The sequence below is a fragment of the Pseudoliparis swirei genome, chromosome 4 (assembly GCF_029220125.1).
Source record: "Pseudoliparis swirei isolate HS2019 ecotype Mariana Trench chromosome 4, NWPU_hadal_v1, whole genome shotgun sequence".
Taxonomy (NCBI): domain Eukaryota; kingdom Metazoa; phylum Chordata; class Actinopteri; order Perciformes; family Liparidae; genus Pseudoliparis; species Pseudoliparis swirei.
The window spans coordinates 18,448,108-18,591,713 of record NC_079391.1 but is presented as its reverse complement, the minus strand read 5'-3'; the positions used below and the strand labels follow the sequence as shown (position 1 = coordinate 18,591,713).

At 41.8% G+C, this 143,606-nt stretch overlaps 9 protein-coding genes across 15 annotated transcripts in view; 6 read left to right on the top strand and 3 right to left on the bottom strand.

Annotated features, from left to right (window-relative positions):
* Positions 1-19,114, top strand: part of scml2 (Scm polycomb group protein like 2) — a 21,736-nt gene extending 2,622 nt beyond the window's left edge. For 3 of the 5 annotated variants that reach the window (XM_056413609.1, XM_056413613.1, XM_056413610.1), the window contains 9 exons: positions 1,495-1,583; positions 1,849-2,092; positions 12,314-12,633; positions 12,810-12,942; positions 13,069-13,275; positions 14,818-14,991; positions 15,528-15,743; positions 17,202-17,356; positions 17,564-19,114. In XM_056413609.1, coding sequence (XP_056269584.1) covers positions 1,495-1,583; positions 1,849-2,092; positions 12,314-12,633; positions 12,810-12,942; positions 13,069-13,275; positions 14,818-14,991; positions 15,528-15,743; positions 17,202-17,356; positions 17,564-17,689 — 1,664 coding nt within the window. In that variant the 3' untranslated portion in view covers positions 17,690-19,114. The remainder of the gene's footprint in view (positions 1-1,494; positions 1,584-1,848; positions 2,093-12,313; positions 12,634-12,809; positions 12,943-13,068; positions 13,276-14,817; positions 14,992-15,527; positions 15,744-17,201; positions 17,357-17,563) is intronic. The other 2 variants (XM_056413611.1, XM_056413612.1) reach the window with 2 other exon arrangements.
* Positions 19,115-24,913: 5,799 nt separating this feature from the next.
* Positions 24,914-68,923, bottom strand: nhsb (Nance-Horan syndrome b (congenital cataracts and dental anomalies)). Its single transcript, XM_056412999.1, has 12 exons — positions 68,644-68,923; positions 32,743-32,895; positions 32,506-32,642; positions 32,124-32,171; positions 31,906-31,950; positions 31,771-31,815; positions 31,069-31,261; positions 30,715-30,846; positions 30,195-30,347; positions 26,296-29,469; positions 25,892-26,033; positions 24,914-25,697 (listed from the first exon to the last, which is right to left on the bottom strand). Exons 1-12 carry the CDS (start codon positions 68,921-68,923, stop codon positions 25,070-25,072), a joined length of 5,130 nt encoding a protein of 1,709 aa, XP_056268974.1. The 3' UTR covers positions 24,914-25,069.
* A 6,596-nt stretch (positions 68,924-75,519) lies between these two features.
* ace2 (angiotensin I converting enzyme 2) lies at positions 75,520-85,088 on the top strand. The gene is made up of 18 exons (XM_056413119.1): positions 75,520-75,708; positions 75,802-75,960; positions 76,097-76,193; positions 76,715-76,858; positions 77,254-77,369; positions 77,486-77,591; positions 78,679-78,776; positions 78,922-79,094; positions 79,480-79,706; positions 80,759-80,903; positions 81,098-81,196; positions 82,169-82,291; positions 82,404-82,582; positions 83,552-83,610; positions 83,759-83,856; positions 83,970-84,086; positions 84,523-84,717; positions 84,817-85,088. The coding sequence occupies exons 1-18, from the start codon at positions 75,520-75,522 to the stop codon at positions 84,917-84,919; spliced, it is 2,427 nt and encodes an 808-aa protein (XP_056269094.1). The 3' UTR covers positions 84,920-85,088.
* Positions 85,089-85,280: 192 nt separating this feature from the next.
* On the bottom strand, positions 85,281-97,207 carry LOC130192651 (uncharacterized). 2 transcript variants are annotated; one of them, XM_056412759.1, is made up of 12 exons: positions 97,136-97,207; positions 95,289-95,337; positions 94,981-95,136; positions 94,764-94,877; positions 94,608-94,667; positions 90,055-90,223; positions 89,739-89,851; positions 88,742-88,838; positions 87,859-88,240; positions 87,468-87,593; positions 87,212-87,348; positions 85,281-85,813 (listed from the first exon to the last, which is right to left on the bottom strand). In XM_056412759.1, the coding sequence occupies exons 6-12, from the start codon at positions 90,169-90,171 to the stop codon at positions 85,595-85,597; spliced, it is 1,191 nt and encodes a 396-aa protein (XP_056268734.1). In that variant the 5' UTR covers positions 90,172-90,223; positions 94,608-94,667; positions 94,764-94,877; positions 94,981-95,136; positions 95,289-95,337; positions 97,136-97,207; the 3' UTR covers positions 85,281-85,594. The 2 variants fall into 2 exon arrangements, with proteins under 2 accessions (XP_056268734.1, XP_056268735.1); XM_056412760.1 differs by lacking the exon at positions 97,136-97,207 and having other exon boundaries at positions 95,289-95,355.
* Positions 91,452-96,244, top strand: zgc:113276 (uncharacterized protein LOC553748 homolog). The gene is made up of 10 exons (XM_056412764.1): positions 91,452-91,543; positions 91,971-92,187; positions 92,913-93,097; positions 93,209-93,424; positions 93,881-94,214; positions 94,439-94,572; positions 94,674-94,913; positions 95,004-95,165; positions 95,386-95,475; positions 95,588-96,244. The coding sequence occupies exons 2-10, from the start codon at positions 91,971-91,973 to the stop codon at positions 95,756-95,758; spliced, it is 1,749 nt and encodes a 582-aa protein (XP_056268739.1). The 5' UTR covers positions 91,452-91,543; the 3' UTR covers positions 95,759-96,244.
* pir (pirin) lies at positions 96,581-112,761 on the top strand. 2 transcript variants are annotated; one of them, XM_056412762.1, is made up of 12 exons: positions 96,581-96,764; positions 98,120-98,231; positions 98,329-98,421; positions 101,925-102,005; positions 103,820-104,026; positions 104,628-104,712; positions 105,729-105,773; positions 107,420-107,502; positions 108,323-108,389; positions 108,535-109,219; positions 109,313-109,432; positions 112,676-112,761. In XM_056412762.1, the coding sequence occupies exons 2-10, from the start codon at positions 98,139-98,141 to the stop codon at positions 108,651-108,653; spliced, it is 873 nt and encodes a 290-aa protein (XP_056268737.1). In that variant the 5' UTR covers positions 96,581-96,764; positions 98,120-98,138; the 3' UTR covers positions 108,654-109,219; positions 109,313-109,432; positions 112,676-112,761. The 2 variants fall into 2 exon arrangements, with proteins under 2 accessions (XP_056268737.1, XP_056268738.1); XM_056412763.1 differs by lacking the exon at positions 98,120-98,231.
* Positions 112,762-112,793: 32 nt separating this feature from the next.
* On the top strand, positions 112,794-118,551 carry vegfd (vascular endothelial growth factor D). The gene is made up of 8 exons (XM_056412761.1): positions 112,794-112,916; positions 114,773-114,974; positions 115,060-115,180; positions 115,428-115,497; positions 115,648-115,775; positions 115,879-115,994; positions 116,341-116,506; positions 116,982-118,551. Exons 1-8 carry the CDS (start codon positions 112,809-112,811, stop codon positions 116,998-117,000), a joined length of 930 nt encoding a protein of 309 aa, XP_056268736.1. The 5' UTR covers positions 112,794-112,808; the 3' UTR covers positions 117,001-118,551.
* Positions 118,552-126,267: 7,716 nt separating this feature from the next.
* grpr (gastrin-releasing peptide receptor) lies at positions 126,268-134,427 on the bottom strand. The gene is made up of 5 exons (XM_056412768.1): positions 134,419-134,427; positions 131,055-131,380; positions 128,016-128,367; positions 126,896-127,009; positions 126,268-126,549 (listed from the first exon to the last, which is right to left on the bottom strand). The coding sequence occupies exons 1-5, from the start codon at positions 134,425-134,427 to the stop codon at positions 126,268-126,270; spliced, it is 1,083 nt and encodes a 360-aa protein (XP_056268743.1).
* A 6,826-nt stretch (positions 134,428-141,253) lies between these two features.
* LOC130192787 (cell surface A33 antigen-like) overlaps positions 141,254-143,606 on the top strand; it is a 4,963-nt gene continuing 2,610 nt past the window's right edge. Inside the window, exons 1-4 of the mRNA XM_056412947.1 lie at positions 141,254-141,388; positions 142,356-142,525; positions 142,639-142,855; positions 143,538-143,606. The exon at positions 143,538-143,606 is cut by the window's right edge and continues 96 nt beyond it. Of these exons, the coding sequence (XP_056268922.1) occupies positions 141,334-141,388; positions 142,356-142,525; positions 142,639-142,855; positions 143,538-143,606 (511 nt within the window). The 5' untranslated portion in view covers positions 141,254-141,333. The remainder of the gene's footprint in view (positions 141,389-142,355; positions 142,526-142,638; positions 142,856-143,537) is intronic.

Genomic DNA, 143,606 nt, shown 5'->3' with positions numbered 1-143,606 from the left:
ATTGCAAGGCATCAGACATGGTAATACCCGAACACCCCTGCAATTGTAGAAGGACAAAGAAGTCACAAGGTCTCTCTTGTATACAAGCTGTCTGTGCCTTCCAGGGAAAAGACCAGAATGGAAAGAGAATGTAAAACTCACTGAAGTGCTAAACCTCCGGTCGAGACACATTCCTTCCTTGTAGTTAATTGCACACATTCTACATTAAAACATATTTCCTCTCATTGAAATACTTTAACACTTTGGGAAGCCTTCAACTAATTAAAGATATAACATTGTGATGGCATAATTAGAAGCGTAAAGCTCCTATACACACAGATCTCACTGATGAGATCTCTTTTCAGGACTGTGTGGGCGTGTAGGGACGGACCTTTTTGACATGTCACAGTAGGAAAAGCACCGGGTTGAATAATAAAATTAATGATCTGAATTCTATTTAGCTGCTTCAATTTCAGCATCCAGGTTTTGTTGGCTCGCTGCAACATTGACGTGGCTTGTTTGGACCGTTGAATAGCACAGAGACATAGTAATGTTATTAATATTGTCTATGATTCTCCTCCTAAGATGTGGAAGAAGTTGTTCATTAAACCGTTATCGTTTGAATTAGTTATCGGGCATTGCGTCATTCTCGGGGTGATGAGGGATAATTTCTAAAGGTGCGTTCACACCAAAAGCGAAACTATTTTTCGCGTCGCCCAAAACGCGTGAGTTTACTCGCTCGACCATTCACGGTGTTCTCGCCATAAGCGCCGAGACGCTCCGCGAGGGGCGGGGCTTATCTCCGTGTTTCATCTCCGTAAAGAGCGTTATTATTTCCTTCATCCACCACAGAATAACTCTAACCACTAGTTCTGCTTTATATTTGTTGTGGACGTCCCACACACTAACGCCCTCGTGTTTGGGTTCATGACATCACCCGTAGGCTCACTCAGCTCGGTCACTTTCACCGATGAAGTTACTGTTACGTCTGAAAGACTTCCGCTTCCAGCGCTACGAGAGCGGAACTCAAGAGCTGATTGGCTGAGTTGCGAGATGACCGCCTCAAAGTTGAAATATTTCAACTCCGGGCGAAAATTGCGCCGCTGAAAACGTGCCGCTGTAAACGCGCCGCCCACATCGCATCGCCCACATCGCGTCGCCCGCATCGCAACGCCCCAAACGCGCCGCCCGGAAAAATATTGCGTCTTTCGCAGCCACACGCGTCTGTACATTAACTTTTCATGGGATTCGGTCGCGCGAAAAAATAGTTTCGCTTTTGGTGTGAACGCACCTTTAGAGAAGCTGGTCTGGGTCCAGATCTTTAATCGTCTCTGATTTGGTCAGCATTTCAAATAATGCTAATGTTGTGCCCATTGAGGGCTATTTTTCCAGAACAGCGGACCCAAATCGAGTCACACAAATGCAAAAAAACATATGTAAATGCAGTATTGACATAAGGAAGTCCTGCTCATTGACAACACCAATCTCTGTCTGCAACTGAATCAATCTGTTTAGGTTTCAGGATGAATGCTTCGTCGTGGCCGATGTTCCTCCTAAAGACGCTGAGTGGCGCAGAGATGGCTCCGGCCTCTGCTTTTAAAAAGGTAATGACGACTGGAAGAAATAGCAATATTACAATACTTTGAGCCACTTATATGTCTTTTAAACTGGATCAGACGCAGTAGCATGCCGGTCAATACGTATTTTATTACTGCAAAATGTAGGGAGAGCAGTGTTTTGTTGCAATAAAATATGATTAAAGTTGTCTATATCAATTAGTAAGCATCTTTAAAGACTTGTAAGTCACAACCAGTGATTCTGTGACTGTACAGTATTCATTTGTGTACTTATTTGTGTGTATGTGTTCAGGAACCAGCCTGCCCAGTGAAAAACTACTTCCAGTCTGGTATGAAGTTGGAAGCGGTGGACAGAAAAAACCCGTACCTGATTTGTCCCGCCACAGTTGGAGAGGTCAGAGGTCAGGAGATCTTTGTCATGTTTGACGGCTGGCGAGGCACCTTTGACTATTGGTGCCCCTTCGACTCCAGAGACATCTTCCCTGTCGGCTGGTGTGCGCTGACAAAACACAGCGTGCAGCCACCTGGACATTTCTGTAAGTGCTGCTTTGATTGTTATGTTTTATTGTTGTGTAGTGTGTAGAATGTGTCATCTGCAAATAGTGAATTTCATATCTTTTGTGCAACTATATGCCTTAATAACAAAAGATGAATGCATTCGTTCCGATATCACAGATTTTCATTATAAAGTAGGTTATATGATTATATTTTGAATGAACAAAATGCATTCATTTGCATTCAAATAAAGAAAGATACAAAAAATATATTATTAAAGCAATAATTCCAACACTTCAAGATTTAATTGTTAAAATCATATTAGTTTTAATTGGGTTCAATGTGAAAACAGAATCTATATTCAAATTAGCTAATATATGTTTAATATGACATGAGGATTAGAAAAGGACAATAGTTCTCAAAGTGTTTATTGAAGATTCAGAATATGGTTGTTTATATCCACATATCGCTTTACGGTTAACATCCTAAGAGTCAGAGGATGCTCACGTGGTACATTCAGGCCAATCGTAAGCTAATTCATCACACTGACTTGTGGTGGTCTTTGTTTTAATGGCATACAGGTGTTTAATTGCACATCGTTAAATTACATTGTGTAATTCTTACCACGAGAGGGCAGCAGAGCATATATTCAGAGGCGTCTGCTTCACCGTTACAGCTGAGAACATAGTGCCAACTCTTTAATCCAGTGGTTTTCATAATGTACCCCCTTTGAAATAATTTATCAGCTAAGTACCCCTTGATAAAACATTTTTGTGAGAAAACTAAATGTGTTTGTTGCTGTAGTTGTCAATTTTCTTCAATTAACGATTGCATTGAAAATAGGAAAGCTGAGTATACAATGTTGTTTATCGCACTTACTTTTACATTTGTATTGTACTAATTATAGTATCACTCATATAATTTTAGGAAATATGCCTGACAAAAAAAAAGGGTAATACTTTTTTATTTTTTTATTTACCCTACTTTGGTACGGTAGCTACCTATCTACCTGGAGCACTCCAACGTAGCCTTAGGTGCTAACATAACCTCATTTGAGAACCCCTGCTGTACCGGACCGCTCAGCAAACTTGTAGAGTTGACTTCCCATGTGGGTTGTCCGGTGCTCTCATTTAATCATTCCTGATACAGGGTGTCATATTTCTCAGCCATCATTGAGACAGAGAGGCTTTGTTCAGAGCTTCTTGAGTCGGTCTTTGTCCCTAAAACGGGTTGAGTTTGATACTTTACATCACAATGTGTCTCAAACTGTAGCATTTTACCAGATATGTGGCAAATTGTGACCAGAGGTGGAGGAAGTAATCAGATCTTTTAATGAAGTAAAAGTAGCAATACCACGTTGTAGAAGTACTCAATGAAAGTAAAAACCCTGCAATCAAAATCTCACTGATGTAAATAAGTAAGAATGAGCTGTTTCACTGTAAAATATAATGTTGTATTATAATTATTAATTCAATTGATGTCTGTTGAGTTTTATTAGTCAGACATAAATTAAAATAGCAGTGTAACCAAGAAAAATATTTCAGACATTAAGATTGATCATTTTAATCAATAATACATGTTTTTTTAAGTCGTACAAGTTAGGAGTGTGTTTTGGTTAATTTCATGGATGTATTTTGAGGGGCATTAATTGATAGTAGTTATTATAAGTAATGATGTAGTATTATGAAATATTGGCAAAATGGGCGGTGTAGCAGTAATATGAAGCAGTAACACAGCAGAAGTTACACAATTTACTGAAGTCTTTACGCTTTATACACATATGAATGTGTCTGTCCTAATGTCCAAGAAGGCACTGGGTTCCACTGGAACACGTTTTTAAGGAATAACCAAGTCACTTGTGGAATGTTGAGGTCCGATTTTCATTTGGGTTTGAGTCGGTTGTCTTTGTTGGGGAGGTTGTGACCTGTCGCCGCTCTGACCTCCATATAGAGGCTGCAGAGTTCTCCGAAGATTCAGCGAGTGTGCTAGAATAGATTCCTCGTTCTGGTCTGTCTCTTGTTTATCAACCCACCGCTTTACATAAACACGGGCAGTTTTTAAATGTGGGATTATTTGTGCTGTTTTCGAGAGCAACTTGGCCATTGGAGCAAAACGGGAATCACAAATATTTCCACTGAGATACAGATTTAGGCATGTGTCCAGAAACAACATATTTAGTCTTTTTTGTCCTGTTTTTCTTTTTTTGGGGGGTGTAAACTAAATAATGTAAGATGTGACCGACTGTAGAACTACACAGGCTGTCTACTTAACCCTTGTGTTGCCTTCGGGTCATTTTGACCCGAATCAATATTACACCCTCCCCCCGCCTATGGGTCATTTTGACCCGATTCAATGTTTCACCCTCCTGTTACCTTTATATTTACTAACATATTTTACCCTTTGGGTTCAATTTGACGGCAGCAATTAAAACCTCCAGAAAATTATTAGAATTAATATTGTTTTCCAAGTTTAAGTGTGAGGCACTTTATGTTTGTTTGTTGACTACCGAAAGAACACCGACATTAAACATTGAATGGGGTCAAATTAATCCGAAGGCGGGGGGAGGGTGTAATATTGATTCGGGTCAAAATGACCCGAAGGCAACACAAGGGTTAAGGTATAGGGGGAAAGTATCAACAAAAATGTAAACAAATAATATACGGTAAGTATACATTTATTTTTCAGGTTTATTTTAAAACAGTGAGTTATTATAAATCATAGACAATGCATCTTTCCTTTTTTAAATAAAAAAAGCTTAAAACCTCAGATGCTTGTCTGATTAATAATATATCCGTTATCCTTTATCATTTAAACTTACATGCGTATTTAGGTCATTCAAATAATGAACCATGATGAAAGATCTTTTTTTTCTTCATTTAAATTAACATTTTAAAATACTAAAATTAATATTTGTATAGATATTAAAGGCTTCTAGAATTATTGTCTATTTTAAGATTGTTCATCATAGACTTTTCGTAATTTTCCTAAAGAGGATATATAGTTTAGAATAAACAAAACACAAAACAGAAACAACAAAACAAAAATACTGTGTTTACTGTTGTTTTTGTGGAAAATGTACTTAAACCAGGTGTACCACATTTTGGTTGGAAACCTCTTTTGCAGACAAAACATTAAAAACGGTCCTAAAAACAGATACAAATACTGAAAATACTGAAAATAGACAAACATATATTTATTTATGTTAAATGTAACTATGATAACTTATTTGCAGATTTTTTCTCTGCCATTTCAGTTCACGGTGACATTTGGTACGAAATATATGCTGTTAGCTTTTTAAATGCTTGTAAAATATCTGGTTTAAAAAGTGCTTCTCTCACCATTTCAAGATTGATCAAATGTGCATCTTCGTCTAAGGCCGCTTGAGAGCATTTATATTTTTATATGCTCCTAATTTTTCCATAGACGCCGGGCAGAATGCCTTAACCTCACTTCGACCAAACATTCCCCCGAGCTTTGGCTGATATTATTAAAGTGTGAAGGTAGTACTGCACTATTAATTATCAATCGAGGTGTAATTACATGGTAATTACGCTCAGCGGTTACAGGAGTATATCAGGGTGTGATTTTCACTAATGCTTAAGCCTAATGTTCAAAGTTGGGCTCTTTATTTTATTTGGCTGATGCTTGAACGTTCGACATCCATCAAAATCCCCTTTGATAAATGTGAATATCAACCATCCTCGTGTTTGTTGTCACGTCAGCTCCCATCCAGCAACCTCTTCCCTTTACCCTGTTGTTGGTGTCCTCTGGTCAGGACACTCTGGGCTTTGAGTAACCTGCAGCTACAGACTTCTTGACTAATGGGAAGTGGGAGTTCGTGTGTGTGCGTGTTCGTGTGTGCGTGTGCATGCTTGTTAGTGTTTCCCTCCACTTTGTTGATGGATGGCGGCAGTTACATTTCCTCAGTGAGGCTTTAGTCAGGTTTATGTATCGATGCACCAGAGAGACGTTGATGTCTGCTTCCGATGTGGGTCCATACAAGACTGCCTGGCGACAAACTACTAATCCATGTGTGTAATGGGAGCTGTCATGATGTGTCATCACTATATCCGCCTCTATAGCTCACATGGGGCCAGTTTCACAAAGACAATGTCGATTAGTGTGTTGTGTTAGGCTAGTCTCAATTTTACTGTCAGATTAGTCTGTTTCATGATATTAAAGTCTGATTTAATTTAAACCTAAGCTTATCTTGGCTTCCTAAATCTAGCTTCATACATAAGAGAGTATTTAAACTACTCAGTGTCCTGTTTTTAGAAACTAACATGATTCACTGAGGTCAAAAAACAACAGGATAATGTTAATCACCAGACAGCTATGTTTGTATGGGAATAAGTGAATAAGTAGGGCTTGTTGAGAGAAGGAGTGAGAGACTCCGTAATTACTATTACATTCTAGAATTTCTAATTAGCTTTCATCAACATTGTCCTGCTGTGACCCTGCGACACGTTTTTCTAAGAAGTAACGAAGGATGCCATGATTAGATGTCTTAATTATTTCCCCTTTTTTGTACAGGAAATAATAAGGCAAAAATATTTCATTTTCTTTCTTTTTTTACATTTCGGGTGATTTGCCTTTGTCTTTGCTTGTTGATATTAAACTGGGTCAGACTGCTGAATAGGGCTTTCTGAATAATGCATAGAACGTGTCTGTATTTCAGCCGCTACAGACACATGATAGTAAGCAAAATCATAATTTTTTGCCTTTTATATTCTATATTTGCGTAATAATCACCTTGTAGACATATCATTTCATTGACTAACTACTTGATTCATGTTGACAAAAACAAAGTAGACTTAACAATTCTCCGTGGGTTTTCTGGCAGATTTGAAGATACAGTTTGATTGGTGTTTATTATACATATGTAAACCATATCTAATCAAGAAGCCTCATGCTGTAAACACAAATAGCAGAACAGTTGTATTCTTGAAAACATTGGCGCAGCCGTTTGTCCAGTTTGAAGCAGATTTTTGACTGAAGGGACTTTTCCAATTGACGGCTTCCTCTGACGGCTCTGCTCCACATTGTTCCAGAGCCGGCTGATATCCGACTAGACAACTGTTTCCTGTAGCTGGACCTGGCCATCTTTCATCAGGGAATGTCTGAATAGTCTAGGGTTACACTCCTTGTGTGTGTCTATGCATGTGTGTGTGTGTGTGTGTGTGTGTGCGTGTGCGCGCAAGCGTGTTGAGGGAATACTTGCGTATGTGTGCACCAACTCCAAGAGTTTGCCCTATTTCACCCGTTTCAATCAGGACTTCTGATCCAGTCTAACCTTTTGCCTCCCCCATCCCCCATCCACTGTTGGAGCCCCTCCGTGAACCCCTCTGCCCCGTCATCTCCCCTCCCCCAGGGGCTTGCTGAGAAGCAGGTGACTGATGTAGACTGTCGATATGGCCTACAGATAACATGAATAAAGGGCTCAAAACTCCCCACCCCAACCACCCCCTTTCCACACCACACCCACCCACTCTTCCTTCCCTCACACTACCCCTCCCCTAGCCCCTATGCAAATGTGGCCTTCCCCTCCTCTCCCTTGCCCTCCCCTCCTCCTGCTTATTCATTGGGAGGGAAGCTTTGCAGCGGCTTGGCCCAGCAGCAGCAGCAGCAGCAGCGGCGTGGGCTTTGTTGTGGACTACTACCGGGAGAAAAAAGAGGGGAGAGACTCACGGAGAGGACTGAGAAAGCAGCTGAAAGAGAGACAGAACAAAGGCAATGAAGTGCAGATGAGGAGAGTATTTTAGAGGAAGTTAGGAAGAGGAAATAACTAGTCAGAGAGAGGAAACACCAACACCAGCTAAAAGAGAGAGTTTCTTCCAAAGGAGAACGAGGAAGCAACTGTACTGAGGGACTTGTATTGTTCCGGAAATTACTACAACTATCACTGCCGCTACCTCTACTACTACTACTACTACTACTACTACTACTACAAAAGCCACAACTGGAGCAGTGAAGTTCTGCATTATTGGAGGAGGTTTCCTGGTGAGTTTGATATGTTTACCAAGTACTTTCTGTTTGCTCTTTTTCAAGTGAAAGAACCAAACTTCTTGTAAGGCTCTCAGTTGACATTACTGTTATTTATTTTCCCCTGGATTGTGTTTTAAAGGAAGTGTTATGATTTGATCTACCAGTTGCAGTATATTGAAGTGAAGTGCAGGCACATTTATGTAGCAATAACATGTTGGTATGTTTTAGACAGCATTTTTGTTCCTTGTTATCATATGATTTTATTTACACTTACAATTCTCTGGAATGTAAGTCGATTGTAATGGTTACTGCACACATTGAAAGTCATTCAGTCCAATCAGGAAGTTGTAGTTGTAGTATCTTGGAAATGATTGCTTGTGAAGATTTGATCATTCTGTCCTTGAATTGCCAATACAAAAGATTAGTTATTAAAACAACTCATACTTGCCTCTGTGCTATTGTCTCAGTAAAACATACAACGGGGGGCGAGAGCTTAAATCTGCTGTTCAGATGAAAGTTGCTTGTCTTCTCACATGTGTAGCAGTTTCCTACCCCAGTGTTAATGATTAAAGCTGCAGTTTGACACTGTTTTCTTTGTTTAGCACAGAGACTTTTTGACTGACTTGCATTCGGTCAGATTCATTGTTATCAGGCTTGTGGCTCTTTTTATTCAAAGCCTGCAGATCTAACCGTATTTCTGGCTCAAATTACGTTTGGAGCTCCATGTGTTTTTGATCATGTGTTTTTTGTATGTGTTTAAAGCATCAGGAATTAGTTAGCAAAAGGCCCACGCAAAGATTAGTGGATATCAACACTTTTCAGTGCCCGCATTTCATGCACTCTTCTTTAATTACGTGAACTCAAACGATCAGTTCAGAAGTCTCGGTTCGAACATGAGGGATGATTTGGTTGCTTGTGCAATGCCGATGAGTTGGTGCAGGAACACTTTGTTGTGTCTATACTATGTGCCCTGAAGCTATTTAAGTTACCCACCCCTCTGTTTACACACACACACACACACACGCACACACACATGCATGGTGATAGAATCTGCACTTCATGAGTTTCTTACAGCTTCAGAGTCACTTGTAGGAACGACCCATGTGTGCGTGCATGTGGCTGACTTGACTGTTTGCTGTGAGGGAGGGGCGGGGGGGGGGGGGTGGTTGCAATGGGTGGTTGTAATTAGATGAGAGGGAACTCTGTAGAGCCCCTCCCCCTCCCTCCCCCCAGACAGCAGACACACTTCTCAGCGACCCGTTCTCATGCGTGCACGTACGCTCACACACTCTCGCACATTTCCTGGAGCTGTGGCTTACACGGGTCAACGGGTCAAGTTTGAATTATATAGTCATGATCTGTACCATATGTCGGTTTTGTTGCACCGTTTCATGCTCGGGATGCCGCGCTCGGAAAAATGTTTTGTTCGGACTAATAATTGTTGTTTTAAAAGTTTATCTGAATGTTGCAGTTTCAGATTTGTAAGATATAATACACTTGTTTACATGACTGGTTCTGCATATGTTATACTACACATTTGACATCACGTCTAACCATCATGCAAACCATACTGCTGTGTTTTTAAGATTCAAATGCATTTCTTCCACCACAGTTGGCAGGACTCGGTTATTGTTGGAAAACTATGGATGCCTTGAATTAGGAAGAAAATGTATTCAAAAATATAAAACTGAATCGAAGAGCTGAGCTGTTGATTATTTAATTGTTTGATCAATTGGAAATGTTTGGCAAAGTTGGCTAATTCTATAAAAACATACATTGGCTGGTGTCAGCTTCTTAAATGTGAAGATTTGCTCTCTGTTTTATATAATTTTTAATTAAATAATTCAGTTTTTTTTACAGTGACTTGTAGTTAAGGAGCTGACATTGCAGCTCTTTTAACCCTTTCATACAAGCAGCCTTCCAGTTTGAGCTCAGTTTCTTAGTCTGTGCAGCCAAACAAGTGTCCACAGATAAGTGATGTGTCACACTGTGTTTTGGGGAAATAGTATAAAAAAGACGAGTGCAAGACATTTAGAATATTTCCATTTAAAGCAACGGTGCAACCACAAGGAACACAGGCTTAGGTTTGAGTATTTGTCTCAGTGGAAATATCACTTCCCCTCCTGAAGTGTTGAACAAGCAGATACAGAATATATACGATACTGTCAGCCAGTGGGAAAAGAAAAGCATTTATAAGCTGATTTTATTTGAAAGTTGAAGTATGCAGAGGTGATTAGACTTATTGGCAGTGTGGAAGTCGCACATGTTGCGTTTGTGGCTGTCACAATGTGAATGGATTATATATATATATATATATTTTTTAAAGATCAGAGAAGCCCCCCCCCCCCCCCCCCAAAACCAGCAGATTTCCCGTGGTGAATTAAAACCGGCTGATACTGATTGGTACCCTGCAAACAAATGTGGATCTGCTTTCTAGGGCTTGTGGCTTGGAGCTCGGTGTGAATGAGCGGGCCGCTGCGTGCACTGCAGGTCAGTGTTTCTGCTCCTCTGTGGGCACGCTTTGTGTGACCACTCCTGGTGAGCGAGTGAGACATCACCCCTCTAAAACAAAACACAGCTTTATTCCACGCCCACTTTCACTCATTTCCCAATGAAGCCACTTTCAGGGTGCCCCCGGCCGGCCCCTGTGAATACTGTAAACCTTCCATAGTCTCTCCATATCGCGTCAGTCAAGGAGGCTCTAATGAAAGCCTCGGCCCCACGAGAGCCTCCACAGGCACTCTCAGGCCCCTGCTCAAACCAAGCAATACGTTGGCATTGAAATAGGAGATGTTTATCCCTCTTTCTTTTTCTCTCTCTCATTTGTGCATCTCCTCTGATGATCATGTGATCCTATCACAGAGCCACTCTAATGAAGCTAATGAAGACAGAAGGGCGCCACTGCTTTCTTTTCTTTCTAGCTACATTTTCTTTTTTTCTCACTTTATTGTCATGTCCTTCTATTTCAACACCTGAGCTGCTGGTCATTTTGAAGGAATATTTATTTCTTGAGGAAAGACTTTTAAGTTGGAGGGCGTCTGATCTATAGAGCGCCTTCAAGCAGGTTATAGGTACATTTTTTATATTTTTTGGGATAGTGGACAGGAGAAGGAGGGATTACACGCAGCGGACTGGACTTGAACCTGTGACATTATGAGAACATGATTGTTGCACCAAAACCGCACATGGCCACCAGGATGTTGGATTTGACCAGCAGTGTACTGCCGAGTCTGATTGATATACCAGCCAGGTTTAATATTAGCAGCAAATCGAAGGTTATCGCTGATACAGTACCGAGAAATGTCATTACCCACCATTGGAAGTTTTTTTATTTGACATGTTCCATGCAAATATATGTTGCCACACTCAGCAAAGAGACCTTAAGACTCACATATATTAACCCTTGTTTGGTTCAACCAAAGCACCCATTTAAAAACACCTACATATGGTAGTTCTTGAAATGTATGAACAGGTCAGTATGGTATTTCTAATAATCCATTTCTAATATTTTACCTCTAAACCTGGTAGCATGCACTTCACATTCAGTGTCTGTGTGTAGATCAGCTGATTAGTCATAACAAATGTCAGTACAGAGCCAAAGTACAAAGCTCTCCAGGAGCTTAACTACATCCAGATGATTTAGATCAAACATCCATTCATAATACTAATTTACTCGCACCATAGTCTTCTTCATTTAATGTTTATTACAGCCCACTATAGTTTACCATATAGGTTTTTTTGGGGGGAATGTTTTATTGGCTGCATTATATCTCAACCTAAATATATGTTATTATATTTCCAGTAACATTTATTGAATAAAATGTACTGTTATACCCATCTCTCAATGATCTAACGCTTAAAAAAATAATAATAATAATAATAACAGTAAAAAAGATATTATACTATATGTTTATGTTAAAAAACAAATATTAGGTGATATATTGTCATCGGATATTTTTAACTCCCAGTTGACACTGGCCTCTTTCATCTAGTAGTGCGTTATATTGAAAATATTTAAATTATTATCGCCATAATCACTATTTTGTTGTGTTGCTGGAGGAATCGTCTAGCAGGCGGGTCTCTGGGGGTTTGTGACTCTTGACTCTGATTTCATCGTAAGGAGGGGCTGAATACAAAGGACCTGCCAATCTCAAGAGGACTCTGACAATACAAAACAAATCTCCTCTGCAGCTCATTTCAGTGCAATGCAATCACCCTGTGCATCACAGAAGGAATAACAATATATATTTTTATCTCGCCTCGTCTGTCTCTTCCAGTTACCCTCCCTAGTGCACTCCACGCTCCCGTGTCTTCCACATCAGTCTCCCTCGCTGCACGTCGCTCATCGTCCAACTGCTCCTCGTCCTCCATGCAGACCTCATACCGACTGCCCAACCCCTTGCCACCCCTGCCTGTGCGCAAGGGTGTCCGTGGTCGTCGCCCCAAATCCCAGACTATCGCTTTGTTGAAGGCTGCGGCCGAGGCGGCGGCAGCGGCGGCAGTAAATGGAGCTTCACAGAGCACTGCCAGAACGAGCGCTGAGGTTCAACTGGCCCCCAGACCACACAAGAAGAGAGGGCCCAAGCCTAAAATCAAGGTGAGATGTCACAAGAGCTGTAATCTGTTCTGCTGCGGCCCAGCGACCCTGTCATTTTGTGTTTATAAGTATTATGGCAGAAGAGAGTGACAATAAATCGTTAACAAATCATGAACTAACAACCGTTGCAGGTTACAGAGTTAATGAGAGAGGGTTTGTTTGTTTTTTTGCGCCAGAAGAAGCCTCAGGTGGTGCAATCTCTACTGGGGGCCCCAGCAGTCACAGTTCCACCTCCAGAGACCAGACTGAGCTCCGGACTTGTCCCGGCAGACAACAACCATAGCAACGGCTCAAACGTCGTCTGCACAGGTAAACAGGATAACAGATACGACTGACTCTGTGTGGGTCAATTCGAGCTGGATTTCAACAGGCAACCGACACAATCCGGCAATGTTTAGGTTGGTTCATGCGCTCCGTCTCTTTGTGTCATTCCAGTGTGCGTCTATGTAAACAAGCACGGCAACTATGGCCCGCACCTCGACAGGAAGCTCGTGCAGCAGCTCCCGGACCACTTTGGTCCCGCTCCAGTCAACGCAGTGCTCCAGCAGGCGGTCCAGGCCTGCGTGGACTGTACGTACCAGCCGTCCGTGATGCTGTCGTTCCTCCAGAGCCAGTCCCACACAGGAGGAGAGGTCATCAGAGGTAAATACAGTGAACACCACAGGATATTCCTTCCGAAAGACACTGACAGCAAACAAGGTGACGGCTTCAATTTGCTTGTTTTGTCCGATTGAAAACTCATTTGTAGTTGATATGAAATGATATAAAACACATAAAAGTAGCAAATCCTCATGTTTGAGAAGCAATTCAGAAAATGTTGGGCATTTCGCTGAAGAAATTAAACTGTTCACAAGTTTGTGAATTAACATATTGTTTCAAAACTACTAGAGCGGAAGTTAGACCACATAAATACATACTGTTCGAGGAATAATGCAGCGTTTTGAGTAATTTACTTATTTGCTTGCTTGTCAAGAGTCGTACTGTAGCTTGGTTTAGCATAACATTTTTAAAGATTATTTCTTGGGCTTTCTATGCCTTTATTTGACAGCCAGTGAAAGTCAGAGGGAAAATGGTCCAGCCAGCCGAGAATCTAACCAGGGGCTCTCTGCTCAGGGCACATGCAGTAGGGGATGTCAGTTTTGGTTAATTTGGCTTTTGATTGCCCGACACCTAACCAAAAACCTTTGGTTCACATTATAGGAGAAAACACAAAAGGATGCGAAAGAGGAGCTTTCATGTTATTCCCTAGCCCAAACCACTCAGTTATCAGGTTGCCAACTATATATTGTGTCTTTAATCTTCACAGAAATCCAAAGTGGAGAAAAAGCAATTTGCCATTTTACAGTGGAATATGTGTTAGACTATTTCTTAGCCATAAACAGTAACTTCTTAAAGTCTGCTGGTTGCCAAGAAAAAGTCCTAATTTGTCATTCAAAATTATGTTTTCATACAGATAATCATATGAGATATTGTGTTAATTGGCAACGCTTGAGAGGTGCTTATAGGCAGCCTTTGTTTCCTTTAGCCGGAGGAAAGCTAACCTTTATGCTAAGCTAACTAGCGGCTGGCAGCAGACTTAATCTCCTCCTCTAACACTTGGCAAAGGAGCAAACAATGAATTATTGCTTTAAAATTCACTTGTTGAAAAGCTTTGCAGAGAAACTCTAATTTATACAGCCTGGATGGGCAATCAGCCAGGTGAAATTGGTTTAAGCACACACTCATGCGTCATGCATGTGTGTGTGTGTGTGTGTGTGTGTTTGAAAGGGGAAAGAGAGGAGGAATAAAAGACAGTGCCTGTGGCAGCAGCTGATGTGAGCACTGTGTCTGTAACCAGAAATGACATGTGCGTCTAACCTGGTTTGGGATGCTGGGATTGGGTCTCCCTTGGGGGCCCGGATTGGGAAGGCTGTTGGTAAGTTTAGGTGTGGAGGGGGGTTTTAATTTGTGGATTTGTGCAGGCTTGGCTTGGGTATGTGGGGTGGAGGGGGGGAGGGGGGGTGCAGTGTGAGATGGGATAGGGCAAAAAAGTGCTTATAAAGGGAGGGTGGTAACCCTAAACCATCTGCTGGTTTTTTAAAGCTTTGAATGCATACTGTGTGTGTGTGTGTGCGTGTATGTCTGTGTGCGCGTGCGTGCGAGGGAACACACAGACTAAAAGCTGTTTGTGCTGTACCCCCACAGTGCGGTCAGAGCATGGTATTCGCTACGTGAAGCTTCCCTCCGCCTCCAGTACGTCTTCTGTGCTGCGGTTCCTGGAGAACATGTGCCAACATCTGGAGAGCGACAGCCTGTTCAGCTCGCAGCCATTCAGCCCTTTCAACACCAACACACGCTTTTACAACAGGACCAAGTCAGGTGGGCCAATGTGTGGACGGAGGAACCGCAAAAACATCAAGAACGATGGGAGAGGAGTTCGCTAGCATATTGAAATTAATTAAATAATTTCTATTGCGACACAATTATTATCATTGCAAAACTTTGATCCGTCCTCTGTTCCACTTTTGTGTTGTGCTGTTCTTCAAAAAAGATAAAACATGATTTGAGCATTTAACAAATAAAGCAGTCATGATTTTGTGGACGACAGAATGTGTCAGAAGGTGAGACCACGTTCTTAGTATAAGTTGGTCATTTTTTTGTGTGGATTCAGAATTTTCTTTTTCAAGATTGCCGATGGGAACTTTTGAAGATGTTTCCCTACTTTCTGGTGTATTTTGTGCAGATTTTTATTTCAGAGTAAAACATGTATATTGATAAGCTAACAAGTTTAGACATTTTCTTCAGAGAAAATCTTCAGAGTCTTCCTTCAGGCTCTATTCAGCTGCAGTCCAGTCCAAGACAACATCTTCTCTGTTTGTGTTCACACCGCACTAACACTATGTCTCTCGAAACAGAACCGCTGTCCCACCCTGAGAACGACCTATCCAACAACGATTCCACAAAGGAGCCCACTGCCAACACCCGCCCCCCTCACACCGCATCGGACTACAGAGCCACGAAGAAGGAGCGGCCTTATTACCCCGGACACACACACACGCCGCCTCCCCTACGACGCGTCAGCTCCAACCCGACTGAACTCGGCCAGATGTGTCCACCCAGACGAGTGGAGGGTAGGTGGAACTACATCAACAGATATTATTATTGTTGATATAAATACGTAAATTTGTCAACACTAAATACTTTTAGACTGCCGAACATTTATTTTTTATTTTTCATTTTATTTATTTATTTGTACAGGGACCGTCCACATTAATCAACCCATGGGTAAATGTGTCAACGTTAGCTAAGGCTAAATTTCAACTGTGGTCCCTGTGGCCAGATGTTACAGCCTTCACTAATGGAGAGAAAGGTTAACACAGTAACATAATAAAAAAGCAATAAACATACAGGTTATGATAAAATACTGGCCTCATCATAAAATCCTTAAAAAAAACATCATAAAAAACAATAAGTATAAATACAATCACTGAGGAGGGAGTCACGATTCATGCTCACACATGTGATTGCTAAAAGGCCAGTTCTTCAGGCTGTGTTTAAAAGAGTGAAATGTTCTGCTAGTGCGTTTATTTCATTTACACTACACACATACACACACTTTGCATTTTGCACACTGTCTATATTTAATATTTAAATATTTAATTTAATTTGTCATTAGTATTGTGTATTGTGTATGCATATATGTTATACATATACATATATATTTTATTTTATATTTTACTTTGTATACTCCTATATCTTTCATCCCTGTTTTCTATATTTTATTTTTTATTCTTGTGTGTTTAGTTTATTGGTGCTGCTACTGTGACGACAAATTTCCCCTTGGGGATTAATAAAGTATATATCTATCTATCTATCTATCTTATGCAGAGGCATTCCAGAGGTGTCCTGCTTTCACTGAGAAAGCTAAAGCTAAAGGAGCTCTTCCTAAATGGGATGATACAGTCACCTCTCACCACAGATCTAGTTTGTCTGCTACTCTGTGTGTTTTGTTTAATAAATTCACCAAGTGGGGGAGGAGCCATACCATTAAGAACTTTAAAAACTAGACACATATTGGAGAATTTAGTGAGGTGATCCCGTTTCAGAAGACTGGGTTGAGTTAGAATGGCACAGTGGTGAACGTCCTCATGTTTGTATTTTAATATTGTATTATTTTGAATTTCTCGAACTGTAAAAAACGTATCGTAAAGTAAAATGGGACCCCCCCCCAAATTAATTTACGTATTGTACTCAAAGATATGTTTTAAAGAAAGAAAGAAAGAAATGTACACTTTTATTAATCCCCATGGAGAAATTCTTCTCCGCATTTGACCCATCCATTATTAAGGAGCAGTGCACTGGCTGCAGGGAAGCGCCCGGGGAGTAACTGGGGGTTCAGTGTCTTGCTCAAGGACACTTCGACATGCAGCTATGGGGCGAGCGGGGAGCGAACCGGGTAGCTTGTGGTTACATACGACCACTCTCCCCCATGAGCTACATTAAATCATAAGAGCAGAAGGTATCATATTTGATAAAGGTATTCGTTTGATGTGGTTGTCCTCTCTCTTGCACTCTCTCTCTCTCTGCAGCAGCCAGCTCAACAACAGGATCAGACCACCTGAAACAGGACAAGGAGGGTTCAGGGAACGACGCCACTTCCTGGTCGGTTGACGAGGTCATGCGATTCGTCCAAGAGGCGGACCCCCAAACTCTCGGCCCGCACATCGAACTGTTCAGAAAACATGTGAGTATTTTATTTAAAGTGTCTTCTTCATCCTGGTTAAAGGTCAACAGACCACATAGTCACTTGGCCAGATAAGCTCCCCTTGAGCTTTTAGTCTCTCGCCAATCAGACTTCCACCATTCAGCATGTTAATCAAGCCATAGTAATTTTGATGGAATTGTCCTGACAGGAAGTGTTTGTAACGACGGCGTGCTGCTCTCTCTGCAGGAGATCGATGGCAGAGCTCTGATGCTGCTGCGCAGTGACGTCATTATGAAGTACATGGGACTGAAGCTGGGCCCGGCACTCAAACTCTGTCATCACATCGAGAGGCTGAAACAGAACAAGCAATAGAGGATGAAGGCACTCTCTTTTGTCACTGACACACACACACACACACACACCTAAACACACACACACACACCTACACGCACACACACACACGTTTTCCTCTACAGGGATGTTGCAGTGTAAATCCAGCTGAACCAGGTCATTTAGATTTCAGGTGGTGTGGCGTACTCATGACCTCAGCATGTCTTAACTCCGATTACGGCCCTGATCTGAACACATTTGTTTTTACATTTTCTTTCACCTTAAAACAGACACACAAATTAATCACTTGAATAAGTGTAATTAGTATCCGATATCTCAGCATTTGTTTCTGTAAGTTTCTTTTTGCCTTATTGTAAACAGTCATTTATAAAACTTCCATTTACCAGACCCGCTGTAGGGATTGCAGCTTTGTCTCTTCAGGTATCCAGCTGTCTAATAATTTTCATTCTTACAAATAGGTTTCTGAATGATGCAAGCGACCATAATTACTAACAGGTACTAAAAAACAGCAGTGCCCCAGTTATGTGAAGGATAAGCGTTGAAGGGTTTCATTTCCAAGATGTTGGATCATCTTAGTGAATGATTCCTGTCCTTAAACACTTTTTTTTGACAAAGATCATACAATAATTGAGCAGAGTGGGCACCACTTAAACAATGGATATCTTATCACGGGAGAAAACCTTGAAAATCAGTTACTGAAGAGTGATTTCTCTTTTATTTGAGTCTAATTCGTGAGTTGAAGAGCTAACATTTTTTTATTTGAGCACTGATGTGGCTCCATGATTGTATAATGCTGGACAGTCACACTCGACAGAGCCATGACTGGAATACTGTAAGTTCTGACATTCACATAAGAGACATAAGGGAGAGTACATGATGGGTAAACTGTTTTGTATAAAGTTAAGCCAAAAGGTTGTTTTTTAATGTCATTTTGTACTGTAACAAATTGTATCAAGCGTAAGTGTAATCATCAGTGTTTTCTTTCTGCCTTTCTTTTCTGTATGCATTCAAATAACTACATGCAGGACAATGCTGTGTCTGACTAATTAGTCTCAAAGTATTGATCTGTTTTTTCGATGGCAGTGATACTAATTTTCTGAACATTTCAGAGCCCTTTTTCGAACCAAATGGTGTGTGTTGTAGCTGCATTTCCCACTGCTGCTCTCCTGCAGAGAGGACAAGTCGATACTTGAACCAGTCTTGCTGTAATGTGAAACTCAGGTTGTAGTGGGGGTTGTTTTGTAGATGTTTTACATCTCTAGCATGTTGTGTTCATTGCTACAACGTAGAGGGACTGCACAATAACCAACTATGTATATTTTCTATGTCATCGATCGCTCTGTCTGCAGCCTTTCGTGTGTAAATATGCGACTTTTTACTGTAAGTTCAACAAGTAGTTGTTGAATATGTTTGATATGCATTCACACGATTAAACATTTGTTTACATCCTCTCAATGATTGAGACCTAAGCACAAGAACACTGTGCAAGCGATTGTCTACTTTAAACTCATCATAAGTTTTACATGGTTATAAGTTATGCCCCAAATAACTAAAGGGGATTTTATTTCTTGTTTTATCTTAATATCTCAAAGCTTCCAGTAAATACAGAAGAAAAAGAGAACATTTAACTGAATTCTTGAAGCATACAAGCATTATTCTATTCCCCTGTCTTGTTTTTCCAACAGTGAAAACGTTATTGGGATTACAAGGAGAGATATAAGCAGTAAAAGAAATCAATACGTTTATACAAGAGGAAATAAACATTGCTGGCAGAGGTATATTTTCTCTTAGATCTGGTGTGTGTGTGTGTATTGGTGTGTGCGTTTTTATGAGTGTGTTTCTATCTGGATGGTATGGGGGTGGGGGGGGGGGGGTCAAAGGGTCATGGATGTCTTACTTAAGGAAAGTGACAGTCCAATAGGAATCATTGTTCAAAAGATCAGCCAGTTCAAATAGCTCACCAGCAGCACTCAGAATAAACAGGCTAATTATGACTCATCTCTCAGATTCTTTAGGACCGATCTCTGTTGTTTCCTGGTTGTGAGAAGCCGGCTACAATCTCAGCGCTGTGCTCCCAATGGAAAGCTCCACTAACCCACCACATGCTTACAATTATTTATCTAATAAACAACGTTAAATAAGTTGTATGTGTAGCTTTAAGGAAACCTGCTCGCTGCCATGAGGCAACCAGGAGAGGTGATCCAATTAATATGAAGTGGAAATGGTTCAGAACGTCGGTGCTCTAACTCCTAAGAAATTAAATGAAAATATAAGTAATGAGGACTTTGTGGACTATTTACTTGTGAACGAGAATTTCTGGGTGATATGCTTGTCTCACCTCATGGTATTCAATGGGATTGGTCATGTGTGGGTTAAATAAAATGTCAACAAATGCCCATGGATGAAATAGCATCCTCTAAAAATAAGAGATTTCTTCTCATAGTTACAGAGTTCATAATTATGGCTGATATCTGGTACTCTAGTAAGTAAAAGTACACCACAGTATAGAAATATTCAATTAAAATTTGACAAAGAATCAAATACAAAGTAGCATCAAAATATAGCCTTCATAAAGTATTTCAAATAGAAGTTCAAAATATGCAGAATGCCCCATATCAGAATAATTAATATTTTATAGTTGTGTTATAACTATGTATTATTAATATTTTAATATTTTTGTAGCTGGTTAAGGTAGTGCTAGTTTTACTAACTTTATATACTGCTGGGTAGTTGTGAATTTCTCCCTGGGGATCAACAACGTTTTACATCAACCGCTAATAATAGCCTTCATAATTAGATCACTTACTTTTTTTGTCATATTTTGTATTGTTAATCTGAATCTGGAAAGTAGCTAAAGTTATCGAATAATTTGCCCTTAAGTAGTAGTATTCTGAAATGTGTTGTATTAGTTGTATGAAGTAGTATTACATGGAAGTATTGTTACTCAAAGTAAAGTGGCCTACGTCAACGTTTTATATAGGTAGCGTTACATTACTTGAGTAAATGTACTCAGTTTCTTTCCACCAATGCCGGCATCCAAGTGTGATGACAGTATCTCACATTGTGGAAATAGGAAGTGTGAGTTGAGTTAAGGAGGAGCAGCTTTGAGCTAGCTAACGCACACCAGAGACCGGCGGCTTCCCCATGCTGGAGGCCTCTGTCAGAGTAAGTCTAACTTACACACAACAAGCCCGTGTTTTGAAATTCCTTATTTCTTTAAAAAATGTAATTCGACTAAAAACAAGAATTGACCATCTTAATTATTGGGCCACTGAGTAGCTTCATTTTCAACTGGGTAAATTGTGATAGCTCCGTTTGTCTTACAGGCCTCTCCTCGGGTGTGAAACTTATAACATCGGGTACATTGACATTGAGATACGCTTTCATTTCTAAAGTTTAGTTTTTTGCACAGTTGAGAATGATAAATAAATCTAAAGCATAGCGCTAGTAATTCAATTTCAAAGATGTGTGGTTATTGAAAGTAGGCGACAACAATTTTGCGAATATGTTTTTTGTTGCAAACATTCCGATTTTAGGGAGGGTTTTTAAGTTTTTAAGTCAAATCCGATGTAAATTCAATCTCATGGAAGTTACATTTTTCTGTTGACAGTTTTGTGAAGTTATGGATCCTTTATTTGTAGACAGTCAAGAAGCTTCAGCTCAAAGATAAATACTGTAGACTTAAACTAGAGAAAAGGACAACAGTGACACCTAGTGGTGAGATTCTCTTTGTACACATTGGTCTGATGGGGGAGGAAATGAAGTGTCACACAAAAGGCCTTCCGTTTCAACGCAATCACATTTATTGGCTTTTTTCTATGCACAGTTACTAAGCAGCCTGATGAGCTGTTAAAATGAATTAGATATAGAATAATGGAATTTTCACAATGTTGTTACCCACCCCAACAAATTAATTAATAAATACAAGACTGAAGGTGTTGCACAGCTCCAAAATATACAAAGGCTTGGAAATAATCATGTAAACTTTGAAGGAAAAAAAAAACTTTTTCTTTTTATTATTTTATTGATTTATTTTACAAAAGAAATAATTTGAAACATTTTTTTTCTTTAAAAACGTATTTACAGGTTTATACAAAAATACAAAAGTGATTCAAATCTGTTAAGTCCTAGCTAGTTTTAAACATGGAGCCTCTTTTAAATAGATAGTTACACTATGCCATTTTTGTTCAGTTCTCTGTCACATATTTTAAAGTCTGTTTAGTGTTATTCCATACTGTACACTTTTGAGAAAAAATACCCACAGGTTCTTCAGTTCTCTTTTGGGCAAAATTGCATGCAGACATTTGAACACAAGTTGGGACCAAGAATCTATACACATTATGGATTCTTGTTTTGTTCCCAAGCTATTGAGGACTGAGGTTTGAGACGGCTAAATTAATGTTAATGGGAGTCTGCATGGCAACCTCTTAGTTTGTCTTTCTAGTCAAATTGTGTCAGTAAATCATCTCTCAACTGTTTTTAGAAATATAGGAAACAGTCTTAAAATACCTCTATAGCATCAGTGCCGGGTACAGTACGGAAAAATCACACTAAACAAATTGACAAAATACTTATGAGTACTTTTGTTTTTAAACTTTTGAATAGCATTTCACAGCCACAATGCATTTGTCAATATAATACCATATCAACCTTACTGATTTGTTTATTCTAATTAAATAGCTATGATGTTTTGTGGGAATCAAAATGAGTCAAAAGTAAAGACTGACTTTCTGATCAGATCAAACTAGTTTTTGGGTCTGTGAATGGATAGTTTTTTCTACATTTGTATCTAAAGCGGTTTGTCCGGATGCAACTTAAACTGAATCAGCAGTTTATCCTGGAAGATATTTCTCTCACTCCCAACTTCCACAGCTCTAGCAAGACTAGGACCCAGCAACAAGTGTTCGGATTCTCCATCCCGACAGATTCTGCATCATTATTTTCTTTACAGTCTCTCATACGTATGATTGTCCAGTGAGTAGATATACAGTACAAGATAACCCCCTGTTTGTGATCACGACTATACAGAACAGAATTAGCCAGACAGTTTGTACATCTATAGAACACACTATTGAACTTGAACATTTGAACATAAAATACAAAATCTTTTCTTGTGGTATGGAGACATCCCTCAGATAAAAATAATGATATGGTGGTGTCCTTTTCTTTTCTTCTTCTTTTTTTTCTTCACTTATTGCATGCGATAGAAAACACAACAAATAAAACGATGAACAGGAACAAGTGCGCTTCAGCAGTACGGGTATGATGAATGTAAAATTCTGATAATCATTTCACAGCTTTTTACCCTCTCCATCTTACACAGTGTCAGTTCTGCAATTCAGATTCGCTGAGTACCAAACCGTTGTGGTTTTGCTTACTTTCTATCTATCTATCTATCTATATATCGGTAGCATTTACAATAAAACAGTAATATGCTTGCTGAGGTATTCACAGAATACAGTGAATGGTTTCTACTGAAGTACGGCCTCTGAATGTAAGAAGTATACGTGTTGTGTTTGCTGTGATAGAAAGGTGAGCATTCAAACTTTCCACTGATGACAGTTTGCTTCCGTAACACACTGGATGTTCAAAATGTGATACATTTATTGGAAGGATGAGGAAGATGTTGTACTCTAACCCAGGTGTTGGGTAGAAAAGGCAGCAGCAATGCAACGGTTGCATTGCTGGCTTTGAAATGTTGGTGGGATGTTGTCCTTTCCTCCTCTTGTCTCCTCTCTTTCAGAATGTGTGATATGGAGGTTGGAGGGTAAGACAACTTGATGTAGCTCTTGGGTTGAGCTGTTTCACCTGTCTAATGCTACTGGGTCAGTGCAAATGAAGGAGAGGCAACAAGGAGAGGAGAACAATGTTGAGATTCATGTGTGATGTTGCCAGTGAGACCTGTTCTTCTATGCTACACTCAGGTTGATTCCCTATACAATTTCGGCTTGTTGTTTTATATAGATATGACTTTTTAATATTCAGTACAAATATACATTTAATTTATAAGATATATTTTCTTTTCAAGGAATATTCTTGAAGAGTCATGAAGTGCAATAGCGAGGTTGGTTCTTGGAAAGCGCTCCAAATGTACCTCTAGTCAAACCGATTGAGGACCATCTAAAGCATTTTCACCGTCTGCACCCAATGGTTTCTTTGAAACTGCTTTGAAATGTACCTTTTGCCCTTTAAGTCAGCACAGCAAGATGGGCCAGCAGCTGTAAAAGCTGGAGTCAGTCTTAACATACTAGATTTCAAGGTTGGGTTTAAATAAGTATATGATTGAATCATTGTGGGACATGGCGCATGTCCACATAGGGACTTATAAATGCCCTGCTCACAACCACCTCTAGTAGAGAAAGGCCACTGTGCGATTGTCCAAAATTAGCCTATATCTTTCTGACCAATGGGCCCCATCTATAGGCGCAAGCCCTTGCTCCTTCTTGTTAGACACTCAAATCCAAGACAAATCAATCTAGATCACTGGCAATGTAATACAAATGTCACTAAAACCTTTCACGGTGAAAGATTCATTATTCTTATAAGACAAAGGAAACACAGAAATGTCGACAGAAACCAGGATCCAGGGGATGTTTCCATATAGGGTCATGCAACATGGTGAAACTTTATCATCATGTTCTGAGGCGCAGTTTTACAAAAATACATGCATCATGTTATCTTTTTGGATATAATTAATGTGGAGAAATATATGATTGGCTCTGTGTGATATACTCTATGCCAGGTCTGCAGATGGAAATATAGTAGATAAGTTGGTGCTGTGTTGTTAGTAACTTCCACAAGGAAACAACCCTTGCTTGTTGGCAGGAATATTGAGGATGGACTCTGGGAAGTCTGACCAATGCTTTGGGCACCACGAGAATATTAAATTTCACAATAATTTTTCATTTGAAAAAGAAAGCAGTTCCTCAGCGACACACTTGCACCCACGCCAGTCAAAACACAATAATTAGAAATATCAGTGGATGTTGCATGTGCTCGTTCATGCACACACACGTTGTCCATACTCCACAAAATGTATAATTATAATTTAACAAATATTTGGGACTGATTTTTTTTCTTCTCATACATCTTTTTTAAAAACATTTAAATCAAAATAGTTCTCAAGTCTGTCTCTTTTAACTTTGTGGCAGATATTCATTTGATAATATATTATGAAGGTAAATCCTCAACATTTTCATAATCATCCGTTTATGATTCAGGAACACTCTATCCGAAACCCTTCAATAGAATAGTAGATCCAAAACTAGGTTCATTTTAGCAACAGTCACAGTTTGTGTGTCGGAAGAATTACACTATTGGCCATGATTACACGCCTATCCAAGACAAGAAAAGTAAATGGGGGCCCTTTCAAATGTAGGACACAGCTAAGACCAGGTGGTTTTAGGATGATCTATCATCATGGGGGCTCCCATCTGAGTTCTCTGTCTCCCCTTCGGAAATGGCTTGCATGGGGGCCGTGTAGAGGCGGCTGCGTGTACTATAGCGACTGCTGTTTGCTACAGGGGGGATCCGAGAACGTCCCTGTCGAGATGCAGCTGACATAGGCAAGGTTTTGGAGGTGAAACTCTCAGAGTTGGCTCTGGGGAAAAGGCCTGGTATCTGGATTGGGTCCAGGCCAGAAATGTGTGGCTCTTGGAGTATAAAGGGTAGCTCGTCAGCCTGTCTAATGGCCCCTTCCTGAAGGGGGTCCCCAGGGGGTTTAGGGTTAATTGGGCTCTTCAGAATTTCTGTGGCTGACATGCGGTAGCTGGAATCAGACCTGCTACCTTTCTTCAGCAACAGGAGTTTAAACTCCTCATTAGACGTGCTGGATTTCTTGGCGCTGCGGTAAATTGGCACAGGGGCTCGTTGTGACGTGGCAGCAGTGGCTATGGTGGCTGGGATGTTGAGAGGAGGGGCTGTTGGGATAATGATGGTGGAGATAGGAGTCACGGGTACTGCAGAGCAGAGACGAGACTTTGCGTTTAAGTCTCCTGAATCTTTACGGCCCAGGACCTTTCTCTTTGATCTGAATGAGGAAATAACAGGTCAGGTCAGTCCTAAGAGTTATACAGTGGATGAATAGATACAGGGATAGCATACACATATAAAGAATGAACTTGAATTAGCTGAATTGCCTCTAAAATCTGACAAATAGATGCATTACACAGATACTGTAGACAGAATCGAATACATTGAGTGCCAATGCAAAATGTACAGCACCTGTGTATCATGGCAAACAGGTCCTCTGTTGTACGGGTCTTGTTGGGTGATGTGATAATGATGTCATCATCCACTTTGATGTCATCCATCAGAGGGGAGAGTGAGTTATCACTGGGCGTGGAATCTGTAGTCCAAGACATCCCTATCACATGTTATCTGGTTGTTTGATCATTTAGTATACGGTTGGGTCTTATGTTAACGTTTTCCAACCAGCCATCATCAGCCCAAAAGCTGGTGGTTGCTGATACATTCATCCATTTACCCAACAACAGTATACAATTAGTGACAGTCTAATCAGAAGATAGCAGTCCACCTCCCTCAAGCCCTGCCCATAAGTAACAGTTTGTAAAACCAGTGTAATCATTACAAAAAAGTACAACTTCTGCCAGAAGAATTTAGCTTACCTTTACTGAAGTAGTCCTCAGTATCAGGAGTGGTGGAGTCATCTTTGCTCTCTTGTGGCTGCTGCTGATGGGCACTTCTGGTAGCACCTGATGTCACTTCCACCTCTTCTTCCTGCTCTCCATGTCCTCCTCTTCTTGCATCGCTGATTAGGTAAGGATGCGATGCCTCCATTGTAGTACCAGGCACTTTGACTGGACAAGCCCAGGGCCCTGAGTCTGAGTGGGATATCCCAGCAAATTCATATGCTGGGGGCGGACGGTGGTTCGATCTTATGCCTCCTCTGGAACATGCAGCCCTCTGTGGCTCTTTAATGTGATCTTCCTCATCTTCCTCATCATCTTCATCATCATCATCATTCTGGGAGAACGAGCGCTCCCCCAAAACCCTAAACTCAGGGTGTGCATGAACTGAGTGTGTTAGCCCTCTGAATTCTGTGTGCGAGTGGATATGTGTGTGTAGATCCACAGGCGAAGGGTGGGGGGCACGTGGCACGGGCCGATGCAGGGGTGAGCTGTCCTCGGTAAGTTCTGATGATGGGTCCATCCGGGTTCTGAAGGCCGTCATAGCCCAGAAGGTTCCAGGTCGATAGCGGTCGTGTCTGAGTAGCAGGCTTTCATAGGATGGAGGCCCATCAGGGTGGCGGCCAGGGGGAGGTGGTTGCAAGTGTTCAGGGGAGGAAGCGTGATCATGTGTTGGAGGTCTTGGGGGTGGTCTACGAGGGGGGAGAGGCCGTGTATTGATAGGGGGTGGAGCCAATGTAGAACCACTAGTAGGACATTTGGGTCTTGTTGCAGTCTCTGTTCCTCTTGCAGTATCCTGGTCTGCTGTGGGAGCACTTTTTGTATGTCTGCTAATAGGATGGAGCTGCACCGAACGAAGAGCAGATGGAGTTATTACCAATAGATTGGGGCTGGGAATTGTCAGAGCATAATTTGTCCTTGGCGGTGGGTTGGTATTTGATGACTCAGGTACCAACAATTTTGTTCCAGTGGCTAGAACATTTCCCACTCTGTGTTTGCTGTGGTGGAGCGTGTGCATGTGATGCGTTCGGTGGGATAGCGTGTGCCTGACATAACCACCATGAAGAACATTGAGATCAAGCTGAGAAGGTGGAGGTGGAAAGTCTGGGTCTCTCTTATAGCCAGAGGAAATGCAAGCTCCATCTCTGGGGAAGTGCTGCAGGGAAGAGAGAGAAGATTTCCTCTCGGGCACTTTGGGCTTTCTCTTGCCAGTTGAGGGAGACAGTGGTCCTGGGAAGAATGCTGCCGAGGATGAGGGCAAGGTTGACGTTGGAGTCTCTGATTGGCTGGAGTAGCCACTTGATGGGGAGGCCAGGCCAGCCAGTTTTTCAGGTGATCCAAGTTTGAAGTCTCCGGGTGGGAGAGGCGGACTCGTTGCCCTGGTCTCCGAAGCATGAGCAAGTGCCTGGGTTTGGGTTTCTGTGGAGGAGGACGAGCTGTCTGGTGACTTGATACCCTCCATGACAGTAGTGCCGGTTGCTGTGCTTGAGTTGGACATGGATTTGTACTCACCGTTATTGGACTTTAGCTCAGTGTTGTGAAGCCACAGGTCTGCATAGTCAGATTGCACAGCACCTTCATCCTTAAATGAGTGTGTATCAGCAGAGCTGAACGACATCGGCTCTACTATGTCAACGGTTTCGCTCATTCCCCTTCCCCAAGTTCCCAAAGGCTCTGCCACGAGACAAGATGTCTGTAATGGTTCTGGAGCACCTCCAAGCTCTAGGTCCAGTTCCAGCTTCATTTCTGTGGAAGACAAAGTAAGGTTTTGTTCACTAACCATCTTTGGTTGATCCTGATCTGCCTGTGTGTCCGTTCCAACATCAATACCACTACAGGTGTCCTTCAGCGAGGAAGTCCGTTTAGGTGGTGGAGGTTTGACTTTTGGTTTCCTCAGTGGACGGCAGGTCCTCCCCAGAGTCGTAGTACCAGCTCTGAAGACAGATAAGGGCTGGGGATAAACTTCATTGGATCGTGGTGGTGCCACAGTGTTGGATTGGCCACAGGCAGGCCCTGAATCTGCATAGTTATACACTAATCCTTTGTAACTCTGATTACACTCCCCAAAATGCACAGAAGAGGAGTAGAAACCCTCTGTATCAGATGGATAATGAGAGACAGACTCTTTTTCCGTGTTGCTGGTCTTGTCACTAAAACAGATTTGGTCTTGTAGGCCTTGTTTGGAGCCGTACTCTTGCGCTAAACCATAGCTCTGGCTCAGATTTTGGGGTTGGTCTGGGTCTTGGTCTGGATCAGTCTGGTCTTGGTCTGCAGGGTATGTCCACTCCCCCTCACTGGCTGTACTGACCCCTGCATCATCCAGTTGGTCTGTGGCTGAGGATGTGAACGAGCTTGACCTGTGGCCCTGAGGTCTGAGGTCTGAGTGGTATGAGGCATCCAGGGAGAATCCCTCATCAATAGCATTGGGCACAGTGTTGAGTGAGAGCTCTGAGTCGCAGTGGGATGAGCCTGTTAGCGGTGGAGAAGAAGGCGGGGGGATGGTTTCAGATGTTTGTGAGGGGCAGGTGGAGCTGGAACCACTCCAGTTCCCGCTTGATGACTGGTGGTCCTCCTTGTTGTCCACATGGCTGCCTAGGACTCCTGTTGTTGACACTGAGTGAATAGGGCTGCTGAAAGTATCCGAACTCGATGAGATCTCACAGCTGCCCATATCAGCCTTGCGGGGAAAGCGAGAACGGCCCCTCTCCATCCAGCTGTGCTCTGGGCTCCCTCCTCCACTGCCTCTGTCTCTCTCTCCGGACCGCTGCAACCTCTTTAGACTTCCAAGTTGCAGTGGCTCCGGAGCTGCCTGGTCATCTGTGCTCTCTTCTTCATCCTTCATCATCATCATCTTCATTCTCGGACTTGGGCCAGGTGGAATAAAGTCCTCTGCTTCATATGGTGACAAGTCCTCGTCTTCGTCATCATCATCGTAATTGTCATCGTCGTCCTCATCACTGTCCATCAGACGTCCACCCTCTCGAGGAAGGCTTCGAGAGCGCAAGCGCCCACAGTGGGCTGCGGCACTGGTGTATGTGGAATCTGATTGGTCACCCAGGGAAGAAATGTTGCCTGTTGAATGGGAGAGAGAGGCAGGGATTCCCTGATGGCCTCGTTGGGCTCTGATGCGCCTTCTGGAGGGAGCAGCTGTGCCTATCAAGGGGAAGACAAAAGAGCGAGAGAGGGGGACATATTTCTCAATGCTTTGGATGTGGACCATTAACAAAGTTACTTATACGTAAAATTAATTCCATTTTAATGGACTTAGTTTGAAGAAGAAAGTGGTGTTTGAAATACATTCTTGGATCTTGGTGGGTCCAACTTTAGGAAATCTTTATAAAAAAAGTTTTTTTAAACTTAACTATGTCCAGCCATGTTCCTTATTTCAATTGTAAAACATTTACTTACAGCATCAATACAGATAAATATTGTTGTTACATATTATATTGTGTGAGTAGCCTTATTGTTAACAATATGATCCTTGGTGGTGTGAGTGCACACCACCAAGGATCATATACATATACACATACATACATAGACAGTAAAGTTCCTAATGTTACATTCAACCCCCTCCGCCAGGTTTCCCCTCAACCAGTGTCTCACGCTGTCCCTGGCTGTAACTTTCTAACAGACTCTGCGACAGGTCCAGATATTTAGCATGCTAGATATCTTTAATGTGCCTCAGAAGCAGCAGCTAGCCTTTTTGGCCCGTGTCTTGGAACAGTGTCCTTTAGCACGATTTATGAGAGCTGAGCCAATCCAAAACGGTCATTGAGTTTGAAGTCAGGGCTGGACTGTTTATTAGGTACTAGTCCGTAGTGAAACTATGGGAGCCAGATTAAAGAACCAAATATACTTGTCCATTCTCAGAAACTTACATGCTATAAGGAAATCATCTGTTTGGCAGCCAGAGTCACGAGTGTGATGGAGATGACCACTGATTAAGAGGTCTTCCTGACAGAGAGAGAGTTGGTGCGGGTGGGCATGGACAATCACTGTGCGCTCTCTTGCTACGGGTGATTCATCTGAGTCTGAAAGCAAAGAGACAAAGCATGTGGAGTTTCAATCCTAAAGGGTAGTGGTAACATTTTACCATTTTATGCATGTGCAACTACAGGTAAACAGGTCGGAGCTGAACCAGGAAGTAGCTCACAAGTAGCTCGTAAAGTTTTAAAGGACTGCCTAGTATTTTTGTTTGCATGTGATTGTTGCTGCTCATTAAGCTTGCCCTCATGAAACTCATGGCTGTGTTAGCAAGGTCACCTCATTCCCAGATTTCAGCAGTTAAATTGGAAAATATTAAGAATTAATAAAATCAATAGTAATTTTCCAAACCTAAAAGATTAGGATCCATACAGTATAATAACCCTAAATTTCCAGGTGTGCTCTATAACATACCCATGTCCTGTTGTACTCTTTTGGGTATTCCTGTGATAGTCTTCCTCCTCCTCAGCTTCCTTCTCCTCTGAAGAACCGACTGGGAATGGACTAGAGAGCAACGAGCACTTGCTTCCCTGTCAAACCCAACTCCTGCAATAACAACACAGAAGCCATAAGAAAAGCTAAAGTTTAATATATTCAATTAGATTCCTGGTTTTCATGCGGGGTCTGGGTTTGATTCCTGATTTAGGAACAGTTGCTGTTTGGTCACTCGTTAGCACTGTTGTCTCACAGTAACACATTGCCTGATGGATCCTCACTAGAGCCAACCTTGCTCTTTCTTACTTTTCCTGTTTTTCTTCTTTGTCTTACCTGTGACGTTGATGGGGATAACACAGGAGGAGATGGAGTGAGAATCGCCAGTTGACTTCTGATTTGATGGTGAGAGTTTTTCCTTGGACCAGTTGGTCTGTTTGTCCTGGGTCGAGGGGGTAATGGGGGCTGAGGCCTTGGCTCGGTGGCCTCCCAAGACCTCGCCACATTCGCCTTCCCCTGTCGAGACAGTCTGGTGGGAGCAGATGGACGCCAGCCACATTATATACACGGTAGGGGCTTCTACAGTCACTTACTCAGTTGGATAGACTAAGCGGAATTATTTACAACGGGGGGGGGGGGTCGCTTGAAGAAGACACTATTTACAAATTTTCAAACATCAGAAAATATGTTTATGATTTGATTAGAGGGTAAATAGAAAGTTATAATAGCACAAATGATTGATACCTTTCTATTCCATGGAATGAAGATGCAACCTTCAATAGGGTGAAGTGAGTAAAAGCACTCAAACTATTAGCACAAAATAAAGAAAAGACAAAAGAAAACAAAAACAAAAAACAGGCAACATGACATGAGTAATCAAAGAGATTAAAGGAAAGTTAAAAGGTGAAGGATGAATGAGACAGACAATGTACGATATGTATATTTCTCTTCAGTATTGATTCACCTTGTCTTTCAATAACTACAAACCACTACGAGTCTCGTACAGTTGATAGGTCTCCATTCAAGCTTCGTCCTTACCTTTCTTTGCATCGTTTTTACATCTGCCTCTCTCCCTGGCCTCTCCTATGGGAAAACACACACACACAGACAATTATTGCCGAGTGTGCAAGTAAATTCCTGCATTAATGAAATTACAGATGTCAATCTTCTTACTTTTCTCTTTATGGTCTGGATCTCTGTTTCTCTCACGGCCCTCTCCTTCAAGGGAAAGTTAACACAATAAAAGAATACTGTAAAGAACCCCCATCATAAAAGAGAAATCAAATGTAGTGCTGTAGAGCCCTAGACACACGGCACATAACATATAACAACACATAACACACATCTTAGACATTAACAGACACAAACACACAGACACATTTCTGCTTTACCTTCCTGGGCTGATAGTCTAACTCTCGCTCCCTCTCGGCTCTCTCTTGCTGTAAGGCAACAATAGAATGAGATGTTGTGTCAGTTTGTAGGAACATATATTTAAGAAGAATTACAATAAGCAAACAAATATGAATGAGACAAATGTATTTCTTTGACGTTCTGTTTAATGTCTTCCTTTCCCATACCTCCCTGGGTAAAACATAGTCCAGTTGTTCAGTGGTTGGCTTTGTTTGCATGCACTTTTGAGATTATTGCAACTGTACTGATATTCGTCATATACACTTAGTCCTGAATTTATTGGCTCATTGGCTTATTGTTTGTAAGAAATCACATAATTTCCCCCCCAAGCTTGGTTGATCGTGAGTCATGCGCCATTCTTACCGCTCGCGCCAGGCGACTCCTCTGATGCCGGCGGATGCTGTGTGGCGAGGGGAAGGTGGGCATAGGGGGAGCCACTGAGATAGAGATGGTCACCTTGTTTCTCTCCCGACTCGTGGAGCGGTGGCGCTGTTGTTTGTCTTTGAACCCCAAACAAAGACACACACACATATGAAAAACGTGCAATCCGTTTTATTTGCACACAACAAAATGCGGCTGCATGATCCACCTCTCTCTCACCTCGGTGCAGGGCTCTGAGACTGAGCTGAGCGCTTCTGTGTAGCTCCTCCAGACATGGTGGTCGGGTACAAGGGTGAAACACGTTATGTTGCTGGTGCCATGGAGCCTGATAGTGAAGCGACAGCTTGCGCTCTATTTCCAGGTTTGACACCGCTAAGATGAGAGAGGAGAGACAGACAGAGGATGTTCAAAGGAATCTCTATGACTGAGATACATTTTTAAAAGAATTGGTCCGCGCGTAAACAAAGTTGGTTCAGTCTTTTGTTTTGTTATGCAGTGTTTAAACCTTTTGTGTGATTCGAGCATATCAAAGGAACATCATAACATATATGTTAACCTCACAGATCCATGACCACTTAGCATGCCTAGGGGCAAATAATGAGCTGAACCCCCATACTTCTTGCTCTCTTTGCATCCTATACCAAGTATGCTGTTTGTGTATACCAAGCCTCAAGAGTTCTACAGTTCTACACACAGCAGAATACAATTGTCAACACAAATTTGGCCTGCAGCCTCACAAACCAGCCAGTACTTGGTGCTGTGTTGGAACACTATGTGTGGACAGCTGGAGCTTCCTCCTGGTCTTTTTGTCTTACAACTCTTTCACAGTGTGTTTTCACTTTAGAAAAGTTCATTCTAACATTTTCGGTCACCTAAAAATGTATACCGTCGATAGTTTAAAGGTAAACTGAATGTCAACTGTTTTTTTGATGAAACACTTCAATCTTTATTGAATGTGCAGAATATGATAACATTATTATCAAAAACACTACATTTTGACATAGGATCCTTTTGCATAACAGAGGAATAGTGCATATTTGCAAATAAAACTGCAATTAACATAATGCAATTAATCAAATTAACCTCAAACCAACCATCGATACATTTTTAATCTGAGGATTCTGGGGCTTCCGGGTGTCTTGTAGTTTCCAACATTCCCCATGTTGGTAATCCAGCCTGGTTTAGGTCTCAATCTTAACCCAATTCTTAAAATAAAACTCGAGTTGTTCTTGAAGAAATATAAATATATTATTGTTGTTTTTAGACATGGTTCTTAAAAAAGGACATTGTCATGTCTTTCACCATCATGTCTGTTCAATCATCATCGGAAATAAAACGTCAATAAGCTGAGATCCAGGCCAGCTTTACGATGTACCACCTGCAGGCAGAGGCCTCCCACGAAAGCACAATATACTAAAACAGAGTATAATTATGTGATAAAGTGGTATGCAAAAAAAGTCTTCAAAGGGTTTGATGCAAGGCAATCTCCTCTTTACATTGCACACTTGAGACTAGGCCGAGGCTGGCCAGCAGGTGGCAGCTAAACGCACCTCACCACTGCAGCGCTGCACACACCAGCTCACCACTGCACATTCCTCACAGCCGTCTGTGTTTATTGCCACCACAATTTATATTTATTAGAAAACACAGCAAACCCTGCTGTCATGAATGAGGCAAACCGGAGAATCTCTCACTTTCATTTGCAAAGATTAAAACGGTTGATTCACAGAGGTGGAAAGCGAGAGAGAAGGACTGTGATTATCCATCTCTCTCTCATCTGCTCTCATCCCCTTTAGCTTTCAATATGGAATCTATTCCCCCTCTTTTCACTCTGAATTCAAAATGCGATTGTGCCCTTGAAAGCCACGGCGTTCCAGTAGCCAGGCAACCTTTCATTGCTCATCAAGGCTCGTATATTTGCCTGCAATTAAATCAGCGAGCTCACATCAGCAGCATCTGGCCGATTTAAACTACGAGGTTAGAGAACCACAGGAAACCAGCTTATTCACACTAGATAAACAATTAGGCAGCGTTCTGCCCCAAAGACGGTCACATACAGACAAAGTTATCCTCTTGTTATGCAGATCACACTTTGTGCCTCCGACGATCATGAACACGATGTTTATATAATACAAGTAAAAGACGGCAAAGACTCTGCAGCTTCACAAACACACTGTTCAGATGAATTGGTTTGCAGTTGAGGCAGAACAGTAACAGACATTTAAAGGCCAATTTAAATCAATTTGAGATGAAGCTTTTGTCACGTGGTGCATTTATTTTTCTTCATTTGCTTCCTGTAAAGGTGAAATTCTGTTATATTCGGGGAGAGCCTCTTTTTTGTTGCATTGAGCTAGTACTCACTGACAGACCTGCAAAATGTGAAAAAAACGTTTCTCAATACCTATAACTGGCTGTGAGTGGTAGTTACCATCGATAGAGTTAAACAAAGTAGGCCATATAGGAGGAATATGCAAACCAAAGGTGTTTCTCTGCAGGAGGTGCTGACCTAGTTGTTGTGACACAGTTAAATTGGTGGATTTGTTACTGTGGCTTTTCTGCCTGCCAGCCCACTTGTTCCCCTCATCTTTCTTCTCACCATCCCTTCCTTCTCTTCCTCTTAGACTCTTTTATCTCTCCTTTTGCTCTCTTGCTGCTGCCATGAAGGCATCTCCTCATCATTATACTCAAGTTGTAGCGCTAAAACTGCATTACTCAGCTAAATGTTCCCTTCTGATTTATTGTACTGTATGCAATTTAAAAAAAAGAAGTCACAAGGAAGATTGTTTCACTTAATAATCTATTTTACCCATGTTTAAGAAAACCTCTGCTTTAAATCATTATACGTGTCTCATATGGATTTTCCAACAAAACAAGGCCAGTTGATTAAAAAGACCTTATTCTATTTCCTCTCGCATAAAACAATCTAGAATATATGAAGATGTAAATGTTGTTCATATGGTCTCATGTTTCCACATCCCACTCGTTGAAGTTGCATCCTGCAACACAGTTGGCTCCAAGACAGTTGTGATGTTACAGAGCAGGCTCGCATAGCTGCCTCACATTCACATTTAAGCTGAGCACAGTGAACACGTTCCCCCTTCAGCCCTTCATGTGAAAACGGCCTTCTAGTGGCAAACTCTGCACATACATCATCCAGCACAGTGAAGCTCAAACATCCAAGTGTAGTGGCATTGAGCAGAGAAGAATATATCTAACAAATCATCAGCAAAGTGCTGCGACATCAGGCTTTGCAGTCCAGCAGCAACTTCCCGAAACCAACGTGTAAATACAATCTGAGTTTCCCTCCTGACCACTTGGTCCAGAACCTCTGGCAACAACTGGCGTATCCCTCAAGAGACTCGGAAAAACATAAACAGCAAAGGGCTGGAGAAGAGAATACACCAGGAACACAAACCATAAAGGACCATGGGTGAACCTCTAAATGTTTGTATTTGGCGTATGTTGGAGCTTCACCTCTTCCCTCCCTGTACTGTTCCACTTTGCTCTTGCTGTCCTGCACCTCCTCCTGCTCATCTGCAACCGATTGTTACGGAGCTTACGCCGAGAGTTACCCATCGCTATCGCCCCGGACCAGTCTGGTCCGGGGCGATAGCGATGGGTAACTCCCGGCGTACACACTCCTCTAACGCACATTCTTTTTCCCTCTTTCTCTCATCATCACTCTCACTGCATCCCAACATCTCTGCTTCCCCTCATCCTGAAATCTGCAGGTGCCGTGTCAGCAGCTTGCAGCGTCATCATCAGGACCTGCATGCCAACAGCACCAGCAGACAGAGGAGGAGAGGAGGTACAGTAAAAAAATTAAAAAAATAAAAAATGTAATAAAGAGATGCCGTGCGAATCAGAGCCAAGCAGCAATGTGAACTTTGATGCTATTTAGATTTTTAGCTGGAAGATGTTTGACTAAGCATCTAACAGGAGAACAGCTCTGATGAACATGAGTTTTTAGTTTCACATAGCAACACTGCGTATAATAAACATCTGTCTTCTGAGTGGAAGTCCTCGGGTGCCCCTGAAAAGGACTTCTTTGGAAAAGCATTTGAAGCTTGTCACTCTTGACTTAATGGAGGAACAGATTGACAGTGGACACAACAATAGACGGATGAAACTCCCTGCCTCAGTGATCGGACAACATAGAGCCGATCTTATTCGCAACAAAGGGAGAGCCCGATGGGCCAAATGCATCCGGTGTGTCCAAGGAGATCCATGTCCACTGACAACTGTCCATGTCAACATAAAGGTTTCAAGTGTGCGATGTACAGTCGGTGAGTTATTGGCTATAATGTAAAAGTGTTTTTTATGGCACCACTTCGGTCTCATCTGGCTAATGGGTCTAATTTTTATTACCTGAGTCGTGAATGAGTTATTATCTGGGAGCCGATGTGGGCTTTTATGCTCTCCGAGAGCAACACGCATTGAGGGAAGGAGAGGAGACAGAACAAGGAGACAGGAAACTTTAGTCAAGTAAAACACTGGTGTGAGGTTCAGTTGCTCAGCTCCGGATCTTTTGTTATGCACAGGGGACACACTGTCGCGTAAAACAACACACGATAAGAAAACACCACCACCAGGCACAGTCATCCACATGCCACTGCTTTAATGTTGCTCTTCTCTTTCTGACACAGCTATATGATTTTGTGTCCCTATCTCTCTCTCTCTCTCTCTCTCTCTGGTCCAGATGTGAGTGAATGTAAGTCATTGGTGGAGAATGTATTCGGGTGTATCTGGGTCAGGCAGCACACTCCCTATGGCAGTAGCTGCAGAATCTTGTCATAGTAGACAGCTGTTATATAAGAAACACTAGCTGGCCAGTTCTGCAGAGGAAAAACTGCTCTGTTGGTCGGCTCAGCACCTCCTCTTCTCATCAACTGTAGTATTGCATACATTTGTTAGGAAACCGTTTAACATGAACTCCCCCTGGCTGAGCACACATAGTGGAATACAACAAAACATAATCAAAGCTTAACATCTTTGATTTAACACAAGGTCTCACACTGCCTGACATGTCATGCATAGTATGCTCTGTGTCACCGTTGTTCACTCTTCATTAAAGTTATATTTAAGATACAGATTTATTTTCTAAGATAATTAACCGATAAAATGGCACAAAATACTCATAGCAGTCCAAATTCCAAATCCTGTGATGAAAACAGGGAAATATTCTGTTCATTTTAAAACAAATTGGTAAAAAGAAAAGATAAGATTGTTGCAGATTAAGTTTCTTCCTGTTATTTTCCAAACATATTCACAATAGACATTATTTATGGATGTAGCCTTCCAAGCAAATGAAAATAGTCAAGCCTCATTTCATACAAAATGTTCAATAACTCTGCCTGACATAGTAGATATCTTTGAAAACTTTGGGATTTGGATGTACACTTTTCTTCACTTGACTTAACAGCGATTCATTATCTTAAATAGCATCGTCATGAAAATGTATTTTTTAGCCCAAAAAATAGAAGTCATTAGGCAGTATAATAAACAATGTCAGGAATTGAACAGGCAATACAGCGTTCATGAGCACACTGATGCTGCACACTTCAGTTGACAGTACCTTTGGACCTCTCAGGGACGCAGCCCAGGCCGAGACAAGCCAGAGCCATGGTCAGCAGCTGTACACGCTCCCGCTCTTTCTTTTCCTTGTTTGGGTCTGTCTGTCTCGCTCCTCCCTTTGTCCTGCAGACTCCTTGTCATCTGTCTCTCAATAGCGCCACCTCATTTACCCCTGCAGACCTCTCGGAAACATTCCTGCGCCAGTCCAACATCCAGACGAGCAACATCTGCAGCTACAGACCCTCCCCTCCCTTCCCCACCCGCCCACCTGCTGTCCCCTGCTCTCTCCTCCCCTCAGCGGACCATAAACACGTCACTGTGAAGCGAACACTTCTTCGCCCATGTGTCACACGTGGAGCGCCTCACTTTGGCCTCGCCGAGAGCCTCATCGCACTCACAAGGAGCGCCGCGCCCACAACTAACCACAAACACCGCAAACACTTCCCTGTCCCGTCGCTGTTGTCTCCATGAGTCGTCGTCGTCGACCCCCCCCCCCAATCCGTTGGTGTCAGATGGTAGGATCCGGCCTGGGCATGGGCTGTCCATGACCGTAATCTCTTTATGATGGGTTCGGCCACAAAGTATTAATGTATTAATCCACCACAAGCTGGGAGTATGTATCACGTGTTCAATCTTCCTATTGCTGCCACCAGAGAGCAGTGATCTAAGAGAGAGGAAGCACATTATTCTCAATATCTTTCATCGTCCTCATCAAGGGAATTTTAGTCTTTGTCACACACTCACTCACTCACACACACACACACAAACACCCCCCCCCACACACACACACACACACACACACACACACACACACACACACACACACACACACACACACACACACACACACACACACAGAGCAGAGAGTGTAAGAGCACCCTGCCCGGTAATCTGCTGTAATCTGGAGCTCTGGCAGTTCACTGACTGGCAGAGCAGGCAGTCTGCTCAAGGAGCTTTTAGCCTCCCGCCGGGAAGGGCATAGACACACCGAAAATATCTGCACACACACACACACCCACACACATATGCGAACCCTCCACGTGGTCTGACCACGCTTCACCGCAGTGGTCAGTGTCAGCACAAAAGGTGGAGAAGCGCGGTCGTGAATATGAAATGTACGGCCGGTCCTTGTGGCTTTGCCTCGGCTGTTTGCAGCAGCTCCTCCCGACAGGACTCTAATCGCTTGTGTTCCCCGGGGTTGTTTGTCAGTCGCGGTATTGAGTGATATATGAAACATCAGGGCCGGATCACAGACCTTTCAGCCGCATGAGCTGCATCGTAGCCTCTTGGATAGTGGTTTGTCCTGCCTGGGGAGCTTCAGGCCAAAGCACTTCATCAGTATCGTCTTATGTCACTTAGAACACACTTTTACAGACTTCTTTCTATGTTTTTTTCCAGTTTTCTAAAGGATACGATTCCCGTCCCTTTTGCTTCTCTCTATATTTCTGTCGATGTCCTCCTTTCACACATCATGAATACATCATGCAACCCCTATTCCCTTCCCCATCCCTCTTCCCCCAGCTGCACACCTGCACCATTGTTCTGCACCGTGCACATTTTCGATATGGATTTGAGGCCTTTCTGTCACGGCTGGCAGGGGTGAGTCCAAGTGTCTGACAATACATCCAAAAGTCTTTTATTCATAGCACCAACCATTTCACAGTTTTCCCGACAAACCGGAGCAAATATCAACAACGTAACAGCAAGTTAAATGTTCAAGGGATTATTTCCTGGCTCTGCACACTCAATTTACCCAATATTAGCAGAGTCCACTGCTAGTGTTCCTGTGCTGCCCCTTAGTGGCACAGCATGAACACAACACCGATGCTGTGTTGCTGATGGATTTGGGATTGCTGACATTTGTTTAGCACTTAACTTCTTTCTATTATTCTATAATCCAACTGAAAAACAAACCAACCATTGCGTGCATACTGCAGGATACATCTCAAGAAACAATTTGACAAAAGGCAAAATATTATCGCTCAATGTGAGGCACAAACACATCAGAACAGCAGCAGGAGACCAACGTTGTTTCTTCTCATGTTGTTGTCGGCCTCCTCTCCTGGCTCAAGCCTTTGTGAGGCTTCTGGATTCCCCCAATCCTCATCAATATTGCAAAGTTGTTCCTAAAGAGGTTGTAACAAGGGAAGGAAATATGGAGGGAATGAGAGAGCAGAGCATACTACAGGAAATATGAATGTATCCTGTTCTGATTGGTCCATTGTTATTCCTCTGTCTTTTGTCTCAACAGTGTATACGTGTGGACACTAGCAAGCATTCACACACATAGAATTATTCAAAATGGCATACTAACGTACTGAATACTACATACTCAGTCCGTATGAAAGTTAATTATGAATTAGTTCATTATGAATTAAATAATTATAATAACACAGTTTATTTGCTAAATTTAGTATTTTAGTTCTTTCATTTTCAGAGCTATCCGTTGAATGAAACGTTTATCCCAAATGTAACACAACATTGACTCTTCTCCCTAATTTAATATGTTTCTTTATTATTTTAGGTCATTGTGGATTTCAATATTTGTATACATTATCTGCCTGATGATAGCCGACCGATATGCATCGAGATCTACAGTAACTGTGTTACAGTTGACGAAATACTGACGCAGCATCGTGAAGTCTGAAAAAAAGGACGTGAAAGACGGCGCGCCGTCATTGGTCAGGAGCAGGACTCCATCACCTATCTGACACAGTGAGCATTTTTACAGGCACACATATTAGTCATAGTTTTGTTGGTTTTGGTCTTTGCTTTCAATAAGCAAAATAGATTATAATGCCAGTGTTATCCTTAAAGCCCACGAAAAACGTAGCACTCAACATAAAGCAGTTTTTAACATGTTGGTTTACAGCAATACAGGAGGCGTCTTGTTTTCATCTCATCTCATAACATCTGACATCATATCTATAGACCAGCGGCGGGAGGGCGGGAATAAACTCCACTTTCATGCCAACGATGATAATGGCAGCGTGTGTGTGTGTTTTGTGATTTCATATTGTTCTCTGTGTATGTGTGCTTGTCAAACAGACTTCAGCCAGCATTATTGTGTGTGTGTGTGTGTGTGTGTGTGTGTGCGTCTGGATGTTTGTGAATGCTTCAGCCATGTTGGTGGAATGGCACAAGACAAGCCATCGCCCATGTTATTTTTAACTGCGTGTCTCCATGGTAACCGGCACATATGCAGGGATGGGGAGATCTCCTGCAGTGCTTGTGTTATGGCAGACTCTTACCACTGGTCATAGTGTGAGTGTGTGTGTGTGTGTCTGTGTGTCTGTGTTTCTGTGTGTGTGTGTGCGTGCGTGTGCGTGTGTGAGATAGAGATTATGTAGGTACGTAAAATAAGTAAATCTGTGTGCTTGTTAGTCTATTGATTGTTTATCCAGTCTTTCAAATAATAATCACATGTTTTTACCTTAGTATGTGGCGGTTTCTGAGATGTGTGTGTGTGTACGTGTATGTGTGTATATATACATGTCACATCTCATAGCCTGAGAGAGAGTGAGAGAGAGCAAGAGAGAGCGAGAGACAGATTGTGTCTATATAAGAGAGAGAGAGAGACGAGAAGGGAAGGGAGAGGAAAGGGCTTCTGAGGCAACGGAGGAAACACCAACACACGACAGGAGGAGGTCTGCTACGACCCCAACCTGAAATAACCCGAGCGGTGCTGTGAGTTCACGAAACACACCACCGACCAAATTTCACCTGCCTTGTCTCTTAGAAGCAAGATGCTGTGGGACTTAGCTATCGCTTTATATAAACTATGCGTTCCATGTCGATAATTCTCACTCCAGGAATACAAACATAAAGTGGATGCAGTTCTTTTGATCTTTGACCGATACCGACTCTTCATTATTTATAATTAATAGATCAATGAGTACACAGTGACTTAGATGTAGCTCTGTTGTCAGGTTGTGGGGGAGGTTTATGTCGGGTGAGGACATTCTTCTATAGCTTTAGAAACCATCTAACAGTTGAGTGAACGAAGTCGTTTCTATGGAAACAACTTAAAGATTAAAGCTGTGAAGAGCGAGAGCCCCGCCAGAGTGATTCCCATAATGCCTTGTGCCAGGGGATCTCAGGGAGAGAGATAGAGAAAAGAGAGACCGACAGAGTGGGATTCAGAGGCAGAAGAGGGAGAGAGAGAGAGAGTGTGTGTGTGTGTGTGTGTGTGTGTGTGTGTCAGCTCTAGAGGTGCCGTGCTACAAATCCCCACTCTGTTGTGACAGCTCACTTGACAAAAGACACCAAACTCAGCATCTATGCACAAATATAGGACTATGTGCACACACAAACACACACACACACAAACACACACACACACACACACACAAACCTGCTTTTGTCACTTAGGAGGACATAACAGTGACTAACATCTAACCCTAACCTAAATCAAGACCTCTAAAATGCTCACAATGGCAATGCCAACATGCCGATGATAAGCGTGAACAATGTTTACCATGTTCACTGCCTTATGAACTCATAGTGGAACGCTTGTATCAGCTCATCAGCACCAGGTACAGTTCAGAAACGAGTCGGCCCATTGAGTCTGTTTCCTGTATCCGGCACATGGGTTTCGCCACCGCTTTTCCCTTTTAGGAGACTATTAGCAAATCCTATTCACTAAGTTTATGATAATTTCTTTCAATCAAAGTAAATATTGGACCCATTTTTCAGAAACCACATATCTTTTGAACACAAGTCCGGAGAAGGGGGTTAGGGGGGTGGTTAGAATACGAACACGCCATGACCACGCCCACTTGGGAGACAGGACGTGTATACCACTTTAAAACATTGGCGGAGCTGCGAATGCCTCTTCTTTGTTATAGAGCGTCTATGTCAGCACTAAACACAGAATTTAGGCTCATTAGTATTTAGCCATAAACCAAAGTATTTGAGGGATTACAAAAATGTATCTGATGACGAAGCACTAGGTAAAAAGGTGGAGGTTTCACTAAAGTTATTACAGTTTGTCCTGAGAGGGACAATAATGTGCGCACCAAGTTTTTTATGGCATCTCTTTCTACCATTGTTGAGGCATTTCAACCAAAACCACAAATGTGAACTTCAGGGTTAAACAAGTGATTACAGCAATCCATCCATCCATGGAATAGTTGGGATATTTTAGTCAATCCCAAAGTGGTGGACTAACCCGACCTACAGACTGACATGCTGAGAGCAGAGCCTCTTCTTTGGCTCAAAAACGTCTTAACCAGCTATTTGTCCACAAATGGATGGTGACAAAACATACTGTACGAGACTGTGTAAAACATTTTGTCCCCAACATGATCACACACAAACACACACACACACACACACACACACACACACACACACACACACACTTTCATTAGTGTGCCTAATTGGATCCTGAACCTCACTCACACTTTGTCTCTTTCCTCTCTCCATCCAATCATCTATTTGCATCTTTAGTTCTTTTAGATGTAATGTATGGGCCTCCTCCCCATGTCCTCCTCCTTACCCTCTCCCTCTCCCCTCCCCTTCCCCCAGTGCTGTTGTCAGACTGGAGCTGAAAGCAGCCAATCGCGTGGCTCTGTGCTGAGGAGCTCTGGGGTGATGTTAGGCAGTTTCATGCTCATACGATGAGCTTTGCCAAATGTAGGTCATGCTTCTCTCTCTCTCTCTCTCACACACATTTTTACACTCACACAGAAAACAGATAAGGCAGTGTGTGTTTTTTGTCACATAGACACACAGACACACACATACAAGAGCACACACACATGCATACACACACACACACACACACACACAGCCGCAGACACACAAAGGTGGGTTCATATAAACACACAAGCAAAACACACAGAATTCATCCCTCCACACACACTGGGCCTCACACAGGGCGGGGTGACCCTCAGCTGTTTGGTAACAACTGCTGGATCGGTTCTCGCAGGATGGACGGCTCGTAGGATGCTGGGATTCTTCCTCTCCATCCAATAATTCCACAGTAGATACAAAATGTATCACAGTATGAAACACCTAAAAGTAGTCCTTTCTTCTTCTGAACTCTCGTTGAACTGCTTCTGTCTGTGCTGCAGTGTAGCACAAGTGGGAAATGCTGGGAACATCAGCCATAGGAGGCGGCAGGTACCAGCAGTCTGGCTGAATTTATACAATAATGATATGAATGTATGTTTTATTAGTGAAATGTAAGTATTTTTATGAAGTACTGGTACATGAATGAGTAGAAGTATCCCCAGCCTGACCCCACCCACCTGAGATTCTTTTGATCAACCAAATTGTGTGTCCATTCATACACCTGCTCCATTATACTCAAGGGAATTGTTACGCATGTACATTATGGTTTGCCGCAAGGTCTATTAAAAAAATTTATCTGAAAATCCAACATTTGATAAAAATAAACTTAATGTCATTATTAGTTTTAGGATGGGGTGAGCTAGAGATTAAGATGCAATCAACAATATTCAAAGCATTATTATAGCAGCAAAACATTATTTACTATGTGAAGATATAATGGAGTAAAGTCTTCCTGAGTCTTTCCTCCCTCTGTGTGTTGTTATCACAGCTTCACCTGACTTTGGATAGCCGTGCCAGCCGCTCATAATTCTGAAGCATGTTTGTGCATGTGAGCGCCTTTAAAGACAAAAAAAGAAGATAAAACCGATATAATAATTGGTTTGAATTCTTATTTTTCCTGTAACAACTGTTTATAAAGATACATGGATAATTTAACCTCTTTGGGCATTGAATAGTTACTTAATAGAAACCATCTAAGAAATGTATTTCTGGTGGAACTGCTACCTCATAGACACATGAAATGTGACAAGGAGCCCAAACTAGATACAGACTTTGTGGAAGGGGTCACAAATCAAAAAGACTGGGAACCACCCATCCTTAACAATATGTTTTACTTTATTACCTGACCATATATACAGGACTGTCTCAGAAAATTAGAATATTGTGAGAAAGTTCTTTATTTTCTGTAATGCAATTAAAAAAACAAAAATGTCATGCATTCTGGATTCATTACAAATCAACTGAAATATTGCAAGCCTTTTATTCTTTAATATTGCTGATTATGGCTTACAGCTTAAGAAAACTCAAATATCCTATCTCTAAATATTAGAATATCATGAAAAAGTATACTAGTAGGGTATTAAACAAATCACTTGAATTGTCTAATTAACTCGAAACACCTGCAAGGGTTTCCTGAGCCTTGACAAACACTCAGCTGTTATAAATCTTTTTTTTTACTTGGTCTGAGGAAATATTCAAATTTTATGAGATAGGATTTTAGAGTTTTCTTAAGCTGTAAGCCATAATCAGCAATATTAAAAGAAAAAAAGGCTAGCAATATTTCAGTTGATTTGTAATGAATCCAGAATGCATGACATTTTTGTTTTTTTAATTGCATTACAGAAAATAAAGAACTTTATCACAATATTCTAATTTTCTGAGACAGTCCTGTATATATATATATTAATATATGGTTGAATCTTCATATAACTATAGCTATCAAATAAATGTAGCGGAGTAGAAGTACAAAGTAGTAAAACAAACTAACATAACATAACATAAACACTCCAGGCACATGTAAGTATACCTCATATTTCTATTTCAATTGAGTACTTATTTAATTGTACCTGGTTACTTTCCGCCACTGGGGGCTGGTAAAAAAAAGAAGAAGTAAACTGAGTTGCACCTCAAATTATTAGTCCATGCTGATGTCTCCAGAGCATGTTTATTTGTATACTGTGTGTATTGACATTTAACTCTCCTTCCCGACTTACGGGGAACCTTTCCTCTTAAATTGCTTTGTTGTATATGAATTAGCATTACACCATGAGCTGCTGACAAATACACAGCCTCCCATGACACACACACACAGACACACACACACACACACACACACCCACACCACACACACATACAAAGCTCCTCCTCAGAGAGAGAATCATTTCTACTTCCCTGGGTTGCCACTGCTAGTTTGACCTATTTTCGTCCAGACCTCACTTTCTGTCTCCCTCTCTTGCTCCAGCCCAATAATTCACCCTGCTTAATAATTCACTACAGCTTCATAAGCCTCTACTCAACTAAATGACATGCACAGACAAACAACAACAGTTTTTACTGATGCATTTTACAAAGCCACTAGAATAATGCACACACATAATACAGGGTGCACTGCATACAAGTTGGATATACACTGCATATATATATATATATATATATATATATATACACATATAAATATATATATAGAAGTTGGTAGGTCCTTTATAATACCCACATCACATCCGTCACTTTTTCAAGCGAGATACGGACGCAGAAAGAAATGGAGACAATGGTGGTGGTGTTGTTGTAAAACTGCAGATTATTTGCCAGTCTATGCACAGACTCACTCTGCCTGATGTGATTGGGTGACCAGATTGGGCAGGAACCAATAAGGGCACCAGGGGAAGAGAGCAGGCACAGAGTACTCTCGCTGATGCTGGGCACACCCTGTAGCCCTTGGTGTGTGTGTGTGTGTGTGTGTGTGTGTGTGTGTGTGTGTGTGTGTGTGTGTGTGTGTGTGTGTGTACCAGTGCCTTTAAAATGAATCTGTATGCAAAGTGTGTGTTTATTTATATTTTTGTGTGCACATGTTTGAAAGACAAGACATTTCCTTTCAACAGAAAATTCCAGCCTCCTATATTTTACATCTACCCTGCCCCCTTTTTAAATCTCCTCCCAGGAGCTGATGCAGAACAAAGACAACAACCATAATATATTCTTACCCATATTGTCATTGCATTATAAATAACACTCCTCCCTCTGCAGTCTTTTTGTTTTTGTTTTTGCAGAAGCCCTCGTGTACCCTGTGTGAATCTTTAAATGTGACGCTGTTATTTCTGAATTTCCTACTTGGTCTATTTTTGAGAGTTGCGAGCTGCAGGAGACGATTTGGGCTTTTGTGGGAAGAGGAGCGAGGTCGGCCAAATGATCTTGTCTAAAAGGAATAATGCTAAATGTTGGGGCATGTACACGTTTTTGTTATTTCCTGCTGAGAGTTAGATAAGAAGATTGCTACCACTCTCATATCTGTCTGTTAAATGTGAAACTGGAGCCGACAGCCAGTTAGCTTAGCATAAAGACTGGATTGCAAGCAATTGCAGCGCCGTTCATATTAACTTTAATGTGTACAACAGTAAGTAAATGACCCCCACCCTCCCACCCGTTTTTAGTCTTTAAACTAAGCTAAGCTCATCAACGGCCGGCTGCAGCTTCATATTCACCCTAGGCAAATAAAAGCTAATATTTCCCAAAATTCTAAACTATTCCGAAAACAATCTATTAAACTGAACACAGCCTCATTGCTTCACTTGCATGCTTTATTTTCCACAATGGCTCTAATGAGAACGGAGAAAGAGAAAGAGCAGGAGAAGGGTGTTGGATGTGTGAGTGTGTGTGATGCTGTAGTCTGATCGATGTGACAGTGAGAGTGAGTCTCCTCGAAGAACCCCGGCCTTATTGCTCTTCGCTTACACACTACCCCCTCACACACAAAATAGTCGTGTGAAAATGCCAAATAGCTTTGTTTCTGCCCGTTCCTTCTTATTTGCCTTCAGTGGTATTTAGCTAAATATATTTTTTGTAAGATATATTTCTGCTACAAGCAGTGCAATTAGCCTTTCTAGATGGGTGTTAGTGACGAGGGACACAATAAATCTTGTTCAATGCTGTATTTACTATCAAAACTCCACTGGCATTAATTCAATTCAATTCAGTTTATTTTGTACAGCCCATTATCACAAATTTGCCTCAGAGGGCTTTATAGTTTGTACACATACGCTTTAGGAATCTCGAGCAAACTAAGATGAACAATCACAGCTCCTGCGGCCCTCACATTCTTTCCAACCCATTTTTGAGAAGGTGCATGTTAGCCGTTGTGTAGCTTACATAAGCTACATGCTACCCTTTAACCCACAACTATAAATCCCCTTTCGAGGAGGAAATATATTAATCGAGTTTTTGGGGCAATAATCTGAACAAAATTAATGTTTGCGGTCTTTTCCATCATTGTTGCTATAGCTGAAGAGATTTTAAAGCTAATTTAGCCGGCTGGCTAGTGAACCATCAGAAGTCCATAGAAACAGAAGATGAGGACGGTCTTGGCACAGTGGACGAGTGTTTGTGTGTAGGAGGAGCAGCGCACAGTGTTTGAAAACCCTTTTGAGTGTGCCATCAATGCTTCACCCATGTCAAATGTTACTGAAGTTTTAGAGGGTTTTGTTTTTTCCTAAAATTGACAACACTCTGAGTTCAGATGAAAACAAAGTGAGCAGCTTAAGTCTGGGAAGAGGTGGCAGAGGACGGCCGCACGAATAATCACTTCACGAGTCTACTAAACGATTCTGACAGCTTTGAAGGAGTTGGAGATACACACCAGGGGATTTTACGTGCATTTAATCCCTCCAGAGTTCAAGTAGATTTCACTGGAGCAAAATGCGTGTGTGTACATGTGAAGATATTCATAATGTTGAGGAATGAATCGGGCTGCTCCGAGGGATAATAACACAGCTTTGAAAGTCTTCAGGTGGTTGACCAAACTATCTCGGTCCATTTAGGAGCTTGTGATCACATCACAGAATATTCTTCAGCAGTGGAAGTCATTGGATTGTTGAGTTAATTTTTTCAGAAGATTTCTTGTGCCATTGTCAGCTTTAATGGGAAACTTGAATAATACAACACTGTTTACATGTTTTGGGGAGTACTACTATGTCTTTCATGGCTCCAGTAGGAGCTCTGCGTCTGATGAAGGACTTGAGTCTGTGTCTGTTGGGGCTGAAGACTACAAAATACAAAGAAACTTTGAGTTGAGGAGTTAAAAATAATTGAGCTCAACAGACCTGTGTACTGTAGCATATCACACCTGCATCTACAATTTAGCTTGCAATGGTGGAGTTGTCTTAACATTTTAGGCAACTTGGATGAGAAGTCCTGAAAGTGCTCAGAAGAAATCAAGTTGAGGTCAGCAAGACCTTTAGGGTTAGGGTTATATATTCCTCTACTACTACTACTACTACTACTACTACTACTACCAGGGTTTTTCCTGGGTCAAAATGAGTCTTCGGTGCTCTCCGCGCGCGCACGGTCTGCATCGCTCTGTCCATTCGCGCACCTCACAGTTGCGTATTGATTAGACAAGAAGACACGTTTATCAACTCGATTACTATTGATCAAAACAGAACGAGGGTTCGGCTGTAGCCGACTTGAAACATACTATTGAGAACATATTCGCTGACATGCACGTGATGAACACAGTTTTTTTTGTTTTTTCCATCGCAGACTTTTTTTTGCCTGAGGCGCTCGGGATTTGTCATAAGCGTTCGGGGAAACGGTTTAGGCGCACGCCCACATTTTCTCTATGCAGGAAAAACCCTGACTACTACTACTACTACGACTACTACTACTGTTTGTTTACATTTTAGTTCTGTACATGCATCATATTTATTCAGTAATTCCCTCATTCTGTATATTACCACAAACTCTCTTCATTTGTTGGAGACCATTTTAGTGTAACTATAGCTGCCATTGTCATAAAGACAGCAAAGACAAACCTTTGTTGTATTCATGAATATAAGATGTGGATGTTGTCACCGTGATTTCAGCCATTGTTTTGAAGCCTCGAGTTCAACATTGTGGACCTCGCTGTCTTGGTTTTTGGCTGTTGCCGTCTTGGTTGTTGACCATCTTGGCTCAACCGGAAGTGAGAGAAGAGCATGGAGCTACTTCTACATATATTCTATTACTTCTTCTATACAATCAGACTTATTTTTTAATTTGAGGAATCGCGACACTAGACAACCATTACACCTGTAGAATGAGTGCAATTTTAAGGCCCTTTGGCATTGGCTTCACTTCAACCAGGAAGTTGAATGTATTAAGAAAATCAGACATTAAGTGCATATTTTACAAAGACCGCTTACTGAGATAGTTACACTATCAGAGGAGTAAAGATTATCCATGTGTCTTGGAGAGAAGGATGCTCTTTCACCAATTTACTATCTGGCTATAATGCATCACTTTAATGAGGCTTGCATGCATTTACATTTGTCTTTTTCAAGATCAGACAGCTTTCCGATCCTTCAAAGACAAATGAATTAAATAATTATATATGGGATTAAAATTGTGAAACTACAGGTAAAACCATTACTATCTGCTTCCCCTATATTAAATACAGTGCCTACTTTGCTAAAGTGTAACACCCTGTTCTGTGTCTCCTCTGTGTCTTGATTGTTCATTCCCTTCACCTGCCCTCAGCCACCCCTCTGTCTCCTTGATTGTTTCATTGACTGCACCTAACCTCAGCCACTCCTGTCTCCTTGTTTTTTTAAATTCCCTTCACCTGCCCTCAGCCACCCCTCTGTCTCCTTGTTTGTTTCATTCCCTTCACCTGCCTTCAGCCACTCCTCTGTCTCCTTGATTGTTTCATTCCCTTCACCTGCCCTCAGCCACTCCTCTGTCTCCATAAAAGTCTCATGCTGTACACATGTTTTCCCCCTTATGTTTATTGTGCAAGTCTTTCCCTTGTCCCCTGTCGGTTTGTTGTCTTTATTCCTGTCTCAAGTAGTGTTTCTGTTTTGATGATCAATTCCCAGTCTTTGGTCAAGTTGTTGATTCCTAGTGTTTTTTGTAGTTGGTTTCGAGCCAGAGTTTTGTTGTTGTACGTTTTAAGTGTTTCTGTTTCGCTTTAAACCTGGAGTATTGCCTGTTTCTCTGAACCTGAGCCTCACCCCATGACATAAATAAAAGTTTTGCACAGAACTATTTGATTTTATATTATTCTCAGGAATCAAAAGCAGTGGCGGTGCGTCCATAGAGGGCGCTAGGGCGCCGCCCCTCTTAAAATGTTGAGATGGGAAAAAAAAGAAGAAAAAATATATAATATATCCTGTCAAAAAACATTATATACCAAATCATTTAAATAGCAAATATACCGTGTTGATGCGCTAAATGTGTGTGGGAGACCGTCAGCCTGTCAACAACCAGTTAAATGTGACATAAATAATATATCGCCACTCATCATCACGGAGAGAAGCCCCGCCCCATTTTCGGGGCGCTGGCCCAACGTGTGTGTGCGGCAGCGAGCAAACATTTCACGGTCGTTTCGGCAAGGACGGCTTCTCATTGGCGGATGAAATGTGAATCTTGGGGCGCAAAAATGTGCGCCCTGGCCAATGACATCGTTTCTTATTTCACGTGACTGGACTATTCGGCAAATGAGAGACCGGTATCGTTCCCTCAGCCGAGAGTGTTGCCAGGTCCGCGGTTTTCCCGCGGAATTGGGCTACTTTTGAAGTGTTGCCGCGGGTTGAATTTTTTGTCCGCTGGTTCGGGTAGACCTATTTTGCATGCAAATTACATGAATATCTTTAAATAAAAATCCATATTTAAAATGAAATAATTTATTTATACCCAAATCCTACCAATCTGACTCCAGATCAGCACGTACACGCCGACACATCCGCGCACACAGTTGAGCACACTCTCACGAGCATCTGAGCCGACTTCTTCCATGCCCGTTCCACATCTGTAACATCTGCTCTGAACCTCTTTCATGTGAGGGTGAAACTCTTTTATTTTGCAAACCTCTGAAACCCAACCCAATGTTTCTTAAAGCTGCTCTGAACCTCTCATGCCCAAAGTTACAGTGTGTTGATGGTTGTTATTGGACAGTGTTGAGCACGGTGTGTTCTTGAAATAAAGCTTTGTTTTTTACAATATTCTACTCAAAACATCTTTTCTTCTCATTGTCGAGTGCTATTTAAACCGCGTCGCCCAACTGCGCACCCCCCCCCCCCCCCCAATTTCACCAGCCGCCACTGATCAAAAGGATTAATTGACTCAACTGTTATTGTGCTAAAGAATGGTGATTTGAATTCATTCCATTTATTAAAATAAGAAAGATGTTAAAATGCTATTTGTGTTTAATTAAAATCCCCATTCACTCAAACAGAAAAGAAACCTCTTTGTTGCAGCGGCTTTACAGCTGTTAACGTGCAAATATAATGATACACCTCGGCACTCAGGCTTGATTTACAAACATAAATGCTATCGTAGAGTCCACTCGTTCCAAATATAACATCGAAAATGTTGTTCCTGCATTCAAAAGTAAAGAAAAAGGACACCATGTACGACCTCCCACAGTAGGGCTTGCTGCAGCTCTGTTAACGAGCTCTAAACTGCACACAATCTTTCTTCTCCTACCAAAGAACACAACATGATGAGATCAGTCCGATCTATCTGTTTTTACCAACGATCCTGCTTACATCTGACTGTGGCTTTAAGAACATATACTTGGTGTAACCATATGAGGCCTCTGAGTAATAGTGCAGAGCATGGGCCGCTGAGAAGCTTCTGTTACTGAACTGCATGAAGAAGAGCCGGCGATGGAGTCACGTAAGAGCAGAGCAAGTAGTGACAAAGAGACATAATCATTACAAATACTGCAGTTTCAAAAAAATTCCACACGCACAGGAAAATCCATGAATCAGCGTTTGTTTTCACTGTAATGCAGATAAAGGTGACTTTTTATAAATTTTGAATGAATTACTTTATACACTGCTGGCTGGCTTGTGAACCCTGTCTGAATAAAGCATACATCTGGTAGTTACACGAGTGAAAACGATGGGGTTACAGTGGGTTTAGTCTTCATCTCATTAGAAACAACCTGTTTTTAGGCAGAGCCTCTGACTCTACTATAATGAGCAGTTGAAGAGAGGAGAAAATGTTTAATGCATTATCTCCTCTTTTATCCCGAGGATGAGAGGAGGGACAGTTTCTGTGGAACGTCCACGTTTTGGTCATGTATTTGTGGATCAGTGTGTTTTTGTCAGAATGTTGTCCAGGTGTGTGTGTGTGTGTGTGTGTGTGTGTGAACACAGGAGACAGCAGAAAAGAGAATAACTAACCTCATCTAGACATGTTTCATATTCCTTTTCCTGAAATGTTCTCTCGTTTCCCACATGTTGTGCACGGCACAGGCAACCAAAATGTCAAAGCTACATGATCATGCATAAGCCGTTTACCAAACGTGATAATGAGCGCTGTGAGATCAGTGCTATCAGCGCTGTGACCACGCTGCAGCGATAAACATCAGATTGTGTAAATGCGCTGCACAAAGGTTCAGCTGGGGCCGTATCATCCTCAGGATCAGTGCTTCTGATCCACTGCAGAACCATATGGCCCCGTTCACTTTAACACACATGGATTAAAGGCCTGGTTTCCCTGTCCGCAGACACTTCCTTTAAAACTGCCAGGATTTTACAGGGATGTATGTGCAGCTCTTCATTTGATTAAAAAAAAATCTGAATGAAAAGTGCTTCACAAATAGTCTCGACTTAATAATACAGCTCATTTAGTTACCCAATGCTCTTAGCTCGAAAACAACTCTATCTAAAAAAAATTAACAATATGCCAATTAACTGTGATTCCTTCAAGATAATGCTGAAGGTGACGAAGAGGAGCTCCGAGTGATGAAGAAGTCCTCAGTTGTGAGATGTTAACTGATTAAGCACTGATACAAGGGGAAATAATAGGGATTGTGACTTTAATATGTTGGGCTTTTAATCGCCTGTCATCTGTAGGGACTTTGCCTCAGTGGAGTAATCTGCTGGGTAAAACACACACACACATACACATACACACATATACACACACACCATGCTGGGGAGTCCCCAGTAAGCCACACAATTGGTTAATTGTAATTTCTTGCTACTGTAATTATTCGACTGTGTGGTGATAATTACTAGACCATAGAATGGGAGCAGAATCTGTCAGGATACTGTAATTATTTCACACATGTTGTATCTGGAGTATTAGTCCTGTATAATATTGGATAAACAACCCTTTCCCCCTCCTCATCACCTCGGATGTAATTCTCCCATTTCCAACAGCTCTCACTCCCAATGCGTCCAAAACAGATGCTCAGCCGTGGGCTCCTCGGAGCGCAAAACCGACGCACCTCAACACGAGTAAGTGTGTATATGCGGCGCCCCAGGCTTGCGAGTAACTCCAATGTATACACACCGTGTCCTTATTGTGCAAGATAGTCCCTGCGGGGCAGGCGAGAGGCAGATGTGTCAAACAAACACCGGAGTTAAGGTCCATAGGACCACTGTTCAGGTCCCATGCGAGACTAAAAGTAAACACTGACAACATTCACGTGTGGTCACGTGTGTAAAGTTAACATCAGTAACGTGTGTCTGTTGCCTAAACCTAAATTCCTGTGAAGACAGAAGTTTATTTTAAAAGACATTATTCAGGAAACGAGCGTAAAAAGACACGCCATCCCTAACACGTTTCCAAACTGACGCTATAGCGGTATGTAGATCACAATGAAGCTTAGAAGCACTGACCAGGCTGCAGTATTAAATGTAGCTCAGCGAAAGTTCAGACAGGAAGACATTCGGTACAGCTGGTTCATTCACAAGCAGTCTCAGTCTTGCAGCGATTACACCATTTGCTGATTGGGGGCAGGCCCGATGAATGAACCAACCATTAAGAGGCAGCCCAGTTTTGTAAGCCTATCACAGCGTCGTTGGTCAAACTTTAAAATGTGTTCTCCTCTGCTGCTGTCAGTTGTCGTTTCAGCTCTGGTCATTGCGACCCTCCTCCCCCCCAGGCTCCTCCAATCGGCATTACGGCAACGCTTCTTCTACACCACCACCAGTGTCTGGACTCCATGGGGGGGATTCTGCCTGCGCAGATATCAGCATCTCTACCCCTGGTTTATCCTACTTCAGGATGGAGTCCAATCGCCAAAAAGACTTTGCACTATTGCAATATGCTATTGTAAAGCTGATTCTAATAAATTATTGTTAAACTCTAAATACCCGTCTCTCCTGATTGAAATGCATTGAGGTGAGAATTTGTCCATTTTATAGCCGTCTGTTGATCAACTGTTGGATGGATTGTCGTGAAATGTTGTCCAGGTGTTCATGGTTCCCCAAAAGATGTGTCCTAATGACTCGACATTTCCTCTAGCTCCACCAGAAGGTCTATGTTTTCTATCTCAGTATTAAATAGATTGCCATACAATTTGGCAAAGACGTGCGTCGTTCCCAGAGGATGAACCCTCGTGGCGTAGGTGATCAGCATCACCTTTCCTCTTATGCCACCACCAGGTTGACATTAAGGGTTTCTAGTGACATTTCATGACAACTCTTAGATTAATTGTGTTTGCTCATCCATGTTCCACTCGGGATGAATTGTCATAACTTTTGTGATTCCTCAACCGTTAACTACCTAGTGCCATCAGATAGATGGAAATGACTACCATTCCCGCTTTGTGTTTAGTGCTGATTAGTATGCTGAACTGAGACGATGAACATGGTGAACATTTAACCAGGTTGCATTTGGCTTGAATCACCGAGCATGTCTGGACACTTTGTCAGTTTATGTCAGTCTATAATTTGTCCTCCTTATATCCTCTCCTTTGGAACAGCTGTGGTTGCCTGGAGTGTTTAACTAGCGCATCTCTGGCCCGACATCCAGCGGAACATCAGTGCACTCATCAAGCCGGACACAGTACATACAACACGCATGCAGAGCCCGCACACACAGTACTTTCGCGCACTATTACGCTCATGCTTTCACTCCTCGCTGTTCTCCTTTTGCGTGGCTTAAGTATGGAAATGCTGATACCACCGTGTCCTACGTAAAAGGGAGTGCCTGTTTTGGAAGGACAAGTGAGGAGTGCATCTGTGTGTGTGTGTGTGATGCAGAAAAAAGTTGCTGGCTTTTGTAGGCCCACTGATACAATTGCTAGTGACAGATATATGGCTAATTAGTGCAGCCTTGGCACGGCTGTCCTCACCTCTCAACAGCCCGTGGTGAAATTGGATTAATTTAATACACTATCAGCTGTGGAATTCGACCAAAAGCCAGTTTCTTCAGATGTGTTGCTAATTTGTAAAAAAGTGATGTTTAGAATTTAGTTTCATCTACAGTTTGTGTTCACATACATACTGTACACCTGTACAACTGTACCTAGTGTGCTCTCGCTCTCTTTCTCACGCACACATGCCTGCACAGTGTGGTGAGCATGTTGACTTCTTTCTTGCTAGTCTAATTAGGTTGGATCTTCTTTACGGTGAGCTAAGGTTCTTACAGAGGCAATCTGTTTCGGAAGAACTTCTTAAGAGCAGTTCAGTCCTTAAAAGAAGCAGCAGACAACCTCTCCTAAGCCTTTTCTCTGACTCCATCTGTTTCCATCTTCGCTAAGTCCAGCCAGAAGCTCTTCAGTTGAAAATCATCTTAACCATCCATGCTTTGCCCCTAAATCCCTAGTTGATACTCATAATCTCTGCTGTCCATATTCAAGCACATGGTCCCAACATTATTGATATAATTAGCTTCCCATCCTAGTTTTGTCATCTGCTAATACCAGGCAACAACAACCGACAGCCCTGGTCATTCCAGCTACAGGATTATTAACAGCCATGCTGAGCTATGGGGGGGGGGGGGGGGGGATCTGTCTCCAAACCCTGCAGGTGCCAAGGGAGTGTAATTTATCTGGTGCACATAAACTGAGAAAATCAGGATTAATTTCAAGGAGTGGTTAGAAATTACTTCAGATTACATGAAGATCTTCAAATCTATCCGTTTTATGTTTTGTGCTCACTCATCATTACCTAGAACTTTTCCACACATTCTTATACTGCACTGCTATTTAACATGACTGCTCTTTGCCAACAGCAACCCTGTGAAGTACATAAATATCCATCTGTGAGAGCCTCTGCGTGGGACTTGTGCCGCTGAGAGGAAACCACTGAATGAGCGAGTCATTGAGGGGTAGAAAGAAAGAATTTGGAGTATCCGTCTACTGGAACTGCTTCGCCCTCCGAAATACTGACAATAAACCTCTATTCAAACACAATGCACTTTTTAAGGAGAAGAAAAGGTATCATGTTTCTGCTGTATGGAGTGTGCGTTCAAAGCTAAACCTGAACCAAACTTACTGTGTCCATATTTATTAAGGTTTAAAGAGGAATTTAACCCTCAATATGGCTTAAAAGAAGCCATTAAAGGACTTATTTCCGAATGTATACACTACATACTTTATATTACCTTCCTTTATTAATTTAAGATTTCCTAAAGAGCCACTAACCTCTGTCTCCGCCTGACAGCTTCTTTGTGTGCGTTGAGAAGTTATTCATTGGTGCTCCAGGAATGACATCACTAAACACACTGCTGTATGCTGGAAGCCACGAGATGACAGAGATGTCCACTCAGTGCACGCACGCACACACACACACACACTCACACACACTCTTTGACCCGGAGAGATTGCTGAGTATGTGCATTTTTCTGGTCCTCAGCCATCTGTCAGAGGGTTTTGGGGGAATGTTGATGATGATCATGATGGGGGTCTCCTGACATCGTTGACAGCCGTTCAGGACAGTTCAGCTCAGCATCTCACAGGAGGCTAACACACACACACACACACACACACACACACACACACAATACACTGACCTGCAGTCTCAAGTTTTACGAGCAAAACTGAAGCACAAAAAGTTTTTTTGTATTCTGCACCTGATTGAGTACATCCGCTACCACCCACTACGACCTATTTGTATCTGTATCGTATATTAGCTCCATTACACACTCATGATGTTTGAATCTAAGGGTAACTTAAGTATTTTACAACCTGCTTGGTTCCACCCCATCCTCCTAGTTAATCTGTTAAAGTAACTAGAGGGGACAGCAATTTGTTTAACTGGTCCAGTATTAAACTAGATCTCTGCAGACGGGTTACAATTAAATCGCTCAGCCCTCGAAGTAGATCCACAAATATTGTTCGAAAAAAAGATCCAACAGAGAACTAAAACCTCTCGCTCTGACAGCTCACATCACATTCACAAATTATCTAAATATTCACATTGACATAACACTTTCTGGACTCCAACTCAACAAGTTCTGACAACACCGGCTCTCACCCATATTTCTACCGTTGTCTTCCGGCAACAAGTCACATGACACAATAACAACCAGAATGTAAAAGGTAAAGAACAATGTGCAATGGCAAAAAAAACACTTTTAGTGGACGCACATTGATGTAAGGAGTTGCATCACGCACATTACAGCTCGTTTCGCGGCTGCTGTCTGCAGGGTTCTTTAGTGTAGTTATCATTTGTTAAAGGAAATTAATTTGCCTAAACATTGTTAAACTAAAACTGTTTTAACTCATGCTGGAGAATGGGCGATATCTGTTGGTCTACCATGATGTGTCATGAAGATAACAACATAATGGCATCCAATCTGAACAGAAACAAGGCTGCAGACAATATTTACAATAGACCTTCAGAATTAGAAGAAGTGTAATTTCTTTCTCCAACAAATGATGTTGTAAAGTACCGTTGGCCACATTGTTTAGCTTTTTTACATTAGCAGTCCAATCTCTCTGCTGGAGTCAAAACTCGAAGTATAAAAATAAAACGGTGTTTCTTATCATACTTTCACACACACACTCAACTGAAAGTACGCAGACACTCTTACAAAATAAACTTAATAGAAAACCCCCCAAAACGTTGTCGCTTTTAAAAATCCATAACACAGCTCCTTCAGTGACCTAAAATCGACACCGTGACCTAAAGGGAATAGAAATATGACTTAATACTAGTAAGAAATATATTAAGAATATATGTAATTGTGATAAAATATTGTGGCATCACAAGGGGCCAGGTAGTGGAGGGACGCTACATTCCCACTCAAGTACAGCGGCCACATGTCAAAATGGCCGCTCGGGCGGAAACTACAGCTCCCAGACTGCCTCACCACTCACCCAGCTGCAGGTGCTTAGGACAACTAATTGAGGCAGGGCTGGGAAGCTTAAGAGGAGACAGAGGGGAGAGCAGAAGGAGGGAAGGAGCTGGACAAGCCAGGAGTGGAAGGGCCTCCAGGACGAAGACAAGCCCAAGCGGACGAGCAAGAGGAGGACTTTGTTAAGCCGACTTTGCTTAAGATACGTTTTTTGTTTAAGGAACCTTTTTCTCCCCCGGGATGCTTTTTGTTGAGCAATGGATTTGTTTTTAGGTTTGTTTGAATGAATAAACCTTCCCGTTCATTTTAAACCTTGCAATTTTGCCTGTTTTTACTTCTCCCTTGCACTGCCCCACCCTAGCCGGCACTCGGGACAGCCCGTGGCGTGACAATATTAACATATAAATAATTATATATCAATCTATAAAACATACATTCTAAAGACTTTTTTGTTTTTGGTGCTTCCATATGTTTACTCGTCCTAACAGCTTTTTAGAGCCAATATCCACTCCTTGATGCTATGAGCCAAAGAACCAGTTGGACTTCTTCAATTCTTGTTTATCTTTTGGCATCGCTGCACATCTCCAGCAGAACTACAACAAGATGAGAAAGCCAGAGGCCAGTGTGCACAGACGAGGAATGGTCCCCAGAAAACGAGCATGCTCGCTGCCAGCCCAGTGCTGTGATCTACAGGTTCTGCATGCATGTTTCATTGCAGGCTGCAACAGAGACCCGACACTTGAAGCGGAATTTCAAATGATAACATAAGAGATCGAAAGAAGAGGCGCGTGCGTGCGTGCGTGCGTGCGTGTGTGTGTGTGTGTGTGTGTGTGTGTGTGTGTGATCACTTTAGCCAAAATTAGGTAAATGGGCCATGAGAACCGGAAATGTGTTGTGGTGATTTTTGTTCTCCATGACACAGGAGCCTCTGAGGAGCTGAATCAAATGCAGCGTGTGTGTAACGTGAAGCCGAGCTGCTGCTGGGCACTCCGTTGTCTCGTACGCACGACAATAACAAAGTGTGTTACAGTCTAAGTTTACATCCCGGCGCACGCAATGCCATCACACCGCTCTCTCCCGACCTCCCTACATGTCTTGCCCACATGGTTCTGCTGTAACATAAGCGGACGTATGGCGACCATATGTTTCGATTTAGTTGTGACAGTTTGTGTGGGCCTGTGACTTTATTTACACAAACACAGACGCAACAAAAAGAGATGGAATACAGAAAAAACGAGAGATCGCCCCAACTCTTTTCTTCCTGATGAGAACGTAATCGCTTTAGAAATAAACTACGATTTTAAGTGTCCTCTTCCCTGAGCCTCTTCACTTATTTGATCCAACCTACTATCTACCAGTGGCGGGCCGTCAGGGCCAGCAAGGCCTTCTCTGCTGGCCTAAACATCATCAAAATATATATATATTTTTTAATAAATGTTCCCACAAATATGTATTCAATTATTCCCCAGAGTAAGAGTTATACTCTCCATTTCATAGCTTTCCTCTTGGTTGCACTGCTTCCAGCCCCAGGTTGAGATTTGGAGGGCTGGTCTTTATGTTAGATCTTTTAGCCAATCATATTCAGCCATGTGTGTTGCCAGGGGGCTAGAATCTGCCCTTAGGCCTTCAGAATCAACATTGCGGGCGCTGGTAGCTTAAAGTGAATGGAAATGAAAATTTAGTGTCAACCAATCAGCTTTAGAGTTGGCTCCTCTAGGCCTTCTCGAAGGCCCCGGAAGCAGCACAGGAGCCAGCTAGCAGGCGTAGTGCGTGCACGTCTTTTGATTGGATTACCAATATTGAGAGGCGGGTCCTATGGGCAGGTAGATGCAGAACCTCAGAACTAGGAAACTGAATTTGATAAACGAATTAATTCGCGTACTACTAAGCTATTTTTTCAACCCACAATGGCGGAAGGAGGAGAAGATATCGATTTGGTCGAGGATATAATTATAACGCCATTCTCAAGACGAACTTTAAGACCGACGCCGACGCTACAAAGCCCGTCACAGGCGGGGAAGGGGTTCGTTGGCCACTTTCAAAGTTCCAACTACGAGCGCTATCAATGGCTCACAGGCTCCGAGAAGCTCTGCACACCGGACTGCTGGGAATGCCTGTTATTTGCAAGTGATCGATTTGGTGTTTGGAGCCACACTGGCTTTGCAAACTTGAGTTGTCTAACCAAGACAGCAACGAGACACCAAAGTACGGCTCGGCACTTACAAGCAATGGTGCTTTGAAAACTTTTGGGGACACCCGAGTGGATCTACAGATCAACGAACAAGCTCGCAGGGCAACGGAGCTGTACAATGAAAAGGTGAAGAAAAATAGGGAAATATTGAAAAGACTCATTAATTGTGTCATGTGTTTGGGTAAACAGGAACTTTCATCTTCATCATCACGGTGAAACTGCTCTGGTGACAATGCGCTGTTTAGTGAACACACTGTAAAAAAAAGTTGGACTTAAAGCTCAAAGTTTGTGGACCAGAAATGGATAGAAGACGAATATTAATATAACTCTGTTGCACTGGACTATGTTCTTGCCTATTAGTTGAACTGTACTGTATTGTACTCTTCCCCTGCAATTCTCTGAATAAAAATGTCAATTTCAAGGTGACGCAACGCCTGGTTATACTGCTTCTCTGTCTAACTGTATCGTGTCTAGAGCCATGGCATCATAATGATAGTAATAAGAGGTGGATTAATTCGGGTGGGACTGTGTAGGACCTCACTGAAGGCCCAGGCCCACGGCACGCCACTGCTATCTACACACTGATGATGGAAATGTCAGTCCTAGTCTTTTTGCCCAAAATTCTCCTTATACCCAAAATTATCAAAAGTAATGTGCTGTGTTAGTGCAATCATTTAAACATTAAATGACGGCATTCTTACTCACCGCAGGGTGAGCCATTTTCACTTGGACACTTCCGTGAATACATAAAACATGAAATGAAGAGGCCTGTTCATTTGAGTTAAAGCTGCACACACACAGACCAGTGTCTTCCAGTGGCTCTAATTTGCTGACTGCCCAGATAAATGAATAGTCTCTTTTAAATATAAAGTTGGCCAAATGGTTCTAAGTGTGTATGTTTTGAATGTGCACATCACATGACCATTCAGCTTAGATGTTGGCCACCATATCCCAAATGTGCTTCATAGACAGAGAACGCTTTTCCTAAAGACTTATATCCGCCATGAATATTTTTCTTCCTATAATATTATGCATTATAATGAATCCCACTGCTTTCTTTGGCAAAATCGGCATTGCATTCGAGCGCTTTTTATTGGTCGGAGGTACCGGTACCTGATTTGGCTATCATGACCCTTACCACGCAAGGTCTATCCCTAACCTCAACGAGCTACACAGGGCGGGTCTTGCCAAGACAAGCAGTGTGATTCATGACATGTCGCCATCACTCAGCCTGGCTGCCAAGTTGACCCAGTGATCACTCACAGGATTACAACAACAACAAAATACCATACATGTACCAGTGGACCTCTGTTAAGGAAGAGATGTCAGTACGAAACATTGAGGGTCTTTTATTTGTTAAACTTTCTCAGGGCCTATAAATAATGTATTTTTCCTCACATCATCCCGATGTTAATTGTCTCTGGGCCGAGTGGGAACATTGCATTCTCATTTTTTAGGGCGGCTGTAGCTCAGTGGGGTAAGAGGGTCGTCCTTGCAAGTCGAAGTGTCCTTGAGCAAGGCACTGAACCCCCAGTTGCTTCCTGGGCGCATCACTGCAGCCCACTGCTCCTTAATAACTAAGGATGGGTTAAATGCAGAGAACTAATTTCCCCTTGGGGATTAATAAAAGTGTATATTTATTTATTTTATTTTTATTCAAGTTAGTGGGAGTATCATCACTTCTGATAATACATGAGTGATCTGTGGCGGTCCATCTGCTGTAGTTTGTAACCTGTCGTATCTCTAGCGCCACCATCAGATCAACTAATGACATTCCCATCAGCATCAGCTGCACTTTGTGTTTTGCACTAATTTAGGAAATGGATAAACGGCAACCTCACGGAGCTGCTAGCATGCCTGTTCACTTTCAATATGTGAAGAGGGCAGGTCTAAACTATAAGTAGTGTTGTTCTTTAATATTCTTCAACATCTCGACATCTTTCTTGATATATTGTATTCCATTTTCAGAATGTAACTGTTTTTCTCTCCTTTCACATTAGGAGTCCTAAACTACCGGGGGCTTCTTTTCTCTGCCATCTCACTCTTTATTACACTCTCCTCTCCGGCTTGTAAGTGTATGGGTGGAAATCAAAGTGCATTAAACATTAAATATGCTGTCAAGATGCAGAAGTCTCTCAATGCTGATGATGATGGGGAAAGTAGGGCAGTGAGGGAAGAGGTATGGATGGAGAGGAGGAGGAGAATGGACACAGATATGCAAAGATGGAGGGAAAGACAGATGGAGACAGACACTGAAGAAGCCGCGAGAGAGACTCAAGATCCCATAAATACTTACACATATTGGATTTGGAAAACATCTGAATTGATGCTTAGTGTGAGGTGTGTGTCTGTGGTTAGGTGTGAGACAGACGATACGTGCTTGGACAGAGTATTCTCGTGTGGTTGAAATCAGATCCTCGAAATTCATTCAGAAACGCGCTGAACAGATGAAGCCGGCTGGCCAGTTGCACTATATACATTTGGAGAATATGCCTCTATTTCTGATTTTACGTTTTAGTTTTAGTTTGTCTGGGACTGACAGACGGAAACAAAACACATTGACTTCCAGACCACTGAGGCTCACACACTGTGCGTATCTCTCTCTCTCCTCATTTCTGTCCATAACAAGCTTCCTCAACACAATGATGCGTGCAACAGAGTTGACGCTGAGGTTGTACTACAAGAAATAGTAAAACATGTCAGAGTGCGATTGACTCAGCTAAAGGATAAAGCATGAGGCTTCACTCGCTCTCCTGTTACTATGCAGACTAGAACAGCCATGCGGTCCTCCTGCTGCCACAGGCTAAACTCACAAACATTTCAAAGTCAAATTTGCTTTCACATATTTGCTATACATACAAATATGTTCACATTAAAATCCCATCAGGTCTGTGTGTGTGTGTGTGTGTTCTGCACCAGGAGAGATGATACGAGCTGATTCTGCTCCTGAACCCAAACCTGTCCCGCTGCGGAGAATGTTAGCAGAGGTTTATGTAGATGCATCCTGATGCAAGGCATCAGGGAAATGTTGCCTAAATCTTCTATTTGTATCTCGTGTGTTTTGTGCCTTGTGCATATCTTTTTTGCATCTCATTAACAAGTGAAACTACAAACTGTGGGCTGCATTGTCCCTTTACAATTTGCTGAATATATTGTGTCAGCATTGATATGAATTGGATGATAACAGCAATTTTTCTACTGGTTTGTTGATACTTCGGTCCTTCTTTTTGACTTTGGTGAGTCATACGGCCGGTACAATATGGCGTGAACACAACATGAGCTCAGCTAACAACAAAGAATAAAGACATGAAGAGAGTCCTCACCATGCACCATTGCACTTTATGTTGTCTATATGTTCACATGTTTTTTACTATTTTTGCACTCTATGTTGCACAATTCACTTTATGTTGGACAGAAGAGAAACGCAATTTCGATCTTCTGTATGTTTGCACATATGGAAAATTGACAAATAAAACTGACTTTGACTTTGACTTTGCTAGTGACTCTATGAGACTGTACTGACTCACAGCAGTGCTTTGAGCTGAATCCTCACGTCAGCATGCTAACATGCTCACAATGATTGCACAAACATACTGACGTTAAGCAGCATGTTCACTATCTCAGATAGCGTGTCAGCATGCACACATGTGCTAATTAGTGTCATGCACCGCTGAGGCTGATGGGAAAGTCAAAAGGTGCTGAAATAAACAAACAGATATTTTGACCAGCCGATGGTGCTATGTGAAAGTTCAGCGGATCAAAGCTTGGACAATTCATCCTCTGTGGGACATGAATGTCTGAACCAAAGAAGAAGAAACATCCATTTCTTGGTGGCAGTGGAGGAAAAGTCTAATGCTGTTTATTTACAGTCTCATTGTGTGGCTGATAAGTAAAACAATTCAAAAAATGTACCACAATGACATAATCCATTCCAGATCATTTTTGATCTCCTTCCAAAATTCTGTCATTGAATTCCACCTTAAACTTGGATTGTTAAGCCTCAAACTAACTCCCTTTTAATGCCTGTGTGTGAACGGGATTACATAATTTATACTTCAGTTTTGAATTTTTTTGCTGAATTGTGGCATTTTTGTCAGCATTTATCTTTTAGCAATACATGACAGCATCAATATCACTATAGCATTGAAACCCAAATAAAGTCCAGGGGAAGGGTAACAGAGCGATATGTAGTCCTGAAGAAAGTTAAGTCAACCAGTTGATCAACAGAAAGACAATCTGCAAACATTTTGATCATTAGTTTTTATTGCCATCTTTAAAAGTAAAAATGCCCAATATAAATACTTGCTAGTTTTCCAAAAGTTTGAATAATGCTGGACACACAAAGAAAGCACCGAGCACAACAAACTACAACCGACATTCCTCATCACCCTCCAACATCCTACAAGCCAAATAATTAATCAATAAACAATAAAGACAATCATCAGCTGCAGAAAATCATACAGATATCAATACACTTCATTTAGTTTTGTGATACAGGACCCAACTCTGTTTGGTTAATGAAAAAAAAGAGGCTGTTGCCAGGTATCCTAAGATAAATGATATGATATATTTCTCTGCACCGCAGCTATACAGTACTTATATCAGCATTTGTGTCATTTGTGGCGGACACTCTGGAATAAAAGTGCATGAAATATTTAAAAGGAATCGTCAAACTTGGGGTCAGTTGTTGAGTTGTCGACAGTTGGAAACACGGATGGCCTACTGCTGTCACTACTGCTCTCAGATAACGACTTCAACCGACAGTTTGAATGAGTTTTGGTAAATGTCCAACACAACACATTGTTTTCCATGACTGACGGACAAAAACTGTCTCAACACCCTCTGAACACTGCCTACTGCCACGATCAGGATCAAGTTAGTATCATATTGACTGCTTGGTAATCTTGATACACTCTATGAAGTGTTGACACTGACATTCAATATCAGCCTGTGTGTACACTCAGAGATATTCCTCTCTTTGGGGTTATTGCTGCCATTTGAGAGCAAGAGGGAAGATAACAGCCCTTTTGAAAGCTGAATAAAAATAGCAAAACTTTGGTGGGCATCCAAGTATGAGCATTGGTCTACAGAGGACTCAAACTCTCCACGCTGAAGTCCCACACAGACAGCCAAAGAGTGTTTTTCACAGTTTACTCAGCAGAGTGTTGAATGAAATATCGAAGCCCAAAATAGAAATAAAGGATGAATGAAGATCCAAGATTTCACTGTAAAACACATCCAAACAATGACATCATGTCAATAAAAGCACTTCCAGCATGTTCATCACACTAAGAGGAATCTAATAAAGTCTTGGTCACAATCTGTGGCAGATTGTCAATACTGAAAAATGTCGGATTGTGTGATGGATATTTGGTGAATTGTACTGTTACAAATTTAACAACAATAAATACATGATATAGTATAAAAATCTGAGTTTGTGGTTATTTTCTTTTTTTTGTTGCAGTTTAGCCTTACACTGGCGAACCAGTGCGATCTGCATAATTATAATCTTTATTCTGATTGGTGTTTGTAGAAGCGGGTCAGCAGCAGCCACATTGTGATATTATGACACTGCCCAAAAGTTGGAGTTTGCATTTGTGTCAACGAGGCTTCAAATATCTAACGGTATGAGCTAGGATCGCCTTCTTATTGGGCTGTCAACTTTTGAATTGGACTTCCCAAAATCGCACAAAGTAAACAGTGATTTGTAACCTTTTTTATTGTTGAATTTGAATAATATTTAGAGGCCTGAAGGGGTCAAACTGAGATGAGAAAGAAGCAAAGATGACAGGTAATTCTGAAAAAATAATCAAATACAATTGTATATATCAGACCTTCGTGTTTTCAAATTTCCTACCGGTGCAACCCGCCAGATTGATCTCTCTAGCTCCTGTAGGGGTCCTAACTCCCAGGTTGGGAGCAAAGCGCCCACTCTTAAATGATTGTCTGAGCTGCACAAACATTCTAGGATTTAGGACTGACACAACTCTTGGAAAAAGCTTATGTTACTTATCTTGTATGCCACAGTCCACACGAAAAGCCAATAGGTCAGGGTTTTCGGAGCACAAGTGTAACAGACAGACAAGTTCCTGGGTTTGCCGACATATTCAAAGAGTTAAGAACAGTGAGATGCGAGTGCACTGCTGCGTCTTTGTGTTGGAAGACTTTTGGGAGTGTTGTTCTGAACACCGACTTCAGAGAGAAATTCAAATGTCCGTCCCTTTCAACAAGACAACAATATTTCGCTCACAATTAAATCCCAAGACACAGCACATAACGTCGCCTGCACCAGAGCCTTTAATCCTCCAGATCCACAGCAAACAACAAGCAATACAGTAAGAATGTTCTATGTCATAAAGACATGCTGACACATATGCTCCTGTGTGTGTGTGTGTGTGTGTGTGTGTGTGTGTGTGTGTGTGTGTGTGTGTGGGTTGGGGGGTAATCTAAAGACGGAGTTCATGAGCCTACAGTAGCTTTAGGCCCCAAAATGCTCTTTGGTTGTCCCAGATTATAATAACCTATATGCAGCGATGAATCCCATTGCACAGAATTGGACAAAAATCCCTGAACGGATTGGCTAAAAGCGAAAGCATTCTCCTGAAAGGACTGCAGAGGACATAAATAATATGCTGTACAGAACGTGCTGTTTCCTTGAATTACAGAGAGATGCCAATCGGGCTTGTTTTTTGGGGGTGTTTTTTAATTAAATGAGCCGTCCATCAGCCGACACCTGAACGTCATGATCTGTTCATGTTTACTCTGCAACATGGGCATCTGGATTCATTACTGATGCTGTGTTGGTGCCGCTGCTGGTGGAAAGGGTGGGTTTGGCGCACGGGGAGTCGCCTCTATAAAACCCCAAAACACACACACACACACACACAGATTCTCGCTTCTACGCTTCACATCCTGAATTAACAAGACGGTCTTTTTTTCTTTTCTTTTTTGTGGCTCCCGAAAAACACTGCTTGAACATGCTTCAGGTGTGAGCTACCCGCAGTAACGAGACTGCGATGCTGATCCAATGCAGCTGCAACACACGCCCCTCCGCTCCGCGCTGCCCGCCTGTGAACACACGTACACACACACACGCACGCACACGCACACGCACACACACACACACACACACACACACACAAACACACCGCCGCTCCCCCCCGCCCCCCAAGCACCCCCTGACAGTCGTCGACGGACACACGCACACACACCGAGTGTGCACCTCCTAAATGAATGAGCAGTCAACACGTCCCGCGCTGTGAAAACGCATCTATGTTACTGGATGGTGAAATGTGCAAGCGCGACCGTGTGACACATTTCAATGAGGGGAGAGGAGAGGAGGGGTGGGGGGTGGGGGGGAGCGCGGCCGCGTCTGAGGCGGGCGTGCGTGCAGCGCTAGGTAAAAATAATGTTGCGCCCTTCGAAGCGTAAAGGCACACACGTGTATATACATGGAAGAAAAACAAATCACACATCGCTCAGGTGTAAATCATGACATGTTTTTATTTTTTTAGAGGGGGCACATTCACTTGTGCTGGTCTACTTACGCACTGCCTCCTTTTTGGGGTCTAGGGCACTGGCAGTCTGCTGTATCTGGCCTATTTTGTTCTGGAGGACCCAGACCCGCTTGTTGGTGCTGATGATGTCGTTCTCCAGCTCCTGAAATAAGGAGCAGGCGTGCCGGGCCAGGTCGGACAGCTGTCGCAAGGTCCGGGACAGAACCACGTTACTGATGGCACACAGGTCCTCGAAAAGCAGACCTTCATCGTTGGGGATCTGGTGCCTGCACAGCAGCTGCGGCTCCGCAATCCGTTTGGCGAATGGCATTTTTTGCACGCCAGAAATAATAAGAGTTGTAAGCCAAGTGTAAGTTCCCACTGCCTAGACGAAAAAGGGGGAAAGGGGGAAACAGACAACATCCAAATATATAAATCCACGAGAAACCCAATGAGGTTCAGGCCGACCGCGCGCTATCCCCGGGCGTCAATCCAAAGTTCCCAGATTCTCCTTGAGATCCTCCATCCTGCTGCTGGTTTGTGGGGATCACTCACACTCCCGCTCACACACGCACACACATGCACACACATGCAGGACACGGCCCAGGTCGGTGGTGTGGGGATGCGTGTTGAGTCTGCGCTCATGGGCTGCCTTCGTGCGGCGTCAAGTCAGCCAGAACGAACCGGAAGCAGCGCTCCGAACCTTCACAACAACACGCGGGGTCGAGCAGAAGGAAAAGAAACACCGAGGAGGGGAGGTCTGCGAAAGAGAGGTGCCGTACACGAAGCAGAGGCGTGGACGAAATATACAACAGTAGCAGACAGAGTGAGTTTTAAAGGCCGTTATTAAACACACTAATACTATTTCATATTCAGCCTGCACGCCATAAGCTTTTATTTTGTAGGTCCGTTATGGCTTTTCCGGTTTTAATGTGCTCATACTTCTGGGGCTTGATGAAGCCTGTCTGTGGCCTGAGCCGTACGCAGGCTGAGAGGATGAGAGAGGAGGCTGAGGTAAAACCCGGAGATGGCCATGAGCGGCCATGAGAGCCAGAGAGCATGCAGGACTCACTGACAGAGGAACATCTTTACAACAACCATTCACCCTGTCGGAGATCCGCGAACTCAGAGGACCACAGCTACAAGGCACAATGATTGTATTCATGTTCACTCTCAAACACCTGGACCAATGGAGGTACAGCAATGCACAGGGGTTAAAGTGTATATAATTCATAAGCAGACAGCAAGGCACAGCTTCTGTCATATTCATGGATATGTTGTAACTATCATCTTGGAGAGGGATCCTCCTCTGTTGCTCTCCTGAAGGTTTCTTCCCTTTTTCCCTTTGAAAGTTGTTTTCTATTTCTTGGGAGTCTTTCCTGATCCGATGTGAGGTCCTGGGACAGGGATGCCGTATGTGTACAGATTGTAAAGCCCACATGTTTTATTTGCGATATTGGTCTATATACAATAAACAGAATTGAATTGAATTGAACTTCAACTGAAGAATCCTAGGTATTAATAAGGAAATGCCCACTTTATGACAACATGTCTAACGATTTTAGGAGTTAATTAGCCAGTTTGATCTGGAAACTGTAATGTATCTAAAGAGGTCAAATTCCCTGTTGGGACCTCTCGTGAACAAATCCAAGGTTTTACAGCTGGGGGTCTCTGAAAAACCAAACAGAAGTAAGGGAACTTTCAAAAACAAATGTTTAATTGGTTTAAAAACACTTTTAAAAAGCAATTATTCTCATAAAAGTAGGAAAAGTCATGAAGTATTAAGTTGACAAAAGCAGTGTTTTTTGTTCCAGTAAAGAAGGTCCGGTGTTCCCTTGCTGACAAGTTTATTAAACACATATAATGTGACACACTGCACACAAATATGTTAATGAGGTCAGAAGAAGGAAGAAAAAATATCCAGCTAATTGAAAATGAAGGGGTGATTTTGAATTATTTTAAACATATAGAGTGACTCTTTAGAACCCCAAACAGGAAAGAAGAAAAGCTCATGTCAATTAAATACGAGCATACATGTTTCTTCAGCTTTCACCAATCAACTAGTTATCAACATTTAGATTCAAAAGGCTAAAAAACTACATTGTTGACATTTTTTTGTACAAGTCAAGGTTAGTGGCGGGATCATTTCTACATGGTGCTTTAATTGTGCCTGCATGGCTCCTGAAGCTGCGATACGGGGTCATGTGCCAGGTACCTTAAGTTTGGGGAAACTATAAACATTGCCAAAGCTGTTTGGCTGTTTCCCCGCTGCAATCTGATTGGCTGTTTGTTGTGGTCATTTGGAGTTAGTATTTCTGTTCAAGAAGATGCAGTCGCCATGAACAATGTGGATTATGTTCTGCAGCACACATTTTAAAGTCAACCTTTTAAAGTAAAACAGGAAATTAAACATGTTGGTGCCACCAGTTGCTGGATATCGTTATGGACTAAACAATGGTCAAAATAACCAGATTTAATGTGGCATGGTGTTGTTAACCATCCAACCACGATGAACACGTCAGAGCTATTAACAATTATAAGAAGCACACAATCAAAAATAGTTGATTTATTTAATTTCAAGTACATAAGAAATAATCTCACCATAGATGCTGCAAAGCTGTACTTTAATGCAAATCATCCCATATCTGACATATTGCCGAACCAGCTGTGCTCGAGCCAGCAGCACAACTTTCAAATCAATTCAAATCCTATAAGCAGGCTCTTAAAATACTTCATAAAAAGCCCAGGAGTTATCACCACTGTGCAATTCTATCTAAGCACAGTCTCCTGAGCTGGAATAACCTCACTAAATTCTCCAATATGTGTCTAGTTTTTAAAGTTCTTAATGGTATGGCTCCTCCCCCACTTGGTGAATTTATTAAACAAAACACACAGAGTAGCAGACAAACTAGAGCTGTGGTGAGAGGTGACTGTATCATCCCATTTAGGAAGAGCTCCTTTAGCCAGTCTGCTTTCTCAGTGAAAGCAGGACACCTCTGCTCTGCCACTCCATAAACGCACTAGCAGAACATTTCACTGTCACAGATTCACACAGGTAAGCTCAAGTGCAGAAGAAACGTCCGACTCTGGGTTTGAGGAACAAATGTTTTACTTGAAAACAGACTGGTCATGAGCAAATTGACACGAGGGGCAAAACACACAACAATCTGGCAGGGAACAAAGCCAAGACTGGGAGAATATATAAGGTGGGGAAACACAGGTGTGGGACATCAGGGATCAGCGAGACGGGAGTGGCTGGGGCAGGTGACGGGAATGACACAATCAGGAGAGGCTGAGGGCAGGTGTATGGAATGACCAATTCCTGGGGAGACAGACACAACATTAACAGAGTGTTACATTCACTCTTTTAAACACGACCTGAAGAACTGCTTTTTAGCAATCACATGTGTGAGCATGAATCGTGACTGCCCCCTCAGTGAGTGGGTGTATGTTTAATGCTTTTTATGATGTGTTTTTTTAATGATTCTATGATGAGGCCAGTATTAGATCGTGACCTGTATGTTTATTGCTTTTTATGATGTTTTTGTGATAACCATTTTCTGGCCACAGGAACTACGGTTGAAATTTACACATTTACCCCTGTGTTGATTGATGTGTTCAAATAAATAAATAAATGAAATGAAAGAGTTGGAGATGTTTCTTTCCACCGCCATTCAGTTTTAAACTTAGCGTACTAGATGATTAGAAGGCAATACAGGACAAAGCGATATTCCATGCAAGATATTGCAGAATAAATCGGTAGAATATAATGCAATGCACACTTCACTGTATCCTCCTGCTCGAACCCTGAGCCCTTAAACTGTGAACTCAGAAAAGGTCACCAACAGCCAGAGAGGAGCCTTCAGCATACTGGAGCTGAACGATGTCCAGTGAACAGATTATTGTTGTTGTTTTTGCTGAATGTGAGTTTCCAGGTTGCTAAGCCAGGCTGTTGTGTTTTTCATTCACAGTGATTATCCTATAGTCTCGAGGCTCAGTCTGTATATATAGACTTGTCTGCAGTAAACTTGCTGTGGCAGCACATTTGAGGCAGCATAGATTGACAGTGACCTGTCATGCACTTCACTTCGAGTTGCCGAGAAGACACTTGTGACAACAAATACTACATTGTGCTCGTCAAATGACACAAAAGCTCAGCGGCGGTGCAATGGAGCTCAGTGGATTGACTCAAGTGTTTTACTCAAGTCCAATTCTCAGGTGCTTTTTGTGTGTGTTTCCATGTTATGCAACTTTATACAAGCCATCGCCTCCTATCGCAAATCAGGCAATATCTGTAAATCACGAGAAGAGCAACATTGTGCATTCCTGTCCACTTTATATTATCTTCAACATGTAAACCAGCCACATGAAGAGATCTGTGTTGGAAGAATCACAACATGGTTTTATTACATGTGTTATTAAAAAACATAGAAATGAGACCACTTGATTGCATTTAGTTTTTGCTCTCATGAGTGAAACAAACAGAACGTACTCAGCCTTTATGATGTTATAGAAAGGCTCCAATTAGAAGAACAAAACGAGCGTTCAGGCTCCCTCATGTGGCTCAAATGTTAACTTGTCCATGTGTTTTTACTTAAGTAACATGTTAGTATAGGACTTTTCCTTGTACCAGAGTAGTTTACACCATAGTTAAGCCCCTCTTAAAAAGTTATGTACCGAAGTACAAATTTAAGTATTGAATATTTTCATTTTATGCTGCTTTACCTTTACACTACTATATTTCAGAAGCAAACATGTGACTATACTTTTTACTCCACTACATGTGTGACAGCTACAGTTTCTAGGTATTGTTTCACTCACATTGAAACCACAGAGAGAAGAGAATGCTTCACAGTGGATAGAGACAGGAAGAACAATTAAAGCAACCAATACAGTTTTAATGGCATATGTGTAAGTAGTGTTAACAGTGAGACTAACAGAACACAAACGTGAACCTGTCCTTAATGAATCAACGCGATAACACCGACTGTGTCCACAGGGCGGCGCTGCTGCACCAGATTAGGGTTCCCACTGGTGTAAAACCGGTTCACTACCTTTGAGTGCATTTGCTTTTCTGTTTGAAACATGATTAATTAACATAATGACACTTTAAAAGCATAAATAAATAAATGGATGTCATTCAAAAACAAGCCTGAATCTGAGCACTTAATGAGGCTCAAGCTAACAAATTAATGGTAACCTGAGGCCAGAGAACTAAGAGATATTTCTAGGATTCAAAAACAATTCAGATATATTTTCACATCTTTATACAACAGGTTCTAGTTATTACTCGATTTGTTGCAGATGAAGAGAGTAAATTATGTTCTTGTGTTGGTAATAAATCCAAATAATAAACTTTGCCCTCGAGGCTGATTTCTTATCAGCGTTTAGGGCCCAACAGTGCAGGACTTGTGTTTTATCTGTTGGTGGGACATCCACCGCCAATCCGATAAGAAGGTTGGATCTTCGTCTAATGCTATTGTTTCCTTGACGTTTCTCCTCAAAAGGCCATGTTTGCTTAAGAAATGCCACTTCAGTAAGGAAATCAGTAGAAACAACTAGGAGCCCAGCATTTCGTCCTCCACTATCTTGTATTATATTGATTGTGATATTGAACACTTCATGGAACCTTTCAACTACAAGCAGAAAAGGAAATTAATTCCAATAAATCATATCAAATCAAATAATTAACTTTTTACAACAAATTACATCATATTCTAAAATCTACCTGGGTGTTCACTTGAACAATAAACTGGACTGGTCTGACCGCACACATGCACTCTATAGAAAGGGACACAGCAGACTCATTTTGTTGAGGAGACTGAGGTCTTCAGGAGTGCAGGGAGCACTCCTGAAGACCTTCTTCGACTCAGTGGTGCCATCTTCTATGGAGTGGTCTTCTGGAGCAGCAGCATCTCGACAGCTGATGGGAAGAGACTGAACAAACTCAAGACGGCCAGCAGCATGCTGGGGGGTCCGATGGATGCGGTGGAGGTGGTGGGAGACAGGAGGATGATGGCTAAGCTCTCATCCCTGATAATCAACACCTTCCGTTCCATCCCATCAGCACAACCAGCTGAGCACCCGGTAGACCACAACACACTTAAAAACACAAACACTCAATCACTTTATTCACTCAACCTGTGCAATATTAATACTAATACACTGTGGAAAAGCCATATTTATTCTGCATGTGTGTATATATTATTGTATATTATTCAGTTACCGTCGATTATTTACTGTTTACTTTACTGTTTACTGCCTATTGTTTACATCACTTGTTTTGATCCTATATGTCTTGTGTGCACTTTAACCCTTTGCTGCTGTACTCCTCTCAATGTCCCCACTGCGGTACGAATAAAGGATTATCTTATCTCATCAGTTAAGAAAAAGTGATTTGATATAAAGTTTTAAGAAAGTGTATCAGAATCCAAATGCAGTCAATGGAGACAATGTATTCCTCAGTTTGCTCATTATTTAAAGTGGTTGGCTTTTTCTATGTCCTAAAAGGTGACATGTTTATTTGATTTATATTAATGGAGACATTGGGCTTTCTTCCTCGTAACAGCAGGCTATTAAATTCATTCCAAAAGATTTTGATGAACGTGTGATCGTGTTGACTCATAGGAAACGGACAGAGGCCTTTTTATTTGCTCACTGCACAACCATAACTACGGGTAGAGCTTTTAAAAGAGATCCATGTTTTGAACATGTATAACGTATCAAAGCCAATCACAGACTCTCCCCCCATGTGAACACAGCCCAGCGATGTCATATCTGCAAATGAAAACTCAGATACACCCTCAGTTACAGCTCTGCTGTCCAAAGGCCAAGGCAGCGCAGACGCTAGTTGAAACGGGAAAACAGAGCCCGGGGTCGCTCCTTCTCACAGTGTGTGTTTGGATGGAGGGAGCTGAAGCAGCCACGATGTCTGCTCGCCTTCTCGTAGTGTTGCTGACCGTGTCAGCCGCTGTCTCTGCTCTGTCAGATGTGGAGAACAAGGCGAAGGCTTTCCTGCAGAAGTTCGACGAGGAAGCCACCCGGCGTATGTACCAGTACTCGCTGGCATCCTGGGCCTACAACACCAACATCACGAAGGAGAACTCGGACAAGCTGGTGAGCATTCATGGAGCTTCTTTGAAATACTGATGGTGGAGCTGCTGTACACTGACACCTGTATTTTGATGTGTCTCTTTTCATTCTACCCAGTCAGAGGAGGGGCAAATCTGGGGCAATTTCTACACCAATATGTCAGATGAGTCCCGGCAGTTCCCTATCGACCAGATCAGAGATCCAGAAATCAAATTACAGATCATCTCCCTACAGGACAAAGGCTCTGGTGCCCTATCCGCTGATCAAGCTACACATGTAAGACTTGTTTTCATTTTGTTTGGATACACCTTAAAACAGACTCTTTTCATGTTTAAAAGGTGCAAAGACTCGTCTTCTGGATGACTTCTTCAGCACTTCATCGACCTAAACATTTCCTCCTTTTCGTTTGTAGCTCAGTAAGATCATGAGTGAAATGAGTACCATCTACAGCACGGCGACGGTGTGTCTCACGGACGACCCGTCCCCTAACTGCCAGACTTTGGAGCCAGGTACGACTCTGTTTGTAAGGAGCGGTTATGACGACGTGGCGGCCTGCTACTGTCAGATAAAGCAGTTTATAATTAACACAGGCACTGAGAAAAGGAAAGGGTCTTTTATGAACATGTTTGAATGGAGTTTTTACCAAGATACTAAAATGCATTGTGGGAATTATGTTATGACCACATTTATACTGTTTAGTTCTTTCATTTTGAACCAACAGGAAAAGGGACAAATACACAATTCCACCTTTATCTTTTCAACTGTTGAAATGGCATTTAAATAATTATAATTGTAAAAGTACTTTTAATTTCGATGACTATTTTCTATTGGTGCCACTTTATACTTCTACATTTTGGAGCAACATATTGTACTTTCCACGCCACTATAAGTATCTGATACTTTTCAGTTTGGGATTTACAATATGTGATGAGCTTATAAAATGCAGCACATTGTCATTTTACCCACTATCTTTTGGTTATTTGATGTCTTCTTTGGCCCAATGAACACTGACGTGCTCATTTGTTTTCAGGCCTGGAGCATGTCATGGCCAACAGCCGGGACTACGCTGAGCGTCTGCATGTGTGGGAGGGCTGGAGGAGAGAGGTGGGGAAGAGGATGAGGCCTCTCTACGAAGACTACGTGGATCTGAAGAATGAAGCTTCCAAATTAAACGGTGATACAGATAAAAAGAATACATGCCACTGCCGTTGTTGATGTCAATTGTTTTTAATGTGCGAATGGCGTGCTCTTGCTAAGTCTGGCTGGAAACGGAAGAGGGCTTCAATAGTTACGGCACTTTCATCACATCCAGTGGAAATACAAGTAGACTATAAGTATTGTAAAGGAGCGATATGAATAATCTCATGAACTAGATTGTGTGCAGGCCGAACACAGAGCTGATAGTGTTCATGGATCATACATGACGGATCCTCCCAAGTTGGTAATGTTGCAGAATGTTGACAAATATATATACACCTCTAACTCGTGCGTGACAAAACCCACCCTCTGGTATCGTGACGGTCTTTGTAATCTGAGATGCGTCTACCTCTCTGATTCACACTCTGGCAGGTTTTGAAGACTATGGAGCTTACTGGAGATATAACTATGAGACCATTGAGGAGGAAGAAGAGTTCAAGTACACCAGAGACCAGCTGATGGAAGATGTCCGTTCTGTCTACAAGGAGGTACGTCAGTGGATCCAAAGCCTCATGTGTCAGAGCACCGACGTTATTGAGAGGAAGAATGTTCAGTTTGGTATTGATTGTGTGAAGTAATTGACAACAACTATTTATTTTGTCAGATCATGCCCTTATACAAGGAGCTGCATGCCTACGTGAGAGTGAAGCTTATGGGGGTCTACAAAGGACACATTGATTCAGAAGGACCTCTGCCAGCCCACCTGTTGGGTATGTCAAAAAAATGTATCATATATATATAAATGATGTGCAGCACTAAGTGGTAAAAGTGGTAGAGTCCAACATGTAACAACACATGTGTACTGTAATTTAGGCTTATATAATAATATGAGAATAATAATACCATCATCATAAATAACCTTATGACATGATTTCACGGTTTAATGATTGTCTCCTTATAAAGACTACATCCTCAGATCAGGAGGATTTGAATGGACACTGGCATTGTTAAGAGATAGTTTACACAAAAATAATGTATTATATTTATATAAATATCTTTTTTTATTACTATGCTGTCTCTCTCCATCATCTCTAAGTTGATGTGACCACATGGCGTTCGGCTTGTGGTGCTCAAGGCGGCAACAAAATACAATATTTGAAAAACTCAACAGCAATTTCTCCAGAAATCAGGACACGGTTAGCTTGATGTGAGCAGTTTCATGTATATTATTTATGTATATGGCCGAAATAAATAGTAATTTGGATTATCTTGAGTTACCTTGACTTTCTTGATATATACATAGTTAAGATTTTGGTTTTGAGTGAACTGTCCCTTTTAACCCTTGTGTTGCCTTAAGGTCATTTTGACCCGACTCAATATTACACCCTCCCCCCGCTTTAGGATTAATTTGACCCCATTCAATGTTTAATGTCGGTGTTCTTTCGGTAGTCAACAAACAAACATAAAGTGCCTCACACTTAAACTTGGAAAACAATATTAATTCTAATAATTTTCTGGAGGTTTTAATTGCTGGCGTCAAATTGAACCCAAAGGGTAAAATATGTTAGTAAATATAAAGGTAACAGGAGGGTGAAACATTGAATCGGGTCAAAATGACCCAAAGGCGGGGGGAGGGTGTAATATTGATTCGGGTCAAAATGACCCTAAGGCAACACAAGGGTTAAGCTAACAATACAGGGGGGGGGGGGAGGAAAAAGACATGCAACTGTTGTCACATGATGGCCATATTTGGTGTTTAACTGAAATGCACTGGTCTACTGTTGGAGGAATAGCTCAGTATCTCCTTCGATAACTTGCAGTTAGAAATAATTACCGTATGTGTTGTTGATTGTTCAGGTGACATGTGGGGAAGATTCTGGACCAACCTGTACCATCTGTCAGTCCCTTACCCGGAAAAAACAGATATTGATGTCAGCCAAATCATGCTGGAGAAGGTTCAGTCGAGCTTACTTGATATTCTGTGTTGTTAAAATGTATCTCTTATAAGCGCATGCAGGGATAGAGATATTAAAACCAACAAGACACTAACATCCTCTATTGGAAAATATATCTTTCGTCAAATGTCAATTTGACTTTCAGGGCTGGACTGAGCTGCAGCTTTTCAATGAAGCAGAGAAGTTCTTCATGTCTGTGGGCCTGTACAAGATGTTCCCAAACTTCTGGAAGGACTCTATGCTGGTGAAGCCTGACGACGGACGCAAGGTGGTCTGTCACCCCACCGCCTGGGACATGGGCAACAGAGAGGACTTTCGGTAGCGAGGCCCACACACATGCACACATTAAGAGATTCATGTTCACGTTCAAAAAGCTTACAATTGGGACAGTTGACCTTAACACAAGCAGCTCTGTGTAAAAAAAGATGTAAATGGATTTTATGTGCTGCCATTTGAAGACTTATTTAATTATAGATCATTACATGAGAGCTATAAACATGCTGGAATAATAATGTATATTAATCCCTGAGTCATTCTTTCCTGATAAAGATAACTAAAGTCTCTAAGTCAAAACCAATTGGCCTTCAGCGTCTGACTCATCAGAAACTGTGATTGCACACATTCTTTTATTGGTACAGTGTATCTCATATGGCATCATGCCACGCCTCCATCCCCACGTTATAACGGCATGTGATGTCTTCAGGATCAAAATGTGCACCAAGGTCAACATGGGCGACTTCCTCACAGTGCACCATGAGATGGGTCACAACCAGTACCAGATGGCTTACCGTAACCTGTCCTACCTCCTGAGGGACGGAGCCAACGAGGGTTTCCACGAGGCTGTCGGAGAAATCATGTCCCTCTCTGCTGCAACGCCCAAACACCTGCAGAGCCTGGGTCTCCTGCCCGCTGACTTCATTTATGACAATGGTAGCCTACTGTTAATTGAAGATATCGCTGACAATTATCAAACCAAAGCAGCATTGCTTCAAACGCTGCTTTATTAATCAATGCTTTTGTGATAACAATGGATGAAATGTGTATCTGCCCAGATGAAATTTAAGACACTTCCATTTGCACATGCACACGCTCTGTTGGCCAGATCACAAATCTGATGAGTCGGTGTTGTTGTTCTGGGCTACATGACAATCTGCAGCCAGGAGGTGGTGGTGATACTCTGGAAACTGTTTGGAAACAAAAAATTATTGAGAAAGGATAACTTCAGCACTTTCTAGACAATAACAGTGTAGTTTGTGTAAGCAGACAGACAGATACAATTATGGACAAAAGGGTAAGCACTGAACCGCGAAAAAACCTTCGGAACTTTGTGGCAAAAACACAGCAAAAGTGAACGTTGGACAAACAGAACATTCTTCAAGACTCAGCTTCAAAGGTCTGCTCAAGTTTGTTACCTTTAAAAAAAAAAATTTCGATAGTATATCAGTGTTACACTACACCGCAAGTGGCAAAAAAACTTGAAAATCTGTAAATATTCTGTTAACCCAGGAAAATTTACCTGGCCTAAAAGTCATAGAAATCACCAATATGGACAACGTTTTCACCCGGAAATAAACGGGTTGAACTGAGAGCAGGTATGACTAATGTGTCTCTGGGTTGCTGCCCTCATTTGGCATTCGGTTAAAAATAGCTTCAGCCCCGTTGGGGCCACCAGGACAGACCGTGTCACACCTGCATTCACCTGTCTGCTGCAGTGAAACCAGTTAATCTGGCAGAACACCACCGTGGGCCTCACTGGTATACACACTCTGGTGTCCTCAGAGTCTGGCGTACGTGTAAAACAGCATATCAAACACAGAGGGCTGAAAACTTTGTGGTTCTGCAGAAATGTCCAAGAAACAAATATTATTTCTCTGCACATAAGATGTTTCATAGCTCAACTTCTGAAGTGATGTTCAGACCAGTGTTCCTGAGCCTTTTCACTTCCTCCGTCGTGAAATGTTTTGTGTTTATTTGCCTCGCAGAAACGGAGATCAACTTCTTGTTGAAACAGGCTCTCACCATCGTGGCCACGCTGCCGTTCACCTACATGCTGGAGGAGTGGAGGTGGCAGGTGTTTGCGGGGAAAATCACCAAGGATGATTGGATGAAGCGCTGGTGGGAGATGAAGTAAGCAAAGCATCATATGAGGGGGCTGCAAATATTCCAGTTGTATTAATCCCTTTAATCAAAATATGGCCATGATGAAATCTGAGGTAGACACAAAGCAGGCAAGTGCAATCGCTTTTCATGTTGTGTGACCTCGGGGCTGCTTGGCTCCAGCTCGGGCCGGCGTCAGTGCTGACTCTCTGTGGTCATGACAGGAGGGAGCTGGTGGGGGTGGTGGAGCCGATGCCGAGAGACGAGACCTACTGCGACCCGCCGGCTCTGTTCCATGTATCTGGAGACTACTCTTTCATCAGGTGACACTCCTGCTGTGAGGCTCTGCCTCCGTGACATAAAAGCATACTGATAAGTCATAAAATAATGAGAATAATCTTCAGCCACTCTGAACCTTAAAATCAGTTCACGAGGGTTCTGTCAGTTTTTTTTCTTCTTAATATCAATTTTAAATGTTTTTTTATTTATGTTTTATTTCAAGGAAACATTTTGGTGCAGAACAGTTTTCTAATGTTTCTTAAATCAAGCTCTTTTAAAATATGTTTTGCTATTTTCTGATAAACTTCAGCTGTGTTTTCTTCTCAAATTCTTGACTCAAATAAATGTGTTTTGCTTTCGAGTTTTTTATTTTACCGATCAGTTTTTCCCAGAATCCTGCCAACCTGCTTGCTTCCCCTGAAAAGCCACTTACTGTAAAGCTACATTTACAGACTAAATTACGATGTAATGACACCTGTTTATAGTTTATTTTAGATTATTTATGACCTCATCACTCGGGTTCTCACTAACCAACCAAAGCTGGAGGCAGAGAGTGAACACCTGACATCTGTCAGTGGAGTGAAAAGTAGCCTGGCCTCCGACAAGTTGCATTCCCATACAACAAAACTGCATTGTCAAGAACGCTTCAGTTGAAACCTATTTTCTCCTGGTCTATGTTTGTTTTTGACTGTAACAAGTATTTACTTTCACCCATGAGGTCGCTGCTCGTGTCCAGCATGAAACCAGAAGTGAACTATTTTAATTTACATTCGTAATTTAAATGAAGTAACACAAATACAAATGTAAGCCAAACCATGATCCTTGACTTAACCTAACCAAGTAATTGTGTTGGCATACACTTAATCAAGTAGTTAGTTAGTTAGTTGATTAGAAGGGAATGCAGTTTACTTATATGGGAAGGTCAATCTGTTGGAGGAAGGGCTGCACAAGGACATGCTTTACTTTGAGCCATGAGAGAGATCTAAGTGTGTGTGCGCCGCTGGTTGTGAACACAGGTACTTCACGAGAACCATCTACCAGTTCCAGTTCCAGAAAGCGCTCTGCGATGCAGCTAATCATACCGGGCCCTTGTCTTCATGCGACATTACTAATTCTACAGCAGCAGGAACCAAACTGAGGTAGCCTACAAACGACTTCCTGCTCCTTTTATACAGTCACATAATCCAATGTGGTTGTTTTGGTTGTCCCTGTGAAATGTTACAGTAATGCATCACCAATGGTTACTTTTAGGAAGATGTTAGAGCTGGGACGGTCCGAGTCCTGGACCAGGGCTTTGCAGACGATATCCGGTGATGTTAGGATGAACGCCGGCCCTCTGTTGGATTATTTCCAAAAGCTTCATGACTGGCTGCAGGCAGAGAACAAGAAACACCAACGGACTGTCGGCTGGAAGACAGCTATAGATCCATGTGAGGGCAAACGATACTCCCATTGAAGATTATTATCACCACTGAAGTAAAACACATTTTCTTGTAGATAATGATGCTGCCAGCAACAGCTGGTTGGAGCAGCTAGCTTGGCTTTGTAGGCTACTAGCACCTCTAATGAACACATCAGAGCATTTGTGTTTAATTTGTAAAAACAAAAACAAAGTAATCATAGTTGACACATTACCCCCCCTTAAATCCAAAATGTGATGTTTTTCTACAGTGCTTACAAAGCAGATGTGTTCGTTAGTGAGTTTTAAAATTGCTGGAAGGTGGATTTTATTGCCCTTGGACAGAGCCAGGTTAGGAGTTTCCACCTGTTTCAGTCTTTGTGCTAAGCTAGGCTAACCCTTTCAAGGTTTGTATTCATTGTAAAGATATAAATATTCTCATCTTACTCTTTGCAAAACAGTATTCAGCAAAGTGCCCAAAAATGCTGCGCTATTCCTTCAAGATTCCCTTCTATAGCCCACTGCTTATCTGGGTTGAGTGTGTCTATCCGGCCATATGGGGTTTATGTAGCATTAAAGTCCATGCCAAACACAGTTAAATAGGCATATAAAACTCTTTCACCATTATGCAATAACTGCGACAAAATATTTGTTATATGACTTCTGATAAAATGTTTGCTCTGCCTCTTCACACAAGGGCACTGAACTAAAACGATCCCTGAGGATACTTTTAAGGAAGCAGAACAAACACAATTTAAGTCACTGCTATTGTCACTAAAAACCGCATTAGCCTACCACATTACTAAAATGCATATTTTAGATTTACTCCATGTTTCATGACTTATAAGTAACACGATGGCAACAAAATGTTTTTGACAAACAGTTATATCTAAAAACAAATGCATGAACTGTGTTTACGGTTATCCAAATGTGTTATGTTCCGTGTTTGGTGAAGATGTGATGACGACTACATATCCTTCCTTTTTTTTTTTTTTTACAGATTCAGGGAATGCCATTAAAGTGAGGCTCAGTTTGAAGGCTGCCATGGGTGATGATGCTGTAAGTATTATTAATCATTATCAGAATAGTTAATTAAGTATAAGGGTTGCGATAGCTGACTACACATGAACTGTATTGTGCACCTTTGAAGTGAACTTCAGTCGGTTTGATATCATGGCAAATATTAATCCACTGAAATGTGTTTCAGTATTCCTGGAACGCCAACGAGCAGTACCTGTTCAAGGCCAACATTGCCTACGCTTTGAGGCAGTACTACAGCCGAAGGAACGAGACCCACGTCTTCACGTCAGTACCATCCTGAGACCACAAAGACATGAAGATACTTCATGCTTTGTTTTCATCTGAATATCTTTTGTTGCCACATCTGTTTGAGAGCTTTTCTTGGTTTGTACCGGCAGATCAGAGAACGTCATCGTCTATAAAGAGACGCCCAGGATCTCCTTCTACATTTTGGTCACCAACCCAGCAGGTTCACCCCCGTATATCCCAAAACAGGATTTGGAGGCTGCCATACGGTGAGGCACAAGCTTCATTCAACACGTGACAAGTGAATTGGGATGAGATACGGCATGTTCCAGAACATACCACATGTACGAGCAGCTGTTATAGTCGAGTTATGATCGTGTGTCCGACCACCGCTTTGTCCTGTGATGAATCCTCATGACTTTAGCGATCCTTCGACGTTTCTTCTAACGCCACCAACAGGTTAATGTTCAAGTCTCAACAGCTATTAGATGTATGGGAACATCATTTTGTACACAGCTACATGATTCTCAAACAATTAAGCATCACCATGACAACTATTTTTTAAAAACATTGTTAAAAGCCTCACAGGGCTGTTAGCATTACAGTTAAATTGCTATAATTGCTTTAATCAACTCAGTGTGACCTTTCTCTCGAGACTGTTGATATGTGTGAGCAATGATAAACCCATTTCAATATTGATCACAGGTTAAGTCGAGGACGAATCAACGATGCCTTCCAATTGGATGACAGGACGCTGGAATTCGAAGGTATCCCAGCAACGCTCGCCCCTCTCGTGGAGCAGCCGGTGGAGGTGTGGCTGGTGGTGTTTGGGGTGGTCATGGGTATTGTGGTGCTCGGGGGCCTCTTCCTTGTCATCTCCGGTGTCAGAGAACGAAAGATGTGAGTTTTTGGCCTCGAGACTGAGACCCGTTTCTACAGTGTTGGACCAGTTTACTTCCATAACTGTGAGAACTTACTGTGTTTCTTATGTGTTTGTAGGAAAGCTGCAATGGTAGCCACGGAGAATCCTTACGATACGACCCTTGATGGACACATGAACAAAGCCTATGAGGGCAATGACGATGAACAAACTGGTTTCTGAGTGCACTGAAGAACCGAAGGAAGATGTCCTCAGAGCTTCCCTCTCGTCCAACATCCACATTCTGCTAAATGTGTTTACGGGTTATTTTATAGTGAATCCCATATATTTGATTGCAAATAATGTTAGTACACAAAATATACCTCCATGTAAATCTATTCAGTGTGCTATTTTTGACACCCTTTTAATATTATACTTACTTTAAGTGCATAATTAGTATAGTAGTAGCTTGACTGCTATTCTGAGTATAGTTTTTTTTATTAATAATGGACATTTACCCTGTATTATGTATTTTTTTAATTATATGAAATTGTGCTCAGAACATGTCTTTATTAATGTATATCAAAAATGTTAAATAAACAAATCACATTTATTTTGAATATAAAAATGGTTTAATAAAATCTACTGAACACAAATTCCATCAACAACCATCAGTTTTAAAGGTCACCATAAACAACTAAATGGATTTCATGCTTCCACGCAGATGCAACCTGTTTGAATTAGATATAGTTGTATGATACATATCTACGCACTTCTGCATTAGCAGAATTTGACACGGTGATGTGGCTTTTGTGTCACAGGCCCAGGTGGGTCAAACAAAAGAGCTCCTCTCATGTTTTTCTTTCCGCCATGTGAATATGAATGGTACACTTGAGGTCTGAGGAAGGTGAGTCTCCCTCAAGTCTGAATGATGAAGAGGAACGATTCGTCCCCGCCCCCTCCATCCAGGGTTGCCATTGCCACTAAATTAGTGTTGTCTATTTGGATGAACCAGCCGCCGTGCAGCGCTGACTCAAACGTCCGCTGTTTGGTCGCCCCGGCCTTCATGTAGAAGACGAAGGAGAGGGCACCCTCGTCGCTCATGGAGATCTTCTTCAGCCTCTGCTTCTCGTAAGTCTGCAGCGACAACAAAGATGTGGACATCCGTCATGAAGACGACAGATGGATCTTTCACATCCTGGCAGTAAGGCGGTGACCAAATACTAATGACATTCCCATCAGCCTCAGCTAAACTTTGTGTTGAGTGCTTATTAACAAATATTATCAATATCCTACATTCAAAACCTTACTTCAGTAAAAGTGTGTACGTATCAGCAAGATGGTGAGTAAACATTAAGATGCAAGCGTTACCACTCACTTATGTGAGCTATTAGCTCAAACCAGCGCCGTGCCTATGTTCAGCCTCACAGAGCATGAGTGTAGACTTGCCACTTAGTACTTACTGACATATTCGTGTCCTTAACACTTTGCCAGTGCATATTTTTGGTGCGAGCGAGTCATTTCTGACAAGTAGCCGAAATTCCAGATCAAGTTCCAAATCCTACACTTTGGGTTTTAAATGATATTTAGCTCCTAATTCTTCACCAAATGCACTTGTCCGAACCTAATTAGTAATACAGATGGATATCGCCTGATAGAGAGACACATGCTGTCCATTAAATGGGATGAGGACTGTTCTCACAACATTTTATGACCTTAAAGAATGCAAAGATAAGGGTAAATGACTCTTTCTTTGTTATTGACAGTAACTATCCCTCCTTATCTTGTGCCGCTCTCTTTCAACAGAGCGGCTCATGAGAGAAACTGCATCCTAACAAGTGTTGCTGATCTTTGACCCGCTAAATGGATACTAGACGTAACATGTGCTCTGTCTGTGTAATTGCCGCTCAGCCAACACAGATCTTTTCACTTCAGTTAGTCGATGAGATTGAGTCTTTCAAGTGATGTTGTATGTATCCAAGTATGTATGTGCCTTTCCATCTGCATGGCTCATTAGACCAAACGTTGGTCCATCAACAACTTTGGTCCAGACCTAAGTATTTCAACTTAAAGATGAATTTCCATTAAAAATGACATGATTCATGGTGCCATGAGGATGCATCCTACTGACCTTGGTGGGTCTCCTTAACACTAGCAGCAATGTTAACTTCAAATCTAGTGAATTATCTCTACATCTATCAGAAGGAAGGACGCACATTTTAACGATACATTGATGATTCTCCGATGATAAATCTTGATGATTGTGTTGATTCCCCATCAGGTAAAAACATCTAAAGAAAAGCATCCTGTGGACATGTCAATACAAACCGATAGTTTACTGAGACATTTCACTCAAAACCACACATGGTTACCTTACCATAAATGCAAAACTTCATGGTAGTTCATGTAATAGGTGGCTTTACATTTCAGGAAAGCCAAGAGTGTCAAACTGTGGGTCACTTTAGAGCAAAAGTCAGGTTGATGCATGTTAAATCTAACTATGTGTACATGAACTCACGCAGTAGCAGTTATTACCTCCACTTGTAGGAACACCCTGTCCCCTTCCTTGCAGCACTGGAGGAAGCAGTTGGAATTGCTAAAGTTCAGGACCACTGGCTGTCCTTTGAAGGTGACGAAACTGGTTGACTTGTAGTAGTAGATGGTCATCTCCTCTGGAAGACATAAAAACAAACAAGCAATTTACTAATTAATTGAAAACTGAAATCCCAAACAACATTTCTGATTGCCGTAAATGAATCAGTATACGTGCCGCGTGCTCTGAATAACAAACCTGGGTTCGGTGAAGCATATATAGCCTTCTGTGAGCAGAGACCTCTGAGGTATTGTTGTGACGGAAAATGTTCGATTGCAGCGTTCAACGACTTTAGCTGACGCAAACCTCCAGGTCCCCTGGGAACTGGACACAGGGACACACGGAACAATCAAACAAGGGGAATGATGTTAGACTGTTTCCTGCCTGAGACATGTATGTATACCCAAGAGGTCAACTTTTCATGAAATGGTTTATTTAGCTTACAAAAAACAATAAAGGGGAACTTAATCCTCCAGCTTTTGAAAAAGAGATCCTGATGTCAGTGAGGCTATCTGTATAAATGTATATGTAATAAAAATGTACAAATTAGACGGATAGAAGAGAAGATCGTAGAATAAAACAAACTCACCAAGCATCACCTCGCTGGACTCTGACACCATGACAACATCATTAAAGGTACATCCTGTCCCATTACAGCCCTGACAGGGGCTCCTGATGTCGCAGCCCCTCCCGTTCACCACGGAGATGCGGGTCTTCTTCATGGATATGATGAGCAGATCCCCCCACTCCCCATTCTCCTTGTTTTCAGGTTGGCAAACATCCTCCTCTTTAGCCCCGTCCTCCTCTCTCTCCGCCTCCTGCCCCACTTCATTCTGCTGCAGGTCCTCCGCCCTCCTCATCTTCATGCTGAAACTGAGTACTGTGGATTCCTTGGAGAAGGGATGTAAGGTGTCCTCAGCTGGGAAGACCTGCTCAGTGTGCTCCTTCGTCATGCTGGCCTTGTGAACCGTCTAAAGACCGGAGGGAGGGGGAGAGAGGAAGTGGACGTATGGTCAGACTGAGTATTTATTTCTTGTTTATTTCTATCTCAAACTTTGTGTCTGTTGTTTGGTGTGTGACAACTCCACCATAAAACACCTAAAAACAAAGGTACTGTCAAATTGTCAATGTGTGTGTTCATCCTCTGAACACTGAAATGCCAAGTAAAGTCGATCACATATATAGTGTCACGTCACTAACGTTTACATTCAATTTCATGGCTTCATATATCCCAATCACAACACGATAAAAACAGGTACAATCACCATTGTGAAAAGACTTAACATTCAGTAATTTTATATGTGAATTATGACAAACACATGTATATTTAGTACAACAATATGAATATTTATATTTTGTAACAACGTAAGAGTTTGGCACGGTGGATTATTCCACTAAAATAATGAGTGACAACAGATTCAGAATAATAAACTAGTGTCAATGTGCAAGACTGTGTCAGCCTATGAACTCACCAGCATCGGATTATCTGTCGCTAACGACTGTGCCAACTCCTCAGGCGTGAGATCCTGCAGGTCCATGCCGTTTATCTGCATCAGTTTGTCTCCTCTCCTGGAAAAATAAATGAAAACATATAAGGCATATACTTTATTAAGGCGTTTTAATGTTAACAAACTGTGTTAGAAGCAATTAATGGGAAACTCCATCCATTGGGCTACTGTGTTTGTTGTAGTCGTTCGTTTTTAGCTTGAAAAATAAAGCTATGGCTGCTGAATTATTATTACACCATCTATATACAGTATAGTTAGTTGTCATGCCTTATGGCAACCCAGTCTGCATAGTTTTAACCATATCACCTTCTAGAAGAGATCGACAGAGCATCTGGATTCAAATCCATTCATTACAATTAAAAACTGCAGACCTGATAATCTCTTAGTCAGAAAGAAGTTATTTTATTTCCGCAATCAGCGTCTTAATTTGAGTGATGGGGTCCAGCATGAACATAGTTTTCTCCTAAAGTTGTAAGTTTAAGTTATTTCACATTTAATAAGTCTGTATTTCCGTTTTTTGTGTGCTCTTGTCATTGTTTTTGAAGGCTAAAAACAAGTGATGTCACATACTCGTGTTTAAAACTGAATAAGGACACAATGCTGATGAAGTTCTTGATTCTCAAAATAGTTACCAAACAATCTATTAATAAACTTATTACTTCCGATCTACTTATCCTTTCAAAACCAATACTTTGAACCCTATTATAAAGTATTCATAATACATTAAACCCGTCTTCCTGTTGGAGCTTTAAGTCCTGACATTTCTATTCACTCACCTATGCCAAAGGATATATTTTATATTTTCTTGCATCTTGTTTTTGATAAAAAAATTACGTAAAAAAATATTTTCTTTTTTTCAAATCACATTTCTTTAAAGCCCTTTATGCTTTTGTTCTTATCCTGTGTGGTATATTTTTCATTTAAAAATGTTCTTACTCGATCTAATCGAAAGCACTTTTACCTGACAAACGCTTTGTCGCAAACCCTTTTGTACTTCACATTATCCACTTTGTACTGGTGCTTTCCATCGTGGACGTGGTGGACGATCAGCACGCCTCCCTTAACCACAGAGTCCTGACGTTTATGGACAGATAGACAAACATACCTCATCAACACAATATACACAATCAAATCTTCTAAAAAGCATCCCATATATATACAGTATATGTATGTATATATACATACATATATATATATATATATATATATATATATATATATATAAATATAAATATATATATATAGCGGTGCTCTGTGGTAAAGATTCTGTCACCCACCTCCAGATCCATGGTGCTGCCGGTGTCCGCCGCTGGTAAAGCCAAAGACTGAAGCCGACGCCAGGGAACGCGCTGGTATTTAAATGTCCCCGGTGCGTCTGTGCTTCTGCTTTGCATGAACAGAGGGGGAAGTAGGACTGAAGGGCCACTGACAGTGATGGATGTGGAACTGATGTCAGAAGAGGAAATGAACGAAGATTAGTGCATCCTAAATGAAATCGGAGATTCAATGTATGATTTGTTATTGATTTTTTTTGTAGCAAACAGAACTTGAGGTGAGAGTTCATCTGTTTCTGTACCTTTTCCACCATGAGATCATGCACGAGCAAATGTCTCAGAGAAAAGTCAGAAGCCAAGTGATGATATCTGACTCTCGTTCTATACGGTACTGCATGTCAAATAAAATACTGGATGTTCACTTCTTGATTTTTAGCAATACAGCTATTACAGGAAACAGGAAATTATGGTTTATCTCACATCAGACATAGGAACTAGTGGGTGGCATGACTTCCTCTGTGACAGTAACTATAGTGGATGTATACGATGTGAGGGTCAACAATGAACTGTCCTAATAGAAAGGAAGCAATCATTAACGGTTCTTCACAAAATGTAATAGCCAGTTTGTAACTTTTTGGCGTCACATGATGTGAGGCATTGTATTAAAAGGTGAATATAGTAAACAACACATGCTTACATAGCCTTCATATTTGACCCTTTTTACTAACACTGATTTTAATAAATGACGGTGATCTGTTTTCAAGTGCACATATTCTCTGTCTACACTCTGAAAATACCCCAAAAGAAAAGGTCCTACATTCCAAACCTTACTTCAGTACAAGTGTGTAAATATTATCAACACAATTTAGTTAGACTGTCAAGAATCATTATGAGGTCAACTTTTCCCTGCCTGTGTTTTACTATTATATATCATACCTTTCAAGCATTAATGTGTATGTTGCATTTTAGGACTGAAGTTGTTTTCAACTCCTTTCTTTGCTGTTGGCTAGTTTAATCTATATCAATGCATCATGTTCTGCAGGAAACATGAAGAGAAATAGCCATGTTTTCAGCTCGGTGACAATACATTTTCCAGCGGATCCAAAGGGCCTTTTTACGTTCATTTAGCTTAATGTTCTCAACATAAAAAGAAACCCCTCAAACAGTTCATCACAAACATTCAAAATCAACACATTGGGTAATGTTTCAGCGGTAGGGAAGGGTGGGAAAAATGCTAATTAATATGTTTTAAAGTAAAGTACTGTTTTAATACTGGGATGAGTTGTGCTGCTATTTAAACACACACACACACGCACACGCACACACACTGAAGCTATTTCCAGTCCAGCTAAATCTGTAGGCTCTGAGGTGGATTGAGTTTCATGGGAAGCTCGCGCCTCTGTCGCAAAACCTTGAGGTCTGCCATCGCCCGGTGCTGCACATTTCCACCGTCTCAGAAGCCGGCACGCAGTGACGATCCAAACTCAAGCAGGTATTGTGATGCACTGAACAGAAACTGTATACACGATATGCTGCGTGGGCTGAGAAAAGTTTCATTATTGTAGCAGCTGAAGGTGTCGAGTACCGTTGACCTCTGCACTGCATTTCACTTGGTTTGACACAGTTGGTTGGTAAAGTTTGAGGCACGTTCATTAACACACTATTTCAACCAATCAGACACAGCTCTGTTACGAGGTGTTTCTTATTTTTTAGGAATAATTCATAGAGTGTTTATTTCATGAATGCTGAACTAAACACTCGAAAAAGTTCCTCTGACCTAGAAACCGCCATAGCCTCAGAATGACCCACATGTGACATTTTAAGGAACTGACGGGCTTTGAAGGTACAAGTAACCGTCCCGCGCTTGTTCCTCACCACACAACACTGCCCTGTCTGTATTGTGTCTGCGTGTGTTTCAGATGGGGATACTCGATGTGTTGATAATAGGGGGTGGCCCTCATGCCTTGACCCTCGCCAGCTTGCTATCCAACCCTGACCCTGATCCACACTCAGACCCCGGACCTGACTTACCCCTCTTCTCCTCCTCTTCCTCCTCGGACCCTCCGGGGCCTCAGACAAACCCAGAAACATCCAACCACAAACACTGCGGTGGCAGGAAGAGGAGAGCAGGAGCTGGTACCGTGAGCCGGGTTTCACTCACCAAATCATATATTAGATTTTTACAGAAGTTGACAGTTTTAACTTGGTCATTATTGCACAGCTGAAACTATTGGTCAATTAATTGATGATCAATTATTTTGATGAGCGATTAATTGTTTAAGTCAAACACTGCCACGATCCCGTTTCTAAATTGTGAGAATATTTTAATCTTTTGCAAAACTAAACTCTTCATTTGGTGGTTTTGACTGTTGGTTGGACATAATAAGATATTTTGAAGATGTTAATTTGGGCTCTGGAAGATTCTGAAGGATATTTGTACCTATGTTCTGTAAAAAAAGAATTCATAAATCAACTCATTGAGAAAATAATAGGCACATTAATCGATGATAAACATAATCACAAGTTGCCACAGAATGACCGAAATCGATAACTCTTGTATTACCAGTTAGTAAGTTATATCTTTACGTAGTAAGTCATTGCTTCTTTTTCATTGAGTAAATCTGAATATATTTTTGTATCAGCTTCTTACTTTTGACTTGAGTTTTCTATCAGTTTGATAATCAGACTTCAGTCATTCAATGTAAAATATTGTTGAACTAGGTGACATTCCAGATAAGGTACACAATAAAGGACTGATCCTTTGTCACTGTTCCCACTTCTTCATTTTGATATAAATGTGACGCGCCACAATCAGACGGACTCCCAGCTCAATGTGTTTTGCTCTATGTGATTAACTGCAGGCCTGACGCTGAAGGAGCGCCTAGACAAGTCAACGATACCAGAGCGGGTCGACTTGCCCCCGATGAGTCTCCGAGTCGTGGATTCTTATGGAGAGTGGGCCACTGTGTGGGAGAGCCAGTTCACAGCTCTGAACATCCCTCATCTGCGCTCACACATACTGGTGCACACAGACCCTCTCAACAAGGTAAAACCCTTTCTGAAGTAGAAGCCAGGAAAATGCTTTTACAGTCCGGATGTAAAGAAGCATGTGTGTGTGTGTGTGTGCGTGTGTGTATGTGTGTGTTTTCTTTGTCAGAAAGCCCTGCAGGAGTTTGTTTTAAAGTCGGATCGCTCTGCAGAGCTTCACAGTCTTCCAGACCAGGTTTACATTCTGGACGAAAACGCATTTTTCAATGACATGAGGCTCGGCAAGAAAGAGAGGAAACGCCTCAACATCACCACAACACTTAAGAAGAGTGTATCCTTCAGTCTGCCAGGAACCAATCTAAGTGTGGATTTCTTTAAAGATCAGGTTAGACACAATATATATTTGTGGGTGTGTTCTGAAATCTGAAATCGAAGAAAGAACAGATAGCTACATATAATCACAAGATTGCATTATACAATACTCCTGGCGTCGCGTTACCTCCTAAATGACGCGTGCTACTTTAAAGGTGCTTCATATGAGATTGGGAGCAATTCTATTGCCTTTCAACAACTCTTGACACGTCGATGGTTGAGCTGGAGGCAACAGCTAATGGTGCTAACAGTGCTGAGGGGTTTGCTACTATAGTAATGCTCTTAATCACTTATTGCACCTTTAAAAAGAAAATAAATGATATACTGTATCTTTGACTTGTTTATTAAATATTTGTGTCTTCACTTACAGTTGATGAAAAAAATTACATGAACATGTTTTCCATTAAGCAGCATGTGCACCGGGATGTGAGCATTTCTATTTGCTGAGCTGGTGAATGTGAACCCGCAGGTGGAGAGATACCACTTGGACAAAGTGCTGCTGAAGGGAACAGTGGAGCACATCACCCCCGTGGTGGAGGACGGGGCGGACTGTGAAGCCAGGAGAGCGACCGAAAGGAAGAGGGTGAGGTATTTTCAAGTCCACCTTCAAGAGGGCATCATCCTAAAAGCCCGCCAGGTCGTTATGGCGACAGGCCCGACCCGTGCCCAGATGGCGAACATCCCTTCATGGGTGAAGAGCATTGCAGAGAGCTACCCAGAGGAGCGCTTGCAACACACAGTGCACCTCATGCACCAGCTGCCAACCGCTCGGCAAAAATATAAAGAGACTTTTCCCACTCAAGGTAAGTCCGCTTTCCTCTGAGCATTATGTGACATCACAATGATACAGAAAAACTCTGCAGGGAAACAATATCCAGGCATGTTTTTAAAACTCAATGCCCATTTACTCGTGTTCTGTTTTGCCGAATAATCAATACAACTTTGCTTTAACCTGCTTGAGGTTTTTGATTTGATCCCCTGTTGTTGACGCAACACGTTCCTTTACGAGTGCTGTTTGTGTGTATAGACGTGTCTGTAGTGTGTGAGGCAGGGCAGAGAGTAATGGTAGTTGGTGGAGGTCTGACCAGCGCTCATATCGTCTCGATTGCCCTGCAGCAAGGTGCCAGCCATGTGACATGGGTCATGAGGAAGCACCTCCAGGTCTAGTGACAGTGTGAAGCTGCATGCAGACCCACCATAACTGTAGATGTAGCTGTCGGCCTCCAGCACGAGCTCATCCGTCCTCGTTGTTTCTTCTGCAGTTAAAGCAGTTTGACGTGGGCGACGTGGAGAGCCTGGTGGGCCGTTACTCCCACGTGGAGCACGGCATCAAGATGGATGGCCAAGCCTACCTGAGGCAGTTCTACAATGAGCGGAGCCTCCACAAACGGCTGGCTATGATCCGCCAGGCGAGGAAAGGAGGGGCCGTTACCCCGGAGGCCTACGTCCACCTGCAGCCGTTCATCCTGAATGGACGGGTGGACGTGAAGACGTACTGTCAGGTAGCGGGGCATGAGCGGGCGTCTCCACAGGGTGTGAAGTTGAAAGTGGTAAATGGAAGGTTGTTACCTGAATCCCATCCGACTGTCCAGGTGAGTGAAGCCAGCTGGTGCTACAGGAGTCAGGCCTGGAGCATCTCACTCAGCACTGGGCACCACTGGACTGGAGATATGATCTGGCTCGCCACCGGCTGCCAACTTGATGTCAAACAGGACCCCTTGCTCTCTGGGGTGATGAAGGAATTCCAGGTTCAGGTGGGTCGGACTAACCCACAACATGTCTTGTATAATATAGATTGTTAACGTACTGTATGTTAATAAGTTAGGACAGGGGAACAAAGTTGTGTTTTGTTCTTTTTTTAAAATGTTTTTAATTACCTGAGGGATGCAGAGATAAGAGCAACGGATTCACCTTTCATGATGTCACCTGAAGAAGGCGACAGTAATAGATGCACATGGTTCTCCCTCCATGAAGGTGATAGATGGCTGGCCGTGCATATCGGAGAGCTTACAGTGGGCAGAGGGGTGCCCCTTCTACCTGATGGGGCAGTATACGGCTCTTCAGGCAGGTCTTCTGAGGTGTTTTAGTGCGCAAAAATAGGTCTCAACAACATTTTGTACAATTGTTTCACAGACTATGTGTTGTTTATGTCCCCCTCACACAAACACACACACAGGTTGGACCTCATGCAGTCAACCTGGCCGGTGGACAGGCTGCCAGCATGCGAATCGCCAAAGACATCATGCGCCGTTGGCAACAGGACAATTCAGAGGCTTCTGAACTGAGTGGGGTGAAATCTAAAACCGAAGAATATATTCAACAGATGCAAGGCCTATTATGGCTTTAATGTTATTAGTCATCTATGCTCCGTGTCTTATGATGTGAGTAGATTTGAGCTGCTTTTGTTTCTTTTATTTGTCTATGTGAAAGTTACTGCATTACTCACTCATTGGTCATTTTGTAATCTTCTTTTCTTGCAGTGATGACTGTTTTGCCTAGTTTCAACGTGTATGTCAGTTAGTTTTGAGGTGGATTATTTCTTATTGTAAGTAAAATGTTTTTTATTTCCCATCTACCTCTGTTTAAGGACAGCACTTGTTCCAAAAGGTATGGGTCAGAGGCTTGTTAAAGCCGGCGCCCAGTACACAGTCTGCTGTGTTGGTACCTGGCACTTTGTGTGTGGTCGTATTTCATTGTCATTTTGCATTGATTGAAATTTCCCCAGCTCAGTACTACTGTCCCTCAACCCCCTGATTATCAGTTATTGTACTTCATACATGCAAAGTGGTTGGGTATTTCTAATTATATTTAATACAAACACAATTGTCATTAACCTTGGAGTCCTTGTCTCTGCTTTTGTGTGTCATATGAGTTAAAATATCTGAGCTACTTGCATCTCACCTCACACTGTGAACATGTATTTAACCACGCCTCCTGACTTCAGCTTTGTAGCCAATTATAGTTAAAAGACTAAATGCCAAATGGCATATCCTAGGGGTGCAACACGTTCGCAGTAAAATATGCTCTTCACTCGCGAAACCAAAAAGTGATGTAAGGCCTAAGACACCCTGTGGAGACACCAGACATTGTTTCGAGCGCCTTCTGCTGTAACCCCTCCAACCTTCGAGCTCCGGTAACACTGCGCATGCGTCAACCCCCACGGCTCAAGTGCGCGTCCCAAACTTGAATCAACAAGCCCTCATCGCATCCTACCTGAGCAGGTGAACTGGGCTGCAGCCACAACAACAACAACAACAACAACAACAACAACAACAACAACAACAACCCACGGGTGATTCCTAGCTCGACATAAACGCTGGAGAACAGAGCCGCGTCGTGACTCGTACTTTGAGGTAAGTGGCTTGTTCCGTGGACGATGTTGAAAACGGAAGTGATTCGTGCCAGGTAGGAGTTGATTGACAGTGTCGGTAAGCACGGGGAGAGGGCCCAGCAGCAGCCTGCCAACCACAGGCGTTCAATAATGTGATAAACACTACGCTAGTATTGGTGCTAATTCGCGTGGGTTGTCTGAATAATCGGGAAAGCAAATACAGATTTGTAAAATTGACGTGACGTAAGCATTAAAACACATCTCAAATGTAGTGGCCCCGCTGTTACCACGTTACGACCCAACATTTATGTTATAATTCGCTTCTAAATTGTTCCCGTGTCTGTGCCCAGTACAAATGTGTTTGTAATATGAGCTTGCTTCGCCTGTCCATACCTGTTTAGTTTGACATGAAGTAACACGGGCCTATAATGAATAGCTATTAATTAGACACCCTGCATGTTTGAGGAAGTATAAGGACGCATGCGCACCGAGCGGGGCTCATCCGGGACAGAGGTGATGATGGAAATGAATGCAGCGGGAGTTGTGAGACTTGTTTGCGGAAGCCGCTCAGAGATCAGCTGACGACCAGCTGCCCGGCTGACCCGCTTGTTACTGTGAGCTTCCAATTTGACAGGAAGTGTGTCTTCGAAACCGGAAACCCTTGTGATCGCAGACTATTTCAGATTATATGTCATTTTGGCACTATTTTATTTGGGATTTTTCCCATAACAGTTTTCTTCCCCCTCCGTCAAGTTTTGGACCATTTCGATTTTTTTTCCTTCTTTTTTTTTACAAGAAAGACTTTTAGAAAGAATCCGTGACAACAATTTAAAAGGTGAAATGCCTTTAATATATCATTTTGCTTTGAGAACACACACGTATAACATTTGAGATGTTAAAGAAATGAGCGAGAGAGAGAGAGAGAGAGAGAGAGAGAGAGAGAGAGCGAGAGCGAGAGGCTGAATGCTTCCCTGCCCTTCACCCACTGCATGCTTGTATACTGGTTGCACTTTATCAGTGTCAGTGAGGAGGAGGATGAGAGGTGTACATTGTCTGTGTCGTGTAAAGCATATTAAAAGACTAACGGTAATACATCGCCAACTAATTGTATTTAACATGACTATTTATGACCCATAGTTATTAGTTACTCCAATAATTCTGATATAGCCTGTAAAAAATGTCAAAATCAAATGGTACTATTTACTCTAATGTTGAATATTTTAAAGACCAGATGTTTTGCTTTTTAATCTCAAAACGAGTGGGCTCAAGAAATCATGGATTTGTTACCTCAAAACAATCCCTTTTCATCATGCTTATGAATGCCTTATTGTCACCGCCGTTAATGATTATGATATGGCATATTTTATGTTTCTGCAGTGACTTCTGTACCAGCGTAATGAATGTGAGGAAGGTAGAAAGGATAGTTCTCAGCGTGGAACAGTCGGAGGGAAACGGCGCTCGTGTCCGCAGGAGCATCGGTAGAAAGGAGGTCGGCATCTCACCGAGCTAATCAAATCTTTTTGCAAAAAACTCAACACGACTATATCATTGTAATTAACGCAAGACCATTCATATTTTATTTCTAGCTGAGAAACCTCGATCCGTTCCTGATGTTGGATGAGTTCACAGTGAGCAAGCCGGCAGGTTTTCCAGACCATCCTCACAGAGGATTTGAGACAGTAAGAATATTTATGTTTAAAATTAATAATTATATTACATGTTAGGCGTTCCAACCTGGAGCAGCAAATCCTTGGATAAGATGGAGAAAGTTGTGGAGCCTTGGGAGCTGACCTGATAAAGTACCAGTTTAAGAGTGAATGTGAGAAACTTAAGGTCTTTTGTCTTTGTATCAAACTCTCCAGGTCTCAATGCTTTTATTCTCCTCACTGAACAATTTCAGCCGTGGTCTCTGAGGTTGCAAAACATCATCATTAGGGATGCACCGATCTGATCGGCGCCGATCCATATCGGCCGATATTCCCATTATCGGTTTTGATCGGCGTTCTCAAAACGGCCGATCAAAACGGCCGATCAGATGACGTAACATCTGCGAGAACTATCAGACGTTTCAATCGCCGCGCACCGCAGCGGAGACAATGCGCCCGGCGAGGGCCGCAGAGTGAGAGGTCCACGAGGGGATGAATAATGCAGATGTGTTCCATACATATCTGAAATCCCCTACAAAAGCAATCAAACTATTTTAATGTATCAATTAGGACATTTTTCAAAGTAAAAGTCCTAAATGTTTAAAGAAATCGGTAATTTCTTTAATGTTTGAGTTGCTTGATATATGTATTTCCTCATAGTCCTAGGCAATAATGCTACACAATAAATAGAATGCTTCAATCGACACCGTGATCGGTATTATCGGATCGGCAGATACTGATTTCAGTGATCGGTGATCGGTGATCGGTATTATCGGTGATCGGCAGATACTGATTTCAGTGATCGGCACCAAAAACCTGATCGGTGCATCTCTAATCATCATTATTAACACTTTCTGCAAAATACCACCTTTATTTGAATTGTGAATATTTGCTGTTCTTCTATGACTTATGTGATGATATAAGCTGGATATATTTGGGTTTGGGGCTATTTGATGGAACTTAATATCAAGAATCTGCATTTATCAATAACTCACTTTTCATAATATTATTTGTAAAATTTTTAATTTAAATCTCAACACATGAGTGATTAAAACTGTAGTTTTTCAATATCCCAGTACAAAGCCTCAACATCTGAATGTTTATGACCTCATTCTTTAAAAACTAAGGACAAGATATTACTCGCCACAAAGAAGAATCTAACTATTGCAGAACTTTCCTAGACAAAATAATTCCCCACTAAGCCCTCAATACAATATAAAGGTGCTGAGCTGGCAAATAATTAAAAGATCCTAACAACTGAAGCACAGGACCAACAGCTTTCCCTGAGGGGTGAAATGCCTCCTGTGACCAGCAGGAGGCGACATCGGGACATTATCCACACAACGACGGTACCACTTGTTGATTTAGGTTCATAGTATTTTTAAAATCCCACAGAAACCAGAGATAAAATATGTGCTGGTTTAGTTTAGTTTGCATGAGCTCAAGTTGAGGCCAGAAAGCTCTGGGTTAAAATCCTATCATTAAAACTCACAAAAAGGTCCCCTATTTTGAAAGAAGTCTTCTGATGTGTCTCTTAAAAAAATATTGTTGGCATTTGAAATGAATGTATTCTGTATCAAAGTTACGGACACGTCCACTGTCCCAGTTTTTGTGACACTGAGAGGTCACATGCACACGCGTCACCTAAAACTGTGATCCCAAGACTACAGTAGCCTCTCGCCTATACTCATTAACATATGAGCTCTCATTTAAATTGGTTTAATGCAGTATTTGACTCCAGTCTATGCTAACTCGAACAGAGTAGACCTGGCTTCTGTGTTGACACAAACACATTTAAAACCTACTCATTTGGTACAGCTCAGAATCTACAGCTGCCTCTCCATTTTAATTCCCCCACCCCCTTCTTTTCCTGCATTTGGTCATTTATTTGAAATCTTTATTTAATTTAGAATAGTGGGGGAAATGATTTATAGATTATTTAATTGACGAGGTGTACCTGATGTCATGCTTGACGATTGAAATAACTTAACAAACTTAAACCACCATTTGCACTTTGGCAGACGCATTGCTCAATTAAAAAACTGAATGATTTACAAATACAGTTGCAGCTATTGTCTTTAGTGAAGATCAATATTTTTAAAACCTTTCGATATCTATGATATTTATACTCTGGTTGTAACAGAATTATTTGGATCACATTGACTTTAAAATATCACTTATCAACATGTGCTGCATGTAGTGACAAACCGTCCGTTTCCCCGCAGCTCTGCCGAGAGTTGTAGCACCTCGCGGCTCTCTCGCCCTCCACTACACTGTTTTCATTCATCCACTTCATTCACTGACAGCTGCTTTCATCCAGAACACTCTCACGCATGACCTGTACACGAAGCCAGCACCAAACAGCAGACCGACCGTTAGAGAACGTGGGACCGTAGTGAACACTTAGCGGCGGCATTCATCACGTGGCCAGAAACTCCAAATGAACAATAATGTCGCTCTTGGTTTCTCAATCTTCTCCTGCTCTGATGGCCACATTAACTATTGCTGCTTTTAGGCAAATTACATTTGAGCATGTGTCTGCAAAGTAAATAGTCACAATATAGGTGCAGTCAGTGTTCTATGGACTACTTTTACAATGTGTCTTTTTCATTGCATGTTTAGAAATGGACAGCCTTTTACTTTTGCCTGCACTCTCCTGGTCTCTGCCCTGCGTGTATAAAGTGGGAGAATATCTGATTTAATTCATTATTCAAGGAATGGAAAATATAATTTACTTTTATTCAGGCCGAACCACTTATTCAGTGCGGTTACATGATGGTATAATTCGAATCTTGCTTTAGTCGGACTATGCTATCTTGTCCGACTAAGGTGTTGCACTGAGTGATTGGCAGGTTTTTACAAAGGCTTCATGAATAAATGTCACTTTGTTTCTCAGTGTTGTATATTGCATTCACCTCATGCTTGTCTTATTTTTTAAATACTTTATGTAACTCTGCAGTAACACATTGATGATTTGATCAGGATGTGTCTTTAAGGTCAAACTTTAAAAAACAGAGATTGTCCTCAGATTGACGTTCCACCCAGTGTATTTGAGTTGGCAGATGCAACTTAAATCTCACTGTGGGTGGACAGACTAGGCTACACTCCCAGCATGCCTTTCAGCAGGTGTGTTTGCTCACACTCGCATAACTTTTGAAATCACACAGCTGTGGAGACAGATCACAGGCAGCTCACTGCAGGGGCCCAAACTTTCCTCCCTTACACAGATGTTCACCTTTGACCCCGTGACCCATCACTCAGCACTTCTCTTCCTGTCCAGTCTGACCACTCGAGCGCGGAAACGAGCGCACACATGCTTTTAGTGTCGAAGCAGCACTCGTTTAATGGCTCATGGTCTGAGTTAATCAAACCTGGAACGTTATTTCACTGAATGCACTTGATGTCAAAGAAGTGGGCAAAATGAGTCTTAAACCAGATGAAGTTGAAAAAAAGCCCCAATTCGTGAAATTTGTTTTAAAATAATTTCTAAGTCATCTGCATGAGGCTCTACATAATGTGTGTCTTTCCTCAAACAGGTAACCTATGTTTTAGAGGGGATCACGGCCCACGAAGACTTCTGTGGACATTCAGGACAACTGAAAGCTGGAGATCTGCAAGTAGGCATACTGCTTCACTTCATTTTATATTGCTTATCTTTTCTGAAACCATGTTTGTCATTTTTGGATTGATGCTTTCCCGCAGAGAGTTCGGCGAACAGCAAATATGAAGCTACAGACTGTTAGCTTAGTTTAGCACAAAGAATGGAAACAGGGGGAACAGCTAGCCTGATGAACTTCTACCAGCATCTGTCAATTTCTCATATCTTGTTTGTTTAACTCGCACAAAAACTGAAGTGTAAAAAGGACAATATTCTGTTTTATGGTCAGAAGAATTTTCTTATTCGCAGGACGTCACAGTCCAGACAAGACTCCTGGAAGTTGACTGTGCCTGGACAAGGAGATAGCTCTTTGTGCTAAGCTATGCTAACCAGCTGCTGACTGTAGCTTCATATTTACCCTACAGACATGAGAGATTGATCAATGTAACTCTCAGCAAGAAAGCAAATAAGCGTATTTCGCAAAATGTCAAATCCTTTGAACTTTGCCACTCATAAAATAGCTAAATATATCAATAAAATGTAAACTTTCTGTCTTTTTCCGATCTTAGATAGGCTACGTGTTATCTAACACTGATCCCTGTCGGTCTAATACTCCTTATAGTAAACTAGAAGCAGTCAGTCCACTTGTTATTGACATGAATGAAACATGCAATTTAAGCCTATTGTGCACTGCCTCTAATTGGATACCATGCCCTGTGTTGTTTTAAAGTAGTAAAGTTACACAGACAGGCTGCTGACTCGGCTTCAATCTGCGACATAGGTTCAGTCAGTTCAGCTGAATTTGCTGTAAGCCACAATGTGCACCATCCGTAGGCTGGGGGAGGACGTCATGTTAGAGCTGCAGATGCTGAAACAGCTGCCCGCCCGTGCTTTGGCTCAAACGCTGTCTCAGATTAAAGCCGTAATGGAAGCGGTGAAGATGGAAAACCAACAGAGAAAATGTACAAGTTTGAAACAATTCGACATCGGTGTACAGTATATGTCCATTTTAAAAAGGAAATAAGTCCTACTTAGATATATGACAACTGTTAATTATATATAGTGAACCATATGAGCATAATTATATTACAAGCTGTATCATAGTTTAAATGTAGGAAAATCTACCTATTTTCACACACAATGTAACTTTTTTTTCTGACATGTATGGCAGCTTATTTCCAAGTTGGACTGCGTAACTGTTTTATCACAACATGTATGGGATTTAGCTTGAATCACTGATTAATTTCACTTCAAACGCCGCGCAGATCTGGGGTGCCTTTGTTCTCTGGTTTTTATCTCCATGTTTTATTTTCCAGTAAATAAATAATCAGCACAACACAACGAAATAGACCAAACCACATGATGAATGGGCACAGATGATGACTCAGAGGTCAGCTGCATGAAAGCGTCAGCTCTGAGAGCAGATTTCCAGCTGGAGAAGAAGCTTTTGAACTAACTTCTTTTCTAAACTTCTTTTCATCTAGTTTGTTTCATATCATTACCTGACACCAGCTCACACGTTTCAGAATATATTCATGATATTATCATTCAATGAATTTATCTATATTTGACTAAAAATCACGTTGAAGTCCAAACTGGTGTTTTTACATAATATAGCATATTGTGTTTACTACTGCAGGAAAGTTTGTTAAAGGTTAAGGTGGTTACGTTTTTAGAGGGGTGGACCAGTCAACTGACCGTCATTGCCTCGCCACATGCACGGCTAATTAATCCCTTCCTACCTCTGGTGGTGGGAAGTATGTGTGTGTGTGTGTGTGTGACATATGTGATTGTGTCTTTGGTATATTTTAAATATGTCTCCTTGTCCACCAGTGGATGACTGCAGGTCAGGGGGTGGTCCATGCTGAGATGCCCGTGTCAGAGGAGCCGGTGGTGGGCTTACAGCTGTGGGTGAACCTGCCCAGTCGAGACAAGATGGTGGAACCAGCGTACCAGGAGCTTAAAGCCTCAGAGATCCCCAAACCCAGCCAGGGAGGAGTTACAGTCGGCGTGATATCTGGAGAAGCTTTGGGAGCAAAGGTGTGTGTGTTTGTGCGTGTGTGTGTGTGTGTGTGTGTTCATAATTCACCCACAGGGTTATGAAGTCACTGCAGCATCATTCCATCCAGCCAGAGAAGAGAGCTTTGAAAATGAATATCATGTTTACTTTACTTTCCTGCCATTAATCTCATAGTGAATGTGCATTTGGTGGATGCTCGAGGCAACACGGAGAAAAGGACAAACATAAATGCACATGCGTTTGTGTGTGTGTGTGTGTGTACGTGTAAACTTGTATTATTACACTTGTGACTGTTCGTTGTTCATGTGGAGGCGGAGGTGAGGCCTGAACAGAGGCTGAGCGTGAGAGTAAATTGGAAAAAACTGTGATTTTAATTGTGTGTGTGTGCGTCACTTCTCAAGCTATAAAACCTCTTGTTTAACATAGGTCATTGAACACGAGTAGCCTCTTCCTCCTTTAAAAGTCTTACTTTAGTTATTGTTTTTATTCTTTTACAAATAAACTTTTTTTGTGTGTATTTGAAACTGACTGAGAGGTTCTCGAGTGTGTTTTCTATTTAATACAAGGTATTTAAAGTGTGTGTGTTAAAGAAAGTCATATTCTGACTGTCCCCCCCTACAGTCTAAGGTCTACACAAGGACACCGACCTTGTACCTTGACTTCAGACTGCAGACGGATTCCCTGCACGTGCAGCCGGTGCCCTCAGGTAGGGGATTAACACATCATTCATTCTGGTCACATGACATCTATTGCTTCTGTCCCTCCGGGAGAGAGATCCTCCTCTGTTGCTCTCGTGAAGGTTTTTTCCCTTTTCACCCCCGTGAAAGTTTTTTTTCTGAAAGGATACACATACGACATGAGAGATTATAAAGCCCTCTGAGGCAAATAAGTAATTTGTGATTTTGGGCTGGTCAAAATAAACTGAATTGAATTAAACGGCAGTGTCTGTGTGTGTGTGTGTGTGTGTGTGTAGGGGGTTAATTTGATAACAAAAATGCCTTTAAATGCCCTGAAAGGACGCTTACACACCAGCATGTCATGGTTGTCAGCCAGCTCTTTTTGGTTTATTTCCTGTTACTGATGAGAAGTATCCTCGCCATGAAACAACCCTGTTTACCACACACCTTATTGAATATACTTCTCTTGTGGCAGGACACTGAACAATGAGTGACAACATAATGTGGAACTGTAAAACTTTTTAATCAAATAGAAATCGCACACATTAAATGAATGGTTCAAAAGAGGCATGCTTGCTATATTTCTTCACACTCAGGGGTAAAACTTCTCAAACATCCACAGCGACCACGCACAGTAATTATGAAAAAGGGCTCTCAGAATTTCTCCACTGCTAATAGCACACATAATAGCCTTTTAGAGGTTTCATTCAGAACGATCTTGGTCAGAAAACTCGAGGATCACATTCGGTTTGCACTTTACAAATGTGAACACAATGTTATCAGCGCTCATGAACAGAAACGCACAGGGACGTGTTCATGCGTCTGTGGCTGTGAACGCTCTGCAGAGACATTATATCAGACTCTCGTGGCCGTGCAGATGCAGATGCAACAAATATAAGCAGGGCTAAATATTATCTCATCTCTTCTGATGGTAACATTTCAGGGGTGTTTTTAATGTAACATAGTTTGACGTTTTGGAAAATACATTAATTCTGCGAACCAAAAACCTCTAGGTTAATATGAATAATGTGATTGTGTTTGACAGGATGGACTGCCTTCATCTACACGCTGTCAGGATCCATTCATGTCGGTGAGTTTTGTCTGATTAATGTTCGCCCCAAAAGTCCTAGTGTACACTCAGTTTATTTAAGCTTTGCAGCATAAAGAGATTATGGTTTATTTCCCCTTATTACCTTATAGTTGGGTATGTGTGCTCTTTTCAGTCTGTTTGACGACTCCTTCACTTTCCTCCCTGCTCCTCATGCTGCCATATCTTTGTTACAAATATGTGTGTGATCTCAGTCCAATAGCAACTTCCCTTCTACGCCCACCCAAGAGAACCATGTGTTCCAGGCTAAAGCCTGATGGGTTCACACTGCAGTCCACTCCACTTCCGCCTGAGTTGAACTTTCACTGAGATGGTTGTCTTTTATGCACAGTAGCACGCTAACTTTTTCCAGAGTTTGGCTTCAGATCAACCACCTTACACAAGCGTTAATATGACGTCCCTTTGAATCACTAATGCTGTTTTTGTTTTTACATTACTTGATGAACGATATCGTGTCACCAGGGAATTCCCCTTGCATGAGAAAAAAAACCTTTGACAACAAACTCATTTTTAGAGGTTTTCTTGATTTGTTGAAATCTGTTTTCAGTCAGACATCCACTTTAAAAAAAAAATGTTTTTCCTTCATAACATTTGAGTATTGTTGTCCATCGGTGCACTGCAGGAGCTCTCTCAGACTGGTCATGATAGCCGGCAGATGTTTTGATGGCTCGAGAGTGGCTGGAAAGATTAAAGGTGTTTTTTAATCTGAAATCTCCAACTCGAAATGTAATCCGGCCAAATCAGGACCAGCTGGCTGTGATGAATGCGTTGACCACAAGTGGAAGTGTCTGGCTTTCTTAGCGTCTAGTGTCAGTACGGTGTGTGTGCGTCACAGCGTGCAAATGAAACGGGTCATAATGTCTGAAACATGCAGGTGTCTGTAGTTCTTTTGAATTTACAGGGGCGAAGCAGCAAGGAAGCTAGTTTTCAGTGAAATAGCAATTCCAATGAACTGGTTGCACTTCCAATTCCTTTTTTATTGACCATCAAGACTTAGATCCGACTGTGTCAATGTTTTGTTTCCCTAAGTGAGGCGCTGCTTCTCCCAGAAGTAAGTGGTCTGTACTTGTATGGCGTTTTCTAGTCCACCAACCACTTTAACCCAACATGACATCATTTACCGATCCACACACCACGGTGCCACCTGTCTACGGGCAAAACAATATTTATACACTGTAGGCACAGCTACAGGAGCAACTTGGGGCTGAGTATCGACATGGACTAGCAGAGCCAGGTATCGAACCGCCGATGCTCCGATTGAAAGGCGACTGCTCTTCCACTGAGTCACAGAAGTATTTGCCATTTGTTTGTAGAAATACATCCAAAAGGGCTCAACAACTAACCTCATTGATCCTCTTAAATAGGATGTCTATTCATTGTGTGGGTTCGTGCCCCAACATGAAGAACTCTTCCATCTCGAAATGTCACTTAAATTCACAGTTAAAAATTGTGCAGTGTCATGTGTTTTATAGACATCAGCGGATTGTATAAAAAGCATGAGACACATGTACGTGGTTCAGATGAGTGGTATCAGACTTCCCTGGAAACTGAAAACAGGCAGAGATGTTTTTAAATGAGGAGCTCCAGTGTTGCGTAGAGGTCAAAACTGAACATTTCTGGTTTTCAAGGCCCAGATGAGCAGCTGCAGAAGGTGGAGCCTCATCACACCGTGGTGTTGGGAGACGGAGACTCCGTCAAAGTAGAAAACAAGGTGAGAAACTTAAGTTTTCTGTTTTGAAACTAGTGGAGCAAATCTTTTTCTTCTCCTTTAAAAATGTTTCACACTGTTGTTCATGAAGGATTTGATGACTCACTCTTCATCCCCCATGCCGAGCTTCCCCCCGCTGGGTCCCTTCACATGAATGTGCCACGTCATTTTTGGTCTTCCTGGTTCTTTTTTTCCTGAAGCAGTTCATCTCTGCTCAGCCTTTGGCGATCGGCCTCCATTTGAAGTCGTCACTACGTTATTAAACTGATGATGTTCTTCTGTTGTTTTTTTGTCTGTTCCAAGATTTTAAATATGCTTCTACCTTATCGGGTATTCCCTCGATCCTTTTCACAAGCTTTGATTTCATGCCACCTTTCAGAAACGTCCATGGTTGCTCTTTTAAAGGGGGGGTCTTTGTTTTTTAGGCGTGTACTTCTCAATGTCAAGGAGTTGGGGAACCGGATCTGGTTTGAAAATTACCAGTATTTCATTTGCTCACCTACATCTTCATATTCAGACCACTGTTGGTTTTCTTTGTTGTTTCTGAATGAATCGGATTCATTCAACTTTTATTTAGCTGGTTTTGATGCACCAGCACCACAATGGTTCCCAACCTCATTAAAAAAAATCCCTTTTTTTTCTCAGATTCTTTAATATCTACGTTTTAGAGGCCCCAATAAGGGGAAATATCCTAGTAACCTTTCTGTAATATATTTTAATTCTCCAGATTTGCTTTTGGAGCAATTTGTGGGTCCAGATCACTGATTTTAAGATGACTAATCACAGACTAAGATGACATCACTGATTCTTATTTCATCCTCAGGGCTCTGAAGTTTCCCATTTTGTGCTGATCGCTGGGGAACCAATCAAAGAGCCTGTGGTACAACATGGTACGTCATGTGTGTTGGCAACAAGTCACCGCACAAAAGAAAGGCTTTTGTTACAAACAGAACTTAATCAGTCCTTGCAATGTAATACTTTCCTGTGTGGGTGTGTATCTGTGTCTGTGTGTGTGTGTATGTGTGTGTCCTTCAGGTCCGTTTGTAATGACCACAGAGGAGGAGATCAGACAGGCGATCAGTGACTACCAGACTGGCAGAAATGGCTTTGAAAGAGCCATTAACTGGAGGTCCAAGATCAGAGACTCGTTCTGAACACATTGAACTCTCGTCCCTGTTAAAAAATGTCAGCCACACTTGTTGGCTGCTATCGAAGAATATTTAAAGTGATATGTGTCTTTGTTTATCCTTTACTTTAACTTGTTACATGACCAACTGCTTCATGCCTCGTTGTTTGCACAGTTGTATGAAAACGTAGCACAGCTGCTTTGAAACTCTTACACATGTTGTTGTTATGAGGATAATTTTACAAACTATTAAAGGGCCAGTTCGTAGCATTAAAGGGGATCTTTTGATACAAATGGAATACCATATGTCAGGTGATTAAGCATTAAAGAAAACCTACTTATTAATAAGAATTGTTGCGTTTTCGTAACCGTAAAATGCTGTTTATATCTGCTTACATAGCGGATCCACTTCATGGTTTCTACAGTAGCTCAGAGAGGACAAACCAAACACAGGCTCGCACCATTTGTGTTTTCTTGTCAGCCACTGTAGTTCTTCCAACTGGCTTTGCACACGGGAGAAGTTTCAATCGGTTGCAATCCACAACTTTGCTGCTAGATGTCCCCAAATCCAACACACTGCACTTTTCATGATAAGTATGAATGTTTTACCATCGACTGTATAAAGAAAGTGGACGTAGTCAACGTGACGTCTTCCATGTCTTCATCCAAACCGCTTCTCCTATTTAGTGGCACGGGGCGCTGGAGCCGATCCCAATGACCTTGGGCGAAGGCGGGGTTGACCCTGGAGAGGTTGCCAGTTGACTGCAGGGCACATACACACAGACAGACAACCATTCACAGCAACAGGTAATTTAGTCTACAATTAACCTGAGCTGCATCTCTTTGGAGAAAGCCGGAGAACCCGGTGGGAACCCACGCTGGTAGCAACCTGTCAATCACAAGGTAGCCCCGGCCTAAAGAATACCCTTCTTTATGGCCTATTTGACCCTAAACTGACCACCATTTACTAAATGAACACCATGCTGTACTGACAAAGTCTTGGAACTAGCCATTCACACCATTAACTCTTGTTTACAATGTTTACGTCTATACCAGTATTTTTCAACCTTGTTTGAGCTCCGGTACATTTTTTAAATAAAAAGATCCCGTGGCACAACAACACCAAAACAATTACAACATGTCACATTGAAGCATAATACGTTTTGTCTCGAGATGACGTTTCAGCTTTGGGACCATGGCACTGTTTGCTAGCTCTTCCCCACACTAAGCATAACGAATCGGTGCAGCCGTGTTTTCACCACTCGTACTGGGATTTTCATCTGGGCCCAGTTCAGAATCTGCCTCTTTCTTTTTTAAATATTTCTCTATTGCCGTTCTTCATCACAGCGTCTCCAGTGCATCATTTTTTAATTCTACTATCTTAAATGTTCAAATAATTACCGCGCTACCTACCACCACCTACTGGCACAGAAAAATATTTAATTATTAGGCCAGCCACTATTACACAGGCATGAAAACGGGTCAGGGGTGAAAAAGGTGAGGAGGATAGGCGTGCGGGGGGGGGGGGGGGGTGACTTCCACGAACATCGATGTTGGACGTTGTATGATAATCTATAGGTCCTCCATTCTGACACCAAGTCAGTGATCGGGCCCTATAATACTATAATAATAGTAATATTGTGTATAATATGGTCATTCATGAACCAACTTCCTTTTTGTTGTTGTTGGCGTGAACAAGTCTTCAAGTCTTGTGCTCTGCTGGAGCCATATGACTCTGTTCCTCGAGTCTGTTCTGCCTCTACCTGGTTGTCACGATCTTCTATACCATACCTGCCATAAATATCATGATACAATACTATAAAAACAGTATACCATAAATACGTGGTATATTTATCTATAATACTAATAAATAAAATATCTGTATGGTTCACTTTTTACCAACTTTTTCAACACTTAACAAATAGCAGTAATATTAGTATTAATACAGCAAGATATTAATGAAACTACATGGAGCCATCATAGCATTGATCAATGATTATACACTATGAGGCCGTTAGTCTCTGACCAGAGGATACAGAGTTCATCAGGAAGAGCAGCTGTAGAGTTACAGAACTTTACAGACTGAACTTAAACATTTCACTTCTGGCATCTTTTTTTATTTTTATTTTTAAAGCTGAAAATTCCGCCACTTAACGGCACTCGCTGTGAGCGCTGCGCTGTGCAAACAACTTGACACGGAGCAGCGCGTGCGCTCTGATCGCTCTTTTAATGAAGTATTGAGACTAAAAATATGCTAAATCACATCGCTCTTAACGTACGGGTACTTTGTTAGTATCGCTCCACCGTGCAGCGTGACAGCAGCAGAAGTAGCGGCTAACATTCAAGCTAACCTAAACCACCAAACGCTGAAGACATCTTGACGCTGATTGGCCGAGACGCGACAAGTCCCATCAAAGATGTTTTATTGCGAAGAGCACCACTCCACACTTTCTCCGCGTCCCACTCCAATCTCATAAACGCCGGCCGGCCAATTGACACCCCCCCCCTACCCCAAAACAAAAACTCTTCGGATCTACACGATTCACGTAAGTCACCTATTTTGGTTTCAAAACGGCGAATTTCGCCGAAAGGTGAGGGATTCTCATGCCTGATTACAGGCTCAGACGCTCAACAATGGCAAATTATTTGCGACAACTAAATAATATATTTTTGGACCGATTAAGTGAAATTGGACATTTTCCCATGGCACACCTGGCGATCTCTCATGGCACACGGCACATGGTTCAGTGGTTGAAAGTCACTGGTCTATACGATCGTACTTCCTTTTTGTCGCCCGAGGAGTCGCCCCTGCTGTCCATTAGAATGAATGCAGGTTTAAGGCACTTCCGCTTTTTCTTAAGTTATCAGACCCGGATATTGCCTACAGGTTTACCATATGATTGTTTTTTTGATGACCTCGTTTATGTTCCACATTATTAACTAAATGTACCTTACTGCAAAAACACATCCGTTTTCCTCAATAGCCAAAATCCCCCCAGAAATCGTATTATTTATTAGAAAAATTGTTTTGCAGCTGAAAGAAAAGACTCCCAAGCAGCTGTTCCTCATTTGCATACACATTTTTTATATTCTCTCATCCCCTCCATCATGTTTGTTCCAGACAGATCACATCCCGAGCCAAAAGGCGTTGGATGGTTGAGTGGGTGGGGTGTTTGTGAGACAGGGCTGGTGCTGGCATCTGACTTCCCCTCACACGTTACGGAAGTCTGGATCACATTTAAAACATATGTTACTGCTCTTTGGCTGTGTGCTACTTTGGCAACACCGGAGGAAGAGACACTGATCGGGGATTAAACAGGCAGGGGATTTTTATCACTTGACAAACTGACATTAAAAAGGAGACACAAACACACACAAGAACATAAAGAGGCGGGCTTTGTGGCAGCCTGACCGGCAGCAGTGGGAGAGACATAAGGGCAGACACCAAGACGCACATACCAGCTTCTCAGCTTCCTCTGGATTAGCCCACATCTTAGAGTAAAGAACTGTGTGGCTGCTTTTTGCACCTCAGGGCCCTTTAAAACAAACAAGCCACAGTGGATCTGGAGAACTATGGACTGACAGAAAGGAAATTTAACATACAGATAGATACTGTAAGAACTGAAAGTCAGAAGCCTTTTTTTCAGGAGGTGGGAACATAAAAAAGAAACACAAAAGGAATTTGTTACGATTCTCCAGGGGGAGTATCTCACATGCCTTTAATCCGTTCTGTCACAAGAAACTGTGCAGATCCTCATGGGACTTTTGACTTTTTCTGAGGTGATTTTCAGCTTCTGACTCCTAGTAGCCACATTATTTAACTTGACACCTCCGGTCCTGCATCAAAGCATCTGCAGTAAGAGGTGCATGTTTTAAAGCCTCTTTAACTTTCTCCATTTGGCTCGTGGCCGTCTGGGTTTCTGTGACAGGTTACGTCTGGCTTAGACACACATACACGCACACTCTTTTCTGTGCAGCTGGAAGATCAAGAGTTTGTGTTGAACTGAGAACTGAGTGTGTGTGTGTGTGTGTGTGTGTGTGTGGTCTCAGGGACTCAGCTGGTCTGGGAAACAGACTCAGAGGCAGCCGGCTCTATACGTGCTTTCTGCCAGAAGGAAAAAAGGAGGGAAGTTCCTACTGCTGAGTGCTTCGCAGAGACCGCGAGCAGAGCCAAGGAATACTGATGAAGATGAAGCGGACTTTGTGCAGACTCTCTTGCTTGGTGACTCTGGTGGTGGAGCTGAGCTGGATCAACGTGGGCCACGGCATGCACAGAGAGGGAGGAAGCAGGGTAAGTGTGGCGGATAGCCTTATGCCTTCAAGTGCATGTAATATATATCACGACAGCAACAACAGAGTGTGTTTTCTTTTGCAGTCAAAACAACTTCATTATCTAACTTTGTTCAGAGAGCAGAAATCTAATCACTGCATTGCTTCTATCTTCTTGATGATTTCACACACTTCCACAGTGTCCTGCTCTCACTCTGTTCCTCATTAGTGGGTCTATCCTCTGGTAGAAATTTGCAGAGGGAAAACCTCCCTGTTTTCTGTTGTTTCTCTGGTTTTGGTGGAGGCAGTCAGATAGCCGACCTGCCCCACCCTCCACTGCAACACACTGAATGCATCACAGGGCTCAGATTGTTGTCCAGAGGGGTAAAAAAGAAAATACTGGGCCGACATGTGCAATATTCATGACTGTCCTCTCTCTGACGTTTGTAGACCGACCATCCGATATCCTTTTTTTGGATTTCCCGCCTCAAAACTAAGCCTCTCCACAGAGAGTTCACACCCATGACTCTTAGAATAAACTCAACTAAAGGACTATGTATTTCACAACACACTGTATCTATATGTAATTATTAATATGTGATTTAATCTGTTTGATTGTGCTTCATGTCAACACGGGAGCTTTGCCCTTCTCATGGAGAGGGACAGGTGGTTGTATGGTTAACTCTACCACTGTTGCTTTCTCCCAAAGTGCATGCTTGTGGTTTTGATTGGCTCAGACCCACGTGCAGAGCTGCCGCTAGCCATGTTGGTGCCCTAAGCATAACTCCTCCATGATGCCCCCCCTGAGATAGGAAAAGGCAGTGGTGGTGGTGGTGGTGGGGGGGGGGGGGTGCTGAGCGATTAAACATCTCTCTTGTTCTGCCTGTTTTGTGCCTAATATTTCTAGACTGAAATAATATCGGCATTATAATTATTATAACTATGAGGATTTTTTTAGTTGCCTATTTTGTGGAGCCCCCTCAGGACTTGGTGCCCTACGCACAGCGCGTAGTGCGCGTTATGGGAGCGGCGGCGCTGCCCACGTGTGTCACATGTCCTGAGTTAGCATGTCATTCTTCTCGTGCATGTGAACGTGTCCTCTTTCAGGAGCAGAGTCGTGAGACTTCAGAATGAGCAGCGTTCAGAGGCACAGGGGCAGGCTCACAAATGCAGCTGTTGATAATTAGAAAAGAAAATATGTAGGATTCATCCTCTGGGAACAATGAATGTCTCTTCCTCATTTGATGGCAATCCCTGCAATAATTTCAGTCTGGACCAAAGTGGTTCATCCGTAGAGCCATGCTGCTTCATGCTGCTCACCTTCCAGAGGATTCTTTAGGCTTTTGATTATTGTCTTCTGCCTTCATTACCTTCGCATTGAAAATACGGAAGGTTATGTTTTGATCGCCGTGTATTTATTTATTTATTTGTATGCGTGTTATTCGCATAACAAAACAAGTTTTTAACCGAATCGCATGAAATTTGGTGGGATGATTGGTTATTATCCGGGGACCATTTGATTAGATTTTGGGGTCGATCGGGTCAAAGGTCAAGGTCATGGAAAGGTCAACATCTTCTTTTTACCATAGCGCGGTCAATTTTTATCCAATTGGCATGCAACTAATGCCAACATGTTCATAATTCAATGCCCGATCTTGTGATATGCGAAGGTATGCGCTCTACCGAGTGCCCGTTCTAGTTTCACCTGCATTAATCTTTACTAATGACACGCTTTTTGCGGAAGAAGCCGGAATGTACTTAGGCCATGAGTGGTTTTCAATAGTGGCATTACAGTTTTTATTTGCCTAAGAATCCCCAAAAAACAAGTGAAATTGGGATTAAAAATGAGAAGTTATGATGATTGACTGATCTCTGCAGATCATGAGGCAGTGGGAGAGGAAGGTGCGCTCAGCCTCCAGCCTGGATGAGCTGCTGAGGCTCGCAGACTTCCCAGACTGGAAGTTGTGGAAGTGTCGTCTGAGACTGCAGCAGCCGGAGACCCTCTCTTCTCCGCCGTCGGCGGGCTCCCACCGCTCAACGCGCTACGCTGCCGAATCTTACAGCCTGGAGATACTTAAAGGTCGGATAAAACATGCAGCGGCCTACATGTTTCCGGCGAGTCCGTGTGTTGTGGTGGTGACGAACATTGTGCTTCTCCCACTTAGCCATAGACGAAGAGTGGCAGCGGACTCAGTGCATGCCGAGGGAAACGTGCGTCGACGTCGCCAAGGAGCTGGGCACCGACCCCTCGATGTTCTTCAAGCCACCCTGCGTCTCCGTCCACAGGTTTGTTTGACATGAAGCAAGACCCAGACCTTTAACACCGAGCTCAATGCTCTCGCACCGCATCTGTGTCCTACTTCTAACACTCACGCTGACACGAGTTCCTCAGCAGTCATTCATGAATATGTCGACAGTCAGGGTGGACATTAAAAAGCTGGACTCCGTGGAGTCAAATACAACAACTTCCTGTGAGTTCATTTTCCTTTGCACGTCACTTTACCCAGATGTGAATTTGTTCTCCTACTGACAGGTGCAGTGGCTGCTGCAATCAAGAGGGCGTCACCTGCAGAAACACAACTACTGAGTATGTGAATAAAACTGTGAGTGACCAAATCTCAGATGATAAGTGTATACACCATGAAACCTTTTTATTTCATCTTTTTTCGATGGTTGAAAATATTTTGTGTGTGCTTGTGTGCGTGTGTATGTGTGTGTGTGTGTGTTTTTTTCTGTGCTTCTGTGCATTTCAGGTCCTACGTGTGATTCCATTTAAGTTTGTACCGGAGCCTGTTCTCATAAAAGTAGCTAACCATACAGAGTGCAGGTGCATGGAGCCTGCTATAATACGACGTAATGCTCAACCTCACAGGAGCAGTGGGTGAGTCCAATATGTCACCCAATCTCACTTCTCAAAGGAATTTGGTCTGATGTGTTTTAAATGCATTGTATGATCTGTTGCGATCCGTCTGGTTTCATGGCAGCTGCTCTCCGATGGGCCAGCTGTCAGACGCAAAGGACTCCAGGAGACTTTGTGCCAGTGGTTTGATTTGGGATTGTTCAACTGACAGATGCATCCCATACCCTTCCAGTTCACCAGGTGTGTGTGTGTGTGTGTGTCAACAACTGTTGAATGGATTGGCACATCATTGTGAACAGGAAAACGCTGCATATGTGAAAATGTTGTATCCAACACAACAAAACAGCAGCGTTGTCTTTGTGAGCATGTTTATGCGACAAGCAATCGATTCACATATAATCAACACAATCGGGAGCTAAGACAAAGTCCTCGCAGCAAGGAGGTTGGTGAATGGGTGGGTCTCATAACAAAGACTTTCCAAACTGATGTCGGCTGTGTTATACGACAGAGATTCAGCTAACAAGATGAAACATGATACGTGCATTTGCTTTGTGATTTAAATGCAACATTATTTCCCGCTGTTTAGAATTTCCACTCAGTTCATGGATGCCCGACTGTGAGATCGACGCCGAGCGCTGTGACTGTCTCCTTCGATCCGTACCGACTCCGCAGCCAAGATCAACCCAGCGCTGTCGGCTCAACTCCTCCATCTGTGCCCATAGACAACAACATTTTGAGCAAGCCTCCTGCAGGTAGGCCAGAGAGAAGCATTTAACCCTGAGCCCTATCCCTCGGGTAAAATCACAGAATCAATGTAGCCAAAATTAATCAGGAATAGCTCCTCAAACCTAAGGCTTACATGCATACATATATAGTCTCCTTTGAAAGGTAGGCAGCACATGAATATGAATCCATTGTAAGTAAACTATATTATCATTCCAGAGTAAATCGAAATTGTAGAACAAACGATTCATGGAGCTTTATGGAGTGTTTTTGCCATGTTGACTGTTTAGTGGAGGTTTCACTTAATAACGCCATGTTTTTCCTGAAAGCCACATTACAAATAACATTTAAAACAAATTATTGTTTTTCGTAAAAAATGGCTCATATCCAAGCCGATCTGTGTGGCCTCCGGTGGATTGGAAGTGTTATCCAAACTTTCTGAGCTCTGGTGTCTCATGTTCATGGGTATTTTATGCTCCTAAATTATCCGTCTTTTATTCACAGGTGCAAATGGCCCAATTAGTCCCCCGAGGAAATGCATTACGACAACCTGCTCGCCAAGGATGTTTGGAGGCAGAGAAAAAAGGCTCATAATTTATTTACAGTCCTATTTATGGCAATCACTTTTACTAATTAAGATGATATTAACTCACATTACCATGTTATTTTTTTTTTTTTTACATGCTTAGCCTATATTTTAATCCATATGTAAATGTAATGATTTCTACATTTGTTCTTTGTGCACTGAATATGTAGTTTATATTAAACGATTATTTAAATTTGTGATGAGATTATGGATTGTCGCCTACTGTAACTTCTGATGGAATATTCCACGAATTGTTAATCTTGATTTATTTCCTGTTAATCAAAACAACTAAGTACAGAGCACATGTGTATGATCCACAAACAAAACAAGTCAATTATTCAGAAAAAACATAACCTACATTTTCTGTTTTCTTGGATTTCATCTTTATACAGTCTATAAAAAGATATTCGCCCTTCTTGGACGATTTTTATGTTTTATTGTTTTACAACATGGAATCAAAATGTATGTAATGTATTTTTATGACTCTTATCTGATATAATAAGATACCTTAATGTCAAAGTAAAGATTTCTAAAGATTTGTAAACCTGATTAATTAATTTTATTATTATTATTATTAATAAGTATTCATCCTTTTTATTAGGAAATGCATGCATCCCTGGTGTAGTCGTTTTCTCTTGTCAGTTGACCACATAACTCATTAAATGGAGGCCACAAGGTTAAATATAGGCACCAAAAGGAAATCTTCTGGAAGATAGCCTGAGATAGTCTGCAAAAAACCTGAAGATGTGTTTTCCAGCAAAACAATGAGCGCAAACATAAAATTGTTGTGCCTTAAAAACCTGAATTTTCCTATGGCGGCTGAATCAGAGGTCGTAATCCAATACAGAATAAATATGTAAAGAAGGCTTTTCACTGACAATCCCCGTGCAACCTGTCAGCTTGAATGCTTTCGCTGAAAAGAAGAAAAGAGTCCACATGTCACACATGGCTGTGACTGCTGCTTAATACTGTCGCTAACACCTATTTTCTATTTGTCTTTCATTTAGATCACTTTGTAGAGATGTGTCTATTGATCATGTGTCAAAAAAGAGGACATTTATGTTTGAAGACAACACAAATTTTGACGCACAATTCAAAGACATTGTACAAGAAACTGATTTGGCTGACGAGATCTTCTGCATTGGATTCTATCCGTGGAGCAGATTAGTTTGGTCTTTGTTTGCCAGATGTTGGCAGAGAAGCTTGAAATCTATGCCTGCATGTGATTTGTAATTGATGATAGTATTTGAGCTTCCAGAGAAATACTCCAATCTTCTCTGGTGACATTTGAAAACCTGCAACAGATTTGTTGAAGTCGAAGTGGACGGTGAATACGGCTTCACATAAAATGGGTGCGTGCTTCGTAAATATGCGTAATTTACTGTTGCTTGGTGAATATATTGATATCCAGTCTAGTATTTCTCTTTTTTTTTCATTTGGCAATGCTGCTGATCTATAAAAGGAAAACATTAAAGGGCACTTTGCGTTCATCTTCCTTTTGTTGTCAGCAGCCCAGACTGGGGCCATTATATCTCTCCGCTCAATACATTAATAATGATGTTTGGGTACCATCAAAACAATATTAGTGCTCCTCTTTTGAGAAAGTCCCATCTCACTCATCCACTGATCCTCCCCTGAGACCAAAACATGTATATATATGTATATATCCCATAATGAAATGTTGATGGTAATTGATCCCTTCATATTCCAGATTATATGTGGTCACCAAATATCAAATAGGCCTAGAATTACAAGGAGTTTTGTCTCACCCTTGCTGCACTCTGTTACCTCCTGTCTCCTCACTATTCCCTACTGTTATTTAGAGGAGAAACCTGAGAACTTAACAGTTTCTTCACTTCACTTCAAAAATGTGTTTTTATTTGCCTAAATTCTAGAAACACAAAACAAACTTTTGCATAAAATCTGGCATCCTTTAACTGATGCGTCGCTGCATATCCTGGTGTGTTACTGCCCCCTGTAGATCAGCGGCAGAGTGTGAAACCACTGACGGGATGCCATGCATATGCACATCGTGGTACTAATGCACGAGATAAATACGAAAGGGGTAACACTCAAATACTAATCGTGCTACTAAAGGTCAGAGGCAAATAAAGAGTACCTTTAACTGAACAAATCATGTTCTTTAACAACCTGTGCCCCCTCACTCATGCTCAGTAATCCTGTTAATGTGCATTAATGCTGTCCGTCTGTATTTCCCATTCATTTCCTGTGTTTTGTTGAGTGCACAACATCCCAACATTAACCTTGTCAACACTGTTCCCTGTCTCCTGTTCCCACTACCAATCCCGTTTTCTCTTGTAGCTTTGACAGTCGTTTGAATACGATATACATGTCTCCCTTTCTCCCCTGTGTCCCACCTTTTTTGCCACATTCGGTTAATTTTTCCCCCACATTATACACTTGACCTCTGCTTTACTGACACAAATTTGCATATCTGTGGTTCCTTTCTTTAAAGCCCTCATTGCCAACTCATTCACCCTCTCATTCCCACCCATGCCTACTTGCACTGAAACCCACATGAAATCAACTTGACCTCCCTGATGAGTTGTTCTTGTGGCTGTGAAGAACATGGAACAGTATATCTTAACCGCTGTTTGAATAAAAAGACCTTACTGGGGCTGACGGTCCTGTTTAGTTTTTTCCACCCATCGTAGTGCAACCAGCACTGCCCCCATCTCCACTGTGTAGACCCTAGCCTATATTATTAGATGTTCTTCTGTTGATTCTTATTACTTCATCTGGTATTCCTTTATTTTCCTGATATTGTCTGCCCATGTCAACCGTGAATCAAACTCCCAGAAATGTAAATGTCCCAACCCTTTTCCATACACCCTTAGCTCCATCCCGTCCTTTATTTATTTTCCTCTGGTGAAAAAGACATTCTGCATTTTTTCTCTTGATAATCTAACGCCCCAATCATACCTCCACTACACCACCTCATCAATTGCTTTTTGTACTTTTCTGACTGCATGTTCCATGTTCCTTCCTTTTTTCCACAATGCCCCATCATCAGAAAAAGGAGACTTATTTATAGCCACTGGTACCTTTGTGAATATGTCTTTAATCTTAATAATGGAAAGTAGTGGACTACCATTATCAACTCTATTGATTTGACATGTCAGACCCAATATGTATATAAAGTTTTCTTCCAACCAGAAAATCCTTTACCAAGTTATAAACTCTCCTACCAATACCCAATGTGTAGGAGCCATTTTCTTATGTTTTTGTTACTTTGGACCTCCCACCACTAGGTGGGGCAAGTTTGCTTTAAGGTGTCGTTTGCCCCTACTTAATGAGGTGAAGTGGGAGGCCAGGTCAGGTGGCTGTTTGATGAGAGCTAACAGTTTTTGATTGTCGGAATGTGAGCCAGGTCTACGAAATTAATGATTGTTCATAAAACCACAGGAGAAATGATCGGGACTCTTGGTCTTACTAAAAACGCGTCTAAACCTTCGGCAATGAGCAGCCAGTAGTGGCCCACGTTAAACAGGTAACGGGGGCACGACACAATGTGTGCAGCCTCATTAACAAACCTTCCTTCCACATCATGTCAGGTGTAATCCCATTCCCTTCTGTCTCCTCCCATCCTCTTTGTTATTCATCATACCTCTCCCACAGTAGTAGTTCTTCCTATTTTATTGCATGAAAATGTCTCGCTACATCTTTTAGCTTGTCATAACCACTGGCTGTGTCTTTTCAACGCTCAGCCGTGATGCGCGCACAGGTGAGCACACTCACTAGCATGTAGTGCTTTAAGTGGTCGAAGACTTGAAAAGCACTATACAAGGACATTTACAATTTGACCATTTACCTGTCATTCATCCAATCTTAAACACTTCCATTTAAATCTTTTTACAGAACGCCACATTGTACTGTAAGCCTTGCAATCAGCACATCATGCTATTTTATGTCTATTTTGTCCTTGTATTCTTAATAGGCTATCCAAATCTAACCATGTGCATGGATTGTAGCATCACCATGCACCTGCTCTCCCCTTTCCTACACTTCCACCCATATGTCTGCCTTTTACAGTCCCCCATATGGAATATCTTGTTTGATGAATGTAGCACAACTTCCTCCTTCCCCATGGTCTCTTTATTAGCTTGTTACGGAATATCCAAGTATAGCAAAATCTTAAGTAGGTTTTAACCAAGTTTCCTATACATACAATACATTTGATTTTAAAGCCATTTCTTTAATGAAATGCTTGAATTCCTGGCTATTGACCGATAAGCTATCTGGCTTTCCATTGTCCAAGTATTACCTAGTGTTAACAAACCCAGGGTGCTTCCTGGTTTGAATGATTTTATTTATTATTTTTTATTTATTTAATTTATTTAACCAGGAAATGCCTCATTGAGATTAAAAATCTCCTTTACAAGAGTGTCCTGGCCAAGACAGCAGCAGCAGCACGTCACACAAAGTTCCATACAATACAACATAAAACAGTGACAGACAACATATAAAACGAAAAACAAAATCACAGCATGAATAAAACCAAAACTAAGACTCAAGTCAACACGACCCAGCTTACACAGGAGCACATACCTCCGTCATATAAAACATCGACAGCTAGATGAATTTCCCTCCAATATTTTCAATCTATTTTTAAAAACACCTAAGGAGATCGGCTCCCGGAGACCCAGGTCTGTCTGCAGCAAATTCCAAGCCGCAGGAGCAGCAAACTTAAAACCTCTTTTCCCCATTTCCAAACGGACGTGAGGGACGGAGAGCAAGAGGAGGCCTTGAGCAGAGGTCACAGAGCGAAGATGGTAGCTTCCAGGGTTTTTCAGCTGAATTAGCGTCCAAAGATACGATGGAAGTACGTGGAGAATAGCCTTATAAATAAGGACATGCCAATGATTTTGTAAGGTTCTCCCTCACTTCTTCCCATGTGGTTCTATTCTTGTTTGCATTGGCGGCGGGCCAATAGAGGGCCACTGGGCCTGGCCCCACCTTGAGCCACAAAAAAACAAACAATTATAATAATACAATTAATAAATTGTCAATATTTGTGTTTTGAAAATATGGAATATACCCAGTAATATTTGTAAAATCGAATATCTGCACATCCCCTCCGCCTGTCTGCATGTCTCAGCTGCGCTGGGGCTGAATCGATTCGGCCCAAAAGAAGCGGGTCTAAGTAGCAACTTAGCTAATTACTGATTAAAGAAATAAATGAATGATATGCAATTTAGCCAATCAACATCCGAAAATAGATTCAGCAGCAGGTTCTCATCAAGCGTTTTTTTAACGACATGACGACAGCGAGCGTGAGCACCAGCACTTATCTTCCATGAAGACCCGACCCGGTAAAAGCCGGAAGGTTCTGCTAGCTGGATGCTGTCGAGCTAATGCCGTATTTTGTTTTATAAGTCAACGGCATGGACACAAAATTAAGAAAACAAGAGAACACCAGGACACACATGGATAACTCCATATTGGGCAAAGTGAACATTGCTACCAGCTGGACGACGGACACAAGATTGAGGTGAAGAAACATCCTGTTTGTTTAACTGATGGAGGGAAGACCAAGAGACAGTTAACTCCGCCTGAATGTATTTATTTTGTCTGATTCATAACATATGAACATATACAGTAACACATGCATAGAAACCCTATTTGTGATGTATCAAAATGTAGATTTCTTATACCTTACGTAATTCAACAGACGGTGATGCGATGCGGAAATGGTCGTAGAAATGATCAGGTACGCTCATTTACGCATAATGTCCTCGTGAGTTATAGACAAGGCGTTATGTGAATCGGGTTGTCATTTCTAAAAAGAGGATCCCCAGAAAAAAATGTTGGGTTCACACTGATTTCAACATCTCCACATCTCTTTCTGTTTGATGTCAGGAACTTGTGATGTACAATTCCAGGACATCACATTTCATACAAATCCTGTAATTTTACTAATTGTACTAATTGTAATAGAGCAATATGGGTGATAATAAAACGATGTAATATAGTTTAACACGTTAATAGAACATAAACGTTGTAGATAGACCATAAAAACAAATGCCTATCAGCAACACATCGATTAGTCTTAATATTGTACAACATTTCCTTTAACCACATAATAGTGACACCACATAATAGTTACACCACACATGCAACAAAATGAAAGGGTCAACATTATTTTTTGCTGAATATATACAATCCACAGGCATGAATACATACAATTCTAGCTGTTATTATTATCTTGTAATTTTAATATAATGCCATTTTGAACAATAGATTTCATTTGAGAAATAAAAAGAAATAAAGATGTAGTCTGACACTAATCAAAGATGTTGTGAAGTCCCTCTCGTTCACTCGGATGCTCGATGTTCACTGTGAGGTATGAGGTATGGACACAGTTTGGCACAGAGAAGGTCTTGAGACTTTTTAATCAAACAATAAATTATTATAAAAAACAGAGTAGTTTAGTCTGGATCTTCATTGATTGATTACAAACATTAATTATTATACTCGCAGGGTTGCAGGAGTTTTTAAGGGTTGTGCAATTAACTTAGCATTATCTGCAGGATTTCTTTCTGATGCTTTGAATGGGATCTCAAACACAATGTGCTTGTATTGGTCTTGATTTGAGTTTCTTTCATTCCTTAAATAATAAAATACAACAGCTAATCCTTATTTACGCTGCAGACTTTCCACAGAATGAGCCTGACTATAAAGATGACATGTTGAGTAGACTGTTGAAACCCTGCAGGACAGAAATTTGGCACAGCACTTACACCACAATTAAACAAACGCTCTCCAGACTGAATCATACACCCACTCATCACCACCTGGGCATGATCCTCTCCCTCCGCGAAACACCAAATTAGGACATTGGGATGTGACATGGAGAACGTAAAATCAGCATCGGACGGTGCAGAATGATCATGTCCAGTGAGCACAGTGGTGCAGAAACTATGTGCTATGTATACAGTCAACAGAACTAAACCAAAATGCAAAGATGCAGAAGACGATCCACTTTCATGCAATATGCAATATAATGAACAATAAATATAATGCACACTAATTTGAATGCATTTATTTTTCAAATGCACGAGGCAGTTTGTTTAAGATAAACAATGAGAGTCTCTCAATTTCATTTCCTTCAGAACAGCATTCAAATTGTGCTACCGCTCACGACTACAAAGACTATAAACACACATTGCATCATCCAGAACAAATTTACAAAATGTGATTTATAACACATGCTTTTACATTCACTGTTCATATTTCACCCTGTGTACACGTGAGCCACCGCTCAGTGTAACCATGAGGACGGCTAACATTTAAGATACACTCAACAATTCACAGTTATCTTCATAGCATCAAACATTTTGAAATATTATACACATACAGCAACAGGGTGCAGTCATAATATCAAGCTTCCGGAGAAAATTCACCCATGTAAAACAATACCACATAAAAGAGGACACTGACTTTAATCTTTTGGCAACATTGTAGCAAAAGCATATTATTTATCATAAATAAAATTGCTTGTGATTTGGGTTATTTTACTTAAGGTGTGACCTGCCTTATTTTGCCTTTTCTGAAAACTAATAATGCTCGATACATTGTTGTTGTAAAATGTGTCTACTTGCATAAATACTGTCCATAAAGTACTGTATTGTTGCTCACAGAAGCAATATGTTATCCTTCAATGTCTCAAAGTCTGCAAATCTGTCAGATTTCAATGAAACCCTAAAAGCTGCTAAATTTTATATTCTTAACATTATGTCTGCAGTAAACAACTCTGGACTGTGTGAAGATATGTGTGAAGATATGGTGTAAAGTCACTGGCGCAGACAAGGAAGTCGCTCTCCCTCTGTGTGTGTTGAAGGACAACTGGAGCATCTATGGCGACTGAATTCTAGAGAGTCCTTGGAAGGGACGCTTCACAAATAGGACTCAAGTTCAACTCGGCTTGTGAAAAATAAGTCAATCATGTCCTCCATGTCTCTGGAGGAGCTTTACCAGGTCAAAGAAAATGTCTTCAGGTTGATCTCAGCTTGGGCTGAGAGACTTTTACAACAGCGTGTGACAACCAGGAGGTGTTGTGATTCAAAGATAAAGTCATTTCCCAGGTAGACAGGGTACACACAGAGATTATGTGAGCTTGCATTATGGGAAAGGTCAACCCTGTCCCCTAGCATGGCTGCAGACTGTTTTTACAGCTATGTTCAGATGCTCCCAGCAGTAAGTTAAGGGGAAGGTTTGCCATGGTTTCACACTTCTTCTGTGGCTTGAAGCATGGGAAACTAGAACGGGCACTCGGTAGAGCGCATACCTTCGCATATCACAAGATTGGGCATTGAATTATGAACATTTTGGCATTAGTTGCATGTCAATTGGATAAAAATTGACCTATGGTAAAAAGAAGATTTTGACCTTTTCATGACCTTTGACCCGATTGATCCCAAAATCTAATCAAATGGTCCCTGGGTAGTAACCAATCAGACCACCAAATGGCATGCGATTCAAGAAGATGTTGACCTTTTTCATGACCATGACCTTGACCTTTGACCCGATCAATCCCAAAATCGAATCAAATGGTCCCTGGGTAATAACCAATCATCCCACCAAATTTCATGCGATTCGGTTTAATACTTTTTCACTTATGCGAATAACACGCACGCACGCACGCATACAAATACACGGCGATCAAAACATTACCTTCCGCATTTTCAATGCGAAGGTAATTACTGGCAATTCACTTTGAGCAGGAACAACTGTCTTTCTCTACCTTTCAGTTATTCTGTTACCTAAATCTACACATGCGGGAGTAAATGTCATGACAAAAATGTTAAACCTTCTGCACTGGAAAAACAGCTGCCTGTGAACATAACACGGGCAGTAAGGTGTAATAGGTCAAACCAATTTATATAATACGATAAAATCTACTTTTTGGAGACAGGGCTGGAATATGTAAGATCCAGAGTCCTTAGAGTTTGACCCTTGTGCTCTGATGCTTTGACGACAATTCTTACAGTAATGACACTGTCTGTCTCAAGTCCCTCAACTTTATGGAAGTGCAATATTTTAACACGGGAGTACCCTTTTTGGTACAATATTTCAACTGTATATCTTCATGCTAAGTTCTTATAATCAATCGTTTTTGTGAAAACATAAAGTCAAACTAGTATGACTCAAACGCAGACACACACACACACACACTCACGTCCCTTACATGCAGTCCTCCTGACACACCCGTCTGCCGTTGATCATGCTGCGGCTCCCCACCGACTGATGTGTGCTGCGGACAGACGTCACACGCGTGTTGTAATGAGTCGGGCTCTGCGCGGAGCATCTGAGGATCATACGACAGCAGCAGCACAGCTGCTGGTTGAACTGCTTCTGGAAGGTGTCGCTCAGGAGGTACAGGGCAAACGGGTTGAGGCAGGAGTTGCTGAAGGCCAGGAAGCGAGCGACGACACTGCACACAAAGTGAACCAGGGAAATGTCCACCTGGTCATGGAGGTTTGAAAGATGGAGAGACAGTCAAATAGAAGTGTGCATGTAGGAGGGATGTAACCAAATACAAGTAGATCCTATGGATGGGAATGTGCTCCGGAAAAAATTCGGTCAGTAGCTTTATGATTTCTAGGAGCTAATACATGATATATTCAAATTATATTGAGTTACTTCTTTAGACAGTTCAACTTTTATGCATCTTAAATATCAGTAAAATAAACGGTATAGATGATTTTTAAGAACTTCTAGTGAATAAAGATCAGAATAAAGACACATATTTGTTGTGAAATAAATAATAGAGACAGATAACAGGTAGCATGTGTTTCTTTGTGCAGCCTACCTGGGAGTAGTGATAAGAGCGGTATAAGTAGATGACGTGACAAGGAAGCCAGCACACGGCAAACAGGCCAACAAACACCAGCACGGTCTTGGCTAAGCGCTTTCTGGATGCAACCTGCTGAGTGTCGAAAGAAAAGCCGTCAAAACCAAATGTAAAGGTGCTCAGTGTGAAGCTGAATGGCCTCTTTCCGTATCAGATTGTTTATTGATATTGATTGATATATTGGATTATCCGTGTAATAGAAAGAATAATGTATTGTAGTAGAGATATTGATTGTGTAAGTATTACATATGTGGCCATGAATAGCAGAACCTTAGATCACATGTATATATATATATATATAATATATATTCAGATGATATCTCATAAAATATATTATATAAGGGAATAGGATGAAAATAGAAACATCAGAGTTGCTTTTTCTTGGATTTCTGCTAAAACTGCATGCTGCACATGTATTCGAGCAGTGGTTCTCAAATGGGGGTTTGTGTACCCCTCGGGGTACGCGAAGGCATTCAAGGGGGTATGTGAGGGTTCTTGTAAATATATTTAAAATTAGCATCCATTCAAAAATCTTTTAAAAAGTAAGTGTAAGTTCAGAAACTGATTTTTTATATATTCTTTCTTAAATCAGACACTGATGGCACAGTGCTGTTTATTACATATTTTTTTCAACCAAAAATGCTTTCTGCTAGTACTTGGCTGAAAAAATATTTTACATCACTGCACAAAGGTAGAGAACCACTGTATTAGAGATTACAGATGTCCTCCAGGTCCCAGTTTCACCTGTTCTCACACTCAGGCGGTGTGCTTACAAAACGTCTGCCTAAGTTTTGGACGTTCTTGAGCAACAACCCCATCAAAATGTTCCAGCCAGGTGTTAATTTGGGCAAAGAAATGATCTTGCCCTGCTGGTAGTTTTTCAGTAAGTTGTATATATTTACGGTTGCGCTTCGATTTAACCTGAGTGAATTCCAAACCAGGTTCTATAAAACAATCCACACATATGATAATGGTGAGATTTCAGTGGATTCAAATTTTATATTTTAACTTTTCACTCATGGGCTCGCTAGATCTAAGATTGAGCTACAGCACCAGGGTTGGTAGTTTGAACACTGGCCTGTCGTCTTGCATGCAAGTTCCCCTCCACGGGCAGGTTTGAGGCGCTCCTCATCAGGCTCCGGGCGATGAATGTGTAGTACACGGATATGACCAGCAGGGGAATGACGTAGAAAATGAGGAAGGAGGCCATGGAGTGGATCTTGGGGTGCAGTTCCCCTGCATTGGGATAAGGGGCGCAGGTGACAAAGCTCTCATTGGTGGAGGGTACGTTGAAGGTGTGGAGGTCAGAGAAGACGGCCTCAGGGATAGCCAGCACCAGGGACAGGAGCCAGATGAGGGCCACCCGCAGGAAAATGCTGGTAGTGGTGCTTGACGTTTGGATGTCCAGGGGCTTCACGATGGCCTTGTACCTGATAGATGTGGAGATAGAAGTTGGAGAGATAATGTGTTGGCAGAATGGGTGGGTGTGAGAGCAGAGGCACAACAAGTTTCAGGCTGAAGGACAAGTCAATACTTTGAGCAATCGATTTAATCCCAACATTGTTCTCAGTAATGGAACGGATTAACCCTGTTTAAGGGAGCAATATAGACAATGAGGAATAAAGAAAACAAGCCTTTTCTGGAAGATGATATTGCCCTGGTGGCGTTTTGAATATAGTGGAAGAAATGATGATTTAACAATGGTTAGAGGATGCTCATTTCACCTCCGCAGTTTATTTAAGTATATCTTGTTTGACTGAGTGAAAACACAATTATATATACGCCTCTCGATTTAAGGATAATGTGTCACAGCAGTGCTCAAATGAAATCATTACCTTGAAAAACATGAAACTTATTTTGATCTGATGTGAGCAGCCAGGTTTTAGACACGTTTCCAAGAACTGAACCGCACAACAAGACAATGACACCTTTTCAAATGTCCCTGGCTCAACCTCTCAACCCTGAATGTTCAGAATATACATACGATGAGCAAACCGATAGACTGGCAACTCAACAGTAATGAATTATGGTTAGAGAGCAGGGTTTTAAGACTGACACGTATTTGGGGTCTTCTGTGTGAATCATGCGCTATAATTTGGGGCTATAATTTCCAATGTGTTTTGGGGGATGTAAACAGAAGTCGACTTGTTGCTTGTAACTCACCTTGAGACATAGCATTTCAGCAAAACAACACAATGTAAAGTATGCCCCAAAAAGCTAGAAGCAGTTCATGTTTCCAATGTTTCCAGATATACATCACCGGACTACATAAATAATGAAGAACATGTGAAAGCTTGATTATTCTCAGGAAAGTTCTGGGGTTATGGGACCAAATCATGGATTCAACTAAAAGGAGTGGTGAAAGTCTGGAGCGGGTGTAAAGTCAGTGGGCTACTAACAGAAATGTCAGGTGTATCATAATGTCAACAATCACATCACCAGCAGCCTCCTTTACCACCTTCCTGTTATTTCAGCATGCAATTCCTTTTATTGATTACCAATGATACACAGAGAATTTAGCCATCCGAGTGAAACCTTGAGCTGCGGCTCATTTTCTCTGCTCTATACTTCTATTTCATAATGTGACGCAAGTTCTGGCTACTTTTTAGCTGGTAGATACTGGGGCAAATTAGGCGAGATTTGTTGTGATGTCTGTGATTGTTTTAAAGACTTTTCTTCCTACCTGTAAATGAGAATGAGAGACAGAGATACATTTTTCAGATTACAAATATAGATGCATGCTAATGTTTGTGACAAGATAACAGGTTGCAAAGCAACTTTACTTTTTAATTGTAGGCCGCAGGTTGCCTATACGGCTGATATAACCTTTAAATGTTATGCAGCTCAACATACATCGCCATGATTCCAATACATTTTCCGAGACGAGAAATAAATGCAGTCTCTTTTAACATTAAAAAAAAAAATATTTTCATCTTCTTTCACAATGGCAGAAAGGTCTGTATGTGAGGCAACAGGGGCATTAGTAGGATTCAAAGAAAGGGGGGCTAAGCCCCAAGGGGAGCAGTATGCCCGGTTGTGTTTGCGCGTTTTTTTGGGGGGCCCCGAATATCCATTGTTGGGGACAGAATTTCAGGGTCATAGTGATATGTTATGTTCACGTGGACACTATCACTGAGATAAAGATGAACTACTTCAGTGTCAAATATACAATTCAATGGAAAAAAATATTATATTAATATATAGCAATGCAAAGAATAGAGAGATGTCAATAGTTATTTTTTGTATTTCGAATTCACCACATTCTGAAACTACCTGGACTTACAAGTTCACGCTGTGCATCATTTACTTTGAGCTAACCTCCTGACTGTCATTGATGAGAGACACTGGGCAGAGTGTGAACACCAGCGCAGCAGCCTCCCCAAGGTCCTAGTGCCCGTGAATTATATCGTAAAGAATGATGATAGGCGATTGGATTTTTATTTGAAGGGGGATAAAACATACAAACCAGAACACACGCTCATATTTAGCATGTTAGAGTTATAAAAAACATGTCCATGTGAGAAACAATAGTCTAATTTATTGATATCAACTTTTAAAGCCAATAACGCTAAATCATTATGAGGGGGCTGAAGCCCCCCTAAAATATGGCTAACGACGACCCTGTGAGACAATAAAGGGTTGCGCCACATTGGTCGAGAGAAGAAGAAAAAAACCTTACAACTGGCCAAGGAGGGGAAATAATGAGAGGAAGAACTGAAACGTAAATGCCGACTAATATTTAATTACAGCCTCCTGGAACACATGTATCCAACATTATAAAGCTACACTAGTCAAGCCCTCACAGCCAAGGATTTAAAACGCATGCAGGCAAAAGTTGTCAAGAACATTAAAAATAGAAATTGACAGAAATGAATCTCTCTCTTCGTGTGAGCAGCCTTAAACAGAAGCACGCTGTCTTGCGCAATACTCCCTCCATCAAAACATAGTTCAATATTTACTTTCCATTGGTATAATACCACATTTACAATGTACATATTGTGACTATCTTCACAACGTGGGAGACACGAGGACGTTTGGAGGAGTAGACTGCATTGTATGGGCCATTTTAAAGAGAGCATATGTTAATAACATGATGAGAACTGAACCCGTAGCCTACCTGTCAGCAGAGAGGGCAGTGAGAGTGAACACGGACACCCCGACCGAAGTGAGCTGAATGAAGGGGATGACTTTACAGCCCACCCTCCCGAACAGCCACTCCTCTGACAGGTAGCGGCTGGCATCCACCGGAGCGCAGGTCACCAGCAGTACAACGTCCCCGAGCGCGAGACTGGACATGAAGAGATTGGGCACATTGCGGATGGATTTGGCGGAGCAGAAGGTCTTGATGAGCGTGATGTTGCCGATTAGCCCCAACACGCTGATCACGCCGTAAACTGAAGCCATGACCACGCCAGTGAACCACATCGTCCGTGCCGTGGGGAGCTGTGGCGCAGCGCTACGCGTTTGGGCACAGATCTCTCGCCCACTCGAGATAGTCTTCTTTCTTTTTTTCTTTTTCTTTTTTTCTTCACAGTTTTAGGTAGAACTTAGAGACATTTGGACAGGACCGTTGGTGTTTTGGAAAGAAGTCAACACTACCGGGTGCCAATTGTGTGTTCAACTTTAGAGTTGTGGGCACAACATGCAACTAAGAGCAATCAGTGTGTGTGCATGTCTGTCATTGAATATAAGAAACAAGAATCCAATACAATTACATTATCGTTATTACTTTCTTTCTATCTTTTTTCTATCCATCTATCTATCTATAGCTATATATCTACCATGTATCTGTCTGTATACATCCATCTATCCGTATATATATATATATATATATATATATATCGGTGTCTGTCTGTCTACACATCATATATGTACGTTGTAGAATTAAGAAGCATATTTGCCTTTTTTTAGAATACAAGCTGCATGGTCCCCCCAAGTACGTTATTAGCACTTTAGACAGCAGAGGGGAAATAAGTGCAAATAATGCCTGACTACGCAATTAAATGTCCACTCTCTGCCTTGAATCCCATAAAGTCCATCAAGACGCACAACGTGCCTTTGGTACAGAGCTGGATCAAATAAGTGCAAAGATAACTCTTGATTTATAATAAATCTAAAACCCAACATGTTCCCATTATTATGAGACTTGAGACGGTCATTATTGCTCAGAGCGTTGAATTCCAGGCAATGTTTGACAGTCACTTATGGGATGTAAAGACATATGGTTGCTTAGCACCTTCTAAAACTTAATTACAGACACTGTAGGCCTAGTGATTTTGTAGTGATTTTTATTTATGTCTTTTTTAATAAGTTTAGTTGCATATTATTATTTGTACAACTCGTTTTGTTGAATATTGGTTTTGGTTTTATTTGCATTTGATGGGAACTATGTTTGTGTCCTATGTTGCGCTGGGACGCATTTGGTTGCGACCATCTCAAAACGACATGCGCGTTAATATTTGTAAGAAGTTTAACTAAGTGCAAGATAAGTATTTCGAAGTGGACCCATTCCCTATTGGTTGTGTGCAGCCAGTGAGGTACCTTCTTTATGTTTTATGTTCATGTTTTCGTCGCGCATATTCTGTCCAAACTGTTTTTATGTCATGTGAACGCTAACCTTTGTTAAATGTATTTGTACAGTTCGACGGTGGATTGAGACGCTGGTTGACTGAAGTGCGCGTGAATCCAATAAATCCATCAGTAACCCAAGAACCCAGTAACCCAAAAATAGTCTTTCTTTGGCCTTTAACGTGCAGTCTGAGTTGGACTGAAAGAGAGAATTGAAGATTTCATTTTCTTTCTTTTTCTACCAAGGTTTAACGAAAATTTCCGAACATCTTGAGTCAGTTGATTTCTTTGCCATCCTTTTGTATGGCTTCCTCGTATGCTCTGCTTTTGTGCGCTTTAGTTATAGCTGATATAACCATTTCACTGTTTTTGTATTCTTCTTGTTCAGCTATGCATGTGTTGTGTGTGCTGCCTTTTGCCAATGACCCCGATGGGATGAATATGTTTTCGACTGACAAGAACCAAATAGCAGACTAAACACCTGTTCATCCTCTTGCTCAATGTGTGTCGTGAGACTGCAGCCCACAGCCAACATTGATTGTTTTTATGGACTGCTGTAATCAAAAGGCATTGAGCTGATGCTAATGTCAGTCTGGTAACATGTCCATATGCTCATGTGCTGGTATGAAGAGCTATCATGTTTACCATATTCTACCAATTCATCTAAGCACGGTGACATTTGCTAAATAGCATTCGTCTTTCGTCTTGCAGGCATTCCGCGATGAAGCCAATTATCGGACAAATTAACATGTTGACCAGAAGATGGCGGTAGATGACCAGTCAAAGGATCACCAAGGTTGTTACAAATCATCCGAAGGGGGCATGAATATGTGTGCAGTTATTTTACTATAAAAAATAATGACAATTTATCTCAAGTTTAAGTCATTAACCTTCATCCTCTGTGAACCATGTACATCTGTACAAACTAGTGGGTCAATCCATCAATCAGATGACGAGAGATGTCCCTGGATAAGAGAAAACGTGTTGGTGGCAGAACAAAATTCAGGAGAACACTGGAGTCATCAGAGCCATCTAAACCAAATTTTAGAACCAATACTTCAGAATGGACCAAAGTGGTGGCCCGACCAACCGACATTTAGATTACCGAAACGTGTTGGGCGCCTGCAGGTGTAACCATTAGTACGGCCTTCTCTTTAAAGGGTGTTGTGGGCTTTGTTCAGATCCAGCCATAACCAGGACCTATGCAGTCCTACGCACGAGCACTATGAGACACATGTTTTCACAAACTGACTGGTTGAATATAGCTGATCCCTGTTGGGTCTACATCCTCCAATTACTCAGCGGGTTCCTGGTGATGCATATGGATCCTCAGCTGGCTCTGGATAATGGAACTTCACAGGCACCAGAGAGGAATATGGACCGAAAGGCCATCATCAGGCACTCAAGCAGAGAAATTATCCACGAAAGGACCATCCCTGGTGATTCATTGAAATACAGGCCTTCTCCAACACAGGTTTACAGATTCAAACACAGAAACAACGATGGGCAGAAATACAGCAGGGTGCAATGTGGCACAGTGAGAGAACACCTCTAAGCCCTGCTTATCGATGTGGTTTGTCAAGAGCTGCAGGGAGATTTGACGTGCTTTCATTGAATGAGGTATAAAAGGTGTCGCCGTGTCCAGAGCCATTGTGTGGAGGAAAGATAGAACTACCAGGAGCACAAGAGTCAGAATTGGTTTCATAGGGGAGAAGAAAGAAGGGGCCGAGGGACAGAAAAACGTCTCCCCCCTGTTTGAATGTATGGGTATGTATACACAGGTGCGTATGTGGTGGAAAAAACATCGATCATCTTTTAAATATTTTCCATCCTTCTGGCCTTCTTAAAGATACAATAAAATGCATTAGTTCCACAATGAAAAGGTTATTCTTGAACCACAAAATGTGACGTACCAAGCTCATGAACGCTCTCGCTCTCTGACTTTCTTCCTATAATCTTTCAGCACAAGGACAGTTTAATTATCTCCCCCTGCCTGAAAAGGGGTAAATCTCTAAATTTCACATCTAAACCTCTTATAAGAAAAAGAAAGTTGACAGACACCTTTGGACTATGGTTACGATAATGACATGAATGGGTTAATTAAGTTTGCTAACCGGAAAACGCTTCTATGTGTCGTTATATATGCAGGACTCAAAATGACTTAAGTATAAATAAATAAATAAATGAATGCATGAATAAACACCAGAATAAATGAATAAATGCTTAAATAAATGTATAAATAAATAAATGAATGCTTAAATAAATGTATAAATAAATAAATAAACACAAGAATAAATGTATAAATACATAAATACAGCAATTAATAAATATAAGGTATAACTCAACAGGACATCATTAAATAAATGTATTTCTACATTTCTGTATTTCTTCATTTATTTATATCTCTATTTATGTGTCCACACGTATTTCTTCATTTATTTATGTGTGACAATTACGTGTCCGTATATTCAAATGAGCTGGGCGGTCCGAACCTCATTGTTGAACAGGATTGGTCAAGTCAGGGAGAAAGACAGAAGCAATCGATCCCTAGCACTTGGATCTGTAGACGAACAGCGTTTATTATGCATTCTTGTCTGTACATTCTAAATACTACTGTTGTTGAGTCACGGAATGTAATTTAAGGATGTTTTCAGCCGAGAAGTTAGTAGTTTAAGCATCAAATCTGTGGTCGGTTTATCGAGATTCAGCCTAATAAGGATATGCGACGGAGATTTGAGGTCCTGCTCGCGGGACCAGTGAGCTCCGGGCGGTCAGCGCGCTGTGTGGCCGCCGAGAGAAGCCTGATCTCGGCAGGACTTTTTGAAATGCTCCGCTGGCTCTGACGTCTCCGTAGCGGCTAAACATGAGATATAATTAGATTTTTGAGGATCTAAAGAGCACAACGAGTTTATTATTTACTAAAAGATAACGTTACGTCAATTTGACTGAGGGTTAAGATTCATAACTTCATATTGTAGCGACCCTGGGTCAGGAAAGCTACGAGACGTTGTATATTTATTGTCGTTTATTCGTAGCCTACGCCAAACAACAGTGAACACCGCAACACATTCTACTCCACTGTAAATTATTTTACAGTGAATAAGAGTAAATTCATGCGCAAGAACAGTTGATGTGGTGACGTCACAAGACCAGAAAGACCGTCCTGCGTCCTCGAGAGTCTGGACTCCCAAAACCAGACTCACAAGACCAGACTCCCAAGACCAGACTCCAAAAGAACACGAGTCTGTACTCAGTGTTCATGGAATTGATAAACGGCTGAAGTCAAAAAGCTGTCCAGGCTAACTTCTGCTAACGGTGAGCTGAGCGAGTCAACTTCAGCTTCATGTGCCAGGCAGAAGTAGTAGAGCAGGGGTACTCAACAGGCGGCAGGGTTGCCAGGTCTGTGTGACAAAACCAGCCCAATGGCCAATCAAAACCAGCCCAAACCAGCCCAATGGCCAATAAAACAAGCCCAAAAAACAAGCCCAATATCAGAACTCAAAATATGCCTGTGCCAAACCATATACACTGCTTTTAAAGTCCAACAACATTGCTATCATTTCCAAATGTATTGTAATATCTACAAAGTAACAACAAATGGTTAGTATGCCAGCATTAAAAGCAGTTTCCCCGAAACAGTTATTTCACCTAGGTCCTAAAATGGCCTTGTGTAATTAGATACAGTATATTATCATAAATAAAATATAGCTCTGTGAAGGTGTAGACCAATTCACTGACGGACAAACTAACCTGTTGCTTTGTCTTGAGGCTTTCTCTTCCCTTTTCTCTCTTCCTCCCTGCCTGGACAACATGAATGTACTGTTTTTACTTCATATGCATTTACTGTAGTTAATGCAATACCTTATGTTGCTTCACTATATTTTTATCATATACTTATAGTTCAAACAATGTACGCACTCGACAACTGGAGAACGGAGCAGCATTTCGAATGTGTTTCCCCGTTTTGCTGTGGTTTTGGAGATCACTGTGGTGCGCACGAATCTCAGTTTTGCAGTACCGACAAAAAGCTTTGGTATCATCCCCAGCCACACGTTCTATCCATTCTTTAATTCCGTTTTCACTTTCCCATTCTTTCGTATATTTCTTCCCGTATTTAGCCCACTTACCGGGTGGCATGTTTCTCCAGTGTAGCTAGCTACACTAACTACCAGACCAGAGTTGGGATCGAGCGGGTCGCGGGAGACTGAGAGCGGCGAGAGCTTTAGGTGCGTGTGTGTATGTGGGCGTGTCCCATGTCCATGTGTGTACGTGCTGATCTGGAGTCAGTTTGGTAGGATTTGGGTAGAAATAAATTATTTCATTTAAAATATGGATTTTTATTTAAAGATATTCATGTAATTTGCATGCAAAATAGGTCTACCCGAACCAGCGGAAAAGAAATTCAACCCGCGGCAACACTTCAAAAGTAGCCCAATTCCGCGGGAAAACCGCGGACCTGGCAACACTGACAGGCGGCCCGCGGACGCTTATTTTGTGGCCCCCGACATGCCTGGTTTTTTTTTTTAATTAACAAATTTTTTTTAACTTTTTTTTTTTACTTTTTTTATACACTTTTATTAATCCCCAAGAGGAAATTATTTCTCTGCATTTAACCCATCCTTAGTTATTAAGGAGCAGTGGCCCTCTTACCCCACTGAGCTACAGCCGCCCCAAAATAAATGCATAATAATTATAATTAGCCAACCAAAATCGTGTGAAAATTAGGTAGTGCGCCTTTAATTTAAGTTCCCGCCTTTGTATCGCGCCAGCTCATCTGTTAAAATATTTTGCACCTTAATTAATGATGGCGACAAAGAAAAGGAAAGTGGATGACGAAAACAGGGTTTTCAACTCTGCATGGAAAAGTGAATTTGCTTTTGCAGAGATACACGGGAAACCAATGTGTCTCCTCTGTCAAAAAACAATCTCTGTCTCAAAGCGAGCGAATTTACAACGCCATCACGAACAGCTTCACCCGGAGTTTAAAGATGCCTATCCACCTGGCAGCGACCTGAGGAGAAACAAAATACAAACGTTGCTCAGTGGGTTTCAAGCCCAGCAATCCATGTTCCGCAGCGTTGTTAAAAGCAGCGACAACGTTACAGAGGCCTCGCTCAACATCGCCTGGAATATTGCGAAAGCCAAGAAGCCAGCTACAGAGGGAGAATTTCTTAAAAATACATTTGCGGGCTGTGCGGAATCACTGTTTTCGGAATTTAACAACAAGGACGACATCATCAGACAAATCTCAAAGCTGCAGTTGTCTGATTCTCTCTATCAAAGTTGCTAAAAGACATTGAAAGTGCCGAGTACTTTAGTCTAGCATTCGATGAATCCACCGACATCGCGCAGTTTATAGTCTGGGTGCGCTTTCTCAAAGGGGACACATTTGCCGAGGAAATGCTGGCTTTGCTACCGCTAACAGGGCAAACACGGGGAGAGGATATTTATTCTGCAATGATGAGCTTTTTTCACGGACCAGGCAAAAACATCAACTTAAAAAAGCTGGTTTCTCTGACTACTGATGGGGCTCCTTCCATGGTAGGAAAGGAGAAAGGATTAATTGCTTTGCTCAGAAAAGATCCTGAAACGCCGGACTTCTTCTCATATCACTGCATTTTGCATCAAGAGCAATTATGCAGCAAGCTGAGAGGTGGAGAGCTCAAAGTGACAATGGACTCTGTGACACGAACAGTCAATTTTATTCTTGCACACGCATTGAAACACAGACAGTTCCGTTCCTTGGTCCAAGAGTTTGAAAGTGCATACACTGACTTGGCGATGCATGCGGAGGTCAGGTGGCTTAGTCGCGGAAAGGTCCTCGATCGCTTCATGGAGCTGCTACCAGCTGTGCGCATATTTCTGGAAGAGAGGGGCCGACGTGATTTACTGGCACCCCTGGAAGATGACACATTCATGCACAACACCGCTTTTCTGACTGATATAACGCGTCACTTGAATTCACTCAATCTCAAGCTTCAAGGAAAACAAAAGGTTCTGCCGATGATGATGAATGATGTGGCTGCATTTGAAACCAAACTGAGCCTGTTTGCGCAGCAGCTTGAGGTAGGAAATTTCACACACTTTCCTGTTCTACAGGCCCAAGTGTCACAACCAGGTTCATTTTCACCCACCCCTTACTGCGCCTACCTCATGGAATTGAAAGAGGAGTTTTCCTCCCGGTTCGCGGACGTTAAATCCTTGGAACCCGTGCTGGCATTCACAGAGAATCCCTTTGCTTGTGACGTACAGGCTACTTCAGTCTCAGTCACATCTGGGCAATTTGGAGTCGAAAGGGCTGCGTTTGAGGAACAACTCATAGAGCTGCAGCACAACAACATCCTCAAAGAAAGACACAAGGAGGAGAGCATTGACACATTCTGGATATCCTGTGTTCTGAGGAACACAAACCCTGCATTAATCCTGTGTGCTCAGAAAATCCTGACCTGCTTTGGATCTACTTATGTGTGAAAGCTCCTTCTCTGCCATGGGAATAATAAAATCAAAGCAGCGTTCCCGTCTAACTGACAGACATTTGGCAGACTATCTCAGAGCAGCTACAACTGAGCAACAACCAGATCTGAAAGGACTTGTGAAAAGAATGCACACTCAGAGCTCTCACTAGGAATAAGTAAACAGTTGTTTGTTATATTGTTATTGTTATTAATATTTGTGAAATTCAGACTCAGAGCTCTCAATAGGAAAAGTAGCAATTGCAAACTTTATCAATGTCATCAATGCAAAGCTATTCACTCCAGTGTTAATAAAACATCAGCTTGACCAACACTTGTCATCCTTGGAAACGCAGTCGCTACACTACATTTGTTACTGAAATTGAGAATATTTGTTAAATATTCCATGATGCTTTGGAATGCATTAAAAATGACTGGCAAGACAGCATATTAAACAGCAGTAGTAAATACAGTGAATAAAATGGTACAAATATATGTTAATAATAATTTGTGGCCCTTTGCACCTGTTGTGGTTTAAATGTGGCCCTCTTGGCCTCCGAAGTTGAGTACCCCTGTAGGAGAGCATAACACACCAGGTGCATTACACTCCCATGTGACCAATCATGCTTTAGACAGAGGTTCGGACCGCCCCAGCTCATTTGAATATACGGACACGTAAATGTCACACATAAATAAATGAAGAAATACGTGTGGACACATAAATAGAGAAATAAATAAATGAAGAAATACAGAAATGCAGAAATATATTTATTTAATGATGTCTTGTTGATTTATAACTTATATTTATTCATTCCTGTATTTATTTATTTATTTATACATTTATTTATTTATTTATACATTTATTTATTTATACATTTATTTAAGCATTTATTTATTCATTTATACATTTATTTAAGCATTTATTTATTTATTCTTGTATTTATTCATGCATTCATTTATTTATTTATTTATACTTCAGTCATTTTAAGTCCTCCATAGTTATATGGACCAACAACGTATTCTGTATCATAATTTGAGGACTTGGAAGAAATGCAGGAGTTACTAATGACACACATTATGGCGTTCTCCTGTTGAATGTAACCAACTGTGTCTTTTGTACGATTAAGTAAACATGGTTTAATGGTTCAATTAGTGGCACATTTGTGTTAACTTTGATCACCAGATAGCTGTTTCCCCCTGTTCCCAGTCTTTGTGCTAAGCTAATCAGCTGCCTGTTCTTTATATTCGACAGATTTGAGAGTAGAATTGATCTTCTCATCCAACTCCCTGCCAGAAAACAAATACGCATATTCAAAAACGTTGAACTTTAAGTGCTTGGTTGGAACTTAATTTGTTTCTTGCACATTCTACCCATGAATATATATGTTTTATTTGTATAATGTGTTCGAGGTTGAGTGCATGTATTCATCAATATAGACAAATTACATATCTTACATTTGTATAGTTTTACAGTCACATCAACCAAACGGCGCTATCGAGGATACAATAAAGCTGAGCCAACCATGATCCCCCTTGTTAGTCATTCAAAAACAAATATTAATCTTACACTGGAGAACAATATGCTTGAAATTAGTTCCTGAAACATTCTGCTCTTCCGTTGTATCTTTCTGTTTCGTTGGTGTGTGTGTGTGTGTATGTATGTGAATGTGTGTGTGTGTGGGTGTGTGCATCAAGGTGATAGATCCTGTCTAACCAGTCTGACAGCAATACACTTCTCTTGTTTCAACGGTTGTTTCCCACCACCAGCTCTCTATATCTTGTGTCTGAATTTACTGGATACTCTAACGGTCCCGCCTTCGCCAAACACCCTAAAATGAAGCTGTTTGCTTGAATGTTAAACCCCACATCTGTTTTGCATGAAAAAACGACCTGTCACTCATGAGAACATTTGTGGGATTTCAAAAGATCAGAAAAACTGAAACATAGGCCTCCATAATGAAAAGCTATAGCCTTCTGAAGGTTATTTCCGGTATACTTCTGCGGGTTGGTGAACTATCAAGATCTACACTAAGATGAGAGTTTGGTGATATTTGGATAACCTTTCCGGTTAATAAAGCCCTGACAGATAAGCCACAGGAAAAGAGTAACCCTGGATATTCAGGTACACGCTCTCTTCACTACAAGCCGACACACGCCAGGTAGGCGGATGAAGAATGTGTCTGAACCACAGGCGCTGCGCTGATTGGCTGGGAGCGCTGTCTGTCATCCGGACGCGGCGGCCGCACCCATTGAGCGCAAACCAGTCGGGCTTGGATGGAAATTCGTTCCAGGCGGCTTCAGTTACATTTTACATTTAAGAGTACGACCACACACACACACACACACACTGAGGAATCAGTGAGTTTGTTTTAAAAGATGAACGCGTGGACAATGGAGAGGAGGATGTATACCTTGACTCTGCTGTCTCTGGGTGAGTTTACCTGCTGCAAATGATTTCCTCTGCCTTTCACCGAGCGGCCACACCTGTTCACGCTCCTTCAGGTGCTCGGACACTGAGCAGGCCAAAGCCACCTGTTTAGGCAGTCGATCCTTCTTGTTGTTTTTGTGGACAGCTCACTTTTTTTTTGTAAAATCTATAAATCGAGTAAAACTATTTAAAAGGTTAAGCAAACTCGCAAAAAAAATTGTAGAGCTCTTGACATTAGCATCACCGCATTTAAATAATCGAGGGGTTTGAGTTTCTAAATAAATCCAACAACAAAAAACATTAGGCTTGTTTAAAAATAAAGGGTGGGTCACATGGTACAACAACAGTAGGGCTTCACCTAAGGATTATTTTAGGCCCGGCCGACTGGGTAAAGCCACAGTGTGTGTGTGTGTGTGTGTGTGTGGGTGTGGGCGGGGGGGGGAGAAGTTGTTTGTGCAGATCTCAGGTGCGGAATCATTTACATTGAAGTCGCATCTAAAATCGTATATGTAGATATCGTTCTATAAAATTCCGTTGTCTAAATTGATAAATGTCAAGCACATACTGACTAAGACATATTGGACAATCTGGATTCATACAAATTCATGCATTTGGCAATGCCCTATTTTGTTAAAACTAATGATTGTCTTAATGTGATTATGTGTATCAACACGGTTTATCTGGAAATATGAATACATTTTGTTGAATTTCACACAACTGTGGTGTTTGTTTAGAAAGGGGAAACAACTCAGAAGCCATCTTTTCATTTGTAAAGTATTAAATTCACACAGCAGCATACAGAAGTTGTGTGTGTGTGTGAGAGAGATTTGGCCATATTAGCCCGATAGTTTTATAGGGCTAGGATATAAGTTATACATTGGAAGTGCAATATCAATATTTACTCTTTTTATAAATGATAGGGACTGGCAGCCAAATGATAACAATCGATGTTCTCTGTTTTCTGGCACAGTGCTGTCAGGTGTCGGTGCCCTCACCGTGAACATCCCCAAGAAGTTATACGAGTTTGCCAGGGGTGACAACATCACACTGCCCTGCACCTTTAAACTCAAAAATCCCCCCACGGAAAGGACCCTTTACATCATCTCATGGTCGGGCGAGGTTGAGGGCATCGACATTGAGGTCAGACGACAGCCGTGATTATGTGTGCTTGTGTGTACGATTCTCTAATCTATGAAGAGAACTGTCTTTTCTTCCTTATGTAATGTTGCTCTGATGCTCCTGTTGTCTTACAGCCCCTGATCCTCACTTATTATTCTCATCTTGGAACTACTGATGTCAGAAAGCATAGTGAAGGCCGTGCTTCACTGGATTTAGATCTTGCCAAGGGAAAGGCCGACTTGAAACTTACCTCCATCACAAAAAGGGACAATAAGGAGTTTGAGTGTCGCGTCCAGGTTCCAGGCGACGATGAGGGCAAGCCGTCCGACACCACGCGCCTGGTGGTGCTCGGTAACTTTTCATTTGTTTTCAGAGCAATATTCTGTGTTTCATAAGTTTCTATTTGAGAAGTTAAAGCTAACAAATATCATGTTTAGCATTTAAATGTGTTCTGATGTCAAGTTGTAGCTTCTAGCAATCAATTACAAAAAGATCTGTTCAGCTTAGAGGTAGATCATCAAAAGGTCGGTTCCTGTTTAAACACTTTTTATCAGCCGAACTGCGACAGCAAGTGACCATGGCATTGTTTTCTCTATGTGAGTCTGTGTGAGGCATCATGGCAAAACATGTACAGCAGGAACTACCACAGAGCAAGTTTGGAGCGCTTTGCCAGGTGTTGGTTATTCTATCTCTATCGCTAGTCGGAAAACTGCAGTCACAAAATGTTACAGGTGTGTGTGGTTCACATCCAATAGAGGATTGAGTCCAAAGATGGGAGCGGAAAGCCATAAGGTGTGTAGATGGGGAAGGGGACATTGACCCCACCACTGTACACCCCTGGCTCGAAGTGACGTTGTGACTGGTGTGAACCCATCGCAAGTTGGTCTAGTCTAGTGCCGCATCAACATGCTTCAACTCCCATTCTAAATTATGCAACAACATCTTAATGTCCTTACTCCCCAAAAAAATGTGTCATGTTCTTTTATTCACATTTATTGTTTTATTTAAATCCCAACTTTTTTATTTGTATTAGTGGCTCCATCTACACCCATCTGTGAGATCCAGGGAAAGACAGAATACGGCAAGAACATCAACCTGACCT

Excerpts from the sequence above, each read along its gene's own strand:
- nhsb (XM_056412999.1), bottom strand. The coding sequence starts at position 68,923 with ATGCCATTCGCCAAACGGATTGCGGAGCCGCAGCTGCTGTGCAGGCAC. Across the intron at positions 32,643-32,742 it reads TCTCAGAGCCCTGCACCGAG|ACAAACAACAGCGCCACCGC; the intron begins GTGAGAGAGAGG and ends TGGGGTTCAAAG. Across the intron at positions 25,698-25,891 it reads CTGTTTGCCATGATACACAG|ATCAAAGAGAAAGGTCCTGG; the intron begins GTGCTGTACATT and ends TTCCTCATTCAG.
- pir (XM_056412762.1), top strand. The coding sequence starts at position 98,139 with ATGAATGTGAGGAAGGTAGAAAGGATAGTTCTCAGCGTGGAACAGTCG. Across the intron at positions 98,232-98,328 it reads GGAGCATCGGTAGAAAGGAG|CTGAGAAACCTCGATCCGTT; the intron begins GTCGGCATCTCA and ends TTTTATTTCTAG. Across the intron at positions 108,390-108,534 it reads AGAGCCTGTGGTACAACATG|GTCCGTTTGTAATGACCACA; the intron begins GTACGTCATGTG and ends TGTGTCCTTCAG.
- LOC130192651 (XM_056412759.1), bottom strand. The coding sequence starts at position 90,171 with ATGCAAAGCAGAAGCACAGACGCACCGGGGACATTTAAATACCAGCGC. Across the intron at positions 87,594-87,858 it reads GTCCAGCGAGGTGATGCTTG|TTCCCAGGGGACCTGGAGGT; the intron begins GTGAGTTTGTTT and ends CCCTGTGTCCAG. Across the intron at positions 85,814-87,211 it reads GGGTGTTCCTACAAGTGGAG|ACTTACGAGAAGCAGAGGCT; the intron begins GTAATAACTGCT and ends TTGTCGCTGCAG.
- zgc:113276 (XM_056412764.1), top strand. The coding sequence starts at position 91,971 with ATGGGGATACTCGATGTGTTGATAATAGGGGGTGGCCCTCATGCCTTG. Across the intron at positions 94,215-94,438 it reads AGAGACTTTTCCCACTCAAG|ACGTGTCTGTAGTGTGTGAG; the intron begins GTAAGTCCGCTT and ends TTGTGTGTATAG. Across the intron at positions 94,914-95,003 it reads ACGTGAAGACGTACTGTCAG|GTGAGTGAAGCCAGCTGGTG; the intron begins GTAGCGGGGCAT and ends CCGACTGTCCAG.
- vegfd (XM_056412761.1), top strand. The coding sequence starts at position 112,809 with ATGAAGATGAAGCGGACTTTGTGCAGACTCTCTTGCTTGGTGACTCTG. Across the intron at positions 114,975-115,059 it reads CAGCCTGGAGATACTTAAAG|CCATAGACGAAGAGTGGCAG; the intron begins GTCGGATAAAAC and ends TCTCCCACTTAG. Across the intron at positions 115,181-115,427 it reads CCCTGCGTCTCCGTCCACAG|GTGCAGTGGCTGCTGCAATC; the intron begins GTTTGTTTGACA and ends TCCTACTGACAG.
- ace2 (XM_056413119.1), top strand. The coding sequence starts at position 75,520 with ATGTCTGCTCGCCTTCTCGTAGTGTTGCTGACCGTGTCAGCCGCTGTC. Across the intron at positions 78,777-78,921 it reads GCCAAATCATGCTGGAGAAG|GGCTGGACTGAGCTGCAGCT; the intron begins GTTCAGTCGAGC and ends TTTGACTTTCAG. Across the intron at positions 83,857-83,969 it reads AACGAGACCCACGTCTTCAC|ATCAGAGAACGTCATCGTCT; the intron begins GTCAGTACCATC and ends TTGTACCGGCAG.
- grpr (XM_056412768.1), bottom strand. Across the intron at positions 128,368-131,054 it reads ACTGCCCTCTCTGCTGACAG|GTACAAGGCCATCGTGAAGC; the intron begins GTAGGCTACGGG and ends CACATCTATCAG. Across the intron at positions 127,010-128,015 it reads ACTTGCATGCAAGACGACAG|GTTGCATCCAGAAAGCGCTT; the intron begins GCCAGTGTTCAA and ends GACACTCAGCAG.